This window comes from Mytilus trossulus, unplaced genomic scaffold (genome assembly GCF_036588685.1).
Source record: "Mytilus trossulus isolate FHL-02 unplaced genomic scaffold, PNRI_Mtr1.1.1.hap1 h1tg000236l__unscaffolded, whole genome shotgun sequence".
Lineage (NCBI taxonomy): Eukaryota > Metazoa > Mollusca > Bivalvia > Mytilida > Mytilidae > Mytilus > Mytilus trossulus.
In genome coordinates, this window is record NW_026963316.1 from 239 (window position 1) to 113,413 (window position 113,175).

A 113,175-nucleotide genomic window follows, 5' to 3' on the forward strand; every position below is an offset into this window, starting at 1 on the left:
CCATTTAGTACGTACAAAAAATGTATTAGTACAATAATTTGGGTTTGGATAGTAAGATTGCTTACAATGATCTTCATCCACGCTTGTTCGAGGACCGTGCAATGCATACCATATAAACGTGACCTGTATGTTAACAAAATGCGTTCAACTTTGAACAAAACATACCTCTTTTAGTAATCCTAAAAGCATCGGCAAAAAAATGCGTTTTACGTGCGTCAAATAAGAAAAAAACACAGCCTGATTTATGCTCACTAATCAAACGAAAAACAAATATTAGAAACAGCAACCAACAACAACACTTGAATTTCAGTCCCATGACAAGCACATATATACTAGCAGGCCTAGGGTTAATATGTGTGTGATCACTAATCCCCTCCATAACATTGAACAGTGATGTATCAGCACAGTATATACAAAAAAACTTTATAAATTGGAGAAGGCATGACAGATCAGCACAACGATGGACAACACATATCTAACTTAAACAACCAAAAAATTCAAATAAGAGTAAGTTTTGAGTTTTTTATTTTTTGACTGGTTATCTTATGTTCCGTAAATATAAAGTTAATTTTTTCCGTTTTTATTTTGATTATTTTTTCTTTTATTTAAATTCATTTATTCAACTGATCGACATTAATCGAGAAGAACTAAAATGTTAAAAAAACAAGTCAAATATCGACAGGGGGTTGGTTGTCTTTCGTCAAGTCTACATTGTGGTTTTTTTTTAATAGGGATTTAATTGTTGTTAACATATTTTTATTATCAATATTTTACAAACACACTCATCAAATGTATATACACAACTCCTTTTGTTTGTATAAGAAAAGATGTGGTATGATTGTCAGTGAGACAACTCTCCACAAGAAACCAAAATAACACAGACATTAACAGATATAGGACTCCGTATATTCCTCGCATGATGTTAGAATTTGAATACAAATACATTAAAAAATAACCTGACAGCTTGAGTGTCTTTAAAAATTCAGCCAAATATTATTTGAAAAAGAGTAAGTGTCAGTGAAAATGTATGATGAATACTAAATGGACGTTCCTACATCACACTACAAGACCATGTGTCAAACGAACAAATTCTGAACAGATTTTGTATTATATTACAGCTGTAGTTAGCATTTGCATTCCTCGATTAGCGTTAATTTCGTATACTTTATTTTGGCCTTTTGAACATTATCGATTCGAGCGTCACTAATGCGTCTTCCGTAGAGGACACACGCGTCCACGTACACCTTTTTAAGTTTAAGGTATCTAAAATTAGTTTATTTAAGCGAATAATACATTTGTACATTGAGAATATACAAGTAGTTTTTGTTCATATTCACCCTATTTGTGTTTGTGTATTGTTAACATATTTACTAATGAACAACTTTTGTTTCAAGTGAAGCCAACAGACATACACATTATAAATTCCACTAATGGGATTGTTCAAGGAGAAGAGGACAAATCATTGAACCTTACATGCACTGTTAAAAGTGGTGTTCCTCCCAGGGAAATAATAACATGGTACAATATGTCTACACCGATGAATACTGGGGGCCCAGGAATATTATCACTATTGATCAACCCTACAAGAAATGACCACAAGAAGCAATATAGTTGTAACGTGACCAGTGATTCTTTGCTTCAACCGCTACAGAAAAATATCACGCTTGATATAAAATGTGAGTAAAGATATTGAATGATTTCTGAAATTTAAGTAATGTGCTTCTTGATATGTGTGTGTCGTGTACAAGTTGCATTTTGTACAGGTTATAACATGTAAAAAAAAATATTGTATAAGTTATAACTTGTATAAAGGCAAAAATACAAGATAGAACATGTACAAAAGTGCATCGTACATGTTATAACCTGTAAAAAACATTGCTTAACAAGAGATTTTACTTTAACAAATTTGAAAGTTAATGATATGTTTCTATTATTGCAACATGCATATGTTATTAACCTCAATAATATTCTCATCATCATTTTATCAAGTACCCATATTTTGACTATTTTATTAATTGTGACTGTTTATTTAACGCATCATGTAAATGTAGCGGAATTTGATGAGACTGTTATTAAAGTGAGAGGGTTAGCGCTATAGAACCAGGTTTAATCCACTATTTTCTACATTTGAAAATGCCTGTACCAAGTCAGGAATATGACAGTTCTTGTCCATTCGTTTTTGATGCGTTTTGTTATTTGATTTTGCCATGTGATTATGGACTTTCCAAATTGATTTTCCTCTGAGTTCAGTTTTTTTGTGATTTTACCTTTTTCATTCATTCATGTTCGTGTGTTTTGTCCTTTTTTCATATAGTTAATGTCCAGGGGTCGGTACTACGAAGCATTCCTAAGACCTGTCATAAGATATATCTTAGGAGTTAGGACATGTTGTATATAGGTTGATTGTAGACAAGTGATTATAATCCGTCAACCAACTAAGACTCAGAAGGAAAATGAAAATTGATGATAAGATAATAAATTACAAAATTTTTGAACTCAAATGGCAAAATCAAATAATAAATCACATCAAACGAAATTTTTGTACCAGTTAAAACCATTTTTAACCAATATTTCGTACATATTATAGCATGTTCGAGGTACGTTTGTACAAATCATACACATTAACATGTACTCTACTTTTAACATCACAACATGTACAAGAAAAATACGTTAAACAAATTGTTATGTTTGTCTGTGTCATTTCTTAATTAATTCTATAAATTTTCAATAGAAAATTTCAAGTTACTACATGAAGTTTTGACAGATAAAAAAGTAATCAGGCACTTTTCGTATTGCTTTTCATTTCTTTTAAATCTTAAAGTTTTGATAAACATTTACATAAAAATATATACACTGTATTTTTTTCACAAGATATCTAACTGGTTATTATTTTTTTAACATTACTGATATGTTATTTCATTCCCATCCCAATCAAACATCCAAAGCTTCCGAAATTTATAAAAAAATATACATCGACCAACGATTTACACCCTAAAATATACACAGAAAAAAACATTTTCAGTGTTCAATTTGAGTTAACATTGCTAAATTGGAAACAACTTGAACCACATTTCCTTTGATAACTATTGATGATAGTATTTAGCTATATATATATAGAGTACTTTATTTCATGCCATTATGCAAAAATATAAAAAGGGTGTACCATATATGTACATGAAGTAATAACAATTTAATATGCAAGTTTTTCATTGTTCATTTATTTTCTCTATTTTATTTTTATATTTAAAAAAAAAATCATTGTTCTTATTAAGCAACTTTATTGGAAAATATATATATATATATATATATATTGCAGTTTATGGTACTATACAGTATTTGCAATCAACCTTTACAAGTAAAGACCTTTTTTACATATATTTCCTTGTAAAAAACTGCATTTTCATTTCTATAGATAAACCATCTGTAATTATCGACAATCCGAACCCTATGGTAGTCACGGAAAACAACAACTTGACAATTTCTTGTTCGTCCGACGGTAATCCGTCCGTTACAGAAATGTATATAGAAAGTGGTTCACGGCAAGTTTTAAATCGATGCATTAGATTGCAATGTGCAGTGACAGTTTTGAAAATCAAACGAGAAGAGGACGGATCTTTTAAATGCGTAGCGAGAAATATTATTGGCATGGTGGAAGAAGTGGTTAAAATCACAGTTCAATGTAAGTCTTAATTAAAGATTATACTATTTTGATCATTAGATGACTGTTCATATGGTGATATTGGAATACTGTCACAATTTACAATTGAGAAATCATGGGAGTTATGGATAAAAAAAATTACGTGAATCTATCAATTCACTCATTGTGTCCATGACTAATGCTTCAGTGTTGATTGCTTATCAATATCACATTCCGGTAAATTTCGGCATTAAATTCCGAAATCGATTAGTTTGAAAAGAACACTTACTGAGTGAAGGGATATTTTTTCTTAACAACGCTCTATATTCGTAATTGATCTTTTAAGAACGCTCATAGTGTACCCGACCACGTCCATCTGTTCGTTCTTATGTTGTACTGTAATACCACTGTCCCAGGTAAGGAGGGGTTGGGATCCCGATAACATGTTTAACCCCGCCACATTATTTATGTATGTGCCTGTTCCAAGTCAGGAGCCTGTAATTTAAAAGTTTTCGTTTGTTTATGTGTAACATATTTGTTTTTCGTTCATTGTTTTTTATATAAGTAAGGCCGTTAGTTTTCTCGTTTGAATTGTTTTACATTGTCTTATCGGGGCCTTTTATAGCTGACTATGCGGTATGGGTTTTGTTCATTGTTGAAGGCGGTACGCTTACCTATAGTTGTTTGTGTTTGTGTCATTTTGGTCTATTGTGGACAGTTGTCTCATTGGCAATCATACCACATCTTCTTTTTTATATTTATTAAATATGTAAAGATTGGTTCAAAATTTTCTTTAACATATTTAGTATAAGAAACTCGTTTCAAATGCCTTTAATACTATCCGAAACGTGTTTTGCCAGTGCCTTGTTTGATTATTTCCCTCCTATAAAAATGATATTAATCGTCTTTTCAATATTACAGACCCGCCCTCAGTCACCATAACATTCGCTCAAGAAGAATCAGTTCTGCATTGCATCCCAGATGGTAATCCGTCTAGCTACACCTTTCATTTTTGGGAGCATCGTTCAAATTTTGGACAAACGATCCGTATGCTGGGTAATAACCAAGATCTGCAACTTCAAAGCAGGGACCTAAGGTACCAAATGAATGGGATTTACATCTGTAGAGTTGAAAACGGTGTGAAAGATATCAATGGATCGACAATTCAGTTAGCAGAGACACGCGTACAATACGATGGTTAGTAATATACAATACAGAAATGCTGTATGCATCCAATTAGACAGCTATCAACAAGAGAGCAAATAATGATAAATCTAGTAACCTTCAACAATAAGCGTAACCATTATAAATATCAAGACATGAAGGCCACTCAGAACAATTCTTTCAACAATTGAATGAGAAGACCAGCAACCTGATTCATGTTAAAATAAGAAACAGACAAAATTTAATATGCAGAAACAAAGTTAACAACAACGATTGACTGGTTCTTGATTTGGGGAAGCCACATGCTGAATATGGCCGATTGAAACATATTTTACTAATATTTTTCCTTATTTTATTTTATTTCAATTAAGTGTCTCAAAGTTTTAGAGGCATCGATTTTACTTTATGTGTTTTATTATTTGTTTTATACAATTAAATTAGCAAGAATGAGAAAACATAAACAAAAAAATAATTCCTCTTTTAAATCTATCGTACCGTCGACTTTGTAAGCTCAAATAGATTCCTTCAGTGACATTCGTCTGTTGTCTGCTATTTCGTCCTGTTGTTGTCTCAAGGTATGTTCCCCATTTTTATTCTCAATTGTATTCCTATTAATTCTAAATCATTATAAAAGTCAGGTATTCATAAATAGATTATTACTAATTCTTATATAGGTGTACAATTAAAAAAAACATGCACTTTTGATCAAATTGACTGGTTTCTGTTTCACTGTAGACGTAAACATTTATCGAAAGTTTACCTAAATTTCATGTATTACGTCAGAGTACGAAAGGTTCAACTGATAATTAATCAATTAATGATAACCTAGTAACACACACATACTACGTAATCAAAACCGTCATGGAAAGGGGTTAACCAGAACGGATATATTTTATCGCTTAAACTTCTTCACAATTTCCAAATTTGTAAATGATTTGAGAAATATTTGTATTTTTTAAAAGTCCTGCCAGTATTGAAACACTGAATACAAGCAGCGGTATCGACCCAATGTTGAAAACAAGTAAAAGATGTTCTAAATAAATTGAATTCGTCCAATTTATATTTTGCCTAAATGTAACAATCAAGTAAATATTGTGTCGAAAAGAAATAAACCTAAGTTTATTAAGTACATGTATACACTTGATGCCATAGCGTACTAAATAACAAACCTTGTGTCTTTTGTCATATGAAATAACATGTAGGAGTATCGCATTAAACAATATAATACATTTTCGATGAAAATCGTGTAAATTTAGCATTATTTGCGTTAACGCTATTTATTCTATTGCAGAAAGACCTATCATCGTTTCCCAGAATGCTGTAACACAATATGGACGATTTGGATCTCCTATTAATATCAAAGTTCATGTGTACAGTTTCCCAGAAATAACAGGAGTAATTATAAACGTGATGAAGCATGAGGAGTATCATGCTATCAAAAGTACATACATTTCAATTACGAACTCAACCTTAACAGATACAATATTTGATAAAGAAGTTCAAATACATGGATTTACCATTAGACTTCAAGGATATAACCTTACAAAACACGACTTCACTTCTTATGAATTTAAAATTAAAAATGAAATAGGCGAAACAGTGCATTTGGTTAAACTTTCCGCAGCTGGTAAGTACATACACCACAGTAGTTTATTTCCAATCTTCTAATGTAAAAAGGCTTTTAATATTAATATCGTGTGTTCCTGAATTCCTACCCGAAAAATATTCGTAAATCAAGTGAGCAAGATTTGTTCCAGTCTCAGACTACACAGTTCATCTCTTAAAATTTCAAGATTACTCGAATATGATTAGAAGTTGAAAAAAGTCGGAATTTATATGAGATTCAAAGAATAATATACAATGAACTTTCGAAGTGAATACCACTTTTATCTTGTTTGGCATTGTTATACATGACCATAAAGTCATCACATGTGTCATAGATTCTAGGTTCAAGTCATCAATCTGTGTAGATATCTGCCAAAAATCAAAATACATGTATGAAGCAAACCTTATAGGGTAAGTAATAACTTTATAAAAAGACACAAATATCTATATAAAACACACGCTGATATATTGGTTATTGAGTAACAGGACATCATCAATATCTGAAAGGGCAAGTAAAGGAGACTGCAAAAGAGAGGCGAAATACACCAAAGTGACATTCAAACTCCCAAGCCTAAAGCAAATTGAAAAGGTCATGACAAGAAACAAAATTATCGAAAGGAAAACAACAGTTAACCAAACACATCATTCAAAACTAAACACGGAACAACATGAGCCCCATACGAATATTAAATCAAAATATCATTCAAAGTTGTTGTAATACGTGCACTGTAATGAATTATCTTGTTTCAGATTTACCAGAGAAACCAAAGATAATAAAGGTAGTTGCTGACATAGAAAATCTTACGGTCTACTGGAATAGTACATTTAACGGCGGAAAACAACAACAGTTTATTTTAGAGTATAAAACGGTGGATACTATTGAATGGAATAAATCCCTACCGATAAATGATACATCTGTTGATTGCTGTCATCATGTTTTAAAACATCTCGAGGCAAATACAAATTATATGTTACGGATTGTTGCTATTAATGAAATAGGAAGTAGTAATTTTACCAATATACATATAGTAAAAACATTCGCATGTAAGTATCTTAAAAGTCCATGAAAATGTTTCTACCGTTTTCTTAAGATAAACGACCATGGCAGATAATGAATAGGTACATTTTGTACATGTATTCCCTATAAAGGGTAGTTGGTGACATAACGCAACCAACTTGTATGAAACACACTGTTAAAAATATGATGTGATAATTGAGAAATGCATGCTTTGAAAAACAAAGATGAAAGTTCTTTGACGTATTTGTATATAGTGGTATTCATTATCTTTTATTTAAGGATGTTCGCTCCTTCTGTTTTTAAATGTGTTCAAGATCTTTGGAATCCCCTGGTTTGGATATACCGCAAATCATTACTTTTCGACATATTATTCAAAAAGCCATATTTTATAATGCTTGAAATGCCTTGTTGTATTTATAATTTTTCTATTAACAAATTATGTGAATGAAATGTTGGTATCTCCTTTTGTAAGTGTTAAATGTAATACGTTTATTGCATTCAGATTATATATCATTCCAGTTAAACCAAAACATATCAGAATGACTGCACACCTTATTGGGACAATCGTCGGAATTGTCATCGTTGTGACAGCCTTAACAATAGCTATATCGTTACGTCTGAAGAAAGGTAATTTGTAATAGATTCTTAAGTAAAAAAAGAAAAAAAAGGGTTACATAAAATAGACTAATGAGGGTGTAAACATTGCACTGACTCCTCGATTCGTTCATCAAATAACGTTAGATTTCAGTGTTCCTCCTTGTATATCCTTATTCTAGTTTTCTAAAAGACGTTATATGTATAGATAGGAAAATCTATTATGAAATACTGCCTTATTTGACAAATGTTTAATTCTAAGCTAAAAATACGTATAAAATCAAATACTAGTGTTAAAAAAATGAAAAAAAAATCAAATATTCAAGTCTGAAAGAGGTGGACTTGTCTTTACAACCTTTTGAAAAGTGTACAAAAATGCAAAAACAAAGTCAAGTGCTCAAAGCAGACCTTTCTATTTTATAGTTATAAGAGAGAAGACGTTATTAAAGTCAAAATATATTTTATTGGCGAAGTAAGATCATGGCTTCTGTCGGTTACCAACCCACAAACAAAGGGTCTTTGGGCAACCGTAAATAAAATGCAAATAAAATAGATAAATAAAATTCAAAATTCAAATAAAAACTAAAATGAATTGAAAATTTTGAAATAATGGGGTGCTGAATTGAACCCTGGCAACAGATGTCCAAAATCAACATGAGAAATTTCGTTTGAGGTGAAAATAAAGATAACATGGATTAATGTTCTAAATGAAATAATAATACAGTGATAAATCAAGTTCATCGGTACTGGTGCAGCCTATAAAGTCCGCCACTAAACAAGTTCAAAAACACTGATTTCACAAAGAATGTTTTGGAACTTGTTACCGCCAACCAGTACCATACATTGAGAGTCGATATAACAGATAACTCTGATTGTTATATTGTGTAATAACAAGAATCTGACCGCAGTAACTACTAGCTAACAGATTCCCGAAGCCAATAACCTACTTCGCCGTTTGATAGACAATAAATAGATGAAAATAGATAATAGCATAAATTAAAATTGTAACTTGTAACTTGTATAAAATTAGATAGCTTTCAAATCTGACAAATAACATATTCCTTCTCACTGTAGTTTGGTTCAATCACTTATTTGGAATCTTGTGCTTGTATTGCAATCGTGGTAACATTTGAACAAAGCAAATTCGACTAAGGTAACAAATCTTGGAGAAAATCAAATCGCTTATAAGTTAGGACCTATCGTATAGAACGGTTGTCCGATGTCATGTTCAGTTTAGTGGATTACTTAATATTGCAGGGCCCTTCAAAAATGAGCATACGATTAGTTTATCTCTTTACTTAAAGTGCCCCATAACACTTTGACCTTGCTAAAAAAATGTGATACGAAAATGTATAAGAGAACACAACCATAAGTAACTACAAACTTCCGAGCAACAACGAAATTTTGGTGATTGAAAACCCCACTTTCCAAGCACGCTTTTGGAAACATGAGATATCTTAAATTGACAATCAATCAATAATCAGCTCTAGATTGGTAATTTACAATATAGAAAAATAAATAAAATTGATATGATAACAGATAAAAAATATTTGACTTGCCAACTGTTATATGTATGTTTGTAATCAGATATATGGTTGATACTTTTTATATTACCATTGGCTGAATTCTACTTTTACTGTCAGAAAATATATAAACTAGAAGATCTGACATGAACTAGTCGTAAACAGCTATATACCACCGTACAGCATTCACCAATAAACATAGTCCAAACAGTATAATAGCAACAAAGGGTCCCGGCAAACAAGAAAACAAAGCCATATTTAAGTATAAATCAATTTAAACGTACAACAAGTATAAAAGACTGCGACACACAACAAGTTTGTGAGAATTTATCCCTACCGTAACCGGGGACATCGCCGGGTTAACAACACAAAATAAAACAAAGTTGAGGTAGGTTTACCTCATTAGCTAGACACAAAACACAATACACAACTAACAAATAGACTAAAGACATCAAGTACCCATCTAAGAGTACTCGCAGTTACTGAAAGCATGTTCAAAGTCAATTCAAACTAGTTAATGAATCGTGTTGCCCAGACAAAAACTTTTAAAACTGAGGAGCAGTTAAGACCCCCCAAAAATTTGACTCTAAAAATAGCCGATGGAATATTAGCCGTCTTAGAGGCGCTCGTCAATACGGCATTAAAACTGGTATCGTGTAATATTTTGTTTTGTTTGTTTAATTTTGTTTTTGTTTATTGTTTTGTTTTGTTTGTTTTTGTTTTGTTTTGTTTTTGTTTTATTGCATATCATTAGTATGGCGTTCGACAACAATTATTATGCCAAATCATTTATGACTGCTTACAAAAACTAGTATTCCCTTATAAACGTATATACATAAAATTCCATGTATAACTGTTCACAGTATTTAACCCAATTACGTTGTTTCTCTTTCAGATAACAAAATCGTACTAATTAGCAATTTTATAGTCTGAGATATACGCAACTTTAATATCTAAACTACAAAAGCAATAACATCAATTCATCACCTAACTAATTTGGACTTTTCTTGACATCTGTAATGATATACATAAGATTAAAGAAAACCATTAACCCAGACAAAAACTCGCTTAAGTTGTAAATTTATATCAACAATTTTCAGACGATAATTTTATCAGAGATCTACTTATCTGGTAATAAAGTTTGTAAACGTAACTTGCAGAAGTGTATACTATTTCTGCTCTAATCGTTATTAGTGTTAATTAAAAGATTATAATTGCCAGTGAGACAACTATCCACTTGAAAGTACAAATGAGGTAAATGTAAGCAAATATAGTCAACCTTACGGCTTTCAACAATGAGAAAAAATCATACAATATAGTCTGCTATTAGAGGTCCCGACATGGAAAATATAAAACATTTCAATCGAGAAAACTAACGGCCTAATTTATAACACAGCAGTTTACGAAAAACAAATATGACACATACATAAACCAACGAAGCCTTTTTCCAAGTATAGTAGTAAAAATATCTTGCCTTGCTGATCAATTTTGTAAAATTTGAGGCTAATGGAAACTTTAAAGTTGAAAATGCCCAAGTGGATCCCGGATTAATAGCTACTAGTTCCACTCATATGAAAAATCCAATAAAGCTAGTTTAAACAAACCCCGAAAAAAACCAATAAAGATTCGTGACTTGAACGTCAAACACATGGCAATACTATTTTCAGCTTATGTAAATATTTGAAAATCAACAATTGATTATCTTGTCCATTACATGTAGCATTTTATTTTTCTGGGCACGATTAAAACGTGCGCAAAAAAAGCTTTGTGAGTCATGACGGTTTACCCTTGTGCAAGACCTTAGTTTTGATCACATTATTTATACATAATACAGACAGGGCATGAATGATTTGTTGTGATCATGGTACATGAATAATATCCATAGATCTAAATCAACTGGTCCCCAATTACAAGACTGTGAAATTGCTTTCCTTAACCGAAACAGCTCGTTTCCAACTTATGACCTGAACCCTGCTAGCTCCAAGTCTTCTTTGCTCTCTTGCCTAATTCAAATTGGTTGTCAAATAAATATCTGATATAAAATGCATCATCATTGATATTTTGTTGATGAATTTGTATATAGCTGCGAGATACCATTTATTTTTATATTTCGCACAAGTAGTGCAGATTTAGTTTCTGAAACTTGACTAGTGAAATGATTCTCTCTTTTATAAAGATGCGTGAAAATAAATCAAATTTAGATATACTTGTGGTCAGAGTGATACAAAGAGAAAAATGTAAAAATTCCTTCGTGATATATACGCATACTAAAAATATGCACTGAATATAAAATGACTGCGGGACTATACCTTCTCAGTGTAATTATAAAATAAATCAATGTTGAAATGTTTCTAATCGTGGTGAGAAATATAGATAAGAAACCAATTAACTAAATCAATCTTATTCTTATTCGTGGTATGGTCTCTAATAGTAAAAAGCAATCCGGATCAATATAGTATCCGCCATTTAGAATTGTTTTCTTATTATGCTCGAAATGTTACTACTCAAATCAATGCTAAAGCTAAAAATGTCATGTACTGAATTAGTTACATTAAAATTAAAGAATAAAAGAAGTACCTTTTTTATTGATGTATTTAGATAAGGCATACTGCCACTTCTCTGACTGACATTCATAAAAATGAACCTGCTGATGATTGAAATAATCCTAGATAACAAATTTTCAGTTTCTGTTTCCGATGCGCAGCTATTTTTACCTCACAGGTGGCTAAAGCCGTTTTCTTTACCCCAATTATAACACCTCTTTTAACGCCTTTACTTCTCAGGCATCATAAACCTTACAATAAATGTCAATATGAACAAATATAATTAAAATAATATACAACTATACAAATCCTTGATTTTATACACTAAATAAATATCAAAATGTGTGCAATGAAATTTGGATAACCGAAAAAACAATCGGTTATAAAGACATTACTTCAAAATATGAATGATTATTATTTGAAATAAATATTAAATATAAATATCAGAGACATATTGTATTATATGTCGCTGTATATGTGCAACGCAATTTGGCTGACTGAACAACAATCGGTTATAAAGACATTACTGTAGCTGCCGTATCAAATTTTATCAACTAGTTTCTTTTAACGGATGCTCAACTTTGAAATATAATTTACGATTTACTGCTGTCCTAAACACGCTAAAGAACAATAAATGGTACCATAAATTAATTATTGCATTTGATGGTGTTAATGTCTCACAAGACAACCCCATTATTAAATAATAGTTAAACATACCTGATAATGGAACATTACCATTTTAATCTGCATTACGAAATGTAAATTGAATAGAAATACCTGGAACCTAGTTTTCATATTTTAATACCTCGATAAAAAGATACAAAAATATCAATATAACTGAATTAAAAATTATGCGAATCAAAAATTCATTATACAATCATAAAAATAAATTAAAATAAATTCGCTCGTATTATAATAACTTTAGACAAAGATTTGTATACTATATATAAATCCTTGCTTTAGTAAATTGTCCAATAATTTATAAATTATCAAATTGAATGTGACCGATTTGAAATTAATTAATCAATAATCAGTTGAAATTGAAAAATTATTAAGATAAGTATTTACAATAATTATGCGTAAAATAAACTCAACAATCTGACCTTAGATATATATAGTTACTTCCTAGCAGACCGTGCATTCAAAATATTGTGAGGAGTGCTTTAGCTGGTAAAATTGATATGCCGTATAATCGAATTAAGACATGCGCGTTACATTGACCTGTGCATGAACTGTAGCAAGTCTTGTCTTCCTCTGATAACGTGATTTAACGGTCAAGCCCTTTAAATCGAATTATAAAATTATTTATTAGTTTCAGTTCATGCTAGAAACTAAACTCTGAATGATGACAAGGGTATCATATGTTTTTTTCGAAGTTTGAAAATTTATTTTGATAAACAGATTATTACTGGTCTAAAATTGTCATTTGTTTCAGGTTTTGTTTGCAAGACACAGTTTCTAAGGTATGTATATATATATAAAATATTATACCATGTGTTGATTGTCTGAACATGTGTTACACAACAAAATGTATTTATTCAGAAATGAGTATATCTTAACATAGAACTCGACAACATCAGTGATTATTTTGAATATCTGACACAACCCTTTTTTTTTTTATCTAACATGTATACTTATTTCCCTAATTTAATCTTATCGTATTGTGCATCTTATTTCAACGTTATTTATTTCCCATCTTAACTCCATTAACAACTGAGACGTAAAATTCTTTTTTTCAGGAATTCTTACGTCCAGGATCGCGAACTTAGAGGTATATATTTAATAATTCATAGTATGTTCTTTAAAAAGGAGTTTTAATACCTTTTGATAGAGAATACTAGTAATTAAAACGACATATTTTTCAATCTGTTATCTGTTATAAATCCTAAATCATGATTTATGTCTTATGAATAATGTCAACAACTCAAACATGAATGTCCTCAATTTTTACGACCGTGTACGACACGTACTATGGAACAGAGTTCTGCATCCGTCTTTCCGGTCGAGCGTTTGATATTTCATTTGTGGAATTTTGAATTTCAATTTTATTACAGAGTTTGATAATTTTGAATCTGCTATAAATATCATCACGAGGTTGTTATTCATTACTAAATATATGTTATATAAATTACGACGGATAAGTTTATCACGTCTACCTATACTTTTTTTTATTGAGAATTGTAACAGAGCAGCGGTTGACACAGGTGGAACATGATCTGCTAAATCCTGATCACTTTGGAACAGCCCCGATTTGTGGTGTTGATCAGTTTAACACAATTTACAAAAGTTTCATGCAAATTGAGTCAAGTTTTTTTAGTTATTGTCTGACATATTGACGACTATACCAACTAATGCAAAGCATGGAAACAACTGTCATATTCCTTACATTGTACAGGCCTATTCAAAATGTTGGTTTTGGAATAACAGTAATCTCCAAATTGTAAATAATTGTTCTTTTAACGTTTGATACGTTTAAAAAATATTTTTGCGTGGATACCGTTTGGACATCATACATGTCATAAGCATAATTAGCCTGTTTCTGCTATTCAGTAATTTAAAACAAGGAACAATCAACAACTTAAAAACTTCATGTTACATCAGATAATCCAAAATCTTCACAACAATAAACATTTTGAGGAAAATGCATAGCAAATTGACATTAAAATTTGATTTAACAACTAAGCGTTGCAAAATAATCTATGTTTAAGTTTATACAGAACAGTGTATCCTTTCTTTCTTTTTACTAGATGAAATGTCTGTTGAAAATTTCATTTACCAGTCACAAGAAAGATCATTAGAAAGTAGACTCCAAGACTCTGATCCTGACAACCATAGAAGCACGAATCAACACCAAACAACAGCACTGCTTCAGGGCCGAATTGAAATTCCCTATCAAAACCATTTCACATCAAATTCATCTAATAATCAAGGTTACTTATAATAGTTATGACGAAAAAAGCAAACAAATATTGAATTTCCTTTTTATAATATTGACTATATATTTTTTACGATTTTAGTTTAGTTTTAAGAACACAATCATGTACTGCAGTACTAGTTCAGCAATAACATATGTCGGTGTTTTACTATAACTATAGTTTAAGTAGGAATTTTTGTTTTAATTAACATGCTTAAGTTGAAATATTCAAAACATATGTGTCATGTTTTGTTTGATATCGTTACTCAACTAAATAGACAAGAGAAACCGAAAACGAGAAGGGCAAAGGAAAAACTAGTTTTCAATTATTTTTGCGATACACTGTTTTATCTAAATATTAATCATAAAGAGTAAATGGCGATTACATTTCCAGTCGTGCAAATAATTGAGTATTGTCATTTGTATATATTAGTTTATCATATGTCCAGCATAAGTGTTTATATTGATTGTTTGATACTTTCAGCTGGTTTTGCAGTTGAAAATAGCATCTATCAAGGCCAAACGTCCAATAAATTCGACAGAATGCAACATTGCGTTAGAACATGCAAACATTCTAGTCATGAGACCATATTATCAAATAGAAATCCAAATATAAACGGTAATAAAAAGTTGTTCTTCATATACTTTTTCATCTGCATTTATTTCATCTATACAAATATTAGAAACATCATTTGATGATTAAAGTAATAGATCGATAAGGGGGCAGATAGCTTTATAAAGATTAATTGATAAAATAATGCACTGCATATTCATATGGTATTTGAAATATACGGATATGTTTGGAAATTAATAAACTCACCATAGATACCAGGATTAAATTATGTTTTTACGCCAGACGCGCGTTTCGTCTACAAAAGACTCATCAGTGACGCTCGAAGCCAAAAAAGTTTAAAAGGCCAAATAAAGTACAACGGTGAGGAGCATTGAGCATGTTAAGGGCCAAAATTTCCTAAAGTTTTGCCAAATACAGCTAAGGTAATCTATTCCTGAGGTAGAAAAACCTTGGTATTTTAAAATTTCTAAATTTTTGTGAACATTTAATCTATAAATATGACCATATCAATGATAATTCATGTCAGCACAGAAGTTCTGACAACTGGGCTGGTGAAACCCTCAGGGAATTAAAAGTAAACCATCATAGGTCAAAGTGCTGTCTTTAACACGTAGCCTTAGAGTAAAAACAAATTTTAATTGACAAAACAAATATTTGAATAATTTCTTTAAATCAGAATAGAAATTAATTGCATTCTAATGACGTTTACTGATGCAGTCTATGCAACAGTATAAAACAGGAGTAAAACATTCATCTAAGGACTACTTACCCTTCTCAACCACGAACATATTTACTGGCAAAGAAAAACAGCATTATCAGTCCGGGTTCAGTTATTTTATGTTGCCATGCTGCATTTACTTGACAAATTTCTAATAGTCAGCGAAGATGAATAGAAAGATAAATTCTGAAATGCTTTCTTCTATGCATTACGTGTGAAAGCTTTTAATAATGGATAAATTTCATTCTTAAACGGTTAGTTTTATCTTAACATCTTATGAAAAAAATAAACAAAATATAAGTCAGTCATAATGCGTACTTCAAAATTATCCAATACTATTCAGATAATTCACTTGCAGTCATTTCAGTACTGTTCAACAGTATTTAATACAATTTAGTATGATGATGTGTACAGGTGAATGACGATTCCCGAATAGTCTGAACGTGCAATAAAATAAAAAAAAAAAGAACTGTTCCAGAATATTGTAGTGTGGTGTTAAAAATTGTATGTAAGCAATATTTTAATTAGAGAACAGTAAAACTATAAACGCAGTATATCCCTATACATTGACTGAAATAAAAAACGAACTGAAAATAGGTGAGAAATCATTTTTTTTAATTTAATTTCAGGAATGAGAGGTCAATTTTCTGGAAAGACCTTCAAGGTAGGACATGAACAGGTAATCATTGATTGTAGCGTTTTCAATTTAATCGAAGTTCAAAAATCATACAGCACTTCCATACAACAATTACAAATTCAAAATCAACTATTTCGAACCTCATCAATTTCGTACGTTGTTGTATACTCAGGAAAATATAGATTATTCAAGTGATAAGACAATTGAGTTTTAAAAAGAAAAAACATAATTAACTAGAATGTGTCCATAGTGCACCGTTGCCTGACGCGCACTATCATTTTCTATGTTCAGTGGACCGTGGCATTAAGGTAAAAACTCTAATTTAGCATCAAACGTAGAACGATCATAACATAGGGAACATATGTACTAGATTTTAAGTTGATTGGAATTCAACTTCATTTAAGACTACATTGACCAAACATTTTACCTTGAAGCAGGACAGATGAAAGAACGGACGAATAGACAGACTAATAAACGAACGAACTAATGCACAGACGAAAAACGTAATGCCATTAGACATGTTAGATGAGGCATATAAATATGTAATCACAATAGAATTTCATGTTGACATAAAGTACTGAAAATTAATTCTATCCGCTCGTGTGGACGAAATATGAAAAAGAACAAAATGATAACAATTTTGCTGTTTTTAATATTGATTTTCAAATTTTGAACTAGTTGTTTCAGCGTTGTTTACTCCTTCAACCTGTTTTGTACTGCTATCCATTCAAGTCAACATATTGCATTTTCATTAAAATAGACACTTTACAAATAAAGATGTCAATCATTCCTTAAAACGTTATTGCTTTCATTTGACATATCAATATTTAAACGTTTTGTCTAGCTTCAATTTGTTCTCAGCTGTCTTGATCAACATCAAAACTGAAACAAGAACAAAATACTACATGTATATGTAAACAACTGTTCCCCATTAATTTTCCTTATTGTCAGGGATTATCAGAGCACATAAGAAATTAACTGAAGGACGAAACTGACACTATTATTCCTCACAATCTGTATTCACTTCACATCAAAATGAAAATGACAGTTCAATGTTGTGTAAATAAATATTCATCCATATTATAATCATATTTATTCACCAGGACAATGACGCATTACATTACGTAGATGTAGTTTTTGATCCAATAAATCAAACAAATGAGGCACATATTCATGGAATCAATGACAGAACAATCTATGCCGACATTGACACAGGAGCAGTTGGTATGCCACTAGAAGAGAGTGAGGAGGAGGTTGACAATGAGGACGATGACGATTTTATGTATATTGTTGGAATAATTGACTATACAAAAAAGTCATAAGATCAGATCAAACAATTTTACAATGTTCATGTAGACCTTTTTGGAAGATGGAAGACAAAATTCGTCATAATATAAGGTTATTCCCAATGAACAGAAATTAAAAAAAGCATTACCCATATCTATCAAAATTAACGCAGTTGTCCCGAACTTATCTTACAATCATACTTTTTATGAAATTGTGGAGGTTTGTATCTTTTTAGTGTGATTTGATTTTAATTGATATTTTGTTGATTAAATTTGCTGAAATAATTTGAAATTATATTTTTGTATATATATATATATATTTAGTAGCAAAAAGCATGATACATATACTGTTATACTGAGGAGTTAACCATGGTTTTTATCTTTAGATTTTTAATTAAGACTCCATATCAATATGGATATTGACCTTGGTCACATAGTCTTATTAAAATTATAGTTAGGTAGTCCTCTATTCAATGTACTATGACGATTAAATCAGGATTCTTATGTTGAACAGAAAAACAGAATAATAAACAAAACATTAATTACTGTTTTATAAGAAACGTACAAAATAAATCCCAATACATATATATTCTACGAGTAAAAAAGTTTTAAAGATAAAATATGTACATTTTGTACAAACAAATCCTTTTGTATCTAACCACCTAAAAACTTGGTGTTATATGCTGTATCAGAATTGTACAATTCAGCTGGAAAATAATTGACTATTAAAAGATTGGCACAAAGGTGAAAAGCAACTGATATAAACTTGGAAAGCCAAACAAAATCTCACAAAGAAGCAATTTAACATTACGAAATGTTCAGATTGGTGTAATGGCAGTCTTCTGAACATAAAAAGATCGAAACTCCTTGAATATCAAATGAAAATTAGTTTTTATATAATAAAGTGTAAAACGTAAAACATATCATAAGATGTATTCTCGTGGTTTGTTGCAAATAAATCATTTACCCGTTTTCATTGTTTGGTTGCAATTTTCCGAATATTATATATTCTAAATTCTAAATGCAAATGACCAGTCTACATCCTGTAAACTATATCAATCAAAGGAATTTGTCACAAATCAGGCAAATCATTTCTAATAAAAAACAATTAAGATCTAGAGAAAAAACCTTAATAAATTCAACTTAAGCATATAACACAATTGAAAAATTCAGTAAGAAATAAATTTTTACATATATATATTTACTCAACTATATATAACATGTATAACATCAAACTAAAAATAACATGTTTGTGATTCAGTTGTATTTACATTTAGCATGAATCTGACTATTGTCTATAATGTATATCAACAACAAGAACCATTGTTATTAACGCTTAACACGAATAAGCTTTATTCGTACTGCATCAGATAATGCGGTCGAAGGGATGGTAATAGCGTATATTATGTCACATTCAACGTTCATCTTAAATATCCTATGTGAAACAGAATGGGCAAAAAATGTTCAGGTAACGTTGCCGTCTTCGTGTCTGTTCCTACAAAAGGTATATCAAAATAATATTTTGAGAAACAAAGTATTTATGCTGTAATTTTTTTTTATATAATAGATATAATCGAAGTTAGGGATAAGATCATTTTCAATCTTGTTCAGTGTTAATAATTATCGTTATTTCATGCAAGGGATGATTATGTATATTTCAAGGACTTAACCAATTTATTGTTTCTCCAATATAAAGTACGGTGACCAGACCAATTTTTTTTTTAATTTAATCGTCAAACATACTATATGGCTATATTATGTATCATTGGATTCGGCATAATGAGTACTTTTGAAATATCGATGTCGTTAAAAAGAAATGGGGTAACAGTTTTGCATAAATTAAGGTCAAAGATCAAAACTGTTTTCTTTTTTCTCTCTATATTTTCAAAATTGAAATATATAAGCAGCGTTTAGTTTAATTTCAGATACAGACATTTTTTTTTTCAAATCAATTAACAATGAATTATCTCGAAAATGTAAAAAAACGGACTTATTACTCGATTAATTCTGAAAATTGGCGTTTTTCCAACACTTGTTCTATTATACAAGATCAATACAAATTCCGTTAAAGTTATAGTAGTTACCTTGCCGGGTGACATTCAAACTCAGCAATAAATGATAAATGTTGTTTTCAATTGAAGCCTACTATCCCGAACGTTTATTTTGCAAACGCTCACGAATGTAATTCATTACAACCAAAAACCACTTATTACCTCGAAAACAGTTACAACTAAAAAATCCAATCAAAATGAACCACAAAATAAATTTCATCAAAGAGTATCTTCTGGTTCATCTGTCAAGGAATTCTAACATAATTATGACCCTTATAAGGAACAAAGCTCCGCACATGTAAGGTTTTGTTTTGAACAAACACATGACTTTTTACATTAGAGATTTTTCTTTACATGATCCTGCAAGAATTCTGCTGACAAATGCCCTTCAAAATACACGGGATGTAATGATTTTTTTAATTTTCGCCAACCGTATTCTTAAGGTGACTGAATAGGGGGTTTAGCAATGTGTGATGTGGGCCAAATTGCTGCTTCACAGGGAGGTAAACTGACTTAACCTAAATCTTTACTGGTGGCAAGCTTAACACGCATTTTACTCATATCATGATGGAATGATCTAAAGACATTATTCAGATCAAACATCTATGCAACAAACTTTCTTGCACAAACAAGGGCTTCATCTTTGTCAGTACTCACGAAGCTCTGCACCTAACATAATTGAGCGTGTCCATCAAAGTCTTGTAGACTGTTTCCTTTCCTACTCCGTAGAGACGTTGTTCTGTCGCATCCGGTAAGAGTATGTACAGCTGGCAGCAGTTTACAAATTTTTGGGGAAAAGCAAGCACATAGTTAGTGAATGGTTAAACATCTTCGCCCATTCTTTACACTTCTCATGTTCCCCATCTGCAACCACAACTCCCTTGTGTGTGTTATCTGTTTGTAAAGTAGTGAACACAGAATAATCACATCCGTATCAGAGGTCCGTTTGATTGTTCTGCTGCTCTTTGCCATTTCTCTAAACTTCATGTCAAATTATAAAGCATTATTTATCATACGAGTTTTGCCCCTTGTTGAGTGCTAAACAAGTTACGACAGTCATTAACATTATTGTTTGAAATAACTTTGTCAAATTCGGAATTTACAAATGTTCCGACATAGTAAAGCTCTCTATAAGGTGGACTCATAGGGAATTTGTCATAGTTTTGAAGAAAACTTTCTCTCACACTGATGTAAATTGTGAGTGATTGGCAAAAGTAAGGTTGGGAAAGTGCACAAGAGACTTCACTTCGAATTGTTTCACCAAATCAGGAATTTCCACAAATGATCCATACTCTTCAACAAATTGCTGGCAGATTCCATCATTATGTCTTTCAACAGAGTTAAAGAAGCAACGTTTAAGCATAATAGTAAAGGAAAGGAAGTGTCTGATTCAGTACTTTTTTCTCTGGCAAACGTTCCACTTTTCAAAATTAAAACACATGGTTGTCCTTTTAGAACTACAAGGACTTTTTGATTCAAACATTTTCCAGATAACTACAAGTACAAATTCGGATTTGGTTCTTCATCTTTGAAATATATGAAGAGAAAAAAAACCATATCAAATAAACATACGGAAACAAAAAATCTTCAAAAATACATAAGAAAACACGATAACCAACACAAAATGGGATCATGAACAAACAAAACAGATCGAATTGAACAAATTTTAGCAATTGAAATCGTTGTGATACGAAATATCATTTATAGATTAAAATAAAAGTATCGGTCCGGTTCAACATTTTTATACAAGTGGAATTTCCGGCGAAAAACCTGTATCTTCGATTTTGTAGTGTATATTTTGTTTCATTGCACAAGTCGAAATAATGCTTCCGAAATAATGATTTTGATATTGTTGTTTAATAAAAATTTGAAATATCATAAAAATGTTGATTATTTTACATTTTGCGTATAAATAAATGATGAAAATGAATTGAAACGTAATCTATTAAATGCAAAATATTCGTAGTGTTATATTTTTACAAAAACTCTTCAATAACGGATTAATTTTGATAAACTGTGTTTGAAATTGTTAAAATAAGGTGTAACAACAATTTAAATAATATCAGAAAGCAAATCACGAATATTCTTTTAGAATGTAAACCTAAACACTTTTGAAGGTCGATTTTTCTTTAAAGTAAGGGAGCGTACTTCAAAGGCCATTTTACAAAAATTGCACCGTAAGATTTTTTGACGACAAGTCAAAATGTGAAGTGTAACCTTTGAACTACCAATACTGTGAATTATAGCCATATAGTCCGATTGACGATTAAAATCCTTAAATAAGCGACTTTTCCTTACTTAGTCACCGTACTAATAAGGCATATATGTCTATTTACATTTCTTTTAATTGTTGACGTGTTGGTTAATTGCCGAAACATAAACATCAGTTTATTCTGCAAGTTCTGTTTACAACAGTCGTGTAGTTATTGTGTCGTGACATAATTATATAAATACTGAGTCAGAATTTCAATTATGAAATCGAATGTCCGTATGTCATGTCGATTTTAAATATGTAGTCATATGTTAACACTGCACAGGGTAATGATTTACAATATTTGTGACAACTTTACAGTGAATCCGTTTGATGGGTACTGATCAAGAATATAGTGTTAGCAAATATGAGATATGTCAAATGTATTTTGATGAGGAATATAAACTAGCTTTCAGTAACTCTGGCGACTCTTAAATTGCAATTTGGGTTGGGTTGGGTTTTTTCTCTACATTTTATGTTTTGTACTTCCTTTCAATTTGCTGAGTCAGCCATTAACATCTTATATTAAAGAGGCTCGCGGGTACAAACATTTCAGCAAAAAATTAAAACATTTGTTTTTGTATTACAAATTTTATTTATAACACTACAAGTTATTACTTTATGATATGGAAGAAAAAATAACCAAAATCATCGATTCAGTTTGGCCCCAGATGACTTTTAAAATGTTCATATCATAGAAAAGCTCTAAATTATATCCTTTTGGTGCATACATGTAGATGCCATTGTTAACATTAAAATTGAAATATCTTTTTTAACTCATCGGTGACCTATATTTTTAATTAATGTTTTCAAATAAGCTGTGCATAAACTAAATAATTGTAAAGTTTAAACGATTTCTGTAATTTAGTTCTTTTTCATTTCGATATTACCTCTATTTCTCAGAAAATTTACAAAAATGTATGTTTCTGTCGGAGGTAGATTGTGAGCTTAAATGAACGGTGACCCCATTTTTTTATTTCATTTTTCTATTAAGTATATGATAAAGTTTATTTATAGAAAAATATAGCGAATTCCTATTTTGTTTTTAAATTATACCCGCGAGCCGCCTTAATAGTTTGTACATATGTTTTTATGTTAGTGAGTTTCAAACAAGCTAAGCACGTCAAATTTTATATATGCTTTTTCAAATTTCGGAGCCTTTTTATCAGTGGTTATCGTTTGAAGGTGTCTGTTTTTTCCGTTTCGGTTAATTGTTTTGTCAGGCGTGTTATTTTCCTTTTGATAATGTTTTTGTCATGTTTGGGCTTTTGTACCTGACTGTATAGTATATATTCTAAACATTGTTGAAGGCTGCATGGTATCTCATTGTTGCTTTAATCCATGTATATGGACCTTTGTGTATTTTTTTAAATAGTAACGCAATAGCATTTATATCTTACCTCCATGTTTTGTATTTTTTTTATTTCAATCCCTCCCTTTTCTCATTTATTCTTATTTTGTTGGAACACACAAAGTTTTGTTAATCCTTAAGATTGTTTTCTTTAATGATATTTTTTTTTGGTCAAATTCATTTACCTTGACTACACTCGTTCAATGTTATTACTGAAATTTGAGATATGTTTTTTTAACCACCTGTTGACGTAAATATAATGCAATGCCCCAATTTATACTCACGTGACATTTGAATATTTCTGCATGTTTTTTCGATTTCGATGTTTACCTGCAATTAATGCAAACAAATTTTAGAAGTTGCAAGCGTATATATTCACAACATTTGACTCAACATGCCATTAAAGTTGTATCATTTTTTGTACTTATACGGTTGTGTTTGAGGTATTTCCTTAGCACATGCAAAGAAGAGCACTTTTCGGATAAATGTGTACCATATTTTTACAGTCTTAAACGTCAAGATACTTAAAGCGAGTTAAGACTACAACAATAAATAATTGGTTAAGTTTCGATTGTTTGCAGGTTCTAGTTGCTCAAAGTGATATTTGTCAAACAAGGCTGTTAATCTCATATGGTCTTTAACGTTAGAGATTCTGATGATTTTATTTCCTACTACTCCTTTTTGTTTCAGGTACAATTTTTTTTATAAAATTAACTAAAACAATAGGATATTCCAAAGTTTGTTAAATAACAAGTTACTTTTTCAACAGTATGGTATACTTACAGATGCAAATGATGGCACAGATAATTACAAAATTACACAAAACTATTGGAGGTACAATTTTCAAAAGTTTGAGGGTCACATCTGTAAAAGAATTTTATTTTTTATATTTACCACATATATCACAAAGTAGACTTAATAATGTTCTTGTATGTTATTTATCCACTTGACAATTTTTAATAATCGGTACCAATATAAACATTCTTGTAGTATTCGTACATGTACTATTGGTACAATTGAAAACAATTAAAATTATGTGTGGTCTATGTTTTGATGTAAACTTTTGTCATTTCTAAGAAAATACCAACATAATCGGTACTAGTATTTCTTTTTTCCCTTTTTAAATCTCAGAAGTTTGGTTCGCAATGCTTCTTCACTATGTTCTTCTCTCTTTTCGTTTCAAGCATAATATAATAGTCTTTTGAAAAGGACAAAAGTGGCTGGCGTATAAATTCAAAACGTTATGATCGTTGATAGTTTTTGTTTTACAATTATCATATTTTGTGTTCTGTATACTTGTGTATGTATTTCATGTATTTGTGTTTTATTTATTTATTTTTTGACAGGGTATTGTCACTTTTGTTTTCGAAATGCAGCACGTTTAATTAGCACTACTCAGTTACTTTACAGACAATTCATTATTTTAATTTTTTTGAATAGGCATAACACAACAACTGGAAAATCAGAAAATAGACTTGACCGATTGCACCCAAATTGACTAAAGAATACTGAATGTAACTAAGTCGATAATATGTCATTGGCTTTAATACTTTAGATGACTTTATAATTGATAGTTTAACCTTTTCATAGAGTTGTACTGATCAGTATGACCATGTCGGTCAGAATTAGTATACTAATAAAATTTAATCTGTAAAAATATATCTTTATATTGTGTAAAACACAAATTTCTTACCATTTACTGGACTGTCACTGCGGCATGTGATATTCCTTTTAATTTCCAACATAAACGTTCCAATCTGACAAGTGATGTTTAACAAGTTCGCACATATTGAAGACGTGGAAGTATATCTGATATGTATGATAACTTCATAAAACAGATCTTTCATAATTTTGGAAACTCTGAGTGATTGTGAAATGTCTCCCTCCTTAAAATAATAAAACAGAATGATATAAGTATCTATATTAAATTTGGTATCGGTGAAATATCGCGATTTCTAATGTTAAGTAAAACAAATAACTTATAACTATGTGAAATAAATCTGATTAAGTCACTCCACTTAAGTCATAAAAAAAATGCGTTTAACATATAAACAAATTTAGAATGCACCAAAAAAGAGCTAGTCCTTAGTCTTTTTTTTATTATTTTCATTTAAAAGGTTCAAGAAAATGTAATAACTGATAATTAACTGCATTCGTGACTTGTTCAGTCTTTACATATTTTTTCTATCTTCGAAAAGTTGGATCCTCTACAATTATTCTTTAGTCATTCTTCATATCTTTCAAGTGATATATGAAACAATTTTTTACATGACTTAATCGTATGACGAACCAACATCTACAGTACAGATTTGTCCAACAACTTTGTCATGATTGTTCAAATTTCACTATTTATTTAAAAACACAATGTATATACTTCAAACCTAGTATTTAAAACAGCAATGTTTTTATATACATTTGTAAAATTGCATATCCTGTCAACAGTTTGGAGAAATTATACCTATGATTTTGCTGATATCAGCTTATATGTCTATAGACTTAAGGGAAAGCAATAACAAATCAATTCATATCTGCATCATTTATCCATTTGCAACGATAAAGTGGAAAAATTCGGTATCAATTACATACTACTACGTACTGTCTGTAACAAAAGATCCTATGAATTATATAGAAATCATTTAAGAAAATCTATTCTAGTTGTGTGTCTGTTTATCTGTTTGACTGTCATTATATTCTTTTGATATATCATGAAGGCTTTTAATTGGCGGAGGAAACCAGAATACCCATGGGAAAAACTACCGACTTTATGCAGAAAAAGATACAAATCTTGTCAACTAAGATCGAAGTCAAACTCACCTCGATACTAGCGGCAATCGAACTAGAGATGACAGGCTAATCATGCTCAGTGAACGGTTATTATTTACCTACTTAGACCACCAATCCAAGTATGTTTCTCTTTATTCATGCAATTACTAATTGTTCCGTCCTTTCTTTTTCTGATGATGATGAAGACTTTTTTTTTGTTTGGTGTTTGGATTATCCATATTGTTTATTCTCTATTTTATATTGTGTAATCACATGAAGTACACTTTTTGCCGCCCTTTGTAATTTAACTTTTTTTTCAACTGAAAAAAACAAACAAAAATCCCTGGCATACCCATATCGTATAAACACCTTAAGTGAACTCTTTGACTTTAGAAAACAACCGTTGCAAGTATTTCCTTTACATATATAAATCAATCAAAAAGGTAACACCAATCAGGAACCTTACAAAATGTTCCTGGAAAACTGATACTTTATGAGTTAAATCATTCTTACATCAATGGAAGCATTGCACTTGGGCTGTGGAAAAACTGGCTTTAAAGCTGCATTGACTTGCAAGACATTTCCATTCTCTACTGTAATATTTACATAAATTGGTTCGACTGGATAATCTGCCATAAATATCAAAAACATACATTACATTTACGGTAGAACTTTTGAACAAATTCTGACTAATTTTTTTCACACCTTTGATATTCCAAGTGAGGGTTGTAAAACAATAACACATTAACACAACGTTTAAATACTTGTTTAACACTTCTCAACATAGCTTCGCCTTTCTGAGTACTATACTTTTAATCTTATCAATAACTTTTCACATCGAGATTTAATGTGTACAAATTGTTTCGTGCAAACTAAACATATAAACATGAAATTGTGTGGAAAGATTGCTACACATGTGCAATGTGAAACCCCTCCACCAGAGTCCAAATCACGTACATATGAGCAATTATAGATCAGCATATGCCCTTAAACATGTTAAATAATAAAATACAATCTATAATACAAGGGCAAAAATATATATAACAATTCCAACGAGAAAACGACAAAACCATTACAAGAAAAACAAATATGACTGAGAGCAACCAACGACAACACACTACATGTATATACTAGCAATCGAGCCAAATTACATGTAACAATCATATCTCCTAAATATGTATGTTTTCGTTCATTTTTTTACATATTAAATAAGGCCGTTAGTTTTCTCGTTTGAATTACTTTACATTGTCATTTCGGGGTCTTTTATAGCTGACTATGCGATATGGGCTTTGCTCATTGTTGAAGGCCGTACGGCGACCTATCATTGTTAATGTATGTGTCATTTTGGTCTCTTGTTGATAGTTGTCTCATTGGCAGTCATACCACATCTTCTTTTTTTCTATGGATGACTGCAAGTACAAATAACGTTGAATAAAAAAAAACATGAAACTTACATTCAAAACGGTCTTCTGTCATATTTAGAATTTTGACATCCTTCGAAAAACCGTATATACACTGGTAAGGTATATTAACATCCTTTGAGTTAAGTCTATGTATTGTTAGTTTGGATGAACGAGTTTCCTTGTCAAATAATTCTGAGTATTTGTCTGGTTCCGAGGATGTACCATCCATTATCAGCAAATGAAGATTTTTCCCACCTAGCCATCTTCGAGTGTATCGGTCACAGCATGTACTAGACGGAAGTTTGCATTCTAATACTATATCCTTGCCAAACACTGCCGGATTTGTTTGAAGCGACCAAGCAACTCCTTCACCTGAATTGGGAAGAGAAATAAATCAACTATGGATATATAATATAAAAAAAAATATGCAAAGTGTTTGAAAGAAAACAATAACTTTATTTAAAAGCATTATATAAGTGTGGTAAACAGTTATGTAGTGGATGTTATAAAATGTAGGAAACAGTCACTTTTCTTTTGGGACGATGAATTTGTGGGATCTTTTACTATAGATAATTGAGTTGATCTGTAACAATAACATCTCCATGCCTTATATATCATGTACTGTATTACGCCGTTAGATTAAAACTGACGAGGAAAGGTACCACACGGCCACTGAAAACTTTATTATTGTAGAGCCCAGGTGGTCGTGTGGTCTAGCGGGACGGCTGCAGTGCAGGCGATTTGGTGTCACGATATCACAGTAGCATGGGTTCGAATCCAGGCGAGGGAAGAACAAAAAATTTGTGAAAGCAAATATACAGATCTAACATTGTTGGGTTGGTGTTTAGACGAGTTGTATGTGTTTAAATGTACTTTTTCACTTTTTTTTGTCTTTAGGAAAATGTTGTTTGTGCTGTATTAAGACCCTTCTACAACGAAATTTGTTTTACATGCACACGTAAAAAAATTGCGTTTTTATCCAACGCAATCATAGGTTTGAACGTAGTTTTCAATTTAGACTCGTTTATATATAATGCTTCAGCAATAAAGTTTGATTCATTCATTCGTTCTTTCGATGACAATGACATTTTTGGAACATAAATAAGATTCCTGCACCTTGCAAAAGTTATATCATATTCTTGACAAGTATAACATATTTTTTTAACTGAGCATATATTTCATTGATAAAAGTACGGAAATGTACATCGATAGGATTATAGAACGTAATGATAAATGCACTACATTTTGTGTATCTCAAGGTATAGATTAGCCTAGGAGGATTTATACATAAAGTCAGTACCTTAGGGGTTTGATTGCATTTTGCAATCTATACCCAACCCCCCCAACAAAAAACGAGACTAAACATACGTCATCCAACGACCTGATATTCGTAACTTGGGACAGGCGCACCGATGCTGCGGGATAAAATAAGTTTTGTAAGGTCTCAAAAGAGGGGCGAAAGAAACCAGAGGGACAGTCAAACTCATAGATCGAAAATAAACTGACAACGCTAGGTTAAAAATAAAAAGACAAACAGACAACTTATAGTATAAAAGACAAAACATAGAAAACTAAAGACTTAGCAACACGAACCCCACCAAACACTAAGGGGTGATGTCAGGTGCTCCGGTAGGGTATGCATATTCTGTTCCATATGCGGCATCCGTCGTGTCGCTCGTGTTATTACAAACCCGGTAAATAGTATATTTCTGTAGGTCACATTTGTGATGGCGTCCGTTAAATTTACAAAGGGATGATTACAACTTAATTATTTGAAACTCTTGGTTTAATAGTCAACTTGTGAGCATCAATCATCTATCAAGGAAAACATGATAGAAAATACAAACCCGGGAATATCGTATCATAAGATAGATATATACTCCGTATACAGGCGCTGATGGAGCGTGCTTCATAGAAATGGAAAGTTCACAATTGGGAAGCTAAAATCATCTCTTTCGTCGTAAAGTTTTTTCAACCGACCCTTATTGTCAATTTATATTGTCAAATCTCAACCCTCTCCTCTCTAACCAATGTGGAACAATCACAAACTCGCAGATTTATTTTTATATTTTTGAGTTTGCAGAATTGATGCATAATGGGTTCCTGTCTTACTTCAGGGAAATCATAGTGCTTTAGACATAGTTTCATCTCCTTTATAATGGCAACAAGAGAATTGTTTTTGTCGTAATTTATAGAAACATATAATTATAACTGTTAATATTAAAATTACCTGATACAGTTACATCGGGTGTCAATAAATGGAGCACTATTAAGTAAACACACAGTTTTCTGTAAAGCCGTTTTTGCAAGGAACCACTCATGGTTGGTCAAATTGTATTGATCTGTAAATATAATATTTTACATCTCCAATCAATCTTTTAACATTCATGTCAAATGTATTGTGGGTGTATGTCTCTGGTTTAATACACTTCTCCTCCCAATATTTTGTAATGGAGCAGTTAGAGTGCTGAAGGATGTATTCAAGAAACATTTGTTGTGTCAACTGAAATCCAATGAATTTCTTCTGCTACATCTACATTTCTCGTTGTTGTTGCTGGGTGACTGTTATTTCATGAAGGTAGCATCCTACCTATACCCATAATGTTGGTACTTCATATAATAAATCTCAAGATTTGTGTTTAAACTTTTCAAATGTAAAGCAATTCAATTACAATTAAAAACCAATTGTTCAGAGAACAATTGAAGGTCTTTCCATCAAAACAATGTATTTTGATATGAAAAGTTGTGAAACTAAGTTTAAAATGTCATTTCAATCGACAAATGATAGCTTCTAGTAAGCTGATTCCAAAAATATATTGTTTCTATACATTTTTTTTAAATAAGGGAGATAATTTGTTACTTCCGGTTTGAAAAATGTTACTTCCGATTATATTTGAATATTTACTTGACACTGATTCCAAAAATATCTGGTTCTATATACTTTTATATTAATAAAGTACAAAAAATAGCTACTTCCGGTTTACAAAAAGTCACTTCCGGTTGTTTTTTCAAGGTTAAATGATTTGATACCTTTTTCTAAAAGTTGTATATCTTTATCATGTATACATATAGAATAAAAGCAAAGGTCAAAATCTAGAACGTCAAATTAAGCTATGACCTTGAGATCAATTTCAAGGTCATAAACCAAGGACCTCAAATCAAAAGATAATAGGTCTTAATTATATTTAGTTAATGAGTTATATCACCAAACGCGTATTTTTAAATACAAGAGGGGAGAAAACTCCCTTTTACATTCAACGTACGCTTGCAATCAAAATTTACATCTTACGACATGTGGCAACTAACAATTTAGTAAAAATAATTTGTTGATATCTTATACAGTCTTTGGATATAAGTGAAAATAAGCCAAATTCAAATATAAGGATATGACCTTGACCTTTGACCTTGACCTTATTTTCATTTTTTGGGACCAAGGACCTCAAATCAAAAGATCCTAGGTCTCTATCACTTATGGTTTATAAGATAGAAATTTATATCAGATGCATAAGTGGAAATAACTCTCATATGGAGCGGTCATATCGCTTCGGTCAAAATAGGACAAATCATGCGAAGGATATAAAGAGCAATTTTGTAAAATAAATTTGTCATAATCTTTAACGGTTGCAAAGGAGATGCGCTAACAAGGAAAAGTGTTTGTGGAGATAACTCCTACAAAGAAAAGTATTCGTTTACGCAGGGTAAATTTCAAAAGCGCATAAACTGTTCGATATCATATACAAAATATCTAAGCGACATATTGCGAAACAAATGTTTATCGCAAGAACAAAATTAGGCGGAAGAAAAAAAAAATAATCAGAAGAAGAACAATAGGTCTTTCTACAGAAAAGTGGAAAGACCTAATAATAATAATAATAATAATTAAAAACCAATTGTTCAAAGAACAATTGAGGGTATTTCCACCAATAAGTATCTATTTTGATATGAAAATATTAAAATTCAGTTGAAAATGTCAGTTCCTATGACTTAATGATGTATAAATATGAATTTCAAGCAAAGGTCAAAATCTAGAACGTCCAATTAACCTATGACCTTGACCTCAATTTTAAGGTCATAAACCAAGGATTCCATATCAAAAGACCCTAGGTCTGTATTATGTATGGTTCATGAGTAATATCCCTTTACGCATAATTCTAAATATAAAAGGGGCAAAAACTCCCATTTATTGTCTACGCACCCTTCCAATCAAAATTTTAAAGTTACGACATGTCGCAACTAACAATTTAGTAAAAATATTTGTCGAAATCTTATAAAGTTAATGAAAAAGAGTGAAAATAAGCCAAAATCAAAATTTAGAATTTGACCTCGACCTTTGACCTTGACCTAATTTTCATTTTTTTGGACCAAGGACCTCAAATCAAAAGATCCTAGGTCTCTAGCACTTATGGTTTACAAGATAGAAATGCATATCACTTATAACAAATGCATAAGGGGAAATAACTCTCATATGGAGCGTTCATATCGCTTTGGTCAAAATAGGACAAATCATGCGAAGGATATAACGAGCAATTTTATAAAATAAATTTGTCATAATATTTTACGGTTGCGAAGGAGTTGCGCTCACAAGGAAAACAGTGTTTGGGGAGATAACTCCTACAAAGAAAAGTATTCGTTTACGCAGGGTAAATTTCAAAAGCGCATAAACTGTTTGATATCATATACCAAATATCTAAGCGAAATATTGTGAAACAAATGTTAATCGCAAGAACAAAATTAGGCGGAAGAAAAAAAAAATAATCAGAAGAAAAACAATAGGTCTTTCCACAGAAAAGTGGAAAGACCTAATTAAAAAAGTGTGTACACGCTGAAATTTCTCTCAAAGTTGTATGGGCCCTGTGATGGATACGGCAAGCATATTTGACAATCTTGTCTATCCACAAAATATAGTAGATCGAAAGCTTAAGAGTATCTCTGCAACATACTGAGGATTATGAAAACATTGACAATTAATGCTTATGATGGATTGTTGTTTTTAACAGCCACTTTCAGAACTATTGATTATTAGTTGGTAGCCAGATTATTATCGGAAGAGGAAATCCAGAGAAAACAACTTACCGTCGATAGGCAAATCCTAACTCATTCAGATTGGAACCAAACGCTCATAAAACGTGCTGGTTTTGATCTCACAACTTTAGTGTTGACGGGCTAATGATATAGTTAATGAACTACATATATCAGATCAAGAAAACTAAATAGTTATCAACGGTACCAGGATTATAATTTAGTACTCCAACGCGCGTTTCGTCTGCATAAGACTCATCAGTGACGCTCACATCAAAATATTTATAAAGACTCATCAGTGACGCTCATATCAAAATATTTATAAAGCCAAACAAGTACAAAGTTGAAGAGCATTGAGGATTCAAAATTCCAAAAAGTTGTGAAAAATACGGCTAAGGTAATATATGCCTGGAATAAGAAAATCCTTAGTTTTTCAAAAATTTCAAAGTTTGGTAAACAGGAAATTTATAAAAATGACCACATTATTGATATTTATGTCAACACCGAAGTGTTGACTACTGGGCTGGTGATACCCTCGGGGACGAAACGTCCACCAGCAGTGGCATCGACCCAGTGGTGTAAATAGTTATCAACGGTACCAGGGTTATGATTTAGTACGCCGACGCGCGTTTCGTCTACATAAGACTAAACATTGACAAATCAACCATAACATGAGCTCAAGGTCAGATTAACTCTTTCAGATTGACAAATTTGATATATCATTATTTACACCATGTATTGTTGACTTTCTGCTAAATTGTACTATTAGAGAAAAGTACTCAACCACAAATTATTAACCCATTACAAATGAACCATGAACATGATGTCAAAGTAAAATGAACCCTGCTAGACAGACAAGAGTACTAAACACCAAACATAGTTCACATATTGCTTATAAATAATATAAGATAAACAAACATAACAAAGACAAAATTGTCAAAGTTGAAATGTCTCGCCGACTTTACTTATCACTTAAATCATATCATATGCCCAATTTAGTTAGCCTTTAAATACAAGCATCTGAGAAAAAGACATAATCAAAGAATGTTTGTGAGTACGCTCAAATACCTCACGCCCACACATTTTTACTATGCAAATAAAATCTCACCAAAATCCCAAGTTCAAAATCTTTTTACTCCTTCAAAGGTCAATTGATAAGAAAATATTGTGGATATGCACGTGTAAATATTATGTCCTCATTAAGTAGAAAGTTTGGTGGAATTATGTTGTGTTGTTAAAGAGGAGTTGCGATGATAAACTATTGCAGTAGTGTGTGTGTACTATTCTATGTTCAAAGGGGTATTACTCCTGAAACAAATTGAATCATAATTTCCTGTCGACAGGCAAAAAGTCAAAGTATGTTCTTATGATCTACAAAGTGCCATGAAAACATGTTGTATAGTTTAAGAGCAGTTGCAATGACTAACTATTGCAGCAGTATATTCAAAACTCTAAGTTCAAAGGAGCATAGCACCTTAAAACAATATTAAATCAGAATTTCCTGTTAATGTACAGATATGTATACATGTATCAGGTCCCTATAATTTACAAAGTCAAAGTAAAATGACAATATTTTGTGTAGTTTAAAGGGGTACTAGATGTCAAATTCATGTTCACCGGTACGACTCAAATTCTCATATTTGCTTTATAACATATTAAAACAATTATTCAAGTCATACAAAGTATAAAATAAACAATTAACAGGGCATTAGCTGGATAATATGTAGCTTCGTTTCTTTTAGTCTAGACGCCATCTAGTCAACTATCCAGTTGACCTTAATACTGTCGGTGGTCATATAAGCGATATCTATAATATTAAAATAACGAGGTCCAATTTGTAAGCCGTCATGGGGTGAAAACGACAAATCAAAGAATTCAACTTTATATATAAAGCTTATATAGGATAATGATGTTGATAGAAAATTACACCACTCCAGACCTTTTTGCTTTCCACATAATTAATATTCCCAATAATTAACAAGTTTCGGGTCGCATCCGATATCGATACCAATGTACCTTTTACCTATTACCTTATCTGTACGTTCCGCATCTCACAGGTGCACCACCAAACGGTGTATTTAGGACTTGCTATATACACGGGTCATAATCAGAGGGTTGACAATACTAAATTCAAGCATTGTCACATTGTTTCCTATCGTAGTATTTTAATCAGTATGACTTTATAAGATGGCAATACGAATACTAAATATTTGGACTTAAAATAAGGAGTATATGCACAGTTTCCAATTTGTTAGCCGGCATAACGTAAAACAGCAAATCAAAGAATTCAACTTTATTTATAACTAATGTTATAGGACAATGATGTTGATTAAAATGACTCCATTCAAGGCCTTTTTGTTTTCCAAATAATTAAAATTACCAATAACTGATATACGGGTTCAAACAGAAAGATTTTGAAAGCAGAAAAAACTGTGCATCTTATAATCAGCATGACTTTATAAGATGACAATACCAAAACTAATAATGTATGCAAAAATAAGGCTTACACATATTTATATACTTTGATTCAGTGACGGACCCGCGATATCACGGGTGTGTTCTAGTAAACATAAAGATAGAACGAACTCGTGCAAAGGATTTTTTCTAAGTCTGTCTAATTTCATATTTAAGGTTAAACATACATTTAAATCATCGTTTTTACCTGTATAAAAATTAGTTTTTGTGGATCGAATCAATCATTCGTATGATTTACCTTGTTTCACTTTCAATGTTGACATTCTTTTCCTTTTAATAACAGAACACGCACAATTCATGCGTTATCCTTCTCGAACTAAGGGGTTAAATTGAACTTCACATGAGTACGGATTCAACACTCATCATCGATATAATCCGTAGAACAAAAATTTAATCAGAATTTCCTGTCGATATGCATATCTACATGTACATAGTTTATCCTGATTGTCCATAAAGTTTTAATAAATTCTAATCTCTGATTTGACAATGAACCATAAAAATAGTCAAAGTCAGATAAGCCCTGCCAGACAACATGTACACCGTGAAATACTACAATACACAAACTAAAGTTGACCTATTGCTTACAGTATCTACGACACGGGCACGACTACGAGAATGTAATAACTGATCATAAACCATGCAAAATAATGAACGAAAAACAAATATGATATACAGCGATAAAGTCAACCACTAATATACGGGATACTGACTTTGGACAGGCACATACAGATCTAGACGGGCGGGTTCCAACTACATTTGTGTAGCTAAAGGTGACAAATCTACCCTAACCTGACACAGTGGTACAACTGTACAACATAAGAACAAACTATAACGAGAGGCTTTAAAGAGCCTGTGTCGCGCTCAAATTGATATATGTGCATATTTAACCAGATGCTCCGCAGGGCGCAGCTTTATACGACGAACCCTGAACGGTTGGGGCTAGTATTGACACAACATTCAAACTGGATACAGCTCTGAATTTGGATTGTGATTAAATAGTTGACACAGCATAAGTTTCTGACACAGAATGAATGTGGTCTAATGAACTTAACATTTTGTTTTTTTTGCTTTTGAGCAATTCACTATGCTGTTGATTATTAATCCTTTGATATTTAAAAGAAATTTTCTTTTTCATTTCTGAAATCTGAAATAAGAAAAATTGAACCCCACCAATTTTTTTTTCCTCCCCCTTTCCCTAATTCCAAAAAAGATCTCAATTCATATTTCTAATGGAGTTTTCAACAATAACTACCCATTTAAATACATCATAAAATATAAAATGTCATACAGTCATGATTTAAATTGATTTAACTACTATTCTGGACAAAGAAAGATAACTCCAATGCAACATTTTATATTGGCAAATTTCCAATGAAGTTCATTAAACTAAAGTTTTTGGCAAATTTCCAATGGAATTTATTAATAATAAAGTTTTTGGCAAATTTCCAATATACATAATTTAAGAGCAGTTAATGTGAGATATTAAAATGAGTTTCAATTACCAACCTTACACTGCTTTTAAATTATGTGTTGTACTTAAGTAATTGTCCATTAACCTGGAAACCCTTTTCCACCCTTTTTGCACCTTATTCCTTAACGGTTTGAGCCATAACTCCCCAAGAAAATTCTTACCATCTCTTTGTGGTATTCCAATATCCAAAATCTAAATACATGGTTAGATTCATCATATCAAATAAACCCAAGAATTAAATTTTTGATGAAATCAAATTAAGTTCAATTTTGGACCCTTTAGACCTCAATGTGGACCAATTTGATAACCGGTCCTAAATATTAAAAATCTAAATACATGGTTAGATTCAGCATATTGAAGAACCCCATATATTGATTTTTTGTTGAAATCAAACAAAGTTTAATTTTGGACCCCGATTTGGACAAACTTGAAAACTGGGCCCATAATCAAAAAACTAAGTACATGTTTAGATTCAGCATATCAAAGAACCCCAATAATTCCATTTTTGTTAAATCAAAGAACCCCAATGATTCAATTTTTGTTAAAATCAAACTAAGTTTAATTTTGGACCCTTTGGACCTTAATGTAGACCAATTTGAAAACGGGACCAAAAATTAAGAATCTAAATACACGGTTAGATTCGGTATATCAAAGAACTTCAATAGTTCAATTTTTGATGAAATCAAACAAAGTTTAATCTAAAATTTATAAAAAAAACAAAATAACGAAAGGGAGCTCACGTCACTAGATATAATCAATTCAATATTTGTTTATGAAAATTAGTTTAGAAAGCGTTTTCTTTAGTTAATGTACGTCCGACATGTAAGACGACGGACATACAGACGGACGAACGGACGGACAAACAGACGGACAACGGTATACCATAATACGTCCCGTAAACGGGTGTCTCTTTATTGGGCGTATAAAAACTAATCTACTTTATTAGCAAAACTTATGTATAATTGGTAAATAAATAATATACTAGCCTTCTATGTGTGATGACATTGTTCTTCAAACTACGCAAAATAAGTAAGTCGTATATATATATATATATGTTAAATAGTAAACACCGTGAACACGTGACATACGCAGATAAAAATAAAACTTAAGAATGTTATTGGTCTCGGATTTGGTATCTATAATTCTCTGTTTTTAACAAAGAACCGATCATTCATCTTTTATTGGGGAGGAACATTAATGGTTTTAAAATTTCTTCGCTGGGCATTTTTTCATTACTTAAATCAGAAACGAATTTTGTTTCAAATAACATACAGGATTACGAAATTTGCTTACAAACTCAACGTTGCATTTTACATTTCCCAATGTTTGTCCCTTTTTATCTTCTGAATTATGCTTTTCGTAAAAATGAGAATTAAACTATGTTTTTTATAAATAAAACATGCCCCAACAAAACTAGAATGGTATTTTTTTTTTAAATATAAGTACATATGATATAAGACTGAGGTATATTGGCATGAAACACAAAACTATTTAAAATGGTTATCCACCTTCTATATATATATATTAGATAATTCTAAATATATATCTATCTCTTATTTCATCATTCAAATATATTAGGAAGTTATGAAATGACTTGACTGTCTTGTTTTCTGAAATATTATGACTGTATTCATAATATGTATATACATATATATTATGTACTTTCTTTATCATATAGCATTTTTATCACATTTATGGAGTTGTAAATTTGTATCAATTACTATATGTGGATTTTTTTTTTTTACATACATGTAGCATTTACATGTATACGTTATTATATTATGTGGATCCTTGTATGTCATAATTTATTGTGCTTTTACATTATCATATCAAAATTTTAATGAGTACCAACATTGCACAGGCATTTTTCTTTGCATTTCCCCCTATAAATACCTTACTGCATATATATAGGGGGAATCCATAGACAAGTCCCTGTGCAACATTGCGACCTTTTTGCAAAACAAATTTTAAAGTTTTACTTTGCTTTGACCCTATATTTTTGTAAATAAATTTTATATTTATATCATGTTTATCATAGTTTGCCATTAACGATCACTGGAAAACAAGTATAATTTACGAAAAATATGCACACCGAATGATGAGTATACCTCAATTTTTATTTCAGAGTTTCTGTAAATTGAGTGTGGATAGGACAGTCCCTGAAATCACTCAAACATATGAAATCAACACTGTCTAGTTGTTAAAATATTTTGAAGTAGTCTAATTATGTTCATCAGAGCTAGAGAAGTATAATTTTTCGTTGTTAATCTCAACAAGATCAATTTTCTCGCTTGATCCGGTATGGCGAAAGCAATACAGTTAATATGGCCAATGGTAACTTCTGTTTATCGCTATTTTGTGCATTTTTCCTTTGATCTTGTTTTGTGAAAATGGTTCATATCATGCTACTCGCTTGAGATGAAAAATTATCGCTGGAAATTAAGGAGGCCCGTTGCGTTGCAAATGAACTTGACATGAAAATTTGACAACGTCGTCATAGGTAAAATATATATATATAGTGATAAACAAATTATCATTGGTCATCTCAACTCGATTGCTTTTCCCGCTTTCGACGTACCGGCGATCTATAATTATCGCTATTTTACAAAATTTCCCTTTGATTTTACTGTCCGATATTTAGTTTTTCTCAGCTGAGTAGAGTGATATGAAAATTATCGCTAGAAACTAAGGGAGCACGTGCGTTGTCAATGAAATTAATATGAAACTAACAACGTCGTCATAGGTAAAATAGCGATATAATTTAATAAAAGATTATTATTGGTCATCTCAACTCGACTGTTTTTCTCACATTCGCCTTACCGGTGTCCTAAAGCCATCCTTCACCCATGCCATTTTTCCGGGGGGACGGGATTTGTTCAATTTTTACCCCCGGAAACATTGGCATGATCCAACTTTTTCCCCTCAGCGTAATGGGGTGGACATCAGGATCAGTCCTATTTACCCCCAAAAAGCACGACGACGTCATTTTTCAAAATAGTAACTTGTTTTGATTAGTTTAGCAGTACCAAACCTTCATCATACATGTACCCAACCCCTAATCCTTGACACCAGGCCTTTTAACCCTCTTGCTGCCAAAGGGACATTTATGGCTTCTACACACAAATGGGCCATTCCAGTTAATTTCTGACAGGTGGGGATGGATGGGGAGATTTTTTTTCATACCTATCAGAAAAAACATCATGAAAAACTACCAGACTCAAGCTGGCAGCCACTTTTATCGGCCAATCAAGATAGCAGCAACTTTTTTCCAGCAGCCAATTTTGACAATATGTCTAAAAACCAAAAAACTGCATAAGACTCAAACGTTCCAAAAATCGCTAAATCTTAGTTAAATATAATTTAACAGCGGAATTCGACAGTTTCGCGGCTTGTACTTAATTTAAAAGCATTTCATTACGTTTAAAATATGTATGTGAAGTTAGCTGCCGGTTTGTTATTCGATATTCGATATTCAATATCCGACGGTTGCTAGCAGTCGGTTCAATATTAAAAATTAGTTGAAAATCATTAAAAAGTATAATTTTCATTGTTAACAGGAGTGAAAAATTACGCCGCAAATAGTTTTATGACCCCTTCAAGCTGTCGTAAATTATCGTTGTCCTCGAATATAAACCCTTAAATAAACTGCATATTTCTCTTTATGTTATATCGATTTTTATCAATAAAACGACATCAAAGATTCATCAAAGATTTAATTTAATATATAATATATAAAACTACAACTAAAGTCGGCCATTCTGAAAACATTTCAAAATATAAAAAGAAATATCTATGGAAAGCGAAAAAAAGAATGAATATATTGTGAAACCCTACGGGAAACCGCTCAGATGAGAGTTAGACCCCTGGTGTTTTAATACAAATGTAACGATTTAATTTAATATATAATATATCAATATAAAGCCGGCCACTATAAAAACATTCAGAAATATAAATAGAAATATCTATGGAAAGCCAAAAAAGAATAAATATATAGTGAAACCTACGGGAGACCACTCAGGTCACAGTGAAAAGCCTTTGGACCTCTGTGGTGGCCAGACGGGCCCGGATCCCAGAAAAATATTTAAGTGGGGAATAGCTTGGGTCAATACCTTTAAAATGAGTTAGGTCCGGTTCGGAACTTTGCCGTAGGGATATACCGAAGAGTACCGAATGTGTGATTGATATGAAAAATACGTAAATGGGCAACTTTGAACCTCTGTGGTGGCCAGACGGGCCCGGATCCCAGAAAAATATTTAAGTGGGGAATAGCTTGGGTCAATACCTTTAAAATGAGCTAGGTCCGGTTCGGAACTTTGCCGTAGGGATATACCGAAGAGTACCGAATGTGTGATTGATATGAAAAATACGTAAATGGGCAACTTTGAACCTCTGTGGTGGCCAGACGGGCCCGGATCCCAGAAAAATATTTAAGTGGGGAATAGCTTGGGTCAATACATTTAAAATGAGCTAGGTCCGGTTCGGAACTTTGCCGTAGGGATATACCGAAGAGTACCGAATGTGTGATTGATATGAAAAATACGTAAATGGGCAACTTTGAACCTCTGTGGTGGCCAGACGGGCCCGGATCCCAGAAAAATATTTAAGTGGGGAATAGCTTGGGTCAATACCTTTAAAATGAGCTAGGTCCGGTTCGGAACTTTGCCGTAGGGATATACCGAAGAGTACCGAATGTGTGATTGATATGAAAAATACGTAAATGGGCAACTTTGAACCTCTGTGGTGGCCAGACGGGCCCGGATCCCAGAAAAATATTTAAGTGGGGAATAGCTTGGGTCAATACCTTTAAAATGAGCTAGGTCCGGTTCGGAACTTTGCCGTAGGGATATACCGAAGAGTACCGAATGTGTGATTGATATGAAAAATACGTAAATGGGCAACTTTGAACCTCTGTGGTGGCCAGACGGGCCCGGATCCCAGAAAAATATTTAAGTGGGGAATAGCTTGGGTCAATACCTTTAAAATGAGCTAGGTCCGGTTCGGAACTTTGCCGTAGGGATATACCGAAGAGTACCGAATGTGTGATTGATATGAAAAATACGTAAATGGGCAACTTTGAACCTCTGTGGTGGCCAGACGGGCCCGGATCCCAGAAAAATATTTAAGTGGGGAATAGCTTGGGTCAATACCTTTAAAATGAGCTAGGTCCGGTTCGGAACTTTGCCGTAGGGATATACCGAAGAGTACCGAATGTGTGATTGATATGAAAAATACGTAAATGGGCAACTTTGAACCTCTGTGGTGGCCAGACGGGCCCGGATCCCAGAAAAATATTTAAGTGGGGAATAGCTTGGGTCAATACCTTTAAAATGAGCTAGGTCCGGTTCGGAACTTTGCCGTAGGGATATACCGAAGAGTACCGAATGTGTGATTGATATGAAAAATACGTAAATGGGCAACTTTGAACCTCTGTGGTGGCCAGACGGGCCCGGATCCCAGAAAAATATTTAAGTGGGGAATAGCTTGGGTCAATACCTTTAAAATGAGCTAGGTCCGGTTCGGAACTTTGCCGTAGGGATATACCGAAGAGTACCGAATGTGTGATTGATATGAAAAATACGTAAATGGGCAACTTTGAACCTCTGTGGTGGCCAGACGGGCCCGGATCCCAGAAAAATATTTAAGTGGGGAATAGCTTGGGTCAATACCTTTAAAATGAGCTAGGTCCGGTTCGGAACTTTGCCGTAGGGATATACCGAAGAGTACCGAATGTGTGATTGATATGAAAAATACGTAAATGGGCAACTTTGAACCTCTGTGGTGGCCAGACGGGCCCGGATCCCAGAAAAATATTTAAGTGGAGAATAGCTTGGGTCAATACCTTTAAAATGAGCTAGGTCCGGTTCGGCACTTTGCCGTAGGGATATACCGAAGAGTACCGAATGTGTGATTGATATGAAAAATACGTAAATGGGCAACTTTGAACCTCTGTGGTGGCCAGACGGGCCCGGATCCCAGAAAAATATTTAAGTGGGGAATAGCTTGGGTCAATACCTTTAAAATGAGCTAGGTCCGGTTCGGAACTTTGCCGTAGGGATATACCGAAGAGTACCGAATGTGTGATTGATATGAAAAATACGTAAATGGGCAACTTTGAACCTCTGTGGTGGCCAGACGGGCCCGGATCCCAGAAAAATATTTAAGTGGGGAATAGCTTGGGTCAATACCTTTAAAATGAGCTAGGTCCGGTTCGGAACTTTGCCGTAGGGATATACCGAAGAGTACCGAATGTGTGATTGATATGAAAAATACGTAAATGGGCAACTTTGAACCTCTGTGGTGGCCAGACGGGCCCGGATCCCAGAAAAATATTTAAGTGGGTAATAGCTTGGGTCAATACCTTTAAAATGAGCTAGGTCCGGTTCGGAACTTTGCCGTAGGGATATACCGAAGAGTACCGAATGTGTGATTGATATGAAAAATACGTAAATGGCCAACTTTGAACCTCTGTGGTGGCCAGACGGGCCCGGATCCCAGAAAAATATTTAAGTGGGGAATAGCTTGGGTCAATACCTTTAAAATGAGCTAGGTCCGGTTCGGAACTTTGCCGTAGGGATATACCGAAGAGTACCGAATGTGTGATTGATATGAAAAATACGTAAATGGGCAACTTTGAACCTCTGTGGTGGCCAGACGGGCCCGGATCCCAGAAAAATATTTAAGTGGGGAATAGCTTGGGTCAATACCTTTAACATGAGCTAGGTCCGGTTCGGAACTTTGCCGTAGGGATATACCGAAGAGTACCGAATGTGTGATTGATATGAAAAATACGTAAATGGGCAACTTTGAACCTCTGTGGTGGCCAGACGGGCCCGGATCCCAGAAAAATAATTAAGTGGAGAATAGCTTGGGTCAATACCTTTAAAATGAGCTAGGTCCAGTTCGGAACTTTGCCGTAGGGATATACCGAAGAGTACCGAATGTGTGATTGATATGAAAAATACGTAAATGGGCAACTTTGAACCTCTGTGGTGGCCAGACGGGCCCGGATCCCAGAAAAATATTTAAGTGGGGAATAGCTTGGGTCAATACCTTTAAAATGAGCTAGGTCCGGTTCGGAACTTTGCCGTAGGGATATACCGAAGAGTACCGAATGTGTGATTGATATGAAAAATACGTAAATGGGCAACTTTGAACCTCTGTGGTGGCCAGACGGGCCCGGATCCCAGAAAAATATTTAAGTGGGGAATAGCTTGGGTCAATACCTTTAAAATGAGCTAGGTCCGGTTCGGAACTTTGCCGTAGGGATATACCGAAGAGTACCGAATGTGTGATTGATATGAAAAATACGTAAATGGGCAACTTTGAACCTCTGTGGTGGCCAGACGGGCCCGGATCCCAGAAAAATATTTAAGTGGGGAATAGCTTGGGTCAATACCTTTAAAATGAGCTAGGTCCGGTTCGGAACTTTGCCGTAGGGATATACCGAAGAGTACCGAATGTGTGGTGGAAATGAAAAGTACGTTAAAACACAACTTTGAATCCTTACGATGGCCGACGTGCTCGGATCCAAAATACATATTTAAGCAAGGAGTAGTCCAGGTCAATACCGTTGAAATGAGCTAGGTCTGGATCGGAACATTGCCGTTGGAATTTGCCGAGAAGTACCAAATGTGTTGTTAGTCTGAGAAGTTTGCTGAGATGCTACTTTAAACTTCAGGGTTAATATTCAACGTTACATTCTGACTGCTGTTGATTTACACTAAGTTCTGTAAGTTTATTGCATCAATACAGGATATAAAAAAATACCTAAAATGACAAAATCCCGAGAAAAACTGATGTCATACCTAGGTAATAAAACAGTCATATTTTCATAGAAACCTTTCAAGAGAATTTACAATTGATTTTTTTTTTCTGTAAAGAATATGTAAGTGTATTTTGAGTTAAAGAAATAAACAAAGTTTTTAGAAAAATGATGCATTATATTGGGTATGACAGCGAGTACTTTCCAGACTGTTTGAATACCAAGTCAAAAAGGTACAATCATTTAAAAAAAAATACAATTCTGAACATTTCGATATTTGCAGGAATATGTATAAGAGGAACTTTTCAAAAACCACCTTGAGTTGGGTAGACTAGTCACATTTTGCATGAAAATAATATAAAGGAATCAAATATTTTCCGGAGTAGGTATTCACCAGAAAATCATTCCCAACGTCCCATAGAGATGCCCTACAGGTTATAAGTTTACCACTTAAAACGGGTACCATCTTGGCAAAGGATTTTGGGTTTAAAGGATAAAGTAGAAAACCAAAGGAAGTGCTGGTAAAGCTTATTGGAGTCATAACGCATCATGTGTGAACCCGTACAGAATTGTTTCCTAAAATGAATTTATACTACAAGCAAAAAAACGTGGTATACCTTATACATCTAGATTAAGGAAATACGACTTCAACAAGACATAGAAAAGGAATCTGTTATTAAGGTGAAAGATGGTAGAAAATTACCACAGTGGCCATTGAACCATTTTTAGGCAAGTCGACGTGCTTTGCATACATTTGATTAGTAAAATGTCAGAAGCCCAAAAGTGAAGAAGGCATCGAAGGTACAGTAGATGCCTCGAGTAGAGTTGGCAAAAACCAACCCCGCAACAGGTGAAAGTCGTTCCATTTTTTAGGTTCAACATTTACGTATTTTTCATATCAATCACACATTCGGTACTCTTCGGTATATCCCTACGGCAAAGTTCCGAACCGGACCTAGCTCATTTTAAAGGTATTGACCCAAGCTATTCCCCACTTAAATATTTTTCTGGGATCCGGGCCCGTCTGGCCACCACAGAGGTTCAAAGTTGCCCATTTCCGTATTTTTCATATCAACTACACATTCGGTACTCTTCGGCATATCCCTACGGCAAAGTTCCGAACCGGACCTAGCTCATTTCAAAGGAATTAACCCAAGCTATTCCCAACTTAAATATTTTTCTGGGATCCGGGCCTGTCTGGCCACCACAGAGGTTCAAAGTTACCCATGTATTTTTCATATCAACTACACATTCGGTACTCTTCGGCATATCCCTACAGCAAAGTTCCGAACCGGACCTAGCTCATGTTAAAGGTATTAACCCAAGCTATTCCCCACTTAAATATTTTTCTGGGATCCGGGCCCGTCTGGCCACCACAGATGTCCAAAGTTGCCAATTTAAGTATTTTTCATATCAACGACACATTCGGTACTCTTCGGCATATCCCTACGGCAAAGTTCCGAACCGGACCTAGCTCATGTTTAAGGTATTACTAGTAACCCAAGCTATTCCCCACTTAAATATTTTTCTGGGATCCGGGCCCGTCTGACCACCACAGAGGTTTAAAGTTGCCCATTTACGTATTTTTCATATCAACGACACATTCGGTACTCTTCGGCATATCCCTACGGCAAAGTTCCGAACCGGACCTAGCTCATTTTAAAGGTATTAACCCAAGCTATTCCCCACTTAAATATTTTTCTGGGATCCGGGCCTGTCTGACCACCACAGAGGTTCAAAGTTGCCCATTTACGTATTTTTCATATCAACGACACATTCGGTACTCTTCGGCATATCCCTACGGCAAAGTTCCGAACCGGACCTAGCTCATTTCAAAGTATTAACCCAAGCTATTCCCCACTTAAATATTTTTCTGGGATCCGGGCCCGTTTGACCACCACAGAGGTTTAAAGTTGCCCATTTACGTATTTTTCATATCAACGACACATTCGGTACTCTTCGGCATATCCCTACGGCAAAGTTCCGAACCGGACCTAGCTCATGTTTAAGGTATTAACCCAAGCTATTCCCCACTTAAATATTTTTCTGGGATCCGGGCCCGTCTGGCCACCACAGATGTCCAAAGTTGCCAATTTAAGTATTTTTCATATCAACGACACATTCGGTACTCTTCGGCATATCCCTACGGCAAAGTTCCGAACTGGACCTAGCTCATGTTTAAGGTATTAACCCAAGCTATTCCCCACTTAAATATTTTTCTGGGATCCGGGCCCGTCTGACCACCACAGAGGTTCAAAGTTGCCCATTTACGTATTTTTCATATCAACGACACATTCGGTACTCTTCGGCATATCCCTACGGCAAAGTTCCGAACCGGACCTAGCTCATTTCAAAGGTATTAACCCAAGCTATTCCCCAGTTAAATATTTTTCTGGGATCCGGGCCGGTCTGACCACCACAAAGGCTCAAAGTTGCCCATTTACGTATTTTTCATATCAACGACACATTCGGTACTCTTCGGCATATCCCTACGGCAAAGTTCCGAACTGGGACCTAGCTCATGTTTAAGGTATTAATCCAAGCTATTCCCCACTTAAATATTTTTCTGGGATCCGGGCCCGTCTGACCACCACAGAGGTTTAAAGTTGCCCATTTACGTATTTTTCATATCAACGACACATTCGGTACTCTTCGGTATATCCCTACGGCAAAGTTCCGAACCGGACCTAGCTCATTTTAAAGGTATTGACCCAAGCTATTCCCCACTTAAATATTTTTCTGGGATCCGGGCCCGTCTGGCCACCACAGAGGTTCAAAGTTGCCCATTTACGTATTTTTCATATCAATCACACATTCGGAACTCTTCGGTATATCCCTACGGCAAAGTTCCGAACCGGACCTAGCTCATTTTAAAGGTATTGACCCAAGCTATTCCCCACTTAAATATTTTTCTGGGATCCGGGCCCGTCTGACCACCACAGAGGTTCAAAGTTGCCCATTTCCGTATTTTTCATATCAACTACACATTCGGTACTCTTCGGCATATCCCTACGGCAAAGTTCCGAACCGGACGTAGCTCATTTCAAAGGAATTAACCCAAGCTATTCCCCAATTAAATATTTTTCTGGGATCCGGGCCCGTCTGGCCACCACAGAGGTTCAAAGTTACCCATGTATTTTTCATATCAACTACACATTCGGTACTCTTCGGCATATCCCTACGGCAAAGTTCCGAACCGGACCTAGCTCATTTTGAAGGTATTAACCCAAGCTATTCCCCACTTAAATATTTTTCTGGGATCTGGGCCCGTCTGACCACCACAGAGGTTCAAAGTTGCCCATTTACGTATTTTTCATATCAACTACACATTCGGGACTTTTCACAATATATTCATTCTTTTTTTCGCTTTCCATAGATATTTCTTTTTATATTTTGAAATGTTTTCAGAATGGCCGACTTTAGTTGTAGTTTTATATATTATATATTAAATTAAATCTTTGTTGAATCTTTGAAATCGTTTTATTGATAAAAATCTTGATTACATAAAGACAAATATGCAACTTATATAAGGGTTTATTTGGGCGTAATTTGTCACTCCTGTTAACTATGAAATCATACTTTTTAATGATTTTCAACTAAAATTTGATATTGAATCGACTGCTAGCAACCGGTTGTATATTGAATATCGAATATCAAATAACAAACCGGCAGCTTACTTCACATACATATTTAAAACGTAATGAAATGCTTTTAAAATCAGTACAAGCCGCGAAATTGTCGAATTCCGATGTTAAACTATATTAAAGTAAGATTTAGCGATTTTTGGATCGTTTGAGTCTCATGCAGTTTTTTGGTTTTTAGACATATCGTCAAAATTGGCTGCTGGAAAAAAGTGGCTGCTAACTTGATTGGCCGATAAAAGTGGCTGCCAGCTTGAGTCTGGTTGAAAAACTACCTATCAGATCTATAAGTTAAGACCTATCAGATGTAGAGTTTCTGTTCATTTGGGTGGATGGGCTTTCATAGGAAAAATTGACCTATCAGATTTTTTTACTGCAAGGATTGTACCCATCAGAATTTTAAATACAATACCAGATAATGCATGATACGAAACTGTCTACATTCCAAAGGACCCCTAAGATCTGAAATAGGTATTTTTTATTTAATTTGGCACTGGACAGATCAAATCCTGTTGAGGGATAAACATTTGTCAGCATAAAAATCTGATTCTAACACTGTATGTTTAATTTTCAGATATATTCATATAGTGAAATGTATACTGTGGGGGGACTGCATGGGGGATAAGCGTTTTGCCAAATTTCCGCGGGGGAAGAATGACCATTATCCAAATTTTTCTCGCGGGAAAATTAAAATTTGGCTCAATGGAATGGGGGAAGAATGACTATATAACACCGGCTCAAGCGAGAAAATCAATCTCGATGATCAACGATAATCTATAATTACCGAAATGTTAAGTAAGTTCGTTCATTTCGGTTCATTCAACATATTAAATTTCAAGGAACAAAGTATCAGCAAACACGAAAAATGTTTCCAACAGATTTTAAAAGTGCTCAACCAATACCATATACTACTGATAGGCTGCTGACAAAATATGAAGTCGTTTTGTGCATGCAGTAGCGTGAATAGTGTCAGAGAAAAATGAGGCGAAATACTTGTTGAACAAACGGACAGACAGACATATATGGAGAAAAGGAGATGCAATTTTTTAAGTATTTTTTCCAAATATATTAAAACTATTACAATAGATAGAATTTCTTGTATCTGTGACAACGTTATAAAACTAGAGGCTCTCAAGAGCCTATGTCGCTCACCTTGGTCTATGTGCATATTAAACAATGGACACAGATAAATTCATAACAAAATTAGGTTTTGATGATGGTGATGTGTTTGAAGATCTTACTTTACTGAACATTCTTGTTGCTACAATTATCTCTGTCTATATTGAACTTGGCCCAGTAATTACAGTGGAAAATATTTTCTAAAAATCGACAAAAATTTATGAAAAATGTAAAAAATTGACTATAAAAGGCAATAACTCCTAAAGGGGTCAACTGACCATATTGGTCGTGTTGACTTATTTGTAAATCTTACTTTGCTGAACATTATTGCTGTTAACTGTTTATCTCCATCCATAAAATTAGTCAAGATAATAACCAAAAACAGCAAAATTTCCTTAAAATTACCAATTCAGGGGCAGCAACCCAACAACGGGTTGACCGATTCATCTGAAATTTTCAGGGCAGATAGATCTTGACCTGATAAACAATTTACCCCCCATGTCAGATTTGCTCTTAATGTTTTGGTTTTTGAGTTATAAGCCAAAAACTGCATTTTACCCCTATGTTCTATTTTTAGCCATGGCGGCCACCTTGGTTGGTTGGCCCGGTTACAAAACACAATTTTAAACTAGGTAGCCTAATAATGATTCTGGCTATGTTTGGTAAAATTTGGCCCAGTAGTTTCAGAGGAAAAGATTTTTGTAAAAGTTAACCAAGATTTACGAAAAATGGTTAAAAATTGACTATAAAGGGCAATTACTCCTAAAGGGGTCAACTGACCATTTTGGTCATGTTGACTTATTTGTAAATCTTACTTTGCTGAACATTATTGCTGTTGACAGTTTATCTCCATCTATAATAATATTCAAGATAATAACCAAAAACAGTAAAATTTCCTTATAATTACCAATTTAGGGGCAGCAACCCAACAATGGGTTGTCTGATTCATCTGAAAATTTCAGGACAGATAGATCTTGACCTGATAAACAATTTTACCCCATGTCAGATTTGCACAATGCTTTGAATTTTGAGTTATAAGCCAAAAACTGCATTTTACCCCTATGTTCTATTTTTAGCCATGGCGGCCATTTTGGATGGTTGACTGGGTCACGCCACACATTTTTCAAACTAGATACCCCAATGATGATTGTGGCCAAGTTTGGTTAAATTTGGCCATGTAGTTTCAGAGGAAAAGATTTTTGTAAAAGTTAACTAAGATTTACGAAAAATGGTTAAAGATTGACTATAAAGGGCAATAACTCCTAAAGGGGTCAACTGACCATTTTGGTCATGTTGACTTATTTGTAAATCTTACTTTGCTGAACATTATTGCTGTTTACAGTTTATCTCCATCTATAATAATATTCAAAATAATAACCAAAAACAGTAAAATTTCCTTATAATTACCAATTTAGGGGCAGCAACCCAACAATGGGTTGTCTGATTCATCTGAAAATTTCAGGGCAGATACAGCTTGACCTGATAAACAATTTTACCCCATGTCAGATTTGCACAATGCTTTGGTTTTTGAGTTATAAGCCAAAAACTGCATTTTACCCCTATGTTCTATTTTTAGCCATGGCGGCCATCTTGGTGGGTTAGCCCGGTCACAAAACACAATTTTTAAACTAGATACATAAATGATGATTGTGGCCAAGTTTGGTTTAATTTGGCCTAGTAGTTTCAGAGGAGAAGATTTTTGTAAAAAGATTACTAAGATTTACGAAAAATGGTTAACAAATTGACTATAAAGGGCAAGTACTCCTAAAGGGGTCAACTGACCATTTTGGTCATGTTGACTTATTTGTAAATCTTACTTTGCTGAACATTATTGCTGTTTACAGTTTATCTCCATCTATAATAATATTCAAGATAATAACCAAAAACAGTAAAATTTCCTTATAATTACCAATTTAGGGGCAGCAACCCAACAATGGGTTGTCTGATTCATCTGAAAATTTCAGGGCAGATAGATCTTGACCTGTTAACCAATTTAACCCCAAGTCAGATTTGTACAATGCTTTGGTTTTTGAGTTATAAGCCAAAAACTGCATTTTACCCCTATGTTCTATTTTTAGCCATGGCGGTCATCTTGGTTGGTTGGCCCGGTCACAAAACACAATTTTTAAACTAGATACATCAATGATGTATGTGGCCAAGTTTGGTTTGATTTGGCCCAGTTGTTTCAGAGGAGAAGATTTTTGTAAAAGATTACTAAGATTTACGAAAAATGGTTAAAAATTGACTATAAAGGGCAATAACTCCTAAAGGGGTCAACTGACCATTTTGGTCATTATGACTTATTTGTAAATCTTACTTTGCTGAACATTATTGCTGTTTACAGTTTATCTCTATCTATAATAATATTCAAAATAATAACCCAAAACAGCAAAATTTCCTTAAAATTACCAATTTAGGGGCAGCAACCTAACAACGAGTTGTCCGATTCATCTAAAAATTTCAGGCAAGATAGATCTTGACCAGATAAACAATTTTATCTATGTCAGATTTGCTCTAAATGCTTTGGTTTTTGAGGTTTAAGCCAAAAACTGAATTTTACCCCTATGTTCTATTTTTAGCCGTAGCCGCCATCTTGGTTGGTTTGCCCGGTCACAAAACACAATTTTGAAACTAGATAGCCTAATAATGATTCTGGCTATGTTTGGTAAAATTTGGCCCAGTAGTTTCAGAGGAAAAGATTTTTGTAAAAGTTAACTAAGATTTACGAAAAATGGTTAAAAATTGACTATAAAGGGCAATAACTCCTAAAGGGGTCAACTGACCATTTTGGTCATGTTGACTTATTTGTAAATCTTACTTTGCTGAACATTATTGCTGTTTACAGTTTATCTCCATCTATAATAATATTCAAAATAATAACCAAAAACAGTAAAATTTCCTTATAATTACCAATTTAGGGGCAGCAACCCAACAATGGGTTGTCTGATTCATCTGAAAAATTTCAGGGCAGATAGAGCTTGACCTGATAAACAATTTTACCCCATGTCAGATTTGCACAATGCTTTGGTTTTTGAGTTATAAGCCAAAAACTGCATTTTACCCCTATGTTCTATTTTTAGCCATGGCGGCCATCTTGGTGGGTTAGCCCGGTCACAAAACACAATTTTTAAACTAGATACATAAATGATGATTGTGGCCAAGTTTGGTTTAATTTGGCCTAGTAGTTTCAGAGGAGAAGATTTTTGTAAAAAAATTACTAAGATTTACGAAAAATGGTTAACAAATTGACTATAAAGGGCAAGTACTCCTAAAGGGGTCAACTGACCATTTTGGTCATGTTGACTTATTTGTAAATCTTACTTTGCTGAACATTATTGCTGTTTACAGTTTATCTCCATCTATAATAATATTCAAGATAATAACCAAAAACAGTAAAATTTCCTTATAATTACCAATTTAGGGGCAGCAACCCAACAATGGGTTGTCTGATTCATCTGAAAATTTCAGGGCAGATAGATCTTGATATGATAAACAATTTTACCCACGTCAGATTCGCTCTAAATGCTTTGGTTTTTGAGTTATAAGCCAAAAACTGCATTTTATCCCTATGTTCTATTTTTAGCCATGGCGGCCATGTTTTTTTATGAAATGGGAATTAAAACACAAAATTTATTCTAGATACCCTAGGAATCAATCAGATGAAGTTTGGTTTGAATTGGTTCAGTAGTTTCAGAGGAGAAGATTTTTGTAAAAGTTAACGCCGGACGACAGACGCCGGACGACAGACCCCAGACGACGGACGACGGACGCCAAGTGATGAGAAAAGCTCACTTGGCCTTTTAGGCCAGGTGAGCTAAAAATCAGAAGATGGGGTATGGATGCCAACGAGACAACTCTCCACAAGAGACCAAATGACACAGAAATCACACACTGCTTAGGCAGCTACAAAAAGTCCCGAAATCATAAATTTAAAACAATTCAAACGAAAAAAATATATATGTAACACAGCAACAAACAACAACCACTGAATTACTGTAACAGACTCCTGCAAAAGACCATACATATAGAATGTGGGGGTGTTGAATATGTAAGCGAGATGTCAACTCTCCCTCTAACCTGGAACAGTATTTAACAGAAAAACATAAAAACGAACTATACAAATCAGTTGAAAAAGGCTATATGTAAAATGTAAGTGTAAGTTTGCTCAAATTAAGTCAAATTTTCAGACTAGATTTCTGTAAACGGACAACGGACGCCTAGTTATGAAAAAAAGCTCACTTGAACCAAAGGGTCTAATGAGGTAAAGCAAATTGTCTATGAACAGATTTCATCTTCTATTTGCTTTAAAACAGAGATGAGTTAATGTTTGTTCCTGTTAAACGTGATAGCGTACTGTAACACATTGGGTTTCATATTTGCTAAGACTCTGATGTTGCATTCGTTTTAAAGGGGATTGTCATAATTTTAGATAATAGAAATTCATTGTCTCCTTGGTAACATTTACTCTCTGTTACCAGGCAAACGTCGATGGGTCAGTCAAGTGGTATAAAAGGGTAGTCTTCAACATTTAAGGATTGATAAATATATTTGATATAAAAATGTATAACTGTTAGGATAATAATGCGTTATCTTTTGAAACGTCCTTTTTATCTCTAGATAACATTTTTATTATTTGTAGATGTTCACAATCGTTTAGAATAAATCATGTATCGGGTTAACGAAAAAGTCAACATGCCATTATCACTAAAGGACTGTACGAATGGACAACACGGTAAATAGTATAATATAGTCGATTAATTCATTTTTAATGGCGAATTTAGAATTGTAGATGTCTCCGATATTTTATTTCTCCCGTGGATTTGAATTTGATATTTTACATCGTTTATTGAAGTTATGCTTTCTCCGGACTTTTCTGTCAGGAGTAAATTTTGGTTTTCGATCTTTCTTTTTTTTTTATCAGTGCATCATTTTTTTAACAGGGTTGAATGTGTTTGGTTATATTACAACACGCAAAAACATACCGTTGAAATTACATGCCTTGTATATATATTAAAGTCACTATCAGGCACGGTTAAACTTTTGATGTATGTCAAGAACAAAAAATAAACGAATACAATTAGACAGACAGCAAGTAGTAGATGTATAGTCCCCATGGTGAGGCCTGCAGACCCATGAAAAATGTAACAAAGTAAGATACGTGAACACGTGTCTTTCAGTGCCAATACTTCAAGGTATTTAACAAGTGAAACTCTGCCTCACACAGATAGCTATGTGCAGCATTGAATGTATCGCGGCAAATCCATTTAAGGTTACTGATACCAGAAATAATCACAAAACCCTCTTTTGGAAACTAACTAAAGTTTGAGACTACCATGTGTTAGTCTGCTAGTAACTATATGGTAAAGTAATTATGCCATTGACCTTCGCATATAACATATCAAAACAGCGAAGAATCCCCCACTCATAATATAAAGCTTGGTCTGTATCTCTTATACGGTTCTTGCATAATACTCCGATAAATCCTCTTCTGGATGTATGTGTGAGGCAAACTTATGTGCATGTAAAATAGGCTCAGCTACAAGGAAATAATCATAATTTTATAGTAAATTTAGGATCTTGTGTAGGAACCATGATAGCTATATCCATTGAAGCCATCACTAGCACGACGCCTAACTTTGAAAGAAGTGTATAGGTAGAACATAAAAAGAGGAGATAATGGCGGAAATTTTGGACTCACTGCCAACAGAAAAGTCTTTAAACGCTTCAGGGGTGGATTCAGCCATTTTAAAAAGGGGGGTTCCCAACCCAGAGTAAAGGGGGGGATCCAACTATATGCTCCCATTCAAATGCATTGATCGTCCAAACAAAAAGGGGGTCCCAACCCCCGAACCCCCCCCCCCTTTTGGATCCGCAACTGCGCTTGGTTTCTTGTGTTTATGATGCTAGAGTAACATTTATTTTTTTGTAATAAAGGATATTTTCTAATTGCAGGAGCCAAAACAAGAACGAGCCGCCTGGGGAAGTCAGCTTGAATTTATTCTAACATGTGTGGGATTTGCTGTTGGATTAGGAAATGTCTGGAGATTCCCGTATCTATGTTTTAAAAATGGTGGAGGTACTGATTTACATCCTATGTATTCTTATTCATGTTATTTCAAATAATACAAATTAAAAATAAACAAGAATGTGTCCAAAGCACTATCATTTTCCATGTTCCATGGACCGTAAAATTGGGTAAAAATGTAATTTAGCATTAAAATTAGAAAGATTATACGATAGGGAACATGTGTACTAAGTTTCAAGTTGATTGGACTTCAATTTCATCAAAAACTACCTTGACCAAAAACTTTAACCTGAAGTGGGACGGACGGACGCACAGACAGACGGACGGACGAACGGAGCCACAGGCCAGAAAACATAATTGCCCCTCTACTATCGTAGGTGGGGCATAAAACGTTCAGATTATTCCTTATCGTATATTTCTTCACCTTCTGATTCTCATGATTATTTATTCACATTGCAACAAGGAATCCTGTATCGATATTTATAGATGGTTAATTTTTAGCTCGTTTTCAGTAGTCCACTAAAAGTATTATCTGCGAGTAGTATCCTCATAATCTCACACAACTACAATAATATTATAATTTACATGGACCTAGATTATTTGATTGTCATGCATTACGTACACGAGGGAAGGGAGACATAAACTTGCCTCTCTTTGTTTGAGAGCAACAAAATCATATTCATTGCCACAGCACTATATTCAGGACAGATTACATCTCATGACAAATATATATACGTCATTAGAACAAAGGGACACAACTCTCCCGACTTTTAATATTTTAATGATAAAAACATATGACCACTGTATAACACTTTTTATTTTTTTCTAATTTTGATTAAAGTTTTAAAATATCAAATTTACAAATTTCGAGAAAAAAAATAGAAATTTTACCAAATAATTAAAATTTCTTATTTCTAAATATCCTCTTTCTTGAATTTGATAGCTTAAATAATAAATTAAACTTTAAACGTAAAACTTAACATACATTTTTGATGATTTCGCAATTTGAAAGTTTGATTTTTTTTTTTTTTTAATTATTAAGATATCAAAAACAGAAAACGGGTGATACAAGGGGTACCTGCAAAGTGCGAAACGGAATAAAAGCGGAATGAAACGAAACAAAAAATCAAGTACATAAAACAAAGTACTATCTATGATAGGGACGACAATTTGATTTCCACGATGAGGATTTGGTACATTGTACCAAGGATTAGTATAGTTATTATGGGACTATCACCATTCAACGCAGGACCACTTGACCTTTTAAATATCACACGGTCAAGGTCAAAGTATACTGTGAAGAATCATCCCGTTGTAACTTTTGAACAGACGGTCGGACATTTTTGGGCTTATAGTATAATATGTAGAGCTCGTCCAGAGGAACATTTTATACACAGTATGTATGCAGCAAACTTTTATAGTGTTCTTAATATCTCAGCTTGAAATTGCAGCGTTTTTTTTGGACTCTGTGACCTTTGACGCAAATTGAAGGTCACATGAACTAAGATTATTGGTGTACAAATGTGGGTCCCAAGTCTCTACGACTTCCGATTTCTCGAAATACATTTTTTCAAAAATTGTGTATACTTTTTCAAGGGAAATAACTCCTAAAATAAGGTTAACAACAAAATGATTGTATATGTTAATTAACATTGCCATATGTTCTTGTACATGTTGCCGTTTTCAAATCGATTCTATCTCTAATACTTTTTGAAAAAATGCAAAGGAAAGAAATTGCTTCAAGTACGGGGCGCCGAATGGGACTCTTGTGGTTTTGTACAAAATTCAATTCTGTCATAACAAAATCATTTTTGTCTTACAAAACTATGTGCTACAGACTTGTTTTGTGAGAACTTCAATTTTGTGATGACAAAATTCATTTGTGTAGACAAAATTCATTTTTGTCATGACAAAATTCATTTTTGTAGACAAAATTCATATTTGTCATGACAAAAGTAAATTTTGTCTTAAAGGTATGCAAATATAAACATATTTGCATACAAAATTGACTTTTGTTACCTGATATGGAAATTAAATCACAAAAGTCAATTGTGTACGGTAAGATTCAATTTTGTGAGACAAAATTGACTTTTGTGAAACAAAATTAACTTTTGTGAGACAAAATTGACTTTTGTGAGACAAAATTGACTTTTGTGAGACAAAATTGACTTTTGTGAGACAAAATTGACTTTTGTGAGACAAAATTGACTTTTGTGAGACAAAATTCAATTTAATTCAATTTTGTCATTTTTGTTGAGACAAAATTCAATTTTGTTAATTTTGTTGAGACAAAAGTCAATTTTGTAAATTTTGTTGAGACAAAAGTCAATTTTGTCAATTTTGTTGAGACAAAAGTCAATTTTGTCAATTTTGTTGAGACAAAAGTCAATTTTGTCAATTTTGTTGAGACAAAAGTCAATTTTGTGACGACAAAATTCATTTTTGTGATGACAAAATTCAATTTTGTAACGACTTTTTATGAGACAAAATTGACTTTCGTGAGACAAAATTTTGTTAATTTTGTTAATTTTGTTGAGACAAAATTCAATTTTGTCAATTTTGTTGAGACAAAATTCAATTTTGTTAATTTTGTTGAGACAAAATTCAATTTTGTCAATTTTGTCAATTTTGTGTAACAAAAGTCAATTTTGTGTAACAAAAGTCAATTTTGTGTAACAAAAGTCAATTTTGTGTAACAAAAGTCAATTTTGTGTAACAAAAGTCAATTTTGTGTAACAAAAGTCAATTTTGTGTAACAAAAGTCAATTTTGTGTAACAAAAGTCAATTTTGTGTAACAAAAGTCAATTTTGTGTAACAAAAGTCGATTTTGTATGCAAATTAGTTCACAGAAACCAAACTAAACTAATTTAAATACAAAATTGACTTTTGTCGCTCAATTTTCAAATTAGGTAGCAAAAGTCAAGTCTGTGTAACAAAAATGAATTTTGTCATGACAAAGGTGACTTTTGTCCGCTGATAGATAATTTTGTATGACAAAATTTCAAATTTGTAGTATGATACAAATTTTGTTAAACTGAACTCATTTTTGTTGAACAAAAGTCACTTTTGTCCGTACAAAATTGAATTTTGAGTACAAAACCACAAGAGTCCCATTCGGCGCCCTGTATCAAGGGGATATAACTCTATAGGGGATGATAAAATCTTATGCAGCCTCATATTGTAATACATCATGATGAGACCTACCTATTGTCAAAATAACTTCATGATATCTTTAAAAAAAATAAAACGAAAAAGGGGGGGGGGAGCATGTCGAAAAAATCAATAAAACGGATATAACTTCTGAAGGGGGTGATGAAATCCTTAACAGAGTTATCTAGTAATACGTCATGATGCGGTCGATCGATGGTCCATATTTGGTATTGATAACTCCAATGGAAGCGGTAGCGAGGGTTTGCCAATACAAAAATGCTGGAAGAAAAAGAAAAACATTAGAAAAACAATAAGTGTTTCCACACGTAGGGGACATACCTTAATAACAGGATGTACGGTGTTTGGAATATGTTTCATGTTTCAACAATCGTCTAAATGTAATCTATATATAGATACACGAATCATGTGACTGTGTCTCTGAGGACTGGGACAGTGACTGTGTGTACAAAAACGGAAACAAATTTTCACGAAAGGGATAATTTCGTCCATGATAAAACCTTCCCCACACCACTCTCTCCAAAATCGAGGAAATCAAATGGTCGTCCCCTGTATCGTGTAACTGTTGGTAAATTACTTACCCTGAAATCAGAAATGACAGGAGACACTAATTAAAAAATGAGGGACAGAAACGGCGTAAATGTTGTCAAGTCAGAGATGAAAGCATTGCCAAAGGGCATCATTTATTTTTCAACATAGCAGATCAATGATTCTGAATCAATAAGTATTTTTTTGTGTGATAACGTACGTTTATGGAAATGATATGAAATGAATGATGTTTACCCTGAGGAATATCAATATTTACTGAAAACTTGTACATGTGTTACCTTTTACTAAATATTATCTAACACAAATTTCAAAATCAACTGTTAATTTTCTCGTTTGAATTGTTAAACATTTATTATTTCGGTGACTTTTATATCTAACTGTGCGAAAGAGGCCGACCCCCCACTCCACCACCACCCCACCCCTTTTGTTGGAAAAAAATGGTTGATTAATAATTCAGAGCTCCAGATAAGCTGCGTATTTGCGTGATCACGCAATACAAATAATAAAAAACCCAATGCAATTGCCCATTGCAGGGTTCAATAACCCAATTAATTCAAAGGAAAACCCAATTATATACCAAAACCATGAGTTCTCAACCCTTTTATTGGCTACCGTTTGCGTTATTTACCCTTATCTGTTTATAGTCATTGCGTAAATCTATTTTTATAATATTTATAATTGGAAATTTCCTTTCGTTCTAAAAATAGATCCCTGCATCAAGCTAAAATGGGTCCCTGATGGAGTTTTCCCTTGCTCAATAGGTACACGTGTTTTTGAAAACATTTCGATCTTCTCAAGGTTTATCCAATTAGCGTGTGTCATGTAGTCATATTTTTTTCTCATTGCTTGGGATTTATCATAACATACATTGAATTAAAACGAAAGTGAATGTCAGGTAAAAATATTGAATAGAAGCATGTTTTCTGCTTCTTTTGAAAAGCTAAGGGAAAGTTATGATGACAACAAGACTCAGTCAGTGTTTTAGGAAGCGTCCATCGAAAGCACGTGTGTGTGTGCGTACCTTAACGAGAACATTGCTAATAAACACGGGTTTCGTCAAAAACGAAATCAGTTGGAAAAAGTGTCATGGCCAAATCAATTATGACATGATATAGCATCAGAAACCAAAATTTCTAATAAAAGACAACTAAACCCAGATTTATGTAGATTGAATAAAACAAAAACATTCAAATATTATTAGAGTTTTTATTCTATTTTTTTTTTCTTCATTTTACGGTTAATTAATGATTACACACACAGGCAATGGTCTCACAATTTATTATATAAAGGTATAAGACGAGTGCCTGTGAATACACATATCCGTTTTTGTGAGAAAATACAAAAATGGCCGAAGGTTTGAAACGGGACACAAATTTATGCTACAATTGCTCCTCAGTGAATAAACCAAATAAAACAGTTAACAAATAACCCTAACCCTTACCCTAAACCAAATAAAACAGCTAAACAAAGAAAGAAACATATTTAAGATGGAAAAAAATCTGGGGTTGATATTGCCTAAATATTAATATTGTGTTGATAACCCAATACATTAAGGAGCTTGGTGGTGAAAAACACAATTTGGTATCAACTTGAGGGGTGAATTGGAATTGATAATGCAATTAAAAACCTTTATCACCCAATTATATAAGAAAATGGTGGGTAAAAACCCCAATTTGTGAATTCTTATCTGGAGCTCTGGATTATACAGGGAATCACTGAAGCATGAATGGAGCGGTCTCCCTAGCTCTAAGACAGTCAGTGGGCCCCCATTTTTGAAAATTTCTAAATCTCCTACTGTGTGGTATGGGCTTTGCTCATTATTGAAGGCCGTACTATGACCTATAGTTGTACAATTTCTGTTTCATTTTGGTCTCTTGTGAAGAGTTGTCTCATTTGCAATCATACCACATCTTCTTTTTATATTCCTTAATGTCTTTGGTCGACTACCCTTTGATGAATCAATATCAGATGTAAGCATAAAATCGTCCAATAAATTTTTGAAAAGTGTAGTGGTGTTCAGAAAGTCATATCCTGCCAAAACATGAATATCTCATGTATCAACTAAGCTAATTAGAAGACCTTCTTAGCCTTTTTATATAGAATGATAAGACAATCGTCAAACACAGGACTTCCCTTATCATTTATTGGTATTATCAGTGGAATTGAATCTTTAGTGTCAAAATTTGATACTATATCAAATTTTTAATCTGAATAAGTTATAGAGTGCTGGACTGTTTCTACCTCCTTTTGTACACTCCTTTAGTCAATGGAAAAAATCTAGAATGTAATTCAATTAACTGTTACCATTGACCGCGGGCGATCGTCCGTCCGTCTGTCCGTCCATCTAGTTTTTGTTTATTTAAGATTAAGCAGGGATATTCGTGTCCTCAGACACTTTGTCCTTGTATATAAATGATGCTTCATACCAAATGAACTATTTTTCCATTGTTTGACACATAAGACTTCAAAACCAAAGTTACCCAATGCATACAGCATTCCATATATAAAACACTTCTCGGTGAGCCTAACGTTTTTAAAATTTTAATCTGACTGTTTAGAATAACACGTATCATATCACAGCTAGTGACCATTGATCCAGTAGTAGAATATTAATACATGTCTTGAGAACGTATATTTCTGTAAAAAAAAGGAGTGAACATATATGTACAATGTATGCATGCAAAAATATCTCTGTCTTACACGACTCGGATGATTAGGAAAAGAAAGAAAAAAACTGTTTTGGGTCAATTCAAGTTTGAAAATACTCCATTTTATCTGTTGGTAAGTTAGGACTATATTCAACAATGATGCGAGATATACGTGTAAGGCCAACAACACAACAACACAATAAGGCACCAAAACACATCGAATTAGAGTTCAGCAATGATAATAAACGACAATGATAAATAAAGTGTCCGTACATTAACTAATCACAGGTGCAAAATATGTACATCATTTCAAATAATAATATGAAGATCAAGGGTGAAAAATATTCATGGTTCACAAAGTGTATTGCAGTGTATTTTCTTTAATATCTAATTTTTCTCCGTCTTAATTTTTTTTCTCACTGAGCTCGAGTGTCGCATTTTTTTTCTACAAATCTGTTATCATGAAAATGCATCTTTTAGAGAATAAATATGACGTTTTGAAACTTTGCAATGTTTGTTGTTGTATAACTAATTTGATACGCTTCCATATCATTATTTTTCAAGGTATAGTTTCATGTATATAATTATATAAATATTTTAGGAGCATTCCTTATACCTTACTTCATCTGCATGGTAATCATTGGTATTCCAATGTTTTACCTGGAATTGTGTCTTGGTCAGTTTTGCAGTTTGGGACCTCTGAAAGTCTGGCGGATAAATCCAATGTTTAAAGGTAACAGTCTGAAATAGAGTACACAAATTTTTTTTTTTTCAATATTATTGTCTGTATTTTCCTTACATAGTACAAAGAGGGATAACTCTATCTGTTCACTTTAAATTGTATCGCTTTATTCTGTCTTTTCTTGAATATTTATTTAGACATAGACAATACGGTAAACAAATCTAAATCTTCATTTGCCATGATCCACATAAAAATATTTTCTAAACTAATATTTCCCGGGTTCGGAACTGTTGAAATCAAATTGTCTAATAGGAATTTTAACACATGACATGGATAAAACCAGTTTGTTCTTACTGCGCTATGATCTGGACAATGCACAGCAAACTACCTCAGATATTCTGCACAGTTCAAAAGTACTCTGACCTTTAGGGGCGGACCCTGGATTTTGAAAGTTGTGTAATTCCATAAAATTGAAAAGATATCACCGAGTGTAGCAAGACTAAAAACATTTTTTTACGAGTTTATGCTTGAACATGATGTTTTCAAATCAAAGGGTGTGGCATGCATTGAGAATAAAAATTGTAACGGTGAAGGCCATAAGGCTAAGTCATGTATGTATTAGGTTTTTGGCCAAGAAGCTAGTGCCGTAAATGGCGATGGCTCTTGTGAATCAAAGGTCTGTGAGAAAGTAAAGCGTAAACATAAACGTGGGGAAAAAAAGGTAAATCTACGGCAAAATCTAGTTCGAAAATAGACTTTTTTTAACATCCACGGTGCCACCAGTAAAGTACACGAATTAAACTATCATCTCTCTAATCATAACGTTAGTATATTTGGAATGGTCGAAACCTTTTTAAAAAACAAATGGTAGACCCGCTAAACTTGATCAATCGTATACATGATCGGTAAATGCAGGTCATCAGGTAAAGAAAAAGTGGGATAGGTCTATGTATGGAACGCCATAGCTGTCTTATGTGTCTTTTTTATTGCTTTTCTATTATGAGATGGTGCTTTTCTATTATAAGATGATGGTTTTCTATTATAAGATGGTGCTTTTCTATTATAAGATGATGGTTTTCTATTATAAGATGGTGCTTTCCTATTATAAGATGGTGGTTTTCTATTATAAGATGATGGTTTTCTATTATAAGATGGTGCTTTTCTATTATAAGATGATGGTTTTCTATTATAAGATGGTGCTTTCCTATTATAAGATGGTGGTTTTCTATTATAAGATGATGGTTTTCTATTATAAGATGGTGCTTTTCTATTATAAGATGATGGTTTTCGATTATAAGATGGTGCTTTTCTATTATAAGATGGTGCTTTTCTATTATAAGATGGTGGTTTTCTATTATAAGATGATGGTTTCCTATTATAAGATGGTGCTTTTCTATTATAAGATGGTGGTTTTCTATTATAAGGTGCTTTTCTATTATAAGGTGCTTTTCTATTATAAGGTGCTTTTTTATTATAAGGTGGTTTTCTATTATAAGGTGCTTTTCTATTATAAGGTGCTTTTTTATTATAAGGTGCTTTTCTATTATAAGGTGCTTTTCTATTATAAGGTGCTTTTTTTATTAACCCCCAGGGGTATAAATGTGCATTTCATTAATAAATAAATAAATAAAATAAATTAATAAAAACTTTGAGCTCAAAATATTGACTTGAGTAAGTTCACCAGCACACAAGAAGACCTGATATATAAAATATTTATTACATGTATTTAATTAGATTACTATCTAATTTTGACACCTGTCGTAATCACTAATCAAGCAAATAATCATGTCATTTAAGTTTTCACACCTGAGACATCAAATACATTTAATTGAATTAACTTATATAATCAGATGGCAATCAGAATCCAAACAAAGATTACAGTGAATTGAACTTTAGATAAGATAAGATAAGAAATTTTATTTTAAGTCGGGTTACATTAAATACAAACATAAGCTCTGTAGAGCTTTTTGCCGACATTAATAACAATAACAACACACATATTAAGATACATAAAACACACATATGAGACATACAAATTATGATAGCTATATTGCAAGTAAAAAGTTCATACATAAAAAGCATAGCACATGCAAGCAAAGCACTAAAACTGTAACATAAGCACATGCAAAGCAGAATGAAATAAATAAAGCAAACTAATTTCTATAAGCTGCATGGAACAAACATTTAACACAAAATAAAATAAAGGTATTAAGATCTGCAGGAGCCACACCTGCATGAGTTGCCATTCCAGTTGTTGATCATACTTTTAAACTGGTTTAGGTTTGTCTGTGCACGGATCGTGTCAGGCAACTCATTCCATAGTGTAGCTCCAGCATATCTTAATGAATGAAGGCCAAAATGTGTGGTTCTCACCTGTGGAATTTCAACAGTTTGTTGTTTTCTAAAAGTATAAGATACATTTTTAAAATTAATGATATCATGGAGATATACCGGTGATTCTTTATGTAATATTTTAAAAGTTTCTATTGCCATCATTCTTAGGCGTCTTATTTTTAAAGAAGGTAAACCCGATTTTAACAACAGAGTTTCATAATCACTATCAAAATCTTCATATATGAACCTCAAGGCACGTTCTTGTATTTTTTCCATCTTTTTAGTATTACCCTCCCCACAAAAATGCCAAACCACAGGACAATAATTGAAATTAGACATAATATATGAATGATAAATAGTTAACCTTCCCAATTTAGATAGATGTTTTCCAATTCTTTTAAGAACATTTAACTGCCTTGATGCTTTTTTACAAATATCAGAGATATGAGTTTTAAACTTGAGTTGATAATCTATTGTCACCCCCAGGAGCTTTACCTCAGTGTCACATAAAATTTCATTCCCATCCAAATTGAATTTAATATTCCCACTTTTTGATTTATTCCCAACAGCAATAGCCTGAAATTTATCTGGATTAGCTTTCATTTTGTTATTAGCAAACCAATCAATTAAAACAGCACTTTCCTTTTCCAAAGATTTAACTAATCCATTTAGGTCGGGTCCTGAGTGTGACAATGTATTATCGTCTGCATAATTATACAGTTCATTTTCTTTCACAAAATTGAAAATGTCGTTTAGAAAAATTTTAAAAAGCACAGGACCCAAAATCGAGCCCTGTGGTACACCTTTATAAATATTTTGCCAGGTACTAAAATATGCACCGACTTTTACACACTGTTTCCTATTTGATAAATAATTATCAATTAAATTAAGTGCCTCATTTGACAGGCCATATGCCTTCAATTTTAAAAGAAGTAGATTATTAACTTTTTATTAAAGAATTCCAAAACTGGCTCTCTCTCTTTTTTTTAAAGATAAAACTAGATAGCTGACATGGATTAAATTAAAGTGAGACCACCAATCTGCCGGTATCAAATCATTTGAAAAAACAACAACAATGTATTCCAATATGACCTTTAACATCAAAGAAGTAAACTTGCATTCTGTCGTGTTCAGACACTTTACAATAGAAAATAAAGGACGGGCATCGAACACAAAGTTACTTTTGTATAATACTGCACTGTCACTAACTAGTCTGTCACTATATTTAAATTTAAAATTGAGGCAAAATATATTCACCTTTCGGTGAGGGGTCTGGCGGTCGCTCAAGACCCCCAGAAGCCTTGAAAAAAAATACGCAAAATCGTGCATCCCGAGAGCTTCTCGGACTCTTAGGAGGCACATTATTTGAGTGTCCTTTCCCTTGGAACCTCAGTCTCCAAAAACAACAAAACACCAGCCAGGTTAAAGACATCAGCCAAGTTGAAAACACCAGCCAAGTTAAAAAATACCTCAGTCAAAACAGAAAGGTTGTATAAACACCGAAATCTACTAAGATTGAGGTATGCTGATAATGGCAGTCAAGATCATCAGATACTTCTTACTGACAGTCAACCTTCTGTGAAGAAAGAAAATCCTGTTAATATATTTAAAACCAAAGACCTAAAATACAATTATAGATGTGCGAATCTCTTCATGTATCATACTAGTATATGTCTCTGTTAAACACATCGTCGAATGTGAATTCAGTCCGGTCAACTTTTTTAGCAGAAACATATTTGTTTTTACTATAAATTTATATTTTCGTATAATTTGTTTTTAAATCTCACAGACTCCTGAATTACTTGGACAATTATTGTCAAAGATATTAACACTTGTTGTCGACAAGTTGAATATATGTACAGCGTATAACGAAGAGTGTGAATACCGTCCGGTCAACTTTATTTGCTCAAAAATATTTTTTTTTTCACTTATTTTGTTTGATTTTCTTAAAATATATTTTAATATCTTTAAGGTCTACAAATATTAAACCAATCTACCGAATAACAAAAAAGTTATGACTATTTATATCTCGTCCGGTAAACCGTCTTGTCACTATCCGGACAATCGTCTTGTCATTAGTGGTTCCCCACACTCCCGGTTAATCACGGGAACCACCATCACATAATAAAAAAGCACCTTATAATAGAAAAGCACCTTATAATAGAAAACCACCTTATAATAGAAAACCACCTTATAATAGAAAACCACCTATTAATAGAAAAGCACCTTATAATAGAAAACCACCTTATAATAGAAAAGCACCTTATAATAGAAAAGCACCTTATAATAAAAAAGCACCTTATAATAGAATAGCACCTTATAATAGAAAAGCACCATCTTATAATAGAAAAGCACCATCTTATAATAGAAAACCATCATCTTATAATAGAAAAGCACCATCTTATAATAGAAAAGCACCATCTTATAATAGAAAACCACCATCCTATAATAGAAAAGCACCATCTTATAATAGAAAACCATCATCTTATAATAGAAAAGCACCATCTTATAATAGAAAACCATCATCTTATAATAGAAAAGCACCATCTTATTATAGAAAAGCACCATCTTATAATAGAAAAGCAATAAAAAAGACACATAAGACAGCTATGGCGTTCCATATCTATGTATAAAATCAGAACTTCCTGTCCTTGATGATAACCTTCTTGATAGTAAAAACGATATATATATATATATATATGAACGTTTATGGGTTCTATCCAGAATAGGCAATACCAAAACAGCTATTGGTCTTGCATATTTTCCTAACGATGGCAAAAATCTACAAACAACCGTATGAGCTTCTTGAAAATTGCTCAAAGTTAATCCATTCTGGATATAAAATTTTACTTATGGGAAACTTTAACGGGAAATGTATCAAAAAGTGTCAAACCACAAACTATAACATCATGTGTGAATTAGCCTCCTATAATGGAAAAAAGGCTTCGACAGTTTCTAGATGCGAGTGATTTACTTGCTGTAAATTGCCTCCCCGTTTGTAAGGGCTTTATACTCGTATTTTGAATAACCAAAGGTCCGCAATCGATTACGTTCTTCTCTCTGAAAATCTGATATGTAACGAAACACGTGTTTTAATAGATGGAAATGGCATTTTTGATCTACATAGTGATCATGTCATTATACGAACTGACTGATTAAAAACTAACCCGCGAAAAATTACAAATAAACCTAAGAAACCTGCCTTCATTTGGAAAATAAATGATAAAACTGATTGGGATATTTTTCAAAAAACTTTAAAATATAGATTTAGGGCATCTGAGCACATTTTGAAAATGTCTTCGGATATCAATATAATTTGGGATAACTGGAAAAAGTCCATCCTTGCTGCTGAGTTTTCCATCGGTAAAGTTAAAAAAAATCAAATCGATATCGTAAGTTCTGGGACAACGAACTTGACATTTTGATTAAAAACAGAAGGGAAAGTAATCGCTTGAAAACAATTCATGACAAAACTCACGACTTTAATAGTGAGACCGGTAAAATCTTATCTGACACTTATCGTGTGCGAAAAACTAAGGTCCAAGAAGCTATCAAAAGAAAAGCAAACGCACTAAAATTGAAAGAATTTCATAACAAACGTGTGAACTCGCGACAAATAAGGTTAGAGGATTTTGGGATATTTTAAAAGGTAACAATACTAGTATTGCCCCTCAACAAATTATGAACCCCAAAAATAAGTCCGAACTATTTACGGAAGAAAAATATATTAGTGCTGTTTTAAGCAGCCATTTTAATTCTTTTGGTAAGGATATCCCAATTAATTGTAATATACAAGATGAGGTTAATGACTTTCTCTCGAGTATTGATAACGACGAAGTTTATCCTGATTCAAATATTTCAGTAAATATTGGTAGATCACAATTTGCATCAATTTTAAGAAACCGTAAGTCGCGTAAAGCTAGTGGCATCGATGAGATTCCTAATGAATTCTTAAAATATGGCGGGGATGCGCTAGAAGATTCACTTGTTGTTCTTTTTACAATATTTTCTGACCTCGAAACTGGACATGACGATTGGCAAACATAAATCGGGTTCTGTTTTCAATATTGATAATTAAAGAGGCATCACACTTACTTCTAATGTTTATAAAGTATATGCAAAAAAATTGGAAGAATCGGTAATGTCCCATTTGCTAGAAAATAATATTTCAGGGAGCATTTCGTAAAAATAAAGGGACCGAGGACCATATGTTTACACTACAATGTATTTTATCTATTCGTAAAGTTAAAAAACATAAAACGTTTCTAGCTTTTCTAGACCTTTCCAAGGACTTTCATAGAGTCTGGCGAGATGGCCTTTTCTATCTTTTGTGGAAAAACGGCATTCAAGGCAAGTGCTGGAAATCTCTTTATAGCAATGTATCTAATAAAGTCTTATTTGGTGCTAGTGAAACAGGTTTCTTCGACCAAGAATTTGGCCTTAACTAAGGTTGTGTTTTGTCTCCAACACTTTTTTCTGTTTTAATGAATGACCTCGCAGTAATGCTTGAAACCAGTAGTATTGGCGTCGAGTTCTCCTCACAAATTTTTAACTGTTTAATGGTTGCTGATGATGTAGTCCTTATCGGGAAGACCGAGAAGGAACTGCAGTGTCTACTGGATATAACAGCCAAATTTGCATCTAAGTGGATTTTAAAGTTGAACCCAAACAAATCTAAAATTTTGATAGTAGGTAAATGCTTAGATAAAACTAAGAAATGGTACCTAGGAAATGAGCATTTGGACGAGACTAATGAATATAAATATTTGGGAGTTTATTTTACCCGCTCTTTGACTTCTGCTTACCATATCAATCATTTCTTAAAAGATATTTTTGAGCGCAAACTGAATTATATGACTAAGCTACTTAATGAACACGGATCTTTTAACCGCATATCTTTTGGGGATGCTCTCTAGAACTCGGTCATCCGTCCTTCTCTAGCCCACGGGTGTGCCCGTATGGCTACCGTCATCTGCTTCTAGTCAGCATATACTTGAAACATGGCAATGATAAAACCGCGAAACTGATTTTTAATACTAAGATGAATATTCCAAAAGCTGCTTTATTCCTTGATTTGGAATGGGAGCCAATAAACGATTTTCTTGATAGACAAAGGGTGTCTTATTTTGCTCTGGATCACTTTTATAACTCGAATGTCAACTCTAATGAATTTAAACAGTTTCTTGGAAGGTTTGTCCGGAGAAGGCAATATCAAGAAATAAATGATAAAAGCAGTATAGATATTTTCTCAAAATTTAATTTTGCACAAGGAAGGCAACCACATATGCAAGACTCAAATTGTTAATACGCACAAATTATTTACCTGTAAACAAAGTCTTGCTATAGGATGAAAGGATAAATCTTAGCAATGACCCACTTTCCGACTGTGTTTATTTAATTCTGAAAAGTCTATTGAACATTTCCAATTAGAGTGTTCTGGCTTCTCCTCAATCCGTAATAAATACATATCTGATATAAATGAATATCCAAGTTTTACTTTCCCGGGCCTCTGCTTCACAGAGTTATCGTCCTACGATAAAATACAAATACTGGTTGGTGATTGCTTTTATCATATGCTTAGACTAAATAACATATGATTTTTACTGTATGATAATAGCATTAAATTAACGTAAATTTCATATTTTTCGATTTGATGCTTAGCGGGCTGTTATCGCATGCTTCGATTGTTATCACATGCCTTTCCGTAACGTTATCGCATGGCATTCCGGTGATACTCGGCAAATTCCGGAAAATACACCTCAATGCTACGTTTTCAGTGAAAAACATAAATTTACAAAGTAATGTACAAAACAACTATTTGGACACTAGAAAGTATATTGTGTGAAATAATAAAAAAAAAAAAAAAAAAAAATAAATGCATTAAAAAAGTTGACTTTTCCAAACAATGTTCATTTTGTTTATTGTTGAATTATTTATTTTTCGATTCGTCCATGTTAAAATATTTTTTTCTCTCTGTTGAGGCATATGATAGAAAGATTTCATATCGAATGAACTAGTTTGAAGTCTGACGTCCGCGAACTTTTCACTCTTTGAACTTCTATTTGGGAACCACGTAAAAGGATCAATATATGAATCTAGTTGTTCTTTTTTCTCCATTGTCACAAGTTGAAGCATATGATAAAAAGATCATAACATGTCATTTTTCATATCGCATGTATAATCAGCCCTCGGTCAATATCAGCCCTCGAGCCATGCGGCTCTTGTGCTGATATTGAACCTAGGGCTGATAATACATGCGATATGAAAATGCCATGTAATAATCTGATATTATCAGGTTGATCCCTACATTTGTAAAACTTTGGACAGTTTAAGTAATAAGATGTTCAGTGAAATGTACTCTAAGAAACAATCGGTTTTGGAACCTAAACTTTAAATGTTATTTTTTTACGTTACTTTTAGTTTAGTTCATATTTTCATGCTGTACATAATGTTAATTTTTCTTATGTAAAGATGATGTCTTATTTTACAATGTACCAATTTTGAGTCTTAAAATGTTTTATGAATATTTTGACTTGTCTGTATATATTCATTGCATATGTTGTTAGACGCATTTGTGGATACCGGGTACCCCGTCCGCAAGTGCCCCCGTTGTAAAGGGGTAGTTCTTAAATATTGTACAAATACAGCCTTTGTATGAGGTCGATACAAGGATATATTGACCTGAAAGAAGTATATTGACTGAGGAAGAAGTCCGAGGTCGACATACTTCTTCGACTCGATATATCATGTATTGACCTCATACAAAGGCTATATTTGTTATATTATTAATTTCCGACCATATTTGTATCAAAATCGTCATTTAGGATTATTGGAATTTTATAGATATTACATTGTCTCCTTGACAGTAACAACATATTAGTTCTTATTTCATTTACTTTTTTTTTTTTTTTTACATCTTATGTATTTAAAGATTTTTTGTCAAATAATCGATGACAGATATCGTGTGTCATAAAACGTTAAACAATATCTTGAAATTCATTTCATGACGTCACAAAGTATATCGGTTTTTTTATAGATATTCTAAAAATAACCGTGCGATATGCTTTTTGCCGGTCAATATGCTTTTTGCTATCCGCCGTTTTCTCTCTACCTTCGAAAATATAGTTTAACATGTGATTATCTCTAAACGAATCAAATTTGTTAAAATATACGAATTAATAATATATATATATATATATATATATATATATATATATATATATACTAGAACACACCCGTGATATCGCGGGTCTGTGACTGAATTAAAGAATACAGCTATGCGTAAGCCTTATTTTAGTCAATTGATTGGTATTGTCATCTGATAAAGTCATGCCCATTATAAGATGCACAGTTTTCTCTGCTTTCAACATCTTTCTGTTTGAACCCGTCGACCTGGAACTTATCAGTTATTGGTATTACTAATTTTATTTGGAAAACAAAAGGGCCTGGAAAGGAGTCTTTTTTAATCAACAGCATTGTCCTTTATGAGTTATAAATAAAGTTGAATTCTTTGATTCGCTGTTTTACGTCATTCCGGCTAACAAATTGAAAACTGTACATGCTGTACCTATACGCCTTATTTTAAGTCAGATTTTATTATTCGTATTGTCATCTTAGAAAGTCATACTGATTAAAATGCTACAATAGGGAACAATGTGACAATGATTGAATTTAGTAGTGTCAACCCTGTGGTAACGACCCGTGTATATATATAGCAAAATCCTAAATACAGCGTTTGGTGATGCGCCTGTCACATGCGGAACGTACAGATAACGGTAATATAGGTAACAGGTGAATATACTATTGGTATCGGTATCGGATTCGACCCGGAACTTCTTAATTATTGGCAATATTAATTATGTGGAAAACAAAAGGGTCTGGAGTGGTGTAAATTTTAATCAACAGCATTGTACTATATTAGTTATATATAAAGTTGAATTCTTTGATTCATCGTTTTTACGTGATGACGGCTGACAAATTGGACCTCGTAATTTTAGTATTATAGATATATAGATATATATATAATCCAAATCAGATTTTATTTATTTGTGTATTCTAAAATACATTCAATTTTGGCAGATATTACAAAAAAATTTTAATTTAATCCGGTTTGACTGTGAAACACTGATTTTATATTTACGTTGATATTATTAAATATTTTATTCTCAATGCATGACCCACCCTTTGATTTGAAAACATCATGTTCAAGCATAAACTCGTCAAAAAATGTTTTTAGTCTTGCTACACTCGGTGATATCTTTTTAATTTTATGGAATTACACAACTTTCAAAATCCAGGGTCCGCCCCTAAAGGCCAGAGTAATTTTGAACTGTGCAGAATATCTGAGGTAGTTTGCTGTGCATTATCCAGATCATAGCGCAGTAAGAACAAACAGATTTTATCCATGTCATGTGTTAAAATTCATATTAGACCATTTGATTTCAACAGTTCCGAACCCGAGAAATATTAATTTAGAAAATGTTTTTATGTGGATCATGGCAAATGAAGATTTAATAGATTTGTATACCGTATTGTCTATGTCTAAATAAATATTCAAGAAGAGACAGAATAAAGCGATACAATTTAATGTGAACAGATAGAGTTATCCCTCTTTGTACTCAGTCTGGTTTTCTCCTCCGTTTTGTATGATGAGTATGTATGTTAGATTGTATATGTGCTGTGTTTTGATTTTAGATGAACTGGGTAATTTTATTGAGTTATATGCTCGATTTAACTTTGATTCGGAATAAATCATTCAGATTAGATTTGAAATAACTTAAGTCATATACTGACACTGGTCCAAACTTAATGGACAGGGTCATAACCTTGCACGTGTCGGGTAATTTCTTTTATTTTAGAGCACTCAGTAGAAAAAACAACTCTTATGCACTGGTATGTGTAAAAGACAACAACAAAAAACACAAAAGAATCTACAAGTAAATATACATTTACACTTTACACTTATTAAAACTCAAAGTACAAAAATGTACAGCTTATTAACCTGATATGCCGTCCTTCGCTCAATTATGTATTTCTGAATACGCTATTTCACTCTTTTTCTTTAGCTCACATGGCGTCCGTCGTCCTTCGTCGTCTTTTAACTTTTACCGTTTACAAAAATCTTCTCCCCTGAAACTACTGGGCCAACTTTAACCAAACTTGGCCACAATCATCATTGGGGTATCTAGCTAAAAAAAAATGTGTCCGATGACTCGGCCAACCAACCAAGATGGCCACCATGGCTAAAAATAGAACATCATTTTACTAAACTTGTTCACAACCATCATTCGGATATCTAGTTTTAAAAATGTGTCCGATGACTCCGCCAACGAACAAAGTAAGATTTACAAATAAGTCAGCATGATCATAATGGCCTAATAAGGAGTTATTGCCATTTAAAGTCAAATTTTACAATTGTTCGTAAGTTTTTGTTATACTTTACAAAAGTCTTCTCCTGAAACAACTGACAGACATGGCCAAAAATAGAACAAAGGAGGAAAATGCAGTTTTTGATTTGTATCTCTGAAACTAGAGCAAAAAGTATTACGGTTGCATTAGTTCATGCATCAATTGCAAATGAAAAATATCATGCAAGCGACACAGGCTCCTTGGAACCTCTAGTTTTTCGTATTCGTCTTTCTTAAATACTCGTAAAACACGATCTAAAGACACAGTTTCAAATTGACCCATAAAGGGACCCTAGAATTATGACCACCAGGACTTCTCACAAAAATTATGGCCATTAAAGGAGTCCTAAGTACTTGTATTCAGATTCCTTATTAAGATAAGTAATATTGCATTAGTGTTCCCCATTGTATTGCTTCATCTTTCACATTTTCTTTTGATTATGAACACTTCATGCAAATTATATGCCTACTCGATATATTTTTCAGCGTTAAAGAAATATTTTGTTATGCTTTCAGGGTTAGGACTTGCCATGATTATAGTATCAGCACTAGTTGCTATATACTATGCAGTAATCATCGCTTACTGTTTATACTTCCTTGTTGCATCAATGCAGTCAGAAGTACCATGGAAGTACTGCGATAATAACTGGAACACATGTGACTGCAGGGATGGAAATCAGAACGATTCATTAATAGATCCATGGAACGGAACTAGACCTGAGTGTTGTAAGTAAGAAGAATAATTAGATAACCAATGTTTTATATTCGTAAATCAATTATAACTATCGGTGGCGCATCCAGGAGGAGGGTTCCGTGGGTTGGACCCCTTTTTTTTGGACGATCAATGCATTTGAATGGAGACATTTAGTTGGACCACCCCCCGCCCTTTTAAAATGGCTGGATCCGCCCCTGACTATAATATATCAACAAAGGGGAAAACTGTAAAGGAAACAATAAAACGCAAAATGGAACGTGCACTTGCATAAGGCCGATTAACCAACCGTGCACGTGACAGCTCATATACAATGTAGTTATTCTTTTTTTTCAGTGGGGGCTTGGTTGGGGTTATACATCCTGCAACATTTAAAATAAAATAGTCATTGTAGATACTTGCTGTCTAACAAAACGTTTTCAAGTGAATTTTATTTCAGTGAATATGACATACTCACACACGAAATCTGCAAGTGATGAATATTTCAAGTAAGTACTACATATATGATTAAGTGAGATTGTTTCTTTAACACTGAATAAAAATTAAAATAAATGGCGAAAAATAACGAATGAGGCGATCAGGTATGCCTTTGTTACACGGATGGGAAAATGTTTTTCTAAATATGTTTTTTGAATGATGTTTATATAGTTATTGACCAAGCAAGTCGGTATATAGGATTTAATCTGCACGGCTCCGGTGACAATAATAAACACGAACGATGTTTTATGTCCCAGCTTAGATTAAAATAATAATAAAAAAGAAAAGTAAACCTTTTCTATTTTTTTCTATTTTGAAACTCGATGTTTGTACGTACAAAGTTCAACTTTGTCGTAACTTCAAGGTGTATGGCTGATTCGAGGGAGGGGGCGAAAAGGTCGTTCCCCTTTATATTTGACAAAGTATCGTGTTTTTGGCATACATTCGTCAAAATTGTTTTTAGTCTCGCTACACTCTTCAGATTATAGCACAGTTAGAACAAAAAGATTTGCTATTAACATATTTTATTTTTCTTCTTGGAATTTGAAATATTTGAAAGTAACAATCAACAGAGAAAAAGAAGGGTTAACAAATCTAGTAAGACAGAAACGCGCAATAAAAACATCAAATACCCATACATACGAACAAAACAGTAACTGTTTAATACATCAACGAATGAGCACATACACACCATTAAATATCAATAGAAAAATGTTAGATACCTAGCCATCAGGAAATGGATTACTAAGTAAATAAATTTAAATTTGATTTATAAATAAATAGAATAATGTAACACTAAAGTTTAGAGAAGTTGTTCTTCAACGCAAAATTCTTTTAAAATATAATTTCTCCTTTTTTTTTTAAGTCATAAAGTATTGGAAAAGACAAGTGGTATGGACGATATGCAGGGGGTCAAGTGGACTCTAACTCTGTGTAATTTGTTTGTTTGGTTACTTACTTTTATAGTTTTGTCAAGAGGCATCAAGTCATTAGGCAAGGTAACAATATAGTTTTACATTGAAGTTTTGATTGAATTCATTTGAGAGACAACACATTTGTACATTAGATTAAGGTTTTTCTAAGAACCAAGCGGCTTTCACTCAGAAGAGATTTTTTTGACAGGAATTCAATATATACACGTTTATACCAAAAAAAAAATTCGGAAATGATCATTCAGAAAGGTGTCGCATATAATGCATCAATATTTTCACACTTACAGATTCTACGATATTAATCATTCACGGCATTTGATCTAATATGTGCCGGCTTTCTTCATGTGTATTAATTTTGATACCTTTATTCCGCTGGGCTTTGTCGGTAATATCTGTCCTCTTGTATTTTGATTGCTACTGGGCTATACTTTTGATTCTAATAACATTAACACGAAAGTCAACGCCACATCAATATGTTGAATAATGGTGAAAAATGTTTGGACTATATCTTTCTGATGCAAATGAAGTGAGCATTACGTTGTTTTGTTTTGGGCTGACCGGAAATTTAAATTTTTGTATATACAAGTCTCAAAACAATGTTGAGAAATTGTTACTGTCATTTTGAATTTTTGCCATGTTTTATATATAAAAAAAAAGAAGATGTGATGTGTTTGCCAATGAGACAACTCTTCACAAGAAACCAAATGACACATAAATAAACAGCCGTATGTTACCGTGCGGACTTTATAAAAGAGCAAAGCCAAAAGCGATATATTCTCATCTGTACAAGGCCGCAAAAATGACAATTGTATTTATAACATTAAATTTTTTGACATTTTTTATCTCGTTTTAGGTTGTGTATTTCTCGGCTACATTTCCTTATATATTATTGACAGCTCTACTTATAAGAGGACTGGCTTCTTTTGGAAGGTCACGTGGAAGGAATTACTTTCTATTTGACCCCTGATTGGAGTAAACTGACAGAAGCTAGTGTTGGTATAGCATTGTGCATTTTATCTATTAAGTATTTTTGGCTACTGAATGTGATCTGATATCGGTATATTATTGTAAAATGATATATTATATATATGGCCAATTTTCGTAGGTCCGTTCCGTTGTGTGGGATGTTGTAATACGCAACAACGTCCGGTCACGCTAGGTATTAAACATGTAGAAAGAGTGTTTCACACCCTTACAAAAACTCGTTGAGGTGTCCGTGGGACTAAATGTGTGTTCCTATCCGATAATTCTATTTGTTTCTTGTCGCAGTTATAGGAAGTCTCGTCCTTGATTCCTATAGACAACTTTTACAGGATTGTATTTATTTTCAATTTGTTCTCATCCTGAACATGCATGAAATATTCGCCACATGAAGTAAAGCAAACAATAATCAATTAATAAAAAAATATGTGAAAATCAACATTGCATTTAAATTAATGGTACAATGTAGACTTTAGAGTGAATTAATGTTATATTGTATAATTGTCAATCATTTCTCTTATTGAAATAAATGATAGGGACAAAACATATGCCTTACCGACTCATTTCATTGGAAAAAGTTTATTCTTTTGTCAAACAAAATTCTCTTTTGACACTTGAATTTTACATTTACTTTTTGGTAAATTTTGATATAAAAGAAATATATTTGGTATTCGCTGGATTGAAACAGAAATTTCTTGTCTTACAATCTATTATTTCATCACTTCTATTGTTTTGTAAGACGTTAACGCATGTAAAATAAATAATGCTGATGAGAAAATTAATGAATCACTACTCTATATCTACATTTTACCAGAGGCATATACATGTCTCTGTCTCTAAACGTACCATGGCAACTTTTTTACTTATTCTCGAATATTTCATCATTATGCATGAAGGTACACGTATGGAGTGTTGCCGCAGTACATCAGTTTTAAATCATAACAACAACCCTATTAAATTCTTACATGACAAGTTACACCGTTTTATATGCAGGTATGGAGTGATGCCGCAGTACAGATATTTTACTCCCTTGGTACATGTCAGGGAGGTTTAATTGCTATGGCCAGTTACAACCAGTTCAAAAACAACACGCTAAGGTACGGATTATAATCGGCGTCACATATAGATTGAGAGCAGAATTTAGACAAGTGTAGGCATTGCATACTTTATTATCATTTCAGTATTCTGATGAGTGCTTCGGTACTGCAAATATTTATAACACATATACTCATTCAAAATTCCCTTTTAAAAATATAAATTATGAAGAATCTAGAGATCAAAACAATCTCAGAAGGTAAATCCAGAAAAAAACATTGGACGCACGAAATTAATAATTTTTTTATTTCATAAAGCCTATGCGATTTTTTTTCATAGCACATGTAGTTTTTTTTTTTTAGTAAATTAGGCAGTTTTCTTTATATGTTTTTGTTTTACAATTATATTTGTTCAATATGTTGAAGAGTTGTTCATTAAGTCTATAGCCAAAGTCTGATGATATATTTTAGGGATTCCCTTTTGATTCCGGTAATAAATTGCCTGACAAGTTTTTATGCTGGATTTGTCATCTTTTCTGTCCTGGGTTTTATGGCTCACAAGAAAAACACGTCAGTGGATCAGGTAGTAGATGAAGGTATTTTGTGTGTTAAATTCTTATAATAGATATAGGAAGATGTGGTGTGAGTATATACACATAGTATATAGATAAATGCTGATCATTTTAAACTAACCAGCAAAGTGACAATTATACTTTAATCAAAATTGAATTCGAAGTTCTAGTTTTCAAACTTCTGTTGCTTGTAAGTACAATGTATAGTACACATAAACCTCAGAATTGCGATACCAGTAAAGGTTAAAACACAGTTCTGGTATTAAATTAACTTAAAGTTTCCTAAAATAAAAAGACTCAAGACTGTACTGCAGCTACTGCTGCTTGGAATTTAAATATGGTTTACTAGAGGAGAATGTATGAAACCCTGTAATCATTGCTAAGCTTTTTTGTGATTTTTTTATTTTGAATGTAGTAAATGGTCCGAGACCACAATTATTTCGTAGTGCATTTCTTTGAGAACATAAATACAAATAAAAAAGTCCCACCTGTGTTTTCTCAAAGAAATTTTTACAGTGTGTTGCTCTACTTTTGGGACAAATTATATCAAAACTTTACAGAAAACTTCATCGGCTCTAACTCTAAATAATTATGGACAATTTTATGTTGAGGGCGTCTTGAAATCTTTTATCAGCTTCCGAAGTGCTAATTTTAACGTCTTTTACAGCTGGACCAAATCACTACTTTCCTTTAAAATTCTGGACCCAAATTTATTACAGTGTAATTCCACCCCCCTCCTTGCAATTTGAGGCATTAAACATGGAGAAATAAATTTGGAAGGGGCATAAAAATTAATGGCAAGTAATCCCCTGTCAACACTAGGGACTATATTCGTGAAAATATAAACAACGAGAATATTTTCGTTGTTCAATGGTCGACAATTGCGGTCTCGGACCAAATAATACATATTATAATTATCTTTGCTATAACATGTATTACAGGTCCTGGTTTAGCGTTTGTGGTGTATCCTGAAGCCCTGGCACAAATGCCGATATCACCACTATGGGCAGTTCTTTTCTTCATAATGATGATGACACTTGGATTTAGTTCTCTGGTAAGCAAAAGATTAAAATGCAATGGGGTGATAAACAATTTCATATCTTCTTACAAGAATGCTTATAACAAGTCTTTCCCTTTGTTTAAAGAACATAATTCTAATATTAATCTTTTTACGCATCTTTCAGTTTTCAATAACAGAGACAGTTATTACAGGCCTTGTGGATCAAATGGGAGATTTTGTACAAGAATCAAGTCGGAGACTTTATATATTTAGATTCTGTATTTGTGCCTTATTTTTTCTCCTTGGACTACCAATGACAACAAAGGTAATTACGACACTTATTTCAAGCAATGCCAGCGTATATGAATAAACTGAGATTTTTTTTCAAATTGTACACAAATGAAACACAAAGCTAGCAACACGATTCTTCCAAAATTCTATGATTGATTGATTGATTATTGGTTGGGTTTTTCGCAAACTTTTCACACTTTTTGCAAGTTTATGGTGACCATTTTTTATTGGTGGAAAAAGCCGAACAGATTGGCCGACATTCGGTAAAAAAAAATTATTGATCTAGAAAATCACTGCTTTCAACTAAGACTCAATGTATCTTTCTTCTTGGGACCTTTCGTATAATTTTAGAACAGTTTTACTACAGATAGTCATTTCAATCTTAAATCATTTACAAGTTGCTCCTTTAATACACACAGCTTAGTATGTTTATTTTTAATTATTGTGTAACACACAAAATGACAGAGTGGTACACGTACATACAAGTACTGTCATTGACTTAAGTTCTAAAGAGCTTAACAAATCTTCCTGAGTGTCCTTGTAAACCCTGCAAGGATATTACCAAAACAAGTTAAACGTAAATTTTAAGTATATATATTGACATTTTATTTTTATATCACCTGCCGGCCTTAAAGGCCAAGTGAGATTTTCTCAGCACTTGGCGTCTGCTTCACTCGTCCGTCGTCGTTAACTTTTACAAAAATCTTCTCTGAAACTACTGGGCCAAATTTAACCAAACTTGGCTATATTCATCATTGGAGTATCTAGTTTAAAAAAAAATGTGTCCGGTGACATGGCCAAGCAACATAAATGGCCGCCATGGCTAAACACAGAACATAAGGGGAAAATGAAGATTTTGGCTTATAACTCTGAAACCAAAGTATTTAGAGCAAACCTGACACAGATTAAATTGTTTATCAAGTCAATATCTATATGACCGGACGAGAAGCATGCTAACTATTTGGACTATCAACTTTCTGACTTTAATTACTATATCTTTTAATTGTCATTATTAGCTCAAATATTCCCACACAATTATCTTTGGTTTAAAATGTATGTTTCTACTAATCCGATAATGGACTTCGTATCTACGTGTCAAAGACAGTTTTTAGCAGATTATCTGAACAATGGACAATAATTGCTTAATCCCTAATTACATGTATTTCTTTGTCATTCTGTTTTATATACTTTTGAGAAATAATTTATATTCAGTTTTGGATAGGTTCTTAAACCGTAAACACCGGACTCAATATTGTGACATCGTTTATATTCTTGTTGGATCGTTTATTAAATTGTTAAACTTTATACCGACTTGAATCTTCATTTGATACCCAGCAAATAGTCTGGCTATACATGGTGTTTAGAGACTCGTGAGTGTTATCTTTTATAGATCAACACAAGATTCCGTTACCTCCGCAGCCAAGCGAAATTTCCCCAAGGACAAGTGACTAGTTTACCCCAGAATTATTATATTTCGGACGAACTATATTTGGACAGTAATATCAATACAATGGATTATAACGGATATTCCTTAAGACCAGCATGGATGTGGAATTATATGCCGTATCGAGTTAATCCAGAAAGAAGAGAGTTTATCAAAATGTGTGGAAAATGTGGAAAACAACATACCAACAGGAGTTTGTGTGCCGCAAGAAATTCAAAATGCTTCAAGTGTCAAAAACCAGGACATTTTGCTCGACAGTGCTTCACTCGTGTTGGCCGAGTTAAAATTCATAAGAATGAACCTAAAACTGTTTCAATTTCGACACAAACGGAAAATTGTAACAATAAGAAATCAATTAAGAAAAAGGAAAGAGATTCTAAAAGACTTCAAGATTATTTCGATCGAAAACGGACACTTCAGGAACTTCCATTTAACAAAACCGGGAATACTGTCTTCATTTCAACTATCAATAGTGATTGTTTTCTAAGGGACCAAATTGAAACTTTAAAAACGAAATTGGGAGACGAAAGTTTCAACCATACATCTACATTAATGGAATTGCAAGAAGAACAAGAAAACGTTCGAAAGCTTCGAAAAACAATTAAAAATCGAGACGCTAAAATTGTAGAACTGGAGAGCACCGTACAACGATATGAGAAAGGACACGACAAAATTACAGACTATATCACTGAGATTAAAGTAGAAAAAGAAAATTGGAAATTACAGTGTAGTGATGTTTCAGAAATGTACAATGCAGTTAGAAAAAGTGAACTTGATTTAAAGGCAATTTGCAAAAATTACGAACATGAACTAGAACAATTGAAAAACAACACTCGAACAAATTCAGGAAATTATCATCAAAACAGGCGTAACTATCAATACCGTGGAAGACGATATTAGTTAAAAAATTCAAATCCCGTGGACGTGATTCTAGACGAGAGGGGCAAATATGACCGGACGAGAAGCATGCTAACAATTTGGACTATCAACTTTCTGACTTTAATTACTATATCTTTTAATTGTCATTATTAGCTCAAATATTCCCACACAATTATCTTTGGTTTAAAATGTATGTTTCTACTAATCCGATAATGGACTTCGTATCTACGTGTCAAAGACAGTTTTTAGCAGATTATCTGAACAATGGACAATAATTGCTTAATCCCTAATTACATGTATTTCTTTGTCATTCTGTTTTATATACTTTTGAGAAATAATTTATATTCAGTTTTGGATAGGTTCTTAAACCGTAAACACCGGACTCAATATTGTGACATCGTTTATATTCTTGTTGGATCGTTTATTAAATTGTTAAACTTTATACCGACTTGAATCTTCATTTGGTACCCAGCAAATAGTCTGGCTATACATACCTGCCCTGAAATTTTCAGACGAATCGGACAACCGGTTGTTGGGTTGCTGTCCCTGAATTGGCAATTTTAAGGAAATTTTGTTGTTTTCGGTTATTTATCTTGAATATTATTATAGATAAGAGATAAACTGTAAAAACAGCAATAATGTTCAACAAAGTAAGATCTACAAATAAGTCAACATGACCAAAATGGTCAGTTGACCCCTGAAGTAGTTATTTCCCTTTACAGTCAACTTTTTATAATTTTCATAAATTTTAACAAAATATTTTCCTCTGTACACTAATGGGCCAAGTTCATTATAGATAGAGATAATTGTAAGTAGCAAGAATGCTCAGAAAAGTAAGATCTACAAACACATCATCATCATCACCAAAACGCAATTTTGTCATTAATTCATCTGTGTCTTTTGTTTAATTTGCACATAGATGTAGACCAAGGTGAGCGACACAGGCTCTTAAGAGCTCTAGTTTGTACTTGTCCACTCGGCATCAGAGATATATAAATTGTTTTTTGTACTTGTCCACTCGACATCAGAGAATTCTATTTTGTTTGTTTCTTAACCATGGTCTTAGTTTTTGGTTTAACTAGGAAGAAAGAAAGAAATGACATTGTGTGTGATTTTTGTTTTAAAGAAATGTAACTATGTTCTTTATATAAGTGTAGAGAAAGGAACAACATAATTATACACACACACACACACACCAACACACACACAATTGTTTTATTCAAATTATAAACAAACAATTTGTATTCAAATTATTGTTCCTACACGCTTAACAGATTGCAACATAAAGACAAAACCACCAGTAAACACATATTACAAGACGTATCCCACTTAACCTAAGGCTATTGTATTTTCGTCCTAAACACTCTTGAAATATGTGCCACTGGCCGCGACGAAATACTAAAACAACGTTTACAAAGAACCATTGAAAATGGAACTTCCCTTTTCTGCTGAAACATATTTTGACAAAAACTAAAAATGGCGTTGGAAAACAAATCAGTTAAACTTTAGTCTAACAATTCTAAAGTTGTTCGACTGGGTTTTCAGAAGAAAGATAACAACTATTGTTTATGGTTGTATTGCTCTTTTCTCCACATAGATTCGATTCATACAAGTATAAATGATATCTTTTAATTGGCATGTGTACACATTGTATATTTTTAGGGAGGAATGTACATGTTGAATCTATTAGACAAATCAGTCGGAGGTTTTCCTTTGTTGGTAGTAGGGTTTGTAGAACTTTTAGTCATCATTTACATTTATGGTATCTCGAACAGAACCCACGATACAAAGGGATTTCCAAAGATTTTATTTAGAGGTATAATAATAGTGTTACTTACTTTTGTGTTTTATCTAAGCATGTAAATCAAAAGCAATCAATTTCGTTTGACGCTAAAAGCAGCGACAAGGTTACTTTAGCCGTATTTGGCACAACTTTTTGGAATTTTGGGTCCTCAATGCTCTTCAACTTTGTATTTGTTTGGCTTTTCACCATTTTGATCTGAGCGTCACTGATGAGTCTTATGTAGACGAAACGCGCGTCTGGCGTATAAAATTATAATCCTGGTACTTTTGATAACTATTTACTTTAATATATAACAAAGACTATTTGATATACATGTAGTTTCGTGTAAAAAAAAATATAAATGTATTAAGGCAATAAAATCTATTCACTAACAATTATAAAAAAAATCAAGTTAGAAAATAACAATGGCCTTTAAAAAAAGTAAGGCTTACCGTCTATCTTTTGGAATTTTCTTTCACATTCAAATGCAATTCATAGCAACGACACTTGACGTAAAAAAAAAAGAAGCTTAAGACAGCCCTTAAACACCATTAGGAATATATGCACACATTCATATCTAAAGTGCATTCCTTTATATCATACATTGTGGAAATGAAAGCTGAAAGTTGGAATACACCCCTTTTTTGGCCAATCAATACATTTAAATGGGGGCATATAGTTGGACCTCCCTTTTAAATGGCTTGATCCGCCCCTTGCCCACCTTAATAAAAGTTGACACTTACATTATTGAATATTTTGTCTAATATTGCAGGTTACTTGCGAATGAAATCTGACATAGAAATGATGCTTGGAAGAGGGATACCAGTCACCATAGGTTTCTTTTATTTCGCTCCCACCTGGTGCTTCATAGCACCTATTGCTTTGTTGGTATGTATACAATTGCAAAACTGCAGAACGAATTTTATATTAATGCTTCTTGCGTGACTAAATAAAACTATTGCTTATGCAAATGAGGGAGGCAAGGGACCCCGCCTCCCCCTTCAGCTAGTGGAGACCCCCCCCCCCCCCAGCTTCAGAAAAAAATCTGAATTCGCCTGTGTATTGTTTTCTGACACAGTATTATACCATACGCTTGTTGTGTTATAATAATGAATAATTATGAATTATTAAAACCCAACGACGCAACAATGCATGGACATACATGTGTTTAAAGATGATTTTTTTTAAGAATCATAGAAATGTAGAATTCTCGTCTATATTTTCATTTCGATAATAGAGCGTACTATCAGTGTTTACGTTTTTTGTCCACTTCTACACTGGTTTAAAACTGACAGTTGCTTCTATATCATGAGTGTGTATCCTCGTCTTGAGAGGTTAATAACAAGTGCTGCTATTGAATACAATGACTAAAAAAATATTTTGTCGTTACAGACTACTCTTACATGTTAGACTTGAACTAAAACATTGACAAATTTGTGTACAGCCATCTTAGAAATAAATACATTCCTAGAAAACATAAACGTTACTGAATGAAGTCATAAAAAGAATAACATACAATAACATAAAAAAACATATTAACCCAAGTCAGGAGCCTTTTGCCTTTGTGAGTCCTGTATGATTTTTTATTTAAGTTCATTAATCTATTTCGGAGTTTAGTATGCCGTCCATTATCATTGAACTAGTACACATTTTTGTTTAGGAGCCAACTGATGTACGCTAGCTCCTGTATGATTTTCTCGCTGTGTTGAAGACCTATTGGTGTCCTTCGGTTGTTTTCGTTGCTTTTTGGTCGGGTTGTTGTCTCTTTGTCCCATCCCCATTTCCGTTCTCAATCTTATAATGTAAATTTGTTTACACATTAATGGAACTATTTCAAAATGGTTACCTAATTTCAAACGTCACTGTTAAAGTTCTATGATGGAATCGCCAAATATTTGAAAAACAATTTTTTTTTCAACATTCTAAAATATCTAAGTTGATTGCTACCTTCCAGCTATCGTCTTCATTCCAACATGGATATTGTTTACTTTTTCAGGTTGTAATAGTATTGAAGGCACTACAATGGAAGCCGTATACATTAGATGACTACGTTTATCCTGATTGGGCAACAGCTCTGAGCTGGTTGATTGTTGCCTTCCCTATCACATTCATTCCAGCATGGATATTGTATTACTGTGCTTGTAGAGATAAAAGAAATGTACGTATATTTTCCTTTAAAATGCTTTCTACAATATTTATATACAGTAACACAAACGATAACCTTCTGTAGATTCCGCTGGGGGTACATTGAATAGCTTTGCATTATGATTCTTAATTCAACGGTTCTTATAAGTTAAATAAATGTTCCCGACGTGACATGTATGTTTTTTAAACATGGTTTGATTCTCATTTTAGTGATAAATGTCTTTAAGGAAAAATATGGCATTTGATTTCGTAAAAAAAAGTTGTTTTGTTTTGTTTTTTTTTGAAAATTTGAATCCAATTATTCCAGACCCAGCCATCTTAAAAAAAATCATTGAATGATCGAAGACTCTATATAACGTATATTTTATTCACTAAAAAATATAGACCACTGTAATGATAAAATACATGTTTGAAAAATCGTAATATTGTCTATTCATGTTTAACATTCTCACTTAAACGTGTTTGTAGCTTTGTCATCCAAAGGCCAACTGGGGCCCTGCATTTGAAGAGAACAGGACTGGTTTATATTCCAAAGATTTGACTTCCTTTTACCAGTCGCCAGTGGCATCAACTGTTTTGGAAAAGGATGGTTACCAGTTTATTAGAAAAGACACTAATGAAGTCAACAAGACAAATATATATCAGCCATATTCAGAACATTCTGTCATGGCGTCTTTCGAAAGTCGGTCAGATTCTTCGTATGACAATAAAAGTTATGTTCAAGATGTAGTGGAATCTACTAAACTCTAAAAGAAATTTTTAATCGTAATGGTGTATCATCATTGCGAAATAAGATACTGATGCTATATGTGTATATCAACAGGGACATTTTTATTACCTTAGTGTAGTGAATGTGATTTTCAAACAATGTCCGAGCATTATATTAGTTATTGATAACACTTTTATTATTGAATACGGAATTTTGACATTTATTGAAGTCGGTATTACCTTTTCAATGTCAAATGTTATAAAAATATAACTTACATCAATACATTTGCCATAAACGTAAACCTTAAACTATAGTTTGATGTTAAAAGTCAGTTTAACTGATTTTGCTTTTAACTATGGTCATAATCACAGTGTAGATACTATTCTGTACGCTATCCGGAAGTCGCGATTTTTGAAGCGAGGATTTCAAACTGGCTAACAGAACGGTTTTGTTTTGGTGCTTTTTCTCATCATTTGTTTACTCCTATATCTATAAAGTGCTTTGCACATCTTAAATGTATGTATAGCATCATAAATATGAGTATTTGTAACAAAACCATGCAGTAGAATATAAAATATACGTGTGCATCACACCAACTTCATAGAAAAAAGTGAAATCGATTGACAATTATGCTCTCGTAGTACAAAGCAGTTAATCTTTCATTGCAAATATTTGCATCAGTTTACAGTTAAATATATACTGTTTCAATATTCCTACCGTATTTAAGTAGAATGTTCGTATTTCAAATAAAAAAACATGCTTTCCTTGAGGATCCCAAAATAAATTACTGTACGATCAGTCTAAAACTGACTGTATTCTAGTAGCGATTTCAGATGTTTCGTCTGTATGACTAGTCGTGATTTTGAAGGAAAAAAACAACGGCAATTTGAAGGTATATACGTGTCAATGTGATATTAGGATTGTGTCCATGGAACTATAACGTGTAATTTCCTTCATTAGACAATACAAATATATTTCTGATGATTTTTGTAGACGGCAAAATAATTATATTTATATAGTAAACGGATACCACCCAATAAGGTAGTGGAAAAGTCCATATCATGGAAATAGAAAACTGATGAATTTTCGAAAAATCAAAATAAGAGGTGCACAATTGAATTAAATGATAATGAATCTGAAAAAGATTCATTAAGTTATGACAAGTGTCTGAAGGAAGTTGTGGATATAAAATAGGTACGCCCAATATAAGGTTATGACAAAGTCCGTATTTTAGATATAGAAACATCAGAAATATTTTTACCAAAATTCGAAATAGAAGGTCCATAATACATTAATTGATTAAAAATAGAGCAATTTAACAATTGGTTTTTGAGGTCACGGTTCGAAATACCTGATGGGTGCCCCCATATAATGCAATGTTCAAGTCCGTATTTTATATAAGAAACCCCATAAAAGATTTTTAATAAAACTCGAAATACATTCCTTTTTTTTTTATAAATAAGGCCGTTAATTTTCTCGTTTGAATTGTTTTACATTGTCATTTCGGGGCCTTTTATAGCTGACTTTGTGGTATTGATTTTGCTCATTGTTGAAGGCCACACGGTGACCTATGTTTGTTAGTGTCTGTGTCATTTTGATCTCTTGTGGACGGTTGTCTCATTGGCAATCATACCACATCTACTTTTTTATATTATCATTTATGATACGGAATCGGAGAAAAAATAATTAATAGTTATACCAGTGACGGATTCAAGAAAATTGGGATCCGGCAGTTTGAAACTCTTTTTTAACTTTCAATGCATTTATATGGGAACATATATTGGGAATCCTCTTTTCTCCTGAATTGGCCCCCCTCTCCATTTAAAAATGTCTGGAAACCCCAATGTATATTAAGTGGTTTATGAGGAGATGCGCTAACAAACCGGCGAAACATGTTGTAACGGTCCAACGGACGAACGGAAAGACGAACTTCATTATCACTATAAACCACCGATTTACAAAGTGGTGTACAATTGAGTGTGAAAGAGACAGATCTACATCCAAAACAAAGTGAAGGAACTGTGATCAATTATATGCTACAGTACGGCCTCGAATGTTTGTAAATACATGCATTTTTATATAACAATTAAATCTGTGTGTTTGTACAATTTTAAGTATAACCGAGGACATTTCTGAAATAAAATTAACGGTACCAATTTTCTCGCACCAGATGCGCATTTCTACAATACATGCTATTCAGTGATGCTCGTGGCCAAAATATTTGAAATCCAAATCTAATTATATAAAGGATGAAGAGCTATAATCCAAAAGGTCCAAAAAGTATAGCCAAATCCGTGAAAGGAATCAGAGCTTTGCATGAGGGAGATATAAATTCCTTAATTTATAATAATTTCTAATATTTTGTAACAGCAAATTTTAATAACACAAACAATCCGTATTTTCATGCCAGTACCAAAGTACTGGCTACTGGGGGTGATGATACCCTCGGGGACTAATAGTCTACAGAAACTTATATAAACAAACAAACCTTCCTCTTATTTCAGCAACATTCAAACATCCTTATACTTAATGTAGTAAGTCGAGTACACCCTATCAAGCTAAACATGTTTGATAAGTTTTCGGGATGTGAATTTTTTAACATATATTTGTGTTATTTAGAAAAATGTCATCTTCTAATGTATCGTAAATAACTTTGAAATCACCACTAGAATACAGTGAAATAAAGACTGGTCATACAGTTTCAAAATATACAAGCGGGACTGATCGTACAGTGAGAAATTCAAACAAGTGTAATTTTCTTATTTCTGGCTTCATAGATCTGGCTGAAACTTTTACCACCACTTAAAATATACTTTATTTAGTAAAGAAAGTCTGGTTTTTACGTTAATTTGTACAGTAAGGGTGCAAAAAGATTGTTTTTAGGTTCACCGACTGATTTTCCTTAGTGATGCACTTGAAAATCTCTTGATTAAGGCAAAGATACGAATAATGAATGTGCTAAAAATAATTATAAACCATTTGTGAATATCGATGTCAGCTGAATTAATCATCAAGCAATGTACAGATGAACATCTTACCGTTTAATATAGCATATCCAACAAATTTAAAATGTGATCCAAAAAGTTCTCGCTTCGAAAATCGCGACTTCCGGATAGCGTACAGAATAGTATCTACACTGTGATAATGGTTTATCAGCTTTTGTCTCGCGTCAATAATGTATTAGTTTGTGATAAGGTCTAGTTTATGGTGAACCACTGGTGGTAAGGCATGGTCTGTTGACTTTGAAATTGTTGCTTAGTTAACCTGTATTAGTTCGTGATTAGGTTAGTATATGGGGAACTACTATAGGCAAAGTTCACTTGAAACTTTCGAGTTAACTTTACTAACTCGAGTTTTAACAATACGGTTATACTTGAACCACCCGAGTTAACCCCTAGTACTCTGGTTCCAACCCTCACCGAGCCAGAGTTAAACTCGAAAAATTCTTGAATGACGGTCAAACCAATGAGAATATTTTATTTTTTTATGCTTGGTCAGGGCCTAACCCTAGAGTTACTTAGGCCGAGTTCACTTGAAACTCTCGAGTTAACTTTACTAACTCGGATTTCAACAATACGATTTTACTTGAACCACTCGAGGTAACCCCTTGTACCCTGGTTCCAACCCTCACCGAGCCAGGGTTAAACTCAAAAACCTCTTGAAAGACGTCATACCAACGAGGATATTTTATTTTTTTATGCTTGGTCAGGGCCTTACCCTAGAGTTACTTAGAGTTGTTCCGAATATCACCTCGAGTGCGTTCACGTGATAATCTATCAACTCTGAAGTCGATTGTAGAGTTTCAATTGAACTCGGCCCGAGTGATAAATTAATGATAATTGGTATACAGTGGTATAAGCATTGGCATATCTCATGTTCATGAAGATTATTTAGCCATGTACCTTCAGTAATGGTTCATTGATGACTTTGAATATTTGCAAAACTTATAAATTAAAAGTGTTCCTATTTTGATTTCCACATTTGCATTATCCAAATTACTAAAAAAGATAAACACATCATGAATGAATTCTTAAACTAGCGACACCTTGGCTGTTTCTAATTAGATATGAAGTACCTGGTTTGGTGTATCCAAAGTTCCAGTTACTAATGCAGTCTGATGTGAAAAACAGTACAAGACAACACCATTAAAATTCATTGGGAAACATTCAGCATATTGTGTTAGCTTGTAACAGGGAAAACAATACAAACATTTTATTAAACTGCGCTTTTTGTTAGTTATTAAGTTTGTCAATCGCTAATTGTGTACCATGTCTTCTTCGTGAAATATATAACTCGTGATAATTTGCATATAGCATAAAATTATCTGATGAGTAAGCAAAGAACACGTTTTCTTGTGGTTCTTCTAAATGGATATGTAAGATTAGTTTGTTGGTACACATCGATTTGCCTGCGTGACTTTGACTAAAATAATTACTAGTATCGATGTTGGTGTTAAAAAGGAAAGTTCGAAGAGTATCTCGTGATAAAGCAGTTGACCTCTTATTCTTCAAACAAGGATTTACATGCTTGTATACTTATTTTCAACTATTTCTATTTGAAATACACAAACATCACATCACACGTTGCAAGAGTAGGGCTAAAACTTGTTTTAAATTCCTGGATAATTTACACAATAATTTACAATGCCCCTCCCCATTTATTCTGCTCTGAAATAAACATAAGAATAGTATCACAGATTGTAGATTTGACAAACAGTGATATGGACATACAATTTAAAATTGTTACGCCTTATTAGACACAAATGATGCTCCCACCTGACCATGGAACATTATTAATTTGCCACTGTGCATGATGTTGTAACTAAAGGAGGAGATAGTAGGGCGAACCATGATCTCTTTAGGCAGCAAGATAAAAAAAAAAAGGCAACTAACTGTCGTTTTAAGAATATTAAAAAAATAAATCAAATACGGCGGCCATGCAAACCTTCATTATGTGTATGAACATCCTACTAGTTATTAAATTTGCACCTTTAATTCTCTAGGAAGAGGAAACTAGACACACCATGATCTCTGTATGCAGCTAGTTGAGTCCAACTACCTAGTCCTGTCATTTGTAAAATGTTTGAAAAAAAATCAAAATCCTTTGGCCGTGAAAACCTTCATTATTTATATAAAAATCCTACTAAATATCATTTTTTTTACCTTTAATACTCTAGTAGATGATAGCGGCCAAAACATGATCTCTGTATGAAGCTATTTGAGTCCAACTTCCTAGGCCTGTCATTTTCAGAATGTTTGAAAAAAAATCAAAATCCTGTGGCCATGCAAACCTTTCTTATGTGCCTCCCACTAAATATTGAATTTATACCTTCAATACTCTAGGAGGAGATAGCCGGACAAACAATGTATCCTAATCCGGACGGACGGACGGACAGACCGTGAACGATAAATCATAGTACGTGCCGTCTTTAAGAGCGAGCGTAAAAAATCTGCATATACAATATATTCAGATACGGATTGTCGAATAAAAGCCCTGATGTAAACTGCAACATATTTTGCACTTGCGGGCAATGGATTAACGTGATATGTATCAAATAAACCACTTTTTGTTTTTTTTTAAATTCACATCATACTTTATATTTGCAGATTTTCTGCTGTAACCTATAATGAATATTCTTTTTTTCACATCCGTTAAATTGTTGTTTCAACTTCGCAAAATGTAAAATTGAACATGTAAAATTTTAACGCAACAACTTAGCTAGATTTGAAGGTTTTTACATTTTCCTGTCGTATATACAAAATGCAGTCCTGGTATCTATGATGAGTTTTTTTACATATAATCAAAGCAAACTACATCTATCCTCCATACTATCATCAACCTACATTGGTGCACTGTCTATTTTCATTCTCAGGTCTTGTTAATATTTTTTCAAAGTTAAGAATAAAACAAGATTTTATAATAAAGTACAATGTATGTAAAATTGATTTGGATATATATGAATAGATCATTCATTGATATCACAGGCTCATTTGTCAAATGGGTATCAAATGAATGGTGAAGGACTGTTAATCCTTGGAGACCACTTTTTTTCTTATCAATTTGGATAATACAAACATCAGGACATTTATACTTAAACTAGGGACGCACATTGATTTTTTCCTAGATATGATTATTGATGAAGTACATGGCTTCTTGTTTTCAAAGTTCCGGTAACCAGTGTTGTCCGATGTGTAAAACACGGTTATTTAATCCCGTAATTGAAATAGTATGTTTATATATTTCATAATCAAAGTATCACATTAAACATTAAATTGCAGTACATGACAACACCTTGGCAATTCAGTGGGAAACATTCAGCATTTAGGCTACATCTGAGAGGTAAAACAATGCAAAAACATTTTAGACTGCACTTTTCTTCAGTTATTAAGTCGTCCAATTTATCAAAGTTTGTCAATTGCTTTTAAAAAAAACGCTAATTTTGCACCATTTAATCTTTATGAAATATAAAATTCGTGATAATTTGCATTATATGAAGAGTAAGCAAAGAACACGTTTTCTGGTGGTTCTATACATATTGTTTTGATATGTTCGATCAGTCGGTTTTTTTACACATCGATTTATTTGCCTGTGTGACTTTGACTAAAATAATTACTAATATATGGATAAAAAGTAAAATCACAAAAATACTGAACTCAGGGCAAATTAAATCTGAAAGTCCCTAATCACATGGCAAGCTCAAACGACAAAACACATCAAAAACGAAAGGACAAGAACTGTCATATTCCTGACTTGTTGGTAAAAAAAGGAAAGTTCGAAGAGTATATCGTGATAAAGCAGTTTACTTCTAATTTTACAAACAAGAATTTACATGATTGTATACTTATTTTCAATTTTTTCCGTTTGAAATACACAATCATCACATCACATGTTACAAGGATAGGACTAAAACTTGTTTTAAGTTCATAGATCATTTACACAATTAACGATGCCCCCCCCCCCCTTATTCTGCTCTGTCATAAGTATAGTTCCATATATTTTAGATTTGAAAAACAGTGATATTGGCATATACAATTTGAAATTGTTAGGCTGTCTATAAGACACAAATGATGCCCCCGCTTGACAATAAGCAAGCTTGAGTCCAACTACCTAGGCCTGTCATTTTAAGAATGTGTGAAAAAAAATCAAAAATCAAAATCCTGTGGCCATGCAAACCTTCATCATGTGTATGAACATCCTACTGAATATTAAATTTGCACCTTTAATACTCTAGGAGAAGATAGCCGGTCAAACAATGTAACCTAATCCGGACTGACGGACAACGATATATCATAGTACGTGCCGTCTTTAAGGACGGGCGTAGACAAATGTGCTAGTAAAAGTGATTCAGATACAAATTGTCGAATAAGAGAACTGATATAAACTGCAGCATATTTTGCACTTGCAGGTAATGGATTAACTTACTATGTATTAAATAAACACCTTTTTGTTTTTTTGAAATTCAAATTGTACTTTATATCTAAAAAAAAATCCATAAATAAATAAACGCAACAACTTAGCTTGATAAGAAGGTTTTTATAATGTTCCTATTACATAGAATCAAAGCAAACTGCATCTATCCTCCATACAACCATCAAACCACAACTAGTATTAGATAGACATTGATGGTATTATCTCGAACTGGTGTATCAAACTTACACAAAGATGTACATTTTGTAATTGTCTATTAAGGAGGATATATTTCAATAATTAAAAAAGGAAGTCTTTCAGCAATTTGATGAACATAATTATGTTGTTGAAACGCATGATAAATTCAGGGTATTTAATTTTATTTATCGACATCTTGGTATAAACACACGTATGATACATTCTGTAATGTTAACCTGTTGAGATACGATCATTGACCTCGTAGTAACAATATTAATACCTGATAGTAAAAAAGTGAAATGAACCGTTCAAAAGAATGTGACATGTCAAGTGTATTATTTGTGAATGGAGATTAAGCGAGTTCAATGTCTTTGGCTTCTTTTTTTCGCATCCGGTAAATTGTTGATTCAAGTTCGCAAAATGTAAAATTTTACATAAATAAATCTAAACTCAACAACTTAGCTAGATTGGAAGGTTTTTAACATTTTCCTTTTACATAGAATCAACGCAAACCACATTTATCCTCCATACTATCATCAAGCCACAACTAATAATGGATAGAACTTGATGGCGTAACTGTTGTCCCGAACTAGTGTATCCAACTTACACAAAGATGTACATTTTGTAATTGTCAATTGAGGAGGATATATTTTTCATTAATTTAGAAAGGAAGTATTTCAGCGGTTTGACGAAGTTCAACATAATTATGTTATTGAAACGCATGATGAATTCAGAATATGTAATTTCATTTATCGACATCTTGGCGTAAGCAATGTATACACATATAGACACGTATGATACAGTATGTAACGTTTACCTGTTGAGATGCGAGCATTGACCTCGTAGTAACAATATTAATACCTGATAGTAAAAAAGTGAAATGAACCGTTCTAAAGAATGTGACCTCCGATGATAAACATCAAATTAAAAACATATTAAGTGTATTACTTGTGAATGGGGATTGAGCGAAAACAATGGCTTTAATTGGCTTCGACTGATAGCATTTATTATTTTTGATGCGTTTGATAGAATCCAAAATATGCTCTGCATGTACCATGTTGTATTATTTCACGCAATATGGTTTAAAACAGGGAGGACTACCATCTCTGTAAAAACATCTTTTGTTCGACAAACACACATATGAATTTGTAATTTACTTTTTATCTAATTGTCATTCTCAGGTCTTGTTACTACTTTTAAAAAATTAGAGAAAAAAACAGATTTCAATAAAGTACAATGTATGTAAAATTGATTTATATATTTAGGAATTTAGTATGACGGCCATAATAACTGAACTCGTATATATTTTGGAAGCACGCCTACGGATGAGGGATTTTATTTCACTGCATGGCATTCTTAATGCGGGGTTCACACATTGCCGATTATTGCTCCCGATTGAGATCAGACAGCAATACGACACGAAAATTGAAAAAGTCGGATTAGTATCCTCAATTATCTGGAATGTCCTATCATTGTCTGAACGCATTCGTTTTAGTTCGTAACAGATTCCTACGGATCGGGAAGGGTCCGAATAGTTCGGCAAAGCATCCCGACAGTTAGGTGCATCCCGTAACATTCGGGGCAACTCAGCCGATTTTGTCTAGTCGGATTACAATCGTGGCTATGTCGTGACAGATTCTGCTGTATCGGATCGAATTCCGAACAATGTCTTGTGTATTCTGGACGGTGTCCTGTGGAACGGGAATGATCCGGAGTAATTTTTCATAGTTGTTTTTCTGCCGATTGAGTCCAGATTGCATCCAGATCTTGTCGATTGCGAACCGTTTTTTGCCGAAACCGTTCCGAAACAGTCCCGTTATTAATACGAAATTCGTCAATGATACCCACGTCAGAGTCCCGACAATTACAGAATACAATACGACTGATACCAGACAAAGCCGTTTGCAATGCGATAGAGCGGACTATGATAGGATTACGTTACGACAGTACATGATCATCCCGAAAATGCCGACAGTTTTCGAACGGATAACTTCCGTCAGCGTCGGTTCACTGTCCGGTCACTGTCTGATCTCAGTCGGATAACATTCGGTAGAGTCGGGACGCAGTCGTGACAGACTCGGTCGAATTTTACCTGGCGAAAAATACAAATCGTATTAGAAGCGGATTCAGAACGGTATTATCGGGACTAATTCGCTTAGAAACGGTTGAATATCGGTGCTTCCTGAATACTATCTGATTGTTGTCGTGATCAAATTATTTTTTTTACAAATTTAAGTTTGAATTTCCATCCACGATTCACAGGATCTTGATCAGACTTTTAATAAATTTTAATCGGGAATGATCCTATCAAGAACGGTAGTAAAAATCGTAAAAATGTGTGACCCCAGCTTAAGGATGTACTCAGGTGAAATGTTGGAATTTGTATTAAATGATGGACGCCTTGGTGTTTTTCAGTATGATACAAGGTAAAAAAGTTTGCCCCATAACCCCGATTTATCTTTTGACTTAATAGGTAATAAAAGGTCATTTTACAAAATTAAAGCAGATTCTTGCTTTATATTTTTTGAATTGAGACACGAGTATGTATGTACTGGTAGATTCCTCCGTTATTCGGAGCACCCCTCGAAAGCTGTGAGGTTACAGTGGAATCCGTGTACACTCCCTTTCGAGATTAATGGAGATGTGTCACTAACGTATTTACAATATTTTAAAGGATAATTCCCACCCCGACACAAAGGGAGTGATAGGACACCGGGATATCTGTTATTATGGTGGAGGAAGCTGAAGTACTCGAAGGGAACCACCGGGAAACTCGACGGAAACAGATAAACCGAAGTGATATCAGTAGCTGATTGTTCTCCAGGTCAAAGCAGGGGACATCTTTGACCAACCAAGGCCCCCAAAGTACCCATTCTAGTTTAAACTCCGGTCTGGGTACCAGATATGTGTGTGAGAAGGTTAAAATCACCTTCTGATGTACGGATATTTTTAGCATCCCGAGTTAGAATCGAACTCGGGACCTTCAGTACTGTAGCCATCGGTCTTAACCACTAGCTATAGACCACGGTAATATGGGGGGTAATATCAATGCAACTAAGTTGAAATATAAGGTAAAAGCCATCGCGAATTGGTTGACCGCTATGGGATAACCGTTTCAAAAATGATATCGGATATGTTCCTTACATTGTAACTACAATCCCCTTCCTTTTCATGAATGTGGCCTACCGAATTGGAATTTTTACTGGATTTGTTATTACAGAGCAACACGAAGAATGCCACATGTGGAGCATGATCTACTCACCCTTCCGAAGCACCTGATATCTCCCTTATTTTTGATGGGGTTCGTGTTGTTTATTCTTTAAGTTTTCTTTGTTGTGTCATATGTACTATTGTTTTTCTGTTTGTCATTTTTAGCTATGGCGTTGTCGGTTTGTTTTCGATTTATGAGTTTGACTGTTCCTCTGGTATCTTTCGTCCCTCTTCACACAAACTAGGGGAAAACGGATAGCAGTTTTTGTCACTAGAAACACCAGTGTTGCATAACAACCAAAAACATGTCTATGGTCAAGCGTCAAGAATTGACATTTAATGCAGTTGAAAAGCATAGTCGATTATTTTTTATTTTGCTTAATGAAAAAGGCTTATTTTTAATTACGCCGACGTGCAGAAATTGAAAATAATTTCTCTACTCTGGGAGATAGGAAATTTTTTTTCTAAATTTTTAAAACTTAGTTTGATAAGCTTTCGATTTAAGATGATTTCAAATTATTCTTGTATCAGCCAATCAGAAGCCGTACAAGATATAAAACTAACAGATAAAATGTAAACAAAGGATTGCGCTCTTTTAACCGCAAGACACTCTAGCAGGAATTTGTATTAATGGCGCAGGCAAAGCCTGGATAATAGTTTTTTTGTGTGAGTTTTTTTTTTTTTGGTATATTGTTACAATTTCCAGTAACGATTTGACCCGTAAACAATATTTGCATATATCTTCCTGTTTTTAAAATGGCGTGAACATTACCATGTTAATTATGAATTTACGTATAGCTACAAGTTAGTGTTGCTGGAATGAGAAGGTCCTAACAATTATCATCAATTATATTATGTTGCATGGATTAATGTGTTAACTTGAAAATTGCATGTTATCTGGTTACGGTAGGTCGCGTACTCCATTCTGTAATCTGTGTTTCCCGCTTTTAAAATGTGATTGGATTAATTAATTATTTGTCAATCTTTTATATATTGTTTTCAGTAAAACTTACTCAGAAAATAAGGGGTCTCAATTATACATTAATAAGTGTACACCATTAGGTATACACATTTTGAATATTCGTTGATCATTGTTGACCTATAGAAAAAATAAAGGGGCATTTAAAAGTTGACATCAATAAAGATCATAAAAGTAGTTTAAATCACATTTCCAATCAGATTTTTGAATAATATTTATCGCATAACTTAATCAATACGTGAGAATGCTTGCATGATTATATACTCAATACATTTAAGTTATTATTCGTATTTATTGGCGCTACACATTGGATTTACCGACCTATTTTACACAAATCTATTTATATAATTCTAGGTAATCAAGAATACAAAAGTGTATGTTCTATTTTAAAACTATGTGATCTTTACTAGTACATTCAAAATATATCATTTTAACATTTTATATTATAAAACCAACTGTGAATTTTGGACATATAATCCAATTGCAAATATATTCAATTTGAACGGTATCACAATTATTCCAAGGTATTTTTTTAATTTCAAATTCAAATTTCATTGTACCATAAATTAACTTCTATGATTTGTGACTAAAACGAACAATAGTTAAAATCCTATTCTTCAGAGAACAAGGTTTTAGATCAGTGATCTCAAATCGAATCATCCCTGGTCAATCACTTCTAAAGTTTTGAAATGAATGCCGTTTTCAAATATGCAAGGAGAAAGAACTGATATTAGGGTTGACCATAACATTTTGGTATATATCTCCCAATTGATACAATATTTCCGTGCTTACATTTCCTATCATGATTTTCTTGATAGAGGGTTACTGCTCACAAGGAAGCTATTAAACCAAGAGTTCCAAATGGTGAAGTTGAAATCATCCCTTCGTAAATTTTACGGACGCCATCACGAGTTGGTTGACCGTTATGGAATAACCGTTTCACAAATGATATCGGATATGTTCCTTACGTCGTAACTACAATCTCCTTCCCTTTCATGAATTTGACATACCGAATTAGACTATTTACCAGGTTTGAAATCACATAAGCAACACGACTGATGCCGCATGTGGAGCAGGATCTGCTTTCCCTTCCGGAGCACCTGATATCACCCCTAGTTTTTGGTGGGGTTCGTGTTGTTTATTCTTTAGTTTTCTATGTTGTGTCATGTGTACTATTCTTTTTCTGTTTGTCTTTTTCATTTTTAGCCATGGCGTTGTCAGTTTGTTTTAGATTTACGAATTTGACTGTCCCTTTGGTATCTGTCGTCCCTCTTTGACTTACATGGTATGAAGTTGTGTCCTTTTGTTATTTGGCAAACACAATATATTGTTAACTCTTACTGTTTCTTTTCAGTTAAAATAACTAGCAAAATTCTTAGTTTAGGACATAACCTTGACATTTGACCTTGATCTCAATTTTCTCCGAATTACTTCATATTAAAGGACTATAGGTCTCTACAACCTATAAACCGAACAAGTAACCTATTTTTAATGTTTAAAGGAAAATAAGGTGTCATTCAATTACATCAGTTGACCAAAACATTGTAAGAGTAAATGAACAAATTGGTGAAAATAGTTTGTTTAATTCTTTTACGGTTTCAAAGAAATAAATATTACAAGAAAAAGGGGACGTGGAGATATTTCCTATGAAAATGAGTGTTCGGTTACATAGAGTGATTTTTCAAATCCCCATTACTGTACCACATCATTGGCTAAACAATCCCTTCGATGTGTTGTAAAATAAAAAAAAGCATCTCAGACGACAGAAGAAGAAAATAATAATCAGAAGAAGAAAAAAGGTTTTAACAAAAAAATGGGAGAGACCTACTAATATGGAGAATAAAGGTCTTCCCACGAAAAGTAGAACGACCAAATTTTTGGAATATGACACCGTATATTTTGTATCAAATTAAGTTATATGGTCATTTTTATAAATTTCTGGTTGCAAAACTTTCATATTTTTGAAAAACTAAGGATTTTCTTATCCCAGGAATAGATTACCTAAGCCGTATTTGTTACAATTTTTAGAAATTTTAGATCCTCAATACTCTTTAACTTTGTACCTGTTTGGTTTTATAACTATTTTGATCTGAACGTCACTGATGAGTTTTATGTAGACGAAACAAACGTCTGACGTACTAAAGTATTTTCATGGTAACTTTGATTACTATTGTACATCAGCTCAAGTCGAAACAATGTGTTCACTACAGAGAGGAGCTGAATGACAAAACATAAAAAATATAAATGATGATCAAATGCAATGTCAAAACTTCATGACATTGTATGTTGTAAGCTTACATGAATATTTTACACATGCTATATATTATATACATGATATATATTGTTCAACATGAGTTATGATCAAAGTTAATGTGTGATTTAATTAATTACTTAAGTAAAGTAATTGTAATTTAATTAATTTCATTTTAAAACCTATGTAATGTGTAATGAGTATAATTAATCATTTTTGCAATGTAATGTGTAATTTGATTATCTCAGATGGTGCCATTAAAACAAAATACATTATATGATTTGGCGATATCTGGCCACAGCCTTTATTCATAATACGATAGATTCATATATTAATATATAATACATATAGATAGATAGATAGATAGATAGATAGATAGATAGATAGATAGATAGATAGATAGATAGATAGATAGATAGATAGATAGATAGATAGATAGATAGATAGATAGATAGATAGATAGATAGATAGATAGATAGATAGATAGATAGATAGATAGATAGATAGATAGATAGATTAGATAGATAGATTAGATAGATAGATAGATAGATAGATAGATAGATAGATAGATAGATAGATAGATAGATAGATAGATAGATAGATAGATAGATAGATAGATAGATAGATAGATAGATAGATAGATAGATAGATAGTTAGATAGATAGATAGATAGATAGATAGATAGATAGATAGATAGATAGATAGATAGATAGATAGATAGATAGATAGATAGATAGATAGATAGATAGATAGATAGATAGATAGATAGATAGATAGATAGATAGATAGATAGATAGATAGATAGATAGATAGATAGATAGATAGATAGATAGATAGATAGATAGATAGATAGATAGATAGATAGATAGATAGATAGATAGATAGATAGATAGATAGATAGATAGATAGATAGATAGATAGATAGATAGATAGATAGATAGATAGATAGATAGATAGATAGATAGATAGATAGATAGATAGATAGATAGATAGATAGATAGATAGATAGATAGATAGATAGATAGATAGATAGATAGATAGATAGATAGATAGATAGATAGATAGATAGATAGATAGATAGATAGATAGATAGATAGATAGATAGATAGATAGATAGATAGATAGATAGATAGATAGATAGATAGATAGATAGATAGATAGATAGATAGATAGATAGATAGATAGATAGATAGATAGATAGATAGATAGATAGATAGATAGATAGATAGATAGATAGATATACCATAGATGTATATGTAGATAGATCTATGGTCGATTACCCCCCATGGTTACTCAAAGATAATATGACAACCAGGTATATAGATAGATAGATATATAGATAGATAGATATATATGAAGATAGATATATATGAAGATTGTTTTTATACAAAAAAATTAGGTCTTAACAAAAAAAGTGGAGAGACCTAATGATCTGAAAAAAAGGTCTTCTCACGAAAGGTAGAACGACCAAATTTTTGGAATATGACACCGCACATTTTGTATCAAAATCAGTTATTTTTATAAATTTCTTGTTGCAAACTTTCATATTTTTGAAAAACTAAGGAGTTTCTCCTCCCAGGAATAGATTACCTTAGCCGTATTTGTTACAATTTTTAGAAATTTTAGGTTCTCAACTCTTTTCAATTTTGTACCTTTTTGGTTTTATAACTATTTTGATCTGAGCGTCACTGATGAGTTTTATGTAGACGAAACAAACTTCTGACGTACTAGACTATTTTCCTGATTACTTTGATTACTATTGTTCGCTTTTGTTACTACTACTGCGTAACCAAATTCTTGTCCATGTAAGAGTTATTTCCCCGAACACTGTTTGTCGTGTTATTTCTAAAAAGCGTATAAGAAAGAGACAATTTATTTTTTCAATTTGGTCGTCATATCCTCATGATGATTCGTTTAATTTTGACCGAAGCCGTATAGAGAATGCATATGAGAATTATTTCCCCTATTGTATCTGATATAAGTGAAATGAGGTCAAAGGCAAAAGTCAATGTCATGTTCAATTTCTTTATTTTGGCTTGTTATCAATAACCTTTAGAAATCTTTTAAGATATTGACAGAATATTTTTACAGAATTATTGTAAGTTGTGACATGTCGTAATACGTAAATTTGAGTTGAAAGTGAACGGAGACATTAAATGGGAGATTTCTCCCCCACTATATTCAAAATTACACGTATGGAGATATAACTCGTTTATCAAATATAATTAAGACTTAGGGTATTTTGATTTGAGGCCCTTGTTTCATGACCTTAAAATCAGGGTCAGAACCAAGAAGTGACCTTTTCTAAACTGGAAGTAGCTATGTTTACGGCCCAGAAATGAAGTTGTCGGTGCCATATAGTTTTACCCTTGTCCGAAATTCCTAAATTCCGCAATTCCGAAATTCCAAAATTCCAAAATTCCGTCATTCCGTCATTCCGCAACTAATCATCATACGGAGTTTTTTTCTAAACGCCTTCAGATATTGGGCTGATTTTTGGTATGTGAGGTAACCATGATAAGTTACAGATCAAGTTTAAGTTTCGTTCAACTTCATTAATTTTTGACGAAATAACGGGCTTTGGACTTTGAGAAATTGTTGAAAATCACAGTTATACGGACTTTTTTTCTAAACGCCTTCAGATAATGGACTGAATTTTGGTATATGAGTTAACAATGATGTGTTACAGATCAAGTTTAAGTTTCGTTCCGCTCCGCTAATTTTTGCTTTTAAATTTACAGGCTTTTGACTTGGATAATTTTGGACTTTTTTTCTAAACGCTTTCAGATATAGGGCTGATTTTTTGTTAGTGAGATACTCAGGATGAGTTACAGATCAAGTTAAATTTCGTTCCACTCTGCTAATTTTTGCTGAAATTACGGGGTTTAAACTTTGATAAATTATTGAAAATCACAGTTATACAGATTTTGTGTCCACATGTGTTATTGAAATTGCAGATTTTTCAACTTTTTGGGAGGTGGCCATTCGTGTCGCTTTGACACATCTAGTTTTAACTAAATTAATGTCAAATATATAGAACCATATATGTATACATTCTATAGGTAAACTATCAAACAATAACGATAATGACATTTTGCAAACCGAAAGTAAAAGCAATTTCCCTTTTTATATTTTTTTGTATAAAAATAACAATAGGTTGTCATTTGACGCTGGAATCGTCATTCAAAATCAAATTTTCATATTTTCATATTAAAAACGATCCTAACTGGTGGAAAGACCTTCAATTGTTCACTTAAGAATTGGTGTTTTTAATTTTTAGTTTTTTTATTGTACATTAATTATGATGCCAGTTTTGTCATTTGCATTGTGTCACATTTGTTATTTCGGGGCCATTTATAGCTGACTATGCTGTATGGCCTTTCCTCGTTATTGAAGGACTTATGAAATCCTATAGTTGTTCGAAATTTCTTTGTTATTGGTATTTAGAAAGTTGTCTAATAGGCAATCTTATCAAACTTTCTTTTAGTTCACAATTTAAAATGAGAAAATTATATAGAAATCCTAACTAACATTTGTTCCTGAAATCAAGTAATGAGATCACTTAAATATGCAAGATAAGTTTTAATAACTTAATTTTGTTTTGTTTTATTTACAGGTGATTAATACAATTAAATGAATCATCATGGATCAAAAGTTTTTCGTGTTGTATTATGGGCCAAGTACGAAAAAAATATCTGTGAATGATAGAATAAATTTAAATGTCATTCAAGAAAGTGTTAAATATAAGTTTAATATAAATGATGCACATCTTCAAGTGTTTGACAGTCTTATAGGAGAATACATTGATTTAGACTCTGATGCGGACCTAAATTTTGAAACTGAAAAAATAATAAAAGTAAAAATAATTAATGCTTGTAAGGATGGTATTAATCCTGATCCTCAAATAGTACCGAAACCAACAACGTGTAATCTGTCTCCATCTGTAAATGAATCCGCCAAAACTTGTAATGGCAGCATTTCAAGCCCTTCTTTGAATAACATCAGTAGCTGCTCATCGTCACCTACATCCAGCATAATACATAGCCCATCTAGACTAGAGAACAGGGATAGTGATGTGCCTAATTCAAGAAAAGAGCGGTGAGATTATATTTTTTGTTTAGTAAAATATTTACTAGTGCTTACTACATGAAGTATTAATTGTTATAATAGTGTTACAGTAGTAATATGGCAAAGCCACAAATTAGTCCGGTTCATGATCATGTTTTCAATAAATAATAGGACTTTGATAACTTAGAGGGTCATCATTTTTCATATTGCCATGAGTGCATCAGGATTATGATATTGAGCACATACTTACAACTGCTCGTCCAATCAAATTTCTTGAATTTGACTTCTAATTTTCATAGTACATACTTTTTTCGTGTACCAAGTAACTACGCATGAATGATCACCGGGATAAGATTTCATTGTATTGCAATCAAGATATTGAAATACAAATTGTTACTGGCTACTGAGTATATGCTGTGTTTCTAATTAAACTAAATAGATTGTAATTATTTTTCAAATTAATTTTTAAACATCCTTCTATTCAATCTTTGGATCTAATTTTTTTTTTTTTACGATTAAACGTTTCTTTCATTTTAGTAAAGAGTAAGAAATATGGTTCTTTTCACCTTGATTCGAGAACAATGCCATGCATCTAAAATTGAAATCATTTATTTTCCATGCAATTACTTTGTACCTAAAAATAGAGTGAACCATCAAACCTTGTGGATGAAAATTAAAGCAATTTGATCTATTTTGTCATGAATTGATTGATTATTGGCCGCTTTATGTCCAGCGACAGATATTTCATACAGATAAACTTTCCACTAGACGTCCTATGAGTAAATACCAAAGGCAGATCCATCCATTATTAAAAGGGTTTCAAACCCAAGATAAAGGGGATGTCCTCATTCAAAAGCTTTAATCGTCCAAAAAGAGCGTTTTCCACCACCCTCTTTTAAATATACTACTGCAAACAATATATATGTTTGTTTTTTATATAAAATTGAAAAATGTTTGCAAGAATGGAAAGCTTCCACTGCAATTTAAAAAATGCCTATTTTTGGTAAGTTTATGTTGTCATCTTATCATGTAAAGTAGTACATGTATAGTAAAACTCAGCTTTATATCAATAAAAATACTTACACCAGCAGCTACAATCATTTCATTCTAGAGTCAATGTTCTTTTGAAATCACATATTTTATAATATTTTTAAAAAGTGAGTAGATTTACAATACTACGTAAATGAGCTACACCTAGTCAGCCAAAACATATCAATAGAATAATTACGGGATTACTCAAGTTGTAAATATATGCTAAATTGGATAGTGTATAGAAATGTATATACTATGAAACTAAGAACTTGGGGCAAGCCCATCGCTCTAAGTTTCATAGTTTATACCCATATACATGTATACACTAACCGAGACATATACCAAATTCAGAATATAACAAAGTGCTATCGACCTATGAAGGTGTATGCTTTGATGTCTCTTATATGTGAAGAATTAATGTACCTCATATTCTTAGACTGTAAAAATAAAGATACATCGTGATTAATTTTTTTTTTCTAGATCCATACAAGATATCCATAGAAGACTACTCACAACACTAACAGAACATATAGACGGTACAATAGATGAACATAAATTCAAATCATTAAGGAGTTTATTCAAACTGACACCTAAAGATATCAAAGATGCATATGACATGTCATCTCTATTGGCCATATTGGAACGGAAAGGTCTGATAGCACCAGGGAAATATGTGAAACTGAAAGAAGCTTTAGAGGAAATTGATGTGACAATTAAACGAGACGTTATAGAACCGTCTGAAGAAGAAATAAGATCCATATTCAATATAGCTACTTTTCAGGAACAATCAAACACTTGTCATGGTAAGCCTATTACCTACCATTTTACTCATATTACCCTAAAAATATATGGGAAAGAGCAATCACTTGGCATAGACTGTAGTCTTCAAGACACATTTAAAGAATGCTCTCCAAAGAAATATTTAAATCATTTACTAGTATATATAAACTTTCACATAGTCCAATGAATAATCCTTACTACGGCGCTATTTAAGTTAGTGGCTATTAGTGCCAAACTCATACACAAACCGCACGGTTTCAACAAAGTGCATAGGGATGATTTTTTTTATTTTACTAAACACACATATCATTCTTTAAAGGAGATGCATGTATTACACATAAATGACTGGTTTTTACCACAATTTCATTTCTTTTTGCGTTTGACACGGGCTAGATAAAAACTATATGGGGACGAGCATTGAACTTTAGGGAAAATGATTATATAATTTGATTTATTACAGCTGAACGTACACTATACTGCATAAGAGAGGATAAAATTAGTATTTTGCCATACAAATTCAGGAAACAGCTGTGAACAAAAGTGAAAATAAATAAACATGCGTTGCAACAGAAAAAAAGGAATAGCCAATGAACAAAAAAATAGTGCCTTACATGGGAAAATTTAACAGCAATAAATCAGCAGCAAAAAATTTGTTCCTTTATTGACTTTTGAACACATTCTGGCTTTTTAGCTTTCTTTTTTTTAAATACATGTCTTATAGACAGAATCTAATTATATGGATAACTTAAAAACAATTAACAAAAAGTTTACATGAAATTGTTAGTTGCTTTTTACCATTATTACATTACATGTTAACAGGAAAAGACTCACATTGACGCTAAATCTCATAAGTATTTCTCATTGTCTCATTTAATTTTAGATCAAACGGTTTGTCGTTCTCCAGGATCATATCCTCCTGAGACAGTCCCCTCTTACACTTTGCATACTCCAGGTTCAGATTATGGACTTAATGTTTGGTTGACTAAAATTGCACGGAAGCTAAATGCAAAGGATTTAGAAACAATGAAGTTTATTCTACGAGGTAAGTCTTATAGCCCAAGTTTTTTTAAAATGCACTAGAGATGTAGAGATCATTTCGTCTTTGTGTTTGTCATTTTAGAGAGCAAATGTGTTTTCGTTGTAAGCTCTAAAGCTTATCCGGTGACCAGATATAAAAAGGAATACAAGGTAGCTAAATTGGCTGATTTGTATTCCGTCAGCTGAAGACAGTGTCAAACGTTTAATACCTTAGTTTTTGTCTCAACTATTTTTTTATTTTTTTTTTATATTAAATGCGATGATTTTACAGAGCGTACATAAAAATGAATCACACAAGGTATACACCAATGCTATACACTTAAACCAAAATTCATCTATATTGCAAAGTACTTGTTCATTATAATAAAGCTAATAATTTGGAATCATAAATGAATAATGCACAGCACAAGTCTAGATTTCATCTTACACATACTCATAATTGGGACTGTAGTCCACCATGCGTGGCTAATTCTGGGTGTTTATTTAACGACCTCTGTCCCTACCCACCGCTTTGAATTCTTGACCACGCTACAATAATTTTATGATGGGCTTATTATAAAGAGAAGACCCCGACAGCTGAGAAAATGTTGTTGAGTCCCTGTGCCCGGGAAAGCCAAATTCATTATTAAGTGCATTGTATGGAGATGCAAAATTGTATTAATAACCGGTCCATAAACATCATATCAGCAGCTGACTCAGCCGGCGATGACAAGCGCAGCCACTCTGAACCTAAATGACGGGTATTATCTGATGTAAATAAATAGGCGTCAAATGCATGCGTGTTCTATTAGCAGTTTGGAATTGTTATTCCTGTTCCTTTGGATGTACTTGTCTGTTTGAGTGCAAACGATATGAAACATTGAAAGTTAACAAGTTGATCTCAATGCATAAAGCTTAAAAATACTTTTCAATTGGATCCATAAGTCTGGGGTTGATACTTTGGCCGATGACAAGCATATATATAATGCCAAGTTTCGAAAGAGCTTGCATTCTCTCATAAAGCTACTGCGACGAGGACGACGAGTGGCTACAACGCTTGTTCAGTCTCAGGGAAGTAATCAAGATGTGATTATAAGATTAACAATAGTTGTACTGACTTTATAATTGGGGAGTATCTCAAATTCTAAACAGAGTTGCAGAGTGGCGAATAGATGACGGGGCAATATGCACGATGCCCAAATCATCTGAAGTCATATATGAGGACTTGTTAACCAGTTTTGGGTCAATTGAAAATCGTAAAACTTATATCCACCTTCTTTAATACTACATTCCATAAATAAAAGTGTAGGTATGTATGCTCCTATCATTCGTTCATCTTGTCGGCCGTTTACAAACACAAAGACCAGCATTTACCCCTTCACTTTCAAAGAACAAACAGCTTTTCCCCTAAATTTCACAAGATGACCGCCATCTTCTCTTTTTCATATTTTGAAACCAACTGGAATCTCATTTCATTTGGATGCGTATGTTTTTGATAAATTAAAGCATACCTGCTACAATGTAGTACATGTACTCTAACATGTCTTAAATCGTTATGTTGTGTGGTCTTTCTTATGTTAGTTGCTCTGTTTTTATATATGCCAATCAGATTAGTCAAGTTATTTCTAACAGATTGGTACAGTTTGTTGTAATGAACAGAAAAGTTTAACCCCGCCATGATTTTTAGTTGCTGTCCCAAGTTAGGCTTTTTTATTCTCACTAGCATATTTGTACATATGATTCACGAATTAAGATGCACCCGATTTAAAAGCATGATGTCTAGTTTTAAACTTATTTATCATAAACAGGAGAAGATGAATCCCCAAACTCAGTTTTAGAACAAATAACATCGGCATGGAAGCTATTTAGTCATTTAATAGATAATGGTAAATTAGCACGTGATAACATTCTATTCCTGCAATCCATGCTATATCATGCTGGGAAGATTACTCTGTATAAAAAGCTTATGGAGTATGGTGAAAAGTATAAGGACACTTTACATTTTTTTTAACCTAGCAGTAACCAAGGTGAGTACAACATACTATCACATATTGTTGAAGGCCGTACGGTGACCTCTAGTTGTTAATGTTTGTGTGTCATTTTGGTCTTTTGTGGATAGTTGTCACATTGGCAATCATAAAATTGAGAATGGAAATGAGGAATGTGTCAAAGAGACAACAACCCGACGAAATAAAAAAACAACAGCAGAAGGTCACCAACAGGTCTTCAATGTAGCGAGAAATTCCCGCACCCGGAGGCGTCCTTCAGCTGGCCCCTAAAAAATATATACTAGTTCAGTGATAATTAACGCCATACTTATTTCCAAATTGTACACAAGAAACTAAAATTAAAATAATACAAGACTAACGAAGGCCAGAGGCTCCTGACTTGGGACAGACGCAAAAATGCGGCTGGGTTAAACATGTTTGTGAGATTTCAAGCCTCCCCCTATACCTCTGACCAATGTAGAAAAGTAAACGCATAACAATACGCACATTAAAATTCAGTTCAAAAGAAGTCTAAGTCCGATGTCAGAAGAAGTAAACAAAGAAAATAAACAAAATGACAACAATACATAAATAACAACAGACTACTAGCAGTTAACTGACACTCCAGCTCCAGACCTCAATTAAACTGACTGAAAGATTATGATTTCATCATATGAACATCAGGCACAATCCTTCCCACATCTTCTTTTATATATTTACTATTTCGTACTATCAATCGACACAGTAATAACAGCACTACATTTATGCAATTAATCTGTTTTTCTCCAGCAGGATTCAAACTCAAGAAAATGAGCAACCAAAATACTGCTCTATTCTAGAAAGAAAGACCAATCGGCAAACTAAAATAAATAACATACAGATCCTGTGTTAGTCGACTTATTTTCCTTTACAATTGTATCTATCATTGAACATGTTATAATTCATGCTGTACAGTAGCTAACAAAATAAACGCGAATTAGGTGAAATAAATGATGATTATGATGCCACAATAACCATACAATTACTTGACATGCTTAATATTGACCAAATCAAGGAATCAGTAGTGGGTTTATTGTATATCTCTAAATGTGTACTTTGCTAAACATATATACAGGCTAAATTTTATCATATTGAATTAAAGTTGGCAAATAAATCAAGCAAATACTGTCATAATTGGTCGGGGAATCTCCAAAACTAACTACACAAACTAGGCAATTCAAGGTTCATAATGCTGCAAAAATGAGATATTTAAAAACAAAAAAAAGTATGAAAACAATTTTGCGCATATAATTTGACCGGACTGCATAACATTTCATGAAGATCGAAATCTCGACAGTTTGTGTGATGTGCACTATTGTTTGTATGTTTGTCTTTTCATTTTGAATCATGGCGTTGTCAGTTTATTTTCTATTTATGAGTTTGACTGTCCCTCTGGTATCGTTCGTTCCTCTTTTCGAAAGGGACAAATTAAAGTAGCTAGCATAAGTCATAAAAAATCACACAAGTCGATGAGAAAGTGTCAAAATCACAGTTATTCAATGCAAAGAACACGAAACAAGTAGCAGTGTACAATACCGTATTTAAATAAAAACTAATGTATTAGCAATACATACACTACACATTAATAGTCAATGCAGTGTACCTCTTCAAGCGCATCGTGTCTATAGAGCTTTTTTGATCTGAAGTTGATACTTTGCGTTTTTGTTGCGATAGCGAGATATACTTCCGTTTCAATCATAGGCGTGAAGTGTCGGCGACGTCAACATTATAAAATGTATTCCCATGCATCAAGAAATTTGTAATAAAAAACTCATCATATATACTAGGATTAAATTTTTATAAAGTCTCCAAAAGACTCATCAGTGACGCTCGAATAAAAAAATGTAAAACTGTTTTAGGATTTATTGAAACTTAAAAGGGTGTGTTATGTTTATTCTTATATTATTATGATTTCTCCCAACTATCATTTAAAATAAAATCTTAGTACCTAATTTTGTCGCAGTTTATTACTGAATAAACTCTAGAGTAAACTTCCTCAAGATAAAAAAGAGTAGCATTATTAAAAGTAACAACATTACCCTGAAAGCATCAATTACAGACGGGAAACATGATTTTGTGGAACTCTTTAAAGGGAAATTAACAATAAAAAAAAATAATGTTTGATTTGCGTGCAATCTGTAAAATAATTTAAACATAAAATCACTTACATTATAAAACTTCACGTAAAATGACAGATAATATTCACATTTGTACATGTCAAGGGGATTGGATCAAAACATCTCACTATCCTAGGTATGGATACCCGTGCAGTATGTTCAGATTTTGCAATTGGACAAGTGGATGAAAAATGTATGACCTTTCAAAATTTCAACGATTTCAAGATGCAAATGTTGTATAGTTGTATAAAGGAAATTCTTGTTCAAGAGAAGCATCGACCAATGCACAAAAAAAGAAAGATCAGAAATAAAGACACAGTATATTCTTTATTAAAATATACGTGTATTCATTTCAGGGACAAAACAGTGCAAATTATCCAGATGCTGCTAAAAAAAAACATTATTGTAAAAGTTAAATATTGGGGGTAACAAAAAAAGTAAATGGTACCAGCAATTTCTACATGATATCGGTCTATGTCTGGATAGTAATTTGGTAATTTGTTTCGGAAGTTACAGAAAATGTTTATAATTGTTGCTTTTTGTAGGTAATGGTCGCAAGTGCTTATGAATTACCCGTATGTACAGATGTCAGTCAAACAATATTACTACTTTATGTTTGAACTTGTGTTGTGACTTCTTTTCATCAGGCATATTAACTAATAAATTTACAATGAATATTACGTATTTGTTTCAGAAAACAGAGATGTGAAATTTCACGTTTCGTGCAAAAAAGAAACATGTGAACACAATTTGAAAAACATAAGGAAGATAGCTGCAAAATACTTGCTTGTTGATAT

General features: G+C 33.0%; 2 protein-coding genes and 1 pseudogene across 3 annotated transcripts; 2 read left to right on the plus strand and 1 right to left on the minus strand.

The window, feature by feature from the left end:
• The first annotated feature begins 3,593 nt into the window (after positions 1–3,593).
• Positions 3,594–18,440, plus strand: LOC134701344 (uncharacterized). The gene is made up of 11 exons (XM_063562483.1): positions 3,594–3,679; positions 4,559–4,834; positions 6,093–6,428; positions 7,157–7,450; positions 7,944–8,051; positions 13,520–13,547; positions 13,824–13,855; positions 14,832–15,014; positions 15,483–15,617; positions 16,920–16,969; positions 18,031–18,440. The coding sequence occupies exons 1-11, from the start codon at positions 3,646–3,648 to the stop codon at positions 18,247–18,249; spliced, it is 1,695 nt and encodes a 564-aa protein (XP_063418553.1). The 5' UTR covers positions 3,594–3,645; the 3' UTR covers positions 18,250–18,440.
• Positions 18,441–18,877: 437 nt separating this feature from the next.
• LOC134701349 (uncharacterized) lies at positions 18,878–59,366 on the minus strand. Of its 2 annotated transcripts, none has more exons than XM_063562488.1 (8): positions 59,295–59,366; positions 30,263–30,374; positions 28,084–28,404; positions 27,143–27,258; positions 25,560–25,752; positions 24,650–24,730; positions 24,151–24,196; positions 18,878–19,708 (listed from the first exon to the last, which is right to left on the minus strand). In XM_063562488.1, exons 2-8 carry the CDS (start codon positions 30,351–30,353, stop codon positions 19,678–19,680), a joined length of 879 nt encoding a protein of 292 aa, XP_063418558.1. In that variant the 5' UTR covers positions 30,354–30,374; positions 59,295–59,366; the 3' UTR covers positions 18,878–19,677. The 2 variants fall into 2 exon arrangements, with proteins under 2 accessions (XP_063418558.1, XP_063418559.1); XM_063562489.1 differs by lacking the exon at positions 59,295–59,366 and adding an exon at positions 59,035–59,109.
• Positions 55,110–87,333, plus strand: LOC134701351 (sodium- and chloride-dependent glycine transporter 1-like; annotated as a pseudogene).
• The last annotated feature ends 25,842 nt before the right edge of the window (positions 87,334–113,175 follow it).

Coding starts and splice junctions, on each gene's coding strand:
- LOC134701344 (XM_063562483.1), top strand. CDS start 3,646: ATGGTGGAAGAAGTGGTTAAAATCACAGTTCAAT. Junction 7,451..7,943: donor TATAGTAAAAACATTCGCAT/GTAAGTATCTTA, acceptor ATATCATTCCAG/TTAAACCAAAACATATCAGA. Junction 8,052..13,519: donor ATCGTTACGTCTGAAGAAAG/GTAATTTGTAAT, acceptor CATTTGTTTCAG/GTTTTGTTTGCAAGACACAG.
- LOC134701349 (XM_063562488.1), bottom strand. CDS start 30,353: ATGAGTGGTTCCTTGCAAAAACGGCTTTACAGAAAACTGTGTGTTTAC. Junction 27,259..28,083: donor GACAGAAGACCGTTTTGAAT/GTAAGTTTCATG, acceptor TATTTATGGCAG/ATTATCCAGTCGAACCAATT. Junction 25,753..27,142: donor AGTGCAATGCTTCCATTGAT/GTAAGAATGATT, acceptor TATTATTTTAAG/GAGGGAGACATTTCACAATC.